The following is a 121,896-nucleotide window of genomic DNA, read 5'->3' as shown; positions in this document are numbered from 1 at the left end:
GTATGTATACACAATGGAATTTTATTCATCCTTAAAGAAAAAAAATCATGTCATTTGCAAGAAAATGAATGGAACTTGAGAGAGCATTACGTTAGGCAAAATAAGCCAAACTCAAAAATCAAGTGTCAGGCTGGGGCTGTAGCTCCGTGGTAGAGTGCCTGCCTAGTATGCATGAGGCACTGGGTTTCATCCTCAGCATCACATAAACCTAAATAAAAGTATTGTTTCTATCTAACAACTAAAAAAATATTTTTTAAAAAAGTCAAGTGTCATGTGTTTTATCTCATATATGGAAGCTAGAGAGGAAAAGGAAAAAGAAAACTATATGTGTGTGGAGGTGGGGGGGAGGTATCTTAAGAAAAGCAAAGGGATACCAGTAGAGAAAAGGGACCAGGGGATGGGGGAAGGGGAAATATTGGGGAACAATATTGGCCAAATTTATATGTGAATGTACAGATATGTAACAACAAATCCCACTATTGTGTAAAATTATAATGCACCAATAAAAATGTGGAAAAAGAATGAGAACATAGAATTTGAGAACATTAATGACACTTTCATTCCATTTTTTCAATCACATGCACCTTGCTAGTAAGGTTAAGGAATTTCTGGAGCCAATTCCATCAGATATCATTAGAGATTAGACTGCAATTAAGTCTTTGGCTCCTAGTCCCATGTTCTTTGTATATAGTGAAGATAAATACAACAAATCTTCATAAATTTGTACCACTGAAATTATTTAAGTTTTATGGAATATAAGTAGCCTTTTTAACTGATTTTTTTTAAAGAGAGGGGAGAGAGAGAGAGAGAGAGAGAGAGAGAGAGAGAGAGAGAGAGAGAGAGAGAGAGAATTTTTAATATTTATTTTTTAGTTCTCGGCGGACACAACATCTTTGTTGGTATGTGGTGCTGAGGATCGAACCTGGGCCGCACGCATGCCAGGCATGGCGTGCTACCGCTTGAGCCACATCCCCAGCCCCTTAACTGATATTTTAAAAGAAACTTATAAAAGGCTTCTTTTTGCTTTTTCCACAGTCCATAACTACATATTCATTACCTCCTCAGATTTTCTGAAATATTCTGTCTAGTACCTGAATCTCAAAGTAAACAAGTTTCCTCCCTAGCAATTCCAGTCTTCTTACCAGATTCTAGACTCTCCTGGTCTTTTAGGTCTGACCTACTTGAGTCTGTATTTTATAATCTGCAGTCATAGATTTCTGCTAGCACTTCCAGTATTTTTGCCTTATTATCTAATCTGTTGTCACCCATTGTCCCTCCAAAAATATCTAGAAACACTTTGTTTTTTTCTAAGAGTGTGAGAAGATTTATGATGCACTCAGTCAAGTTTCTGTGCTTGGTGGTTTTCCAGTTGCCAATAGCCTTCTGTTATGACCCTAAACAAGGAAATGATAAATTGGGACAAGACTCAAGACATATTCCTCGCTTCTCTGAAAGGCAGATTTAGAGATAGGATGGGAATTGATGGCTAATTCACCCAATCACATAAATGTCTCATATAAAAATAAAAGCCAAATACACATTTTTTAGTTTTTTTTTTTTTTGCATATATTTACAATATAAATACTAAATTTGTTTTCAAAGTACATATTAACAATTTGAAAAAATTATCTAGCCTGGGAGAGCAATTTAATGTAAAGCCTCTATAGTATACTGATTAAGGAAAAATAGAACCGTTTGGGGGATAAGGAATATGAATGGGCATGATGATCTGAACTTGCAAGGGGAATGGGAAGCAGCTTAATCCTCACTGCACTGCCAACACAGCATGTTACAGGACTACTAAGTGAGACAAGCAACCTGGATGGGGTATTGTAAAAACTCAACTTGAGAGATATAAAAAGTACACATGCTTGCATAGTGCATTAATCTTAAAGAAGCTCAACATTTCATTCTCATTTTCAATAGTTTAAATGAATAGCACTTAAAACACATCACACAAAATTAAAGACTTGTGCATATATTTCAGATTTCAACATTAATGTCAAAAATACATAGTATGATTTTACATAGGATTTGTGCTACTTTAGAACACTAAAGACAAACATCACTTGAGCATTAAGGAAAACATTAAATATTAAATAAAATGTGTAAACACTAATCTAACTGGGGATTTTGCTATTGCAACATGTCCAATGAAGTGGTTTCAACAGTACAAAAAAGATTAGGACATGAGTGTTTCCAGTCTACTTGGAATATATAGATCTCATTTTCAGGAATTCTTTAATAAAAACTGGTCCAGGATAATAGGAAAGGATACACTCTCCTAATTGTTAATTTGGTACACACCATTCTATGCTACTAATTACTTTCAAACTTGGATACCGAGAGTATATTTAAAATATATCACTCCTTATCAACATCTTGGTGAAAATTGAGGGTTTGTTGGCGATTCAGTGTAAGATTTGAGTTCATATGCAGCACCGCTGTCAACCTCCATTGACTTTCTAGAGAACAGGAGCCGTACATCTCTATGGAGGTAGATCTTTCCAGATTTAGAACTCTGGAACCTAAACAAATAAATAAAAGATCAGTCATTTCAGGGAATGAGTCTTTAAAACAAATAAACTTGTATAATTAAAATTTGAAAGTAGGAAAAATTTATTTTGCTACTATACTACATTAACACTAACTCTTTCAAATAATATTTAAATGCCTCTACCCCTTGAACACTCTGTATTCCTTTTCTCTCTGACAATGCCCAAGGTGCTCATTCCTATGAGTCTGGGTTTCAAAAACGATCTTACTTTTCCTCCATGATTTCACAGCACATGAACCTTTCCTCATTTACAGTGTTAAGTTTCAGTTTACATGAGCTAATTATAATACTTTAGGCTTTTTAGTTCTAGCATCTTCTAGCAACACAGACAAGTCATACACGTCAGCCTCCCATGATTTGGTACAGATCAAAATACATTCCACACTTGAAAATACTCAAATTTTCAAAATAATCACAATTATAGGAGTTAAGGAAGAACTCCTACAATTAGTAATAGTCAGCTAAATAAACCTAACCATCATCAAAAGTCAACAAGTGACATGAAAATGGCTCTTGAAACTGGATTTGAAACTGTTTCTACCCGCTGCTACTACTGTCTGTCCAATAGTAAAAAGGGCTGTAGAATTAAACTTACTCAGCAGACAGACCAATACACCCCGTAGTGCTAATTTTCTTTGTTTCCCCTCATCCTAGAAGAAATACCCTCTGCAGATTTTAAACTGGTGGAAAGATCTCATGCTCAGATGTGTATGTCAAAGCATATTTGTGACTGGCTCACACATTTCTTCTCTCTGAAGTCTTTCACCTTCCCTATCTGAAATAGAACACGGTAAGCTTTGGCAAGTATACCATTTTTTTTCCCAAGTAGATTTCTATATAGCATTTAAAGTATCTGGCCATTGTATGGGGATTATAAAAGAATAGGCAGTTGATTTTTATTCTGGCAAATGTTACTTACATGTGGATAAGGTTGTTAAACTTTGAGAGTGGGCTATACCAGCTTAATGGTAGAGTACTTGCCCAGCATACCTGAGGCCCTGAGTTTAATTCCTGTAGCACCATAAACAAAACAAAAACCCCTAAGAGGAATGGTGTCATATGGAAGTTCATTCAAAATTAATCTTTTCTAGGTTGGGCTGGGAGATATTTTACAGTCTGCTACTTTTTAACATTTATCTTTGTAAAAAAAGTTTCCAAGTCTGTTTTTGGTAGGTTTTTCATTCCCATAATGTATGTAACATTTCCTATGAGATTCATATCAGGTAGAATCAGGCTGGGTTTAAATACATTGTGCTGGTTCAAAGTGGTTTTTGGAGGCAGAACAACAGGCAGAGATGAGAGAACCAATTAAGCAGTGTTTTGAGGGGCAACAATTACTAGAATTTTCAAGCATGGTACTTAGTTGCATGTACAGCTCACTCCTTATTCACCCCAGGTCACCAATGCAAGGCCGATATATACATTGAAAGATAGCTAGTGTTCACTACCGGTTACAGAATAAAGAAGCCCTCTGCTTGAACCCAGGAAGAAAGGTGACTCATGATGAATAGAGCTCCTTATAGTAAGGAATGAGTGTATGATGAATGTCATGGACATGTCTGAAAGCTTTTAGGAACCAGAAAACTGTGAGAAACAGAATTATGGGGAACAGGCTACTGAGCCCTCTCTTAAATCAACTGATTTTGTTCATGATCTTCAGAACTACATTAGGATTTCAGGGACATCCTTGGATGATGGCAACTTGAAACAGAAGGGGAAAAAAATGGGTTCTCACAACCTAGAATTATGAGTTGGGTAATAAAAGTTATAAGAAATTTCTTTTTCCTTTCTTTCTTTCTTTTTTTTTTTTTTTTGTATTTGGGGTTGAACTCAGACACCAGCTTTTTTTCCTAAGACAGTCTTGCTAAGTTGCCCAGGCTAACCTCCAACTTGTGATTCTCCTGAGTTGTGCCCCACCAGGAAAATATATTTTTGATGGAATCATTAGACTATTCAACTATATGATAGCAAAGATTTTGTCACTCCTGTTTCCCTAGCATCTAGAAGTATTCCTGGCACACAAACAGGTGTCAAACAAGTGAATGAGTGAATTAAGTATAAGAACTTCCCTAACTAATACAGTAGCTTCTAGCCACATGTGGCTATTGAGCACCTGCAATGTGGCTAATTTAAAAACTGAGTTGTGCTTTGACTGTAAAATATATTCTTGATTCTAAGGATTTAGTAAAACAAAGGAATGTAAAATATCTCAATTTTTATATCAATTATATATTCAAATGATAACATTTGGATATGTTAGATTAAATAAAATATATATTAATTTTACCTGTTTCTTACTATTTTTTAATGTGGCTACTGAAAAATATAGAACTATATAAATAGCTAATATTATTATATTTCTGTAGAACAGCACTGGTTTAAAAAATGTGTTTCACTGCCTCACATATATTTCAATTTTTCTTGACAAAATATTTCACATTTGGGCTGGGGCTGTAGCTCAGTGGTAGAGCACTTGCCTGGCATGTGTGAGGCACTGGGTTCAATCCTCAGTACCACATAAAAATAAATAAATAAAAAAAGGTATTGTGTCCACCTACAACTAAAATATTTTTTAAAAAAATTTCACGTTAAACAGCTATAAAATGAAAAGATCCTAATTTCAACAAGTAATAACTGCAGTGCTATATGCCATGTACTTTCTACATCTTGATAATCTTCAAGAGTTCCCATGCTAAGCAAAGTCTAAGGAATACAATTAAAAAAAAAAAACTAAAAAAGTTTAGAAGTGTCTTAAAGTAACATTTTTATATAAATTTTAAACATTACCTCAAATGTATGAGGTAGCGTAATAACCGTTCTTCCGTATGTCGGATGTTCTCTTTATTAATACTTCTCTTCATGTCTTGTTTAACAGGTACAGAAAAAGTTCTTTGTCGTAGGAATGTCTGATGATTGGCTGGCATATCTCGCAAGTCATATATCACAACAAACATCTTCACCACAGTCTTATTAGGATTAAATAAGGTCTGAAGAAACAATATAAAAATTATTCTTTTAAAACAGTGATTTGTTGATATAATTCAGAATTATTATCCAATAATTAAATAGGCTTTTAAGCAATAATTTAATCCCCACTGGATATAATCAGTTTCAGGGACAAAAGTCATAAACTTTTGAAATTTACAAAAAAATAGTTAATGTTCTTTCAAAGGTTCAATTTAATTTTTTATTTCACAATAACATAAATTCCTGTAATAAAATTTTTAGTTACAAATTTCATATTAGTAATAAACATTATATAACTTATCCTTGTTCATATTTTCAGATAGTTCCACTAGCTTACGAAAAATATGCCCTTACTGGCTTAAAATATTATAATTATTTTATTTCAAACTTAGCTTTTCTGTAGAGTATCAAAAGCAAAATTCACAAGGTGAAATTTTAATTTTTCTCACATTTTAATGATGAGTAAATTGAATTTTTAAAATAAAACATACAAGTTCAATAAAACCAGAATTTTTGATATCTTAGGTATCTATAGTTATTGTAAAATTAAAAAGAAATGCTCAAAGGGGAGACTTTTCTATTTGAAAATTTTTTCATATTTAGAAAATAAAGGTCATTATTATTAGATCCAAACAGGCTAAATAATACTTTATGTATTCATACTTGGACTCATTTCAAAATTTGCAGTGACACTAGGCTTTTTTTTTTTTTTTGCCTTAATGGGATTGAACCCAGGGGCACTCTACCTCTGAGCTATATCCCCAGCCCTTTAAATTTAAAATTTTATTTTGAGACAGGATCTTGCTAAGTTGCCCAAGTTGGAGTCAAACTTGGAATCTTCCTGCCTTAGTCTCCTGAGTCACTGATTACAGGCATCAGTTACCGCCCCCAGCTAGGTTTTTTTTATCTTCAATATTATTATAAGAAAACAATATGGATCCTTTGTGAAGACTGAAATTATTCAATTGGTACTTGACTATTAATAATTGAAAAGAATGTCATTTTTTAAAGTAATAGTTTTTAAACAAAACCCCAACTGCTGATCTGACTTTAACCAAATTACCAACACATCAATAGGTAACTTGGTGCCCATGCTTTCAGAAGCTCATCCGTGGCACTGGACATCACTCACTGAATCAAAATGAGAAATATATCAATATTATGATCCAAATTTTGCAATCTAGTGAGTCTTAAGATTAAGGCTAATACATTTAACAACTATAAAATCTAGCAAGCCAGGAATTCAAACCATGATTATACATTATTAAACCAAGTAAGGAATGAAAGACATCCAAATTTTATCTCTAAAATTAACTACTAATGTTGGTCATCTCCAAAATAAAAGGTAAATATGTTGTCTCTAGGTTAATGATTCATTGTTATGACAGCTGACAGCTAGATTTCCAGTGACCCACACTTTCTCAGAGGCAAGTGAACAGAAGATTATTACTCTTTTAGTTCAAGAAATCCATTTCACATAAAATGACCCTGTAATATGTAGTGATTCTTTCTTAGAAAACACATATAATGCAAAGTACTATGTTTCATTCCTGTGAGATATGAAATCAACAAACATACAGAGTCCTTGCAATTTTGGAACAATGGTGATAAGTAACAGTGACAGAACACTGAATACATTGAGGCCAAAGGTCATAAAAAGCTCTTTTGGTCTATACCAGATCTTGAGTGCAAGGAACCAGCCTCCATTAAACATATTACTCTGCAAACTCCATAAAAGACTTGAGGGTTTGAAGGAATATCCTGGATCAGGCTTGGAGATCAAACTCAACTGCACACTGGCCTTGAAATCACATTATGCTTCTGAGAACCCTAGACCAGAATAATAAAAAACTGTTCTGGGCTAGACGATCTCTTCTGAGCCAAAACATGATTAACACCCTGACTAAAGGAATGATGCTTTCTCTGCCCTGACATTTGCAGACTTAACATTTATTTCCACTTGGAGTGTTCATTTTATTAGATTGATCAATGTTATAAATCATTATGGAAGGGAAAATATGATTTTGTTTCCCAAGTTTTCCTGCCAAAACAATACAATATTTGGAGCCTCCTTTAAAATAGGTCAATCTCAATATGGCTTATCACATTAAATAGAAGGCAAAGGTAATGTTAAGTTCTAATTATTTGAAAATAGTTCTACTTAAGTTACGCATTCACCTTGATTAGCTTATTAATGCTTTCCTTTTGGGGAGGTCCCCAAATGGGTCATTCCTGGGGCAGAGCACGGAAACTCCAAACAAAGCTGCAGCCCCACTGTTACTTACCAAAGTTGTTGCAGCAGCAGTAGCAGGAGAAAGGGCTAAGTTCTATATGTATGTGAGAGAATGATTATTGCAATTGTAGGCTATAAAACACATACCACTTGTATTGTTCCTGAAGGAGGTACTCGATAACCCCTTTTACCAAGGGACTCTAAAGTAATCACACCCTTGAAATAAAAGAAGACAAATTGAGTACAAACTCATGCATATTTATATAAAAGACTAAAATAAAAATAACATATCATGTAATTGTTAAATTTCAGAATTCTATTTCTATGAAGAAATACTCAAATTGAATTAGCAGTGATACATTCTAAGAGTAATAAAACCGTGATGTTTCCACTCCTAAACAATTTTCTGTTCTTCTGAGGCTGCTGCAATAAATAATATATAACATCAATGGCCACTGTGCTGAAAATTTCCACTGAAGTATAAGATTAAGATGTTTCCTAAACAAAATGGAAGGGATTATTCCCATGTATAGTGAAGAGTGGTCATGAAGAAGCAAACAATTTATTGATTTTAGGGCATGTAAAAAGTAATGAGTGTGGAAGGATCTAAGCCTTGGCCCAAAAATGAAGTAATTATTCTTTATTCAGGGAATTAAGTTACATATCTGGATTTCTGGCTACAGACAAGGTAAAAAAATAAAATTAATAAAAGGGAAGAAGAAGAAAAAGAGCATAAGAGCGTTTGGGAGTCTGTGGTTCCTGAATGATAATCTACAGGAGAAGAGATGTTCAAGGCAAAAAGTAGAAAATGAAGGTTTAATCAGCAACCTTCAAGACTTTTTTCTACACAAAAGCTATAAAACTCCATTTTCTAATGATTAAATATTTCTTGTTTCCAAGAATTAAATGTCATGTTGTATCTTACTTAATTTGATCTTAAGGAATTGCTTTTATTAAGGAATCTAATAATTCAAATTGATTATAAATCAGAACACAATGGATTGAAGACCTAAGAGCTAAGATTTGAGTCAAGGATAAATACAGCTAAATTGGGTCATTTCATTAAAATAATCCAAAAGAAGGAGCTGGGGTTATAGCCTCGCACATGTGGGGTGCTGGGTTCCATCCTCAGCACCACAATAAATAAATAAATAAATAAATAAATAAATAAATAAATGAATAAATAAATAAAATAATCCAAAAGAGGATATCAGGAGACCTCTAGGTTAATCTGGTACTCAAAGAATGGTCCTCAAAATATCATCATCAGTATCACTAGTGAACTTGTTAGAAACACAGAATGACTTCTCAGATCTACCAAATCAAATCTGCATTTCAACAAAATTTCCCAGATAATACCTTATATGCATTACAATTTGAGAAGCACTGCTCTAGTATGTGGAATTGTTTTTCTAAGAAGTCCAAACAATGGGGGAAAATGCAAATTTAAGTAAGTTCAAATTGAATGTGTAAAAGCTTCTCAGTAACCAGGGTAACCAAAGGACTATAGGTGGTGACTATGATGATTAATTCTTAGGTAGCTTTAAATAATGAATGCTGATTTGTTCATTTTAACTATTATTGAGTAGTGGAGGTAGTTAAATAGAATTAATGCTCAACATTTCATCATTCTATCTTTATATATTGTACATGCCAACCTTATATAAAAGTAAATATAAAACAGAAATGACCCATTACGTGACAACTCTTGGATTTGGAAGCTAGATTAGTGTTGGGAGATAAAAATGAGTGGGATAAAGGAGAAGGGAGGACCAGATTCTGACATATAAATACCTTAACTCCAAGTACATATTAATATTGGGAAATGGGTACTGAAAAGACATACATGAGTCTTGACAAATCCAATTTATCACAGTCACTAAAGTACAAAAACAGAATATCATCAGACTACATCATTAACCAAAAACAGCAGTGATGCATTAACAATTTCTCACTCTCTACATGTTTAGTGAGGTACTATGCATTCTACTTCTCATAAAAAATGCTATGACATGTAATATCCCTCTTCTTTCTAGTTCAAGAAAGAAAAAGTAAAATATACCCAAAATAACAGCTCCTATTTTCCTCTTTTATGGTACTTGAGTCTGAACCCTTAGGCACTTTACAACAGAGCTATATCCCCAGACTTTTTTTTTTTTCCCTATTTTAAGATAGGATCTTGCTAAATTGCTGAGGCTGTCCTCAAACTTCTGATTCTCCTGCCTCAGCCTCATGAGTTGCTAGACTATAGATGTGGGCCACTGCATTTGAAAATAATAGTTACTTTTAACATTACATTGCTACATGGAATACATTATTAGTATTCTTCACCATTCTTCACTCCCCATAAACACATAAAGGAAAACAACAGGTAAGGCAAAAACTACTAATATTCCTATGCTTATTTCTTTTAATATATATAATTCTGATAGTTTTTAGAATAATAGTAAATAATCAATTTATAAAGAAAGACCACATATTTTTGAAAAAGTTTAGGGCAACAGTATTTTTTCAGTACTGGGGATTGAACCCATGGATATTTTGCCACTGAGCTATATTGCCCAAGCATTTTTCTTTTTCTTTAATTTTAATTTCAAGACAGGGTCTTGCTAAATTGCTGAGGCTGGCCTTGAACTTGTGATCCTCTTGCCTCTACTTCCAGAGTAGCTAGGTTACAGGCATGCTCCACCATGCTCAGCCAGGGGGACACTTTTGTAGTTCAGTTGTAAAGAGCCCGTGGGTTCAATTCCCCATACAAAGAAAGGAGGGGAAAAAAGAATAGTAAAGATAAGCTAATGCTAAATTTCAGTCAAAATCTTACACAAAACTTTCTCAAATTATTGTGGAATAGAGAACATGCAAAAATTAAGTGGAAAACTGAGAGAGGTGTGCTTTGATTTGGTCAGATTTGAAAGGAAATCATACATGTCTCTGTCAATATAATAATGCAAGTAATATTCTAAATTGCCAATGGCACACCTAGATATTTCTGCCTAGTTTCACCATACAATAGATTCTAAACCAGCTAAGTGTTGTCATGTAGCACTTTGAGATTATTTTTACCATTGACTCCCAATTAGAGAGAGAGATTATATGGCTTTGAGTTAATCTTTAAGGAATTCTTTAATGAAAAGCCCTATATCAGCTCTATACCACAAAAAATTTCTATGTTAACATTTTACCTTTATGAGTCATTTGTAAAATTTATGATGAGAGGTAACAAAGTTATTAGAATAATAAATAGGAGAATTGTGTCTCAGTTCTGATGGTCTATGAGATGTGTTATCTTTTTTTTTTTTTTTTCCTTTTTTGACCCAGGGGCACTTTACCATTGAGGTGCACCCTGAGACCATTTTATCTTTCATTCTGATACAAAATAAAGTTGCTAAGTTGTCCAGGAAGGCATGGAAATTATGATCCTTGTGCCTCAGTCTCCTGAGTAGCTGGGATTACAGGCATGTACCACCATGCCCAGCTGATATACAAGACATAATCAGTCCTTTGAACTGACTAACCTACTAAAATATAAATAATATTCCCTGAAGAAAAACATTAATTTTATTAATTTACGGTAGGAAAGATTTGTGGTCTAAGGTTTGCAAGGGGCTCATTCCTAATAAGTAATGACCTAGGAAAAAAATACAGTAGATAGTTGATTAAAGATTATTATCAGAGAGAAGGAAGTCAGGGATTTGTAAAAGGATAACTTAATTCACTAACCTTATTTGTACCCTTCTTTATATCTATTAAAAATCTGCAATTATATGTATTTCTGCAATTATATGTATTTCTGTACTTTCTGGAGACACAGTGACAAAAACCTTTTATCTACTACTAATCATTCATTTTTAATATATTAAACAAGGTCAAGGATTAATGCTTTGTTCTTTTTTTTTTTTTGTACCAGGATTGAATCCAAGGGTGCTTAACAACAGTACCACAGCCCCAGCCCTTCTTATTTTTTATTTTGAGACAGGGTCTCCCAAGTTGCTCGTGTTCTTGCAAATTTTGCTAAGACTGACTTTGAACTTGTAATCTTCCTGCCTCAGTTTCCTGAACCTCTGGGGTTACAGGTAGCACCTGGCAATGCTATTTTGCTTTTTAAAAGTATAGTTCAAGGGGGCTGGGGATGTGGCTCAAGAGGTAGCCCGCGCTCCTGGCATGCGTGCAGCCCAGGTTCGATCCTCAGCACCACATACAAACAAAGATGTTGTGTCCGCCGAGAACTAAAAAATAAATATTAAAAAATTCTAAAAGTATAGTTCAAATTATCTCTTGCTTATGAATTTTGCTCAAAGATATTTACTTGAGCTGATTTTTAGTCATTTCAGCCTTTTATCTTGTTTCTAAGCCATCCTAATGACCATCAGGAATTCTATTTACTAATGATCTTATCTTTCTAGTCTCTATCACTATATACAGAATATGTAAAATGATGAGATTTCTTGATGTCCTGGTAAAGCAAAATGGACATCTTTCAAGCTAAATTTTATATTGTAAGCATTCCAGTATGAGAAGCATTCATTATGGTGCAAAACTTGCCTCAGTGGTACTTTCCATTTTATTTACTGTCCAAAATTAACAGCTATTTTCCCAGAATGAACATGGAAAAGTGTGTATATCTTTCTATGGTAAATAAATAATAGGTGGTACATATGTGATAATTTGGCAGGTCTGTGAAGAGGGGACAGTGTCTCTCCTTTTGATAACAACTAATATTGTAAATTCTAATGCGTTAAGACCTCTAAGAGTAAATATTATTGGGAAAAGAAAAAGAACTATGAGTTTTCTATTAAAGTATGAAACACTGATCAGATTCTTGACTAAAAGGTTCTACCTTCAGAATGAAGTAAACCTAAGCAACTTTTCTTGAACAGTGTCAATAATAAGTCAGCTATATAAAAAGTATGACTTTCTTTCCTCTGTGGTTTCTCAATTATGTATAAGTTTCTTTTTATAGCTTTTATTAATAATAAAAACATTATTACCAATGTTCTTGAAAACCTTAAAGGTGGGAGAGAGGAAGCAACTGGGCCAAATGGTAAGTTAGAAAGTTAAAGTGGCTATACCAGAGATGTATAGTTCCACATCTATAGTAATTTACATTTCTCAAAGTAAGACTTAACATGAAAACCCTTTTGACTCATTTGACTCCATATTTTATATCATCACTGTAAACTTTTTACAGATTTCCACTGTTAGCCACTTCTCCCTCTTTGTATTTTAAAAAAAGGACTAATACACACTCCAGGATTCAGAATCCTTTATGAAGTAGAAGTTTACCCACAACCCACTGGAATAAGAAGTAGGAAAGACAAAATCAGAGGATTGAAGGCTCAAGACTGTGCTCTAATTCTCCTTAGCTCTCATGTTCTCCACTAAGACATTAGCATAAGTGAGAAATGGCTAGTATTTCACAGAACCCTAGGATCAGAAAAGAATAACCAAAGACAAAGCAAATAGGGGAAAGGGAAGTGAAAGGGCCTCACAGAGGCCTTAGGTCACCAGATCCTTACCTAAACTCTACTGAGATAAAGACCACACTGGAAGGCAATCCTTTTGGAAATAGAATACAGAGTAAGCACTTGAGAATTTGTGTAGAATTAACAAGATGAAACTGTAGTGTCACTAATCAATAAATCACACACAACAGACGTTTAGCACCATTCTCAAATGTAAAAGAGGTTATCTGCTTTTTGAGGTAGTTAGTATGAATTCAGCCTCTAATTTTTTCTTAGGAAATATTTTATACTTTAAAGTACTGCATTGAAACAATTAAAGGTATATGTTAAGTTTGTTGATAATGGCATAAAAAGACAATTTAAAATATACTTGCCATATAAGGAGAAGGAGCATTATCATCTGAAACACTGTAGAATGACACTTCAACTGGAAGAGTCAAATGTGTGGGGCAAAAAATACCACTTGCCCCTACCTCAGCAGTAAAGCCATCAACAATGCCAAGAGGGTCTAAACGATAGTTCAACACAGATTCCTGGAAGACAAAATAATTTGGTAAAAAAATTAGAAAGGTTAGTATGCTAATTTCATTTTTTATTTAAAGAAATATGTTACATTACCATTCATTCTAGCAGTAGAAAAGTGATTGTTATCCATGCCATGTTCTTTATTAGACTTGAAATGAGCCTCATCCCCCATCAATCTTCTACCATCCTATATAACTGGTTCTCCTCTCACTATTCCAACCAATGCTGAACTCCATTACTTATACCTAACTGTGTAATGTTATTTTTATATCTATAAGTAAAAAAATGTGCTCTATCAGAGAAGGTATTTATCTATTACATTGTTTATAGTACTAAGAAGAGAGGAGTGCTTGGAAACTTAAAAGATAACATGTCGTGTTTTATCAAAAGATGAAGCCAAGCTCTTAGAATTTTAATTGAGAAATATTGCTTCTTTTAAAAATAGTTTCTGTATTTTATTTTTTAATTTAAAGAACAGTAGGTGTGGGACTGGGGCTGTAGCTCAGTGGCAGAGTGCTTGCCTAGTATGTGTGAGGCACTGGGTTTGAGCCTTAGCACCACATAAAATAAATAAAATAAAAACATTATGTCTATTTACAACTACAAAAAAAACCCTTTAAATAATTAATCCTGCAAATCCTCATGAATCCAACAGTCTATGTAGTCTAAATTGGAAACAGTTGACACATCAGAAATTCTAAAGTCTCAGGCTGGGGTTGTGGCTCAATAGCAGAGCATTTGCCTCACACAAGTGAGGCACTGAGTTCGATCCTCAGCACCACATAAAAATAAATAAAGAGAAATGCAAATCAAAATTACTTTAAGATATCATCTCACTCCAGTCATAATGGCAGCTATTATGAAGATAACAACAATAAGTATTGGTGAGGATATAGGGAAAAAGGTACACTCATACATTGCTGGTGTAGCCAATTTGGAAAGCAGTGTGGAGATTCCTTGGAATTCTGGGAATGGAAACACCATTTGACCCAGCTATCCTTCTCCTCAGTCTGTACCCAAAGGACTAAAAACAACATACTACAGGGACAGAGCCACATTAATGTTTATAGCAGCACAATTCACAATAGCTAAACTGTGATCTAGATGCCCTTCAGTGGATGAATGGATTAAAAAATGGATTTTTTTTACTCAGCAATAAAAGAGAATAAAATTATGGCATTTTCAGGTAAATGGACAGTGTTGGAGAAGATAATGCTAAGTGAAGTTAGCCAATCCCCAAAAAACAAATGCCGAATGTTTTCTCTGATATAAGGAGGCTGATTCATAGTAGGAAGGGGGAGCATGGGAGGAATAGATGAATTCTAGATAGGGAAGACGGGTGGGAGGGAAAGGGAGGGAGTAGGGGGTTAGCAAGGATGATGGAATGTGATAGACATCATCATCCAAAGTACATGTATGAAGATGCAAATTGGTGCTGTCATACTTTGTATACAAGCAGAGATATGAAAAATTGTGTTGTATATGTGTAATAAGAATTGTAATGCATTCTACTGTCATTTATTTATTTTTTAAAAAGTAAATAAAATAATGACATTGTGTCCATGTATAATTAAAAATATTTTTAAAAAAAGAAAGAAAAGAAATTCTAAAGTCTCCTGGTCAAAAAGATAAGACTAACAGATCTGTGTCAAAACTGAATTTCTATATCTTCCTCCTGCTCTGTAATCAAACAATATCTTGTTGATTTTACCTCTCAGTTTCAAGGCCTCATCTCTTTTTTTCTGCTCCAGTACACTAGATCAGAACCTTACCACCTTTGCACTAAAATGCAACATCTCCTAGTCAGTCTTTCCATATCTAGTGTACTACTACTCAAATTGTTGCACAGAGCCCCTGTGCTTCAGTTCCAACTGAAGGATGGGGTATTGGGGATTGACCTAGGGCTGTGCTCTACCAGTAATACAACCTCCAGACCTGCCATGGTCTTTTATTAATTTTGCATGTGTACCTCTACATATTTATTTTTTTCTATCTGGAATTTCTTGTTATTCCCTACTACCCAAACAAATTTACTTGGCAAATTCCTACACTTGTAACCAAGCTCAAGTGACAGTTCCTCATTAAAGCTGTTCCCAAAACCTTTAACAGAAATAGTAGATACACAAATACTGAGGAAACTTCTAATATAGTGCTAATTGCTTGGGATTTTATTTACATGTCTTTCTTCTTCAATAGTTGTTATAAAGCAGGAACTTTATCATTTAGCTTTGTATTTCTAACAGTATGACACATAGTAGGTACTCAACAAATCCTTCTTTTATAAAAAAATATTTATTTTTTAGTTGTAGTTGGACACAATGCCTTTATTTATTTCTTTTTATGTGGTGCTGAGGATTGAATCAAGGGTCTCTCACATGCTGGGCAAGTGCTTTACAAATGAGCCACAACCCCAGCCCCTTAATAAATGTTTCTTAAATAAGAAAACTATTCTAAAGATGGATAGAATTGTTATAGGAAGGGCACATATAAAAATGTTTATAGATAAAACAAATGACACATATTAGTTGCTAACTTTCTGGATAATTCAAATTTTGTGAATTTAATATACTAACATACAGTACATTCTAGGTCCTACTTGGTACAATATGACAATGAAAAAAAAAAAGAAAAGACATACAGATTACCAACTAACAAAATTTTTCCTGCTTATAGATCACATGACTCTTTACACAGAAAACCCTAAAGAATCTTTATAAAAAACCTACAGAGATTAGTGAGTTGAGAAAGGCAATAGGTGATACACACACAAACAGTTATATTTCAATATAATTAATTCAATATAATTAATTACCAAATTGAAATTAATTTTCGGGGGGGGGTATGGGGGATTGAACTCAGGGGCACTTGACCACTAAGCCACATCCCCAGCCCTATTCTTTATTTTTATTTATATACAGAGTCTCACTGAGTTGCTTAGCACTTCGCCATTGTTGAGGCTGGCTTTGAACTTCAGGTCCTACTATCTCAGCCTCCTGAGCTACTGGGATTACAGGCATGCACCACTGTGCCTGGCCTTGAAATTAATTTTTAAGTATACTTTACAATATCTCTAGAAAACATTATACACTTAAGTATACATCTACAAAAAAGGTCCAAAATATGTAGGCTGAAAAATATAAAACACTGATTTAAAAAAATTCAAGACTATCTTATTTGGTATAGATTTCATGGATCAAAACATTTAATATTCTTAAGATGTCAGTATTCTCCATAATTGATCTATATCAATTCATCCTATACAAAAATCTCAGATGGCTGTTTAGTAGTAAAAGTTAAGCTCATTCTAAAATTTACATTAATAAAGGAACTAGAATAGTTAAAGCAATTATTATTAATATTATTATTTATTTTATTTATTTATTATTTTGGTACAAGGGATTGAACCCAGGGATGATTTACTACTGAGTTACATTCCCAGCCCTTTTTATTTCTTACTTTGAGATATGGTCTCACAAAATTGATTAGGTCTTACTAAACATTGAGCCTGGCCTTGAACTTGAGACCCTTCTGCTTTGGCTTCTCAAGTCATCGAGATTACAGATGTGTGCCACCATGCCGAACTTAGTTAAAGCAATTTTGAGAAAAAAAAAAGTTAGGACTCATACATGTTTTCAAGATTGGAAAATTTGACATCCATATGCATAAAAATAAATCTTGACTACACACCTCATATGACCTACAAAATTCAATTCTAGATGAAAACATAAAAGAAAATCTATATGACCATAGGTTAGGGCACTGGTTTTCAAGCATGGGATACTTGGCAATATTTGGAGACATTTTTGGTTGCTACAATATGGAGGTGGTACTGGGATTGATCCAGTAGAGGCCAAAGACTCTGCCAAATATTCTACAGTGCTCAGACAAGCTCCCCCAACAAAGAAATATTATGAATGCCAAAGTTAAAAAGGCTTGGGCTAGGCAAAGATTGTTTTAGATACAGTAAAGGCAATATACAGTAAAAAATATTCATAAATTAGACAAACAAAATAAAAAATATTTTTCTCTTAAGATACTGTTACAAAAATAAGTGTAAAGCCACACTTCATACTTGGAGACAATACTTGGAAAACCTATGTGCTTACATGCAAATAAACACAGGAAAAGAGGGTCACCATGCTTAATCACTAGGGAAATAGAATTAAAACTACAATAATTATTATTTTTAAATTTTTTTATTTTAAATATTTTTAGTTGTTGATGGACCTTTATTTTTTTTTTTATTTATTTGTACGTGGTACTGAGAATTGAACCAAGTGCCTCATGCATGCTAGGCAAGTGCACTACCACTGAACCACAACTCCAGCCCAAACTACAATAATTAAAAAGACTGACCAGTATAAACTTTGGGATAGATGTGGAAGCACTAAGACTCTTATATACTAATAGTGCTACTTAAAATGGTAAAACTTTCTGGAGCAGTGTGTACCTGTAATCCCAGCAACTCAGGAAGCTGAGGCAGGGGGCTATAAATTGGAGGCCAAGATTGGCAACTAAGTAAGACCCTGTCTCAAAATAAAAAATAAAAATGGCAGGGGGTGTAACTCAGTGGTAGAGTGGCTCTGGGTTTAATCCCCAATACTTAAAAAAAAAAAAAAAAGACAAAAGTATAGTCACTTTGGAAAACAGTTTGTAAGTTTCTTAAAAAGTTATATACCTTTATATAAATATATATATTTATATAAAGGTATATAAATATATATATATATATAAAGGTATATAAATATATATATATATATATTAATACTAACCAGATATTCCATTTCCAGGTAGTTACCCAAATGAAATGAAACCTTATGTTCACAAAAAATTTATGCACAAATATTCATAGCAGCTTTATTTGTAATACGTAAAAACCTAAAACAACCCAATTTCCAGAATTAGGTAAATGAATTAATGAACTGTAATCCATACAAGGGCAATACAAAGGAATGAACTCTTTTAAAGTTAGGACAACAGGGATAATCTCAAAATAATGGTGTATAAAAGAAGACTCCAAACCTTTTCCCAAGAGTAAATATGGTATGACTCTATTTATAAACAATTCTAGAAAAATACAAGCTATTTTATTGTGACAGAGGGTACTTTATTTTCAACTTCTCTATAAATTTAAATAATATTCTCTATTTTAATAGGATTTTTTAGATCATAGGTTTTGAATAAATTTTAAATAAAAGTTAATGACCTATTCTTAAAATTTTATTAGAAAAGATTTATCTTATTATATATTATAATAGGATTTTTGAGATCAAATGGTTAAAATTTTAAGATTAAATGGTTTTTTAGATTAAATAGTTCTTGTATGGGAAAAACAATTCATTTTCAGTGGTTGTTGGTATTATGTTAAACTGAACTGATGGAAGAAGATAATCACATGACAGATGAGTTGAATGAATATAATGAGGTTTTGCAATAGAAAACTCTTAATGGTAACAAGAAAGGTGACTAATTAGAAAAAGAAATAAAGGATACCCCTGTATTTGGGTGTTATTCTGGGTCAATGTGTTCACAGACTCCATTTAAGGCCTCACATATAATGTGAAAATACCCAAATTCCCCTCAACAACATTACAGGAATTAAGATTTTGTCCTGCTTCATAAAACAAGACCAATGTGAAAGTTAAGAATTCAAGACTATTCCCCAATATACCTTTCTTAGTGAATTAGATACTCTATGTCAATAAGTAAATATCTTCTCTAACTTACTGAACTGAATAGAGTATCAATTTTATTGTAAAGAGAATACATATGGGTTAGACAGTCTCAATACTTCCCTGTATTTTGTCCCTTGAGTCACATGAACAAAATGTATGCATATTTACATAAGTAGAACCCTCTGAAAACAACAATGTATAGATCTTTTAACCATCTTCCCTGTTCTGAAGTTTTTATATATCAGACTGCTTTCTACTCCCTAATAAACATTTTTGTTTTATAAAGGTTGAAGAGCACCTGACTCTCACAATGGTCTAAGCAATCTTAACTCTAAGACAAAGAGGAATAGAGTTCAGCATCTCTGGACTAATTGTTTGAAAGTGACATGGAAAATAGATAATTTAACACAAAAATATCTTTTTTTAAAATTTCCACTAAAACTTTGAAAAATAGTCTCAAAATTAAAATAATTATAAAGCACAATGGTCACAAAATGTACCACAACTCTGGTAAAGCTATTTATTTTAATTAAAAATACAAAATAGAAATTATTTTTCCCTAAAAAATTCACCAATTAAAATCACTTTTAAAATGGCATTTTCAAGTTCATGTTTAATGTTTAGGTGATTTCTAATTAAAGGCAGAAAGCCAGGCTTTGTGGCATACCTAGCTACTTGGGAGGCTAAGACAGGAGCCAGCTTTGGCAATTCAGCAAGACTTTGAAAGGATGAGGATGTAGCTCAGTGGCACTGTACTTGCCTAGCATACCTTGGGTTCAATCCTCAAAACTGAAGACAAAAAAACAAAACAAAACAAAAAAAACCCCCCAAATCCATGAATAGATAAACTCATGATATTATGACATACTTGATCCCAAGTTGAAATATTCACATTACATAAGGAAGTAACTATATTAGAAATCTTTAGCCTTTTGATCTTTTAAAAATTCTATTATTTTATAATTAAAAAATAGATTTATATTTACAGAAAAGTTACAAATAAAGTACAGAGAACCATTTGATTTTGTTAATTAATCTCCTTGATCATAAAGGGGCTGTTATCAGCCATCATCACATTTCCTGGGGTTGAGGTTATAGCTCAGTTGGTAGAGTACCTGCCTTGCATGCACAAGGCCCTGGTACCACAAACAAAAAAAGAATAGACATTTCCTGGGTAGCAGAACCTTTTTTTTTGAACAGGATCTCACTATGTTGCCCAGGCTGGTCAAATGATCCTCCTACCTCAGCCTCCTGGATTGCTGGATCTACAGGCATGCTACACCATGCCTGGCTAACAAAGCCACATTTTCAGAGAAGATGTGGTAAAGTCTCTCCTCTTGGCTAAAGTAACAGACACCTCTGTTTAACCTGATTTCACCAAAAGTCCTTTACCTCCTCTACCAGTTACCCAATTCTAAGATGTCACTGTAGACAATTCTTCCAACTTCTTTTCTCACGAAAACAAAACAGAATTAAAAAGGTGACTTCAAGGTTTTGGAAAATATAGCTAATTTTTTTTCCTTTTTGTTAAGAAAGTTAAAAACATAAATGCTACCCTGGACCCAAGTTTAAAAAACTTCAACTCTTAAAATAGTTTCAAAACTCATTACCTCAAAATTTCCTAGAAGACTAAGACTTGTTATAGGTGGAGCACTAGAACTCAAAAAAGGTTTTTCATGAATATCTGGATCATCTTCTATGTTTAAACATGGCCGAGTACTAAATAAAAAACAAATCAATAAAAGAATACATTAAAAACAATCTTTTCTAATTTACTTTTTACAAAATTAAATTAGGAGAATCTGAACAATTTTACTCAAACCACCATAATAATAAAATTAATGTCATCAAATTTTAAAACATAAAATTTATAGTTTAAAATTTCAGATTAGATTTCCTATCTGTTATGCAGAATATCCATATATCTGATAAAGGATTGAGATATGTATATGTATCTCAATCATACTAAAGGTTTCCAGGTGGAATTTATGACATATCATATAGTGGCAGCTACCAGAAATATTAAATAATTCAGATTTCTATATCAATCTTCATTTTTAGCTGAAAATAAAAATACAAAGGCAAAATTATGTGACCAAAGGATATAATCTGAATGCTGTGGATGTAGGTCAGTGTTAGAGCATTTGCTGAGAGAGAGAGAGAGAGAGAGAGAGAGAGAGAGAGAGAAAAGAAAAGAATAGAATAGACTAGAATCTGAATATTACTTGCCAACATGGAAAAAACTGCTAAGGCTTTCTTTTTTGCAAAGGAATAAAAAGTAGAGTTTAATGATCAGAGATATATAAATGTAGCTAAATGTTAAAATCTCTGTGCTTATTATGACTGTTGCTACTCATTGTCTCAATTTCCTTCTGATTTATCCTTAATAACTGTGTATGAATAGTATTATATTGAAAATAAGATTTCTATTACAATTTGACTTTTACACTTAATATTATTTATTGTGCAAGATCAGAATTGTGTGAAATTCTGCTTCATGTACACAAAGAAATCTTAAAATAAATACCTTCTAGATGATAAGCTTTTCAGATGCAATAATGAAGAATCCAGATCAAAGCAACCCGACTGTGTCTTTCTTTGAGGAACCTAAGGTCAAAATAATCATTTGTAATATCAAAAGACTAATTTTTTTCTTGAATTGAGAAAATGACTTTCAAATGAAAGCTATACTTATCTTTAAAATAATAAGATTTATCTCATACCAGTTTACTTCAAATAATATTATTTACTACATATTCTTCTTTGCCCATCCCAATCACTACAACATTCCCAAGTAGTCTAAAGCTTTACAGAAAATAGGTTTGGAAAATACCACCATGGATTTCCAAATACTGTGTATACCAGATTACAGTGACAAACCACCACTTACTCAAAATATCCTAAAAATAAAATACCCAGATATAAATTTATTTTGTGAGAAGGTACCAGAGATTGTATCAGGGATTGAACTCAGGGGCACTCAACTACTGAGCCACATTCCCAGCCCTATTTTGTATTTTGTTTAGAAACAGGGTCTCACTGAGTTGCTTAATGTCTTGCTTTTGCTGAGGCTGGCTTTGAACTTGAGATCCTCCTGTCTCAGCCTCCCATGCAGCTGGGATTACAGGTGTGCACCACCTCAACTGGCTCCAGATATAAATTAAGGATAAAATATACAACATGAAAATTAGATTTGATGGGCTGAGGTTGTGGCTCAGTGGTAGAGCACTCACCTAGCATGTGTGAGGCCCTGGGTTCAATCCTCAGCAACACAGAAAATAAATAAATAAATAAAATAAAGATGATATTGTGTCCAACTAAAAAATAAATATTAAAAAAAGTTAGATTTGAGGGCTGGGGTTGTGGCTCGGTGGTAGAGCACTTGCCTCGCACATGAGACCCTGGGTTCGATCCTCAGCACCACATAAAAATAAATAAACAAAATAAAGGTATTGTGCCAATGTATAACTAAAAAAATATTTATTTATTTATTTATTTTTAAAAATTTTATTCTTTTTTAAGTTGTAGATAGACACAATATCTTTATTTTATTTTTATGTGGTGCTAAGGATTGAATCCAGGGCCTCACATGTGCTAGGTGAGCGATCTATCACTGAGCCACAATCCCAGTCCTAGAAAAATATTTAAAAAAAAAAAAGTTAGATTTGATTCTTGAATATTAAACGTGTAAAGTATCTGATTTACTGGTCCAATTGGCATTAAAATATCTACACATTAAAATTTTTCAGAGTGGTACACGGGTACCATGCTATTTATTTTAGTTAAAACTTATTTGTAAAATTTTCAATCTAAACTCTCATGATTTCTGGAATGTTATCTATCTTCATTTCTTCTAATATTGGATTTTATTATTTCATCTAGTCTTTTCTTTTAGAACATCTGCTAGACTTATATTGAACACATCAATCTACCTTCTGTGGCTCTTTAGATTTTATCATTTATTTCCCTTTTTGTACTTCCTTCTAGGTGCTATGTATGTACTCAGTTGTTAAATTTCTATTCAGCTAATCTATTATTTTATCCATCCAAATACAATATTTTTATATCTATAATTTCTATTTAGTTATTTTTTAAAAGCATGTGTTCTTTCATCTTAATTCCCTATCTTTGCCTTCATTTAGCACTTAGAGCATTTAAATAGAATTATTTTAAATTCCCTTTCAGGCTACTCTGGTGACAGGGTTCCTATATGTGAATTCTTACATTTCTTGTTCCTACTAATGAATTTTTAAAGGTGCTTTGTAATTTTTTCCTCTCTGAGATCATTATCAACAAGAGGTAATTTTTTAAAGAAAATGAGTCCTTAGTGCCCTATAGATGTGGGATGGTTTGCTTCCTCCACTGGTTCACAATTTGGATTTCATGGATTCAAATTTAGTTTTCATGGCTATTTCTTAGCTAGACATGTCTAAATATCATTGTGGGGTTTTTGAATTTATGCTACCTATAAGTGCTTTAGGTTTTAGGTCTAATTTCTTCTGGGAGTTTCTTTTCCTCACTTACTCCACATATCCTTGGAATATTTTGAGTAAAGAGGTGAATTAAAATTTTTTTTCTCATTTAATAGAAAGCCAGGCCTTCCCTGGCTTTAATGAAGAGTTTAGTTTTTTCCAGCTATGACTGATGCAGACTTGCATCCTTGACTCCTAGCCTAGTAGGAGCATTATACTATACCTTCACTCTGTATTAGATTCAGATTTCCCAGAGGACTACAATTTTCCCCAAGTTAGTACTTGGGGACTTATTTTTCTTATTCTTATACTACATTATGTATTTAGAAGTTGCTGTATTTTATCCAAGACTTCTGTGTTTGAAAGGAAGAAGAGTTTTCCTGTATTTATCTCAGTCCAACATATTGACCAAAGTCTTGTCTTACCTCATGTTTAACTGAGATGGCAGCCATATCAACTAATTACAGAGTACTTACTATGTACCAAGAATCATTCTAATTATCATCATAATACTAAGGTAGGTTCTATTTCCCCTATTTAGAGATGAAAACCTGAAGGTCTCAGAGATTTTTTTCTTACCTAATGTTACAAAGCTATGGTAAAGTCATTGTGACTCCAAGGAGATGTTTTAAACTGTTGCATTCAAATCTATAAACCTATTTGTAAACACAGAGTAGGGATATTTATATGTCTCACAATAAGACAACTAAATTCATGAGTTTAAAATCAAAGACAGGTATCAATTTATTTTTTATTTTTATTTTTTTAAGAGAGAGAGAGAATTTTTAATATATATATATTTTTTAAGTTTTCGGTGGACACAACATCTTTGTTTGTACGTGGTGCTGAGGATTGAACCCGGGCCGCACGCATGCCAGGCAAGCCCGCTACCGCCTGAGCCATATCCCCAGCCCCGAGAGGTATCAATTTAGTTCCCAGATGAACACATTCATCAGTATCAGTACTTACTGAGATAGAATAACTTTTTTTTGGTACTGGCAATTGAACCCAGAGGTGATTTACATTCTCAGCCTTTTTTATTATTTTTTAAAATTTTGAGACAGGGTTTCTCTAAGTTGCTGAGGACCTCACTAAATTGAGGCTGACCTCAAACTTGCAGTTATCCTACCTCAGCTTCCTGAGTCACCAAGATTATAGGCACCACACCCAGCTACAAAGGCTATTATATAAAGTCCCCTAGACATCAGTTTTTTTTGGCATTAAGAACAATAAAAATATTGCTATTTTATGAAAATTTTAAAGAATTTTATGAAAAATTTAAATTCTAATACAATAAATATAATTTTTTATATTTATTTTTATATTTTAAATATAGTGTTTCCCCCCATATTATCACCTGGGTGTTATTGTGCTATCAAAAATAAAATGTTTTACAACTGAAAATTTATTTCAAAAGCACTTAAATTTTTTTACAAGTGAAATTTGAATGTAACTCTTGCAAATATTTTAAATGTTTGTAGGTTTTTAGAATGAGATAAGATTAAAAAAAAAAAAAAGCACTTACAGGACTTGAAAGAAGAGGCAATCCAGTTCGAGGATGAAAGGCTCTGGTTGAGGTTCCATCCAAGGAATGGAAATTATGTTTTCGCCAGACACTTGAATGTTTCAGTGTGGTCCTCTGTTAAGAAAATAGATTTTTTTTTTTTTTTAGTTGTCCTGGGGATTGATCCCCAGGGACTTTCTACTACTGAATATCATCTCTAGTCCTTTTTATTTTTTTATTTTGAGACAAGGTCTTGCTAAATGTCTAAGCTGGTCTTGAGCTTGTGATCCTGCTGGGATTACAAGTATGTGCCACAGCACCTGGCTAAGAATTAGAATTTAATGGTATATTTAAATACCATTTAAAGAACTTGTGTAGCTTTTTGGTTTTTATATTCATCCTTAATGCATTTGAGGTTTATATCCCTGGTGCTGAAGCTGATAATGTATCTCTATTTTGTCTACACACACACACACACACACACACACACACACACACACACACATTCTAATTAGAAAACAATGCCTAAGGTATTTTAATACACTGAATACACACAAATATTCTAAAGTATGCCCCAACATAATTGCCTTCTTAACATGTTAACTCAGAATCTAGCATCTAGTAAGCTAATATTTATTTTAATTTATAAAAATACAATGATTCACAGGTGGAAAAACTTAGCTCAATATTCTAAAGCAAAATTTTGTTAAGTATCGTTTTCAGAGGATTTAATTTGGTGATACAGAAACATATGAAATATTACTAATTTAAAAATGCAGCAACTCAGGAGGTTGAGGCAGGAGGATTGCAAGGTCAAGGCCAGCCTCAGCAATGAAGGGATACCTGGTCTCAAAACAAAAAATAAAAAAGGATTGGGGATGTGGTTCAGTGGTAAAGTGCTTCTGGGTTCAATCCCAGGTACCAAATAAATAAATAAGCAGTCACAGCACTATGGTTTTGATATTAGTCAAAAAAGAAGTAAACCATATGTGGTAGCATATGCTTGTAATCCCAGCTCCTCAGTAGCTGGGGCAGGAGGATCACTTAAATCTAGGAGTTTGAGGTCAATCTAGGCAATGAAGTAAGCTAATCTTAAAAAATTAGGAAAAGGTACGTAAAGATCAAAATTTCATAAAGAGTACATGAATAAAAATTAGGGGGAAAATGATTAATTTAGATCCTGGTGCTACCAAGTACTAGCTTTGATACCTTGAATAAATTACTTTAATCTCTGGCCTATAGTTCTCATCTACAAACTGTAGTAAAAGCACCTAACCTCACAGGCTAGTGAAAAGATTCAGTAAATTAACATGTAAAATACGCAGATGAGAATGCTTGAGTACACAGTAAACAGCTAATGATTATATTTAAAAGAAGCACATGAAAAAAAATGATTACAGATTAAGCTTCTCTATTAGGCATCACAAAGAATAAAAAATGATGGAGTCTTGTTATGCTGCCCAGGCTGTAATTTGGGATCTTCCTGCCTCCACCTCCCAAATAGTTGGGATTACAGGTGTTCACTGCTGGGCCCAGCAAAAACCCTAATATTCTGAAGGCCAGAGAAGGTTTCTGTGACAATTGTAGTTTTATGGAATGTATTTTATTTAGGTAGAACATTACAGATTTATGAATTATTTTTAAATCTATTATTCAATCATTAATGCAACTCTGAGAGAGGCAAAAGACATTTAGCCTTCTTGTAAATTGACATGAGGTTTTTAGAAGTTATTTGACTTATTTGGTATAACTCAAGGACTAAACTGTGAAGCCCAAACTACAACTAGATGTTTTGACTAATAGCTTAGTGATTCTCCTAGAGACATGCCTAAAACTATTAACTGGGGTGGGGCATAAATATCGGGCAAATAGTATGTACTATGTCGGAGTAGCTGACAAAAAAAATCAAGCTAATGTGAGTTTCAATTCCTGTTTATCTCTATCAATTATTCATAAATATTAAGATTTTAAAAAAACAATAAGAATTAAAATGAACCAAGGACTTGTATAGTCCACAAATTTGTCCTTCATTATATAAGGCAGAAGGAAGAACTGTGGATTGAAAGTCCAAGACCTGAGAAAGACTTTTATAGCTACTGGTATGTCATTTATTCTGAGTCTCAGTTTCCTCATCTGTCCTACCTGTCATAGTAAAGTACAAAAAGAACCAAGTGTTTTCTAATCATGTATTATAACTGAAAGCAATATATAAATACTATACAAAATCAAAGTGTTTTTATATCTGTAAAGCATTCATTCTCTTAAATCCAAAAATTATTTCTTCTGAATAGAAGAAAAAGGAACAGATCTTTTAGATTGCAGATAATGGGGAAGAAACAAGAGTTAAAAGGTCTCAATAATAGACTAATAAATCACTAAAAAAATTATTGTCATAAGAGCAGTTTTTAAACAATGAGATCTATGTACCTGGTACTTACCGTCAAGAGAGTATGTTATTTGTAAGGAGACTAACAGTTTGTAGAAAGCTAATTATATCAGAGTGAGTGTTCTATGGATAATGGACACCTCAGATCTTTAATAACTAAACTAGATCTTCTGTGAAGAAAATTCAAACCATAACAGTTGAGAATTATATTTGAAATATAAAATGTTACCTACCAATACTTCTGTATTTTTTAGTCGTTCACACGTAGACAAACAGTCTTTTATACTCTTTCTTTGAGAACAATTTTGAGGTTTTTCATCAGTTGAATCTTCTTTCTTATCCTTATTTTTTAATTGGTTTATCTTTTTGCATTTAAATCCTTCATCATCTTTATTGAGATAATTTTCTATGCTATTAAGTCGAGTATTTTGCTCACATGTCTTTGGCCTTTTTGAGTCTTTATCTGAACAATTATTTTCATACTTATTCAGATATTCAGACATTTCCAACATAGTAACTTTTAACTTTGAGTCACTTGTCTTTGAATTATCATATTGGAGATTGTCAAAGGATTCTGGATTACAATTTTCATTTTTTATTATTTTTTCTTTGCACTTACTTGTGCACATATGTTTGTCAATACTGTTACATTCTGAATACTGTTTATCAATTCCATTGCTAATTTCTTGCTCCTTAAATTGAGACTCAGAAAGTGTATTTTCCAATCTGCTTTTCAAATCTAAGTTACTTTCATTGCAATGAGACATATTTGAGGAAGTCAATACACTAGAAGCTTTGTTCTGTGTCTCTTGATATATATTTTGGATGATTTGACTAGGACTGTTCTGACACTGATTTCTTATTTGAGGTTTCAAAGAAGACTTTCCTTTACAAAAACTAAAAGATTTATTAGGCATTAAATTTTTCTCATCACTGTTGTCTCCTAACAAGGAAAATTTTGTATGAGAAATGGAAATGGAAGAGGAATCATCCTTAGTTTTCTTTAGCAAATTTTTGTCTTCATATGAGCTCCTAAATACTTTAGAAGGAACCAAATTGGAATCATGCATGTTGAATGAAGGACGAGGAATATGTGATGCTGTTGGATCAATGTGCTCCAAATGATGAGCAATTCTTGCAATAACATCTTGTCGTTCCTGGAGTAAAGAACCTATCAAAGGATTAATCTCTCCAACAGAACGATGAGAATAAAGACCATTAGAAATGCAAGTTTCACTTTGGGAAGTTTCTGATTTTACTTGAATTTTCCCCTCATTGGTGCCTTCTGAGCAAGTAAACTCTGGATTACCAAAAGAAACAGAGAAAGTTTCTTTACATTTTCTCACATTTTCATTTTCCTGTGAAACCCGGTAAAGTTTGGAATTAAGTGAACTAGATTCTTGAATTGAAAGTGGATGTCCAGAAACTTGTGAAGTGCTTGGATCACAATGAATCAAATGCTGAGCAATTCTTGCAATAACTTCTTGTCGATCCTGGATTAAAGAGTCTATTAAAGGGTTAGTATCACCAACTGTGTGCCAGGAACTCTGGTTGCTAGAAACACTAGAATCAATCATTGAAAATGATTTTAAAGTTCTCACTGATGTCTCATGTGACTTTATATCTCCTATACCACTGAAGTCCAAAATATTGGCTTGAGATGTCCCATAGTCAGATTTATTGCCAGAGCCTGGATATAGTTTGACATTTTTGATGGCTGCAGTATACTCTGGAGTTGTGCCTCTTTTTCCATGTAATACACTTTCAGAAGCCATGGTCCAAGCTGGTTTGCTACACAAACGCTGTGAACTCTTTGGACTACATTGTTCTGCTTCATTAGAATTGCGGTGCTGAGTTTTAAGTTCATGTTCTTGAATTCTTTTCTCATACAGGCCAATGTTAGTGTGAATACTACATGTCAAAACTGGGTAATAAGATTGTCTGGGTAAAGACTGAACGCTGACTTTCAAGGCCACATTGTGAGAAACGTTGGGAACAGGAAACACATGTTCAATTGGAGTCTGTGAAAAATTCCACTGAAGGTCTACATCAGCAGCACTGATTCTAGAGTCAAACAGTAAAATACAGAATCAATGGATTATAAAAGTCACATGTTTATCATTGTATATTAAAGAATACAAAGCATACTTATCTTTGTTTGCATTAATTACCACTGAAATTTACTTTTAGCCACTTTGCCATGCATATTACTCTGATAAAATGAGTCTGAGATTGTGGCTCAGTGGTAGAGGCACTGGGTTCAATTCTTAGCACCACATATAAATAAATAAAGGTCCATCAACAGCTTATAAAATATTAAAAGAAAACCCAACATAAGTGGTATCTTATGCTTAGAAGAGATGATCTTTTTAAGAATACCAGACTATTTAAGTATTCAAACTCAAGAATATTATCATCAAAAATATATTTGTCAAAATAAAAAGAATAAATGGATTCAGCTAATTTTATTGTGCAAGGTGACTAAGATTAACTATTTCATGACCACCTGACTAAAGAGATAATAGTGCTTGGTAGGAGGTATGTGTGTGTTATTTTAGGTAAGGTCTCACTATATTGCCCAGGGTAGCCTCAAACTCAGCTATTTTCCCTCAGCCTCCTAAGTAGCTGGGACTAAAGGCATGCACCACCATAACTATCTATATTCATATTTTTCAAGATGCCAAAAACTCAGGACTGGGGATGTGGCTCAGTAGTAGAATGCTTGCCTACCCTGTGTTCAATCCCCAGTACTACACACACAATAAAATTATCAAACTGTATAGTAAAAATATGTGCATTTGCCAATCATGTGGTACATGTCCGTAATTCCAGTTACAAGTGAGGCTGAGACAGAAGGATCTCAAGTTCAAGGCCAGTCTCAGCAACTTAGTGAGACTTAAAAAGGACTGGGGATATAACTTGTAGTGGTAAGGTGCCTCTGGTTCAATCCTCAGTAGGAAGGAAGGAAGGAAAGAGAAAGAAAAGAAGAGAAATTCAGAATCCCATAAAATATTTCCACTTTATAGTGGTAGCAGCAAATTGTTCTTCTCTAAAGTAAGTTTAAAAAATTTATTTCAACAAGTAAAATTCACACTAACTCAACCTAAATTCTCAAACTTGTTTTGAGAAAATTCTCATTAAATTTTATCCATTTATATTCAGAAATGAAGAAAAGAAACTATTTTTTAAAAATCACATTCAGTAAGTTAAGCAATGTGAATATACATGTCCCTTTTTTGCCTTAGACATACCTGTAAAGAATATTTCGTGGAATAGCACCATGAGAAACACTCAGCCATGCACTTAACTGAGAAAAAAACACAAACGAGCGGACAGCCAACAGAAGAGTCTTCTCTTCAATGAATCGATCACCATTCCTAATGAAAGTAACAAAGCCTAATTTAATTGTCATCAAGCACACATGATTGAATTTTAGGAAGGCAGAAGCTGAAATTAACATATCACTCAGGAGGTAGGCTTTTAAGAGCAAAAGAATGAATGTACCAATGTCAAAGTTATGATTACTTAACATAAGTATTAAACATCTAAGTATTAAATTTTACTACATAGAGGGATTCAAAGATATGATATAATATTTTTAAAAAACTATAGGAAGTAATAAAAAAAACTTGACTTATCAGGATCAACTTCAAACTTAAGCTCAACAACTTACTGTCGAGGAACTGGCTCCAATATCCATCTTTCTAATAGTAATGCATCTTGCTTAATTGCAGGATCATTTAGGTCAATGCCTTCTGTGGTAGGCCCATCATCACTGTAGCAGCAGTCTGGTAGTAGCATCACTTCCACCATGATTGGAAGATTATTCTTCCATAACAATGTGACCTCAGACCTGGTTCGTCTGGCTTGGCGACACTTTGAGAAAATGAATATAAACAAAATTTCTCAATAATCTGCCTAACTTTGTATTTAAGTTTTAAAATTGTAAAGTAGAGGGGCTGAGGTTGTGGCTTAGTGGTAGAGTGCTCGCCTCTCATGTGCGAGGCCCTGAGTTCGATCCACATAAAAATAAATAAGTGAAATAAAGGTATTTTGTCCAACTACAACTAAAAACTAAATATTAAAAATATTGTAGATATTAATTAGAAAGGAGTCACCTATTGCAGAGCTTTTGGATTTTCTCATTAAATAATGTATTCATGCTAGTGAGTTCTGAGTTCAGGGATTAGTATTGAGTATTTAAGATGCAAATTTTCTTGGGGAAGATATCTTTGTTGTATCTTGTGAAAAAATAACTGCCATACACAATGTCTGACAGGTCTCTGAGTTAACTCAGCCTTGTCTACTTTGTTAATTTCATAGGAAAGATTAATTAATTATTTATGTGTATTAGTTACTGGTTATTGAACCCAGAGGCATTCTACCACTGAGCTTTCACCCCCAGCCCTTTCATATTTTTATTTTAATACAGGGTCTTTCCTGAAACTTGTAATGCTCTTATAGCAGCCTCCTGAGTCACTGAGATTACAAGTGTGTACCACCCACCATGCTTGGCTTAATTCTTAATTCTGAACTCATTTTCATTAAACATTCAAAACAGGTAAGATATTTTTTAAGTTTAAAAATTTGGACTACATTTGATAAACTAATAACTGGGAGAAAAGTTCCTAAGCCAAATTTTACTCTACATAACAAAATATTTTAAGTTATTATTCAAAAAATTAATACAATAATATAAGGTATTCTCCCATTTAAAAAAAGAGCACAGAGGGAAATTGGTTAATCTGAGGAAAATAATCATCAATTAATTTACTGAATGAACAAGAACATGAAGTGCAAGAGACAGGGCTAAAACTCTAAAAGAAAACTCAATCAAAGAGAGTCAACCTGAGAGCATGAGAGGACAGGTGTAAATCACCCTGCTGACTGATCCATAAAACTACCTGACCTGCTTTCAAGAGCCTTGTTTAAGAGCCAATTTTATATTTAAATGTGAAAATTATAATTGTGATATAATGAAGGTGATAATAGAACTTACATTAGTTTACATATATTTTTTTAAGCATTCAACCTGTGATTCTTACCTGGGCCAGCTTGTCACTACATTCATGTTTTGTAGTTACTGGATAACAAGACTGTGCTGGAGGGCAATGGAAACTTTCTGTTCGACCTTTTACAGAACATTCAGGTGTTCGACCTTCTGTTATTAACAAGGCCAAAGAGACCAAGAACTCCTCTGCATCATATTCAAAATATTCATCTAGAGTATCTGGAATCAAAAGAAAAAAGAAAATCTCTGCATCATGTTCAAAATATTCATCACATTAACATACTTTTTTTTTTTTTTGGCAATACTGGGGACTGAACCCAAGATCTTGAACACTCTAGGCAAGCCCTCCTTATTGAGCCAAACACCCAGCCCTTAAGTATTCTTAAAAAGAACTCATCTATGTGCCTATAATAACAAATGTTACATTCCATATTCACTTACAAAAAGTGAAAGGAAAATACAGAAAACTCTTGATTCACACAGTATACAGAATTATAAAGAGATGATGGATGATTCCAAATTCCAGGTGAACAGACTGGTTAAAATTATGGCACAAATAAAAAAAAATCACGGAAAAATTATTTTTATCTAAATTTCGACTAGTCAAGATTTAAGAATATACGCATCATCTGATGGATAATTATGTGTTTTTAAACATCAGGTACAACTTTTTAAAAAATATATCATTAATAGCCAAAGGTCAAAATGTCTTTTATGTCATATTTTTTAGGTAAGATGTTTTATTGCCATTATTATTAGAAAGAAAACACAAGTCCAACTGTGCCTCTCCCTTTCTCTCCCCTCTCCCTTCCTTAACTGATTCCTTGTTCTCATAGCACTAAATCTGTGATATGGACATTCACAGTCACAGGGTTCTCGCTGCTTTGTTATATAATAATAACAGTTTCAAAGGGACAAATGCTATAATAAGCTAGAATCAGAAGGAGACTTATTTTGCAATACAAGGAATGTGATATTTTGGTTGTTACATAGTTACAAATAATCCAACCTACCAATGTTTTCATTTAGTTTTAGTAATTTAAAAATTTCTCAAAGTGCTCTAAGTTTTTAACTTTAAAAATTATTAATTTGCTATACAAGTTGAATACTCATGAACAAATGTGCACACAATACTTCATTTAATTTATAATTTTGAAAACGTTGTTCTTATCTCTGCCAATTAAATAACAAATATTTCAAGTGTTCACTATACTATATTAGGTGATGGGGGACATAGAGATATAACGTACATAGTTCTTAATTTCAAAGACTTTATGATTTAGAGATGACTTAAAGAAAATAGTACACCATACAATGGGTAGAAAGAAAAGTACAACTAGGACAGAGAATTTATGTAAAGAAAGTAAGAGAAAGGAAGGACTGGATTTAGATTATGAACAATTTTGCAGAAAGTAAACTTTACTGGCCCCAATTTAAGAACTTTCAGAAAATTTTTTCTAAAATAATCATGTGCAACATAAAATGACAGCCAACATTTGATAATAATTTATCATTGTCCAGTATTACCAGTGCTAAGTAGTTTCTATACATTGATTCATTTAGCTCCATCATTTAGCTTCATTTTAAAGACAACTGAAGCATAAAGAGACAAAGTAACTTGCCTAAGATAACTCAAATAGGAAGAAGTAAATATGGAATCTGAACCAAGTTTGGTTCCAGTATCAGCCTCTTAACTAGCATACAGGCTGTCTTTCATTATAGCTATAAATTTTATATACTTCAATGTATTTTTTGAAATATAAATGAAAATAAGATATACATTTCACATAATTGATTTTGGTATTTTTATTTAAAAATATAAAACTGTTTTCCAAAAATAGGACCTAATTTTTATAATACTGTGTCAATGGAAAGGTGGGGGGGGGTCAGTGTTTCTCTGGGAATAAAATTAGGTCATAAATCAAGGGTCCTCTGAGATTCACTGAGTTAAATTTATGGTGTCCTTCATAAATAGGGAGGCAAAAAACATACAAAAGAAATCTATTCAACACCTCCCTGGTGGGTTTTCAAGGGTAGCTCAGGCTTGCCATGGGCTATATGGCATAATGTTAGCTCCCAGGACATTCTCTGGACCCACCCTGTTCCCTCTCCCAGCATGTGGTATAATCCCAGAGAGCTAAGAATTATAGCAGAAAAGTGGCTTCTAATCTAATGAATACTGAATGGTGCCAAGAATTCAGTTACTCCATGTGAGGATGGTCTACAGCCTAAGTAATGTCTCATATATGTGCTATTATTTTTAAAAAGCCTATAGATACTATTACTAAAATATAATTTCATATAAAAGCATCATTAAATTAATAGCAACTTTACATCATTATTTTATCACATACACTGAAAGTGAAACTTCAATAGTGTTAATGTTTCTAAGCTTTTGCCTCACGTAATTGTCCACGTAAATGACAAGTTTTAGGATAACTGCTGAGGAGTATCTTATCAGCTTGCTTATGGTTGCTAAGCACTCACACAACTCATAGTGACCTTAGCATCATTTAATTCATGTAAATGAAGGGCTTTATCTGTACCTGTGAATTACTGGGCTGGAAACAACTCTTTATTTCATTGGATAGAATGTAAACTGTTATCAAGGAAATTGGCTAAAACTGTAACTTATTCATGGACGCTAAAAGTTAGGGCATAAATATACCACAAGGGGAAAGTTTTGACATTAAAATCTCAGGAAACCTAGTTCTAGCCTCAATTTATCCAGTTTATAAATACTCTCCAATTAAGAGATATAGCACACAGGTCCACACTGGTAGACAATACTGGTAGACAAAACAATTAAATTCAAATTTACTGTGGTAACCACCAGTATAGAGGTTAGAAGTGTGGGCTAAGCCGGGTGTTGTAGCACACGCTGTAATCCCAGGGACTCACGAGGCTGAGTCAGGAGGATTCTGAGTTCAAAGCCAGCCTCAGCAAAAGCAAGGCACTAAGCAACTCAGTTGAGACCCTGTCTCTAAATAAAATACAAAAAAGGGCTGGAGATGTGGCTCAGTGGTTGAGAGCCCTTGAATTTAATCCCCAGTACCTGCCCACTCTCCCTCCCCCACAAAGAATAAAAATCATAGCTGTACAGGGGCATGAGGTGAAGGACAGTAGTTAAAGAAGACTTCCACAGTTGTAAACTGCTACATAAGGCAAGTCACTTCATGTTTCCCTCTGTAAAATAGAAGTAATATCTGCCTGCAAGAACTCTAACATCGCACAGGTGTAAGCTTTAACTGTCCCCACAGTCTAGAGTACACACTTTAGTTCACTGGATTAGACAAAAAGGAATGAAGGGAAAGGAGAGGAGATGGGAATAGGAAAGACAGTAAGATGAATAAGAAATAATTTCCTATGCTCATATATGAATACACAACCAGTGTAACTCCACATTATGTTCAATATAACAATGGGATCAAAATTATGAAGAGCTGCATCTCATGTGTGAATGGCAAATATACCCTACTGTCATGTATCTAAAAACAGAACAAAAAAAAAGAGGATACACTTTAATTTTCTTTAGCTATTATAACCTTGTTCCCCAACCTGACCCAATATAACTGATTTAAAGTGAGTTCTTGGGGCTGGGGAAGTGGCTCAAGCGGTAGCACGCTCGCCTGGCATGCGTGCGGCCCGGGTTCGATCCTCAGCACCACATACAAACAAAGATGTTGTGTCCGCCGAAAACTCAAAAATAAATATTAAAATTCTCTCTCTCTCTCTCTCTCTCTCTCTCTCTCTCTCTGCCTTAAAAAAAAAAAAATAAAGTGAGCTCTTGACCCAAGCTGGGCCAGAATCTCTTTCCCAGGACACTGGAATAAGGACTCAGAGATGTTAGTTGGTGCCTGCCTGCTACCTTGATCTGAGACAGAATACACTCAGTACCTATACAGGGCTACAGGCTGACATAGGCATGGAACAGTACCAGAAGAGAATGAAATAAGAGGAACAGTGAATGAGAGATAAGAGACCTCATGGCTACAGGAAGCCAGATAAAAAGTAGTTGTCTCATTTTCTGACAATGATCCAGTCCCTCAGGAGGACTGTTAATATTCCTATTAATATTATTTCTATTAATCAATTTCTTTAAACTTCTTGAGTGGGTTATTTGTAATCAAAAAAATTTAACTAATAACTAAAATGTTTTATTATGAGATTACAGAAAATGTCTGTCAAAAAATAAAAAGTATTCTTTGATTTCTTTCTTAAGGGTTCTGTAGTTTTCATTGTATATGTCTTTCACCTCTTTCATTGATTCCAAGTATTTCATTTTATTTTTGAGGCTATTGTAAATGGATAGCTTTCCTCATTTCCCTTTCTGAGGATTTGTCACTTATATACAGAAATGCCTTTAGTTTATGGGTGTTGGTTTTATATCCTGCTACTATGCTGAATTCATTTACTAGTTCTAGGAATTTTCTGATGGAACTTTTTGGATCTTCTAGGTATAGAATCATATTGTCAGCAAATAGTGCTAATTTGAGTTCTTCTTTTCCTATCCATATCCCTTTAATTTCTTTCATCTAACTGCTCTGGCCAGTGTTTTAAGAACTATGTTAAATAGAAGTGGTGAAAGAGGACATCCTTGTCTTGTTCCAGTTTTTAGAGGGAATGACTTCAATTTTTCTCTATTTAGAATGATGGTGGCCTGGGGCTCATAATAGATAACCTTTACAATGTTGAGATATGTTCCAATTACCCCTAATTTTTTTAGTGTTTTGAATATGAAGGGGTGACCAATCAAAATCCCAATGGCATTTCTCATAGAAATAGAAAAAGCAGTCATGAAATTCATCTGGAAAGATAAGAGACCCAGAATAGCTTAGCAATCCTTGGCAAGAAGACTGAAACAGGTGGCATCACTATATCAGACTTTAAACTATACTATAGAGCAATAACAACAAAAATAGCATGGTATTGGCACCAAAATAGAAATGTAAACCAATGGTACAGAATAGAGGATACAGAGACTAACCCACAAAATTACAATTTTATTAGACAATGTATGCCAAAAACATACATTGGAGAAAAGATAGTTTCTTCAACAAATGGTGCTGGGAAAACTAGAAATCAATTTGCAACAAAATGAAATTAAACCCCTATTGCTCACCATGAACAAAACTCAACTCAAAGTGGATCAAGGACCTAGGAATTAAACCAGAAACCCTGAGACTAGAATAGGAGAAAAAGTAGGCCCTAATCTCCATCATGTTGAATTAGGCCCCAACTTCCTTAATAAGGTTCCTATAGTGCAAAAATTAAAATTAAGAATCAATAAATGGGATGGATTCAAGCTAAAAAGCTTCTCGGAAAAAAAAAATCTGTGAGGTGAATAGAGAACCTACATCTTGGGAGCAAATTTTTATCCCTCACACATCAGATAGAGCACTAATCTCTAAGGTATATAAAGAACTCAAAAAGCTAAACAACAAAAAAACAAATAACCCAATCAATAAATGGACCAAATATCTGAACAGACACTTCTCAGAAGATATTATATAAGCAATCATCAAATATATGAAAAAAAGTTCATCATCTCTAGAAATTAGAGAAATGCAAATCAAAACTACTCTAAGATTTCATCTCACTCTGGTCAGAATAGCAGCTATTAAGAATACAAACAACAATAGGTGTTGGCAAGGATGTGGGGAAAAAGGTACATTCATACATTGCTGGTGGGATTGCAAATTAGTACAGCCAATTGGAAAGCAGTATGGAGATTCCTTGGAAAACCTAGAATGGAACCACCATTTGACCCAGCTATCCCTCTCCTCAGTCTGTACCCAAAGGACTTAAAAACAACATACTACAGGGACACAGCCACATCAATGTTTATAGCAGCACAATTCACAATAGCTAAATTGTGAAACCAACCTAGATGCCCTTCAGTGGATGAATGGATATATATGGTGTATATATTACTCAGCAATAAAAGAGAATAAAATCATGGCATTTGCAGGCAAATGGATGGAGGTGGAGAATATAATGCTGAGTGAAGTAAGCCAATCCCCCAAAACCAAATGCAGAATGTTTTCTCCCTATAAGGAGGCTGATTCATAGTAGGGTAGGGAGGGGGAGCATCGAAGGAATAGATGAACTCTAGATAGGGCAAAGGGGTAGGAGGGTAAGGGAGGGGGTTAGAAATGATGGTGGAAAGTGATAGACATCATTATCCAAAGTACATGTATGAAGATATGAATGGTGTGAATATACTTTGTATACAACCAGAGATATAAACAATTGTGCTCTATATGTATAATATGAATTGTAATGCATTATGCTGTCATATATAACAAGTTAGAATAAAAAATTTTTAAAAAGACAAGAGAGATATATAACCTTCAGCCTTATTTTAAACAAAACAAATAAGAGACTACCCTCCAAGGTACCTCTCCAGGCAGGAATGCTGTGGATTGGTTGTGGGCTGAAGCAGCTCAAGCCTTAGCTCATTATCTTTCTGGTGCTGAGGCCTATGAAAGATGGCAAAAAAGCCAGAACAAGGAACTAGAAAGACTGCTTCCTCCCTTGGGACCTGTAGCAATTGATCCTAAAGGTTATGTCACCACAGCCATCCATACCAAACCTAGTTCCAAACAAATGGATGAAACAAATTTGACAACTAAAGTCATAAAAGAAGCTATTGCAGGTTAAACTCTGTTAATATCTTTCCAAGGTCCTAGAATTCAAGAAGAGTGATTTGGATTTGGATAAAGGATAAAATCTCAGGAAAATGTGGGGAAGCTTTTGACCTTCAAATCTCCAAAGAGAGCTTGGAGAAATTTAAAAAGGAAAAAAAAAAAGCAAAGAAAATAGAAAAATAAAACCTTGAGAAATTTTTTTATTGCTGACAAACAGCAGCTATTAAATTGGAAAATAGATTTAAACACATAGAAATTTAAACACATTTTAAAATAAGAATAACACTTGAAAAGTAAAAATTCTAAAAGTACTATGAATACAGGTTCTAAAATCTCTGACCCCAAATAGCCTGGAACATGTTATTCTGATTTCATGGCATTACAACATATCAGAGTTGGAAGGATATTTTAAAAAGACCTTATTTAACTTCTTGCATTCTGTGATGGGGTTTGATATCCAGGTGAGAGATGTATTCAAGATCACATCTTGTAAAATGGTAATTAGAACCCAGATCCCTTGATTCCTAGTTGAATGCAGATTATCCTGATTGTTAACTAACATGATAGTATCTCCACACCTGTCAATTCTGGGGACTGCCTTCTAATTCAGTTTACAAGTGACAGAGGAAAACCTGTCATACTGCTTTGTAGTTTTACCTTATATTTTAAGATGCTTATCTATATAAATGTTCTTTATATCTTTTTAAAAATTATAATGAGCATTTTGTTTAAAAAAGTAAACAATAATCTAGACTTGTAACTTGTGTTAATTATTTGGGGGAAGTCACTGAATGCTACTCCTCCTCAATGATAACTTGCAATTGTCCAACCCAATAGCTCTTAAGGAATCTCTAAAAATCCTTAAAAGAAAAAAGAGGTCTAAACTCCATCTCTTACCACTTTCCCTCTCTCCTACTACAATTCTAGTCTTGTTCAACTATTAGTTCCTAGGACAAGACCAATTCATTCATACTTGACACACTCTGCTCAAAATGCTCTTCTCCCTAGTTTAAAAAAAATCTTTTTTTTTATTTGTTGATGGATCTTTATTTTATCTATTTATATGTGGTGCTGAGAATTGAACCCAGTGCCTCACACATGCTAGGCAAGTTTAGTTTTAAATGGCTAACTCTTTGTCATTCAATCAGTTTCAATGTTATCTGCTCAGAAAAGTCTTCCCTGACCACCTTCTATAGATATTCACATAATCATTTTTATATTACTTTTTAAAAAAAAATAATTATGACATAGTCCTTAGCCCCAATATTTTTCTTTTCAATTTACTTTTTGTTTTCCTCTGCCATCACTAGAATATAATATGTGAGTCTCAATACTAGAAAAAAGTTTCTAGTACATGCTGGTTTTATAATATTTGTTGAATAAAAGCAGTCTTTTTTTTACCTGATATTACTGATATCAATTCTAGTTCTTAGTTAATTTAAATGTTTGTTCTTTAAAAGAGGATAAATATGTCACACAATGGGAACTTTAAGTAGTTGGCAAAAAAAAAAAAAAAAAACTTTAAGTAGAACAAATGGGAATTTTTAGTAGTTGGCAAAACTCTAGAGCCAGAAGAGCTAGCCTCTAAGAATGGTCAGTCTGACTAGCTCCCGACTGATTCAAGCATCAGTCCTCACAGTCTTAGAGAAAGAGGGCACCCAGAACTTTGTTTTGATTAAATACTTATCCATCTTATACCTAATACAAAAAACCCAGTCTATGAAAATCCTCTAAGTTCAGATTTGATTGTTGTTGTTTGCTTGTTGGCTTCCTAACTATGTGATGAATCCAGTATAAACTTAACAGTGGGATCAGAGCCACCATATACAATCAGATACTTAAAGACTGTTCAATGGTGTAAATGTTACTTTTGAGTTACTTTGAGGTGTCCCTAGTTAAGATTCCTTTGGCTTCTTCAATTAATCTTTTACCAGTCTCTCCTAGTCTTTGGTTTCTGATTCCAGCCAAACTGCTGCCTATACAATGTTCTATTCATTTTCCATCTTGTGACATTGCTCATTCTTTTTTTTTTTTTAAAAAACATATTGAGCATGCCTCCTTCTTCCTTCCTCTGCTTTCCATTAAATGGGGGGTTTTTTAAAGAACTTTCCAGACTCCCTATCTTTTCCACAAAAGAAGCCTTTCCAAACTTCTCTCCACACTTATTTTTCACTGACTTTGTACTCCTCCCCAGAACTTACATAAGTCACCTAGGCTATGAATGATTACTTCAGGGTGCTGGCACACAATCTAAAGTCATGAATTTCATCTCCACATGGGTACATTTCACTTTGTTCCAGGGACAGACTGTACTGCTAATTTCCCAACCTTCTTCAAAGCTTGGGGCACTGATCACAAATGTGAACATGACAAAGGAAAGGACAGGTCAATGCAAATCAACATCACTTTTGGTAAAATTCAGTGCTATCTTGAGAGCTCTATAGCTATATCAGTCCATCCATTTTTTTTATAATAACATTCTTAACATTTCATAGATAGATATCTACTAATGGGTTGAATTCTACAATTATTGAAGTATTTTTTGTTTTTCATTTATATGCTCCAATTTCAAAAATTTGTCTTAAAGGTTTCTGTTATGAGAATTATAAAGTACCTTAGCAAAAATTTAGTCTAATCTACTTCTACATGAGGAAAATATGGTACAAGTATATCAACTTTCTTGCTCAAAATTGTATACTGCAAAATAGAATATAATTCTTCCTCCTCTTCTTCTTCTTCTTTTTTTTGGTACCAGGGATTGAATCCAAGGCCACTTAACTGCTGAGCCACATCCCTAGCCCCTTTATTATTATTATTTTTTAAATTTTAAGACAGGGCCTCGCTAAGTTGTTAAAGCTGGCTTTGAACTTCAATCATCTTGCCTCAATCTCCCAAACCACTGGGATTATAGGCATGCACTGCCATACCCAGCTAGAATACAGCCAGTACTCTTTATTCCCAGTGCAATCAATTTAAAATACTATGAGATGCTTTTAAACAGAGAGTAAGAGGCAAAGTTGACTCTAGTGACAAGTAAAAAGCAGTGGCTGTGGCTCTAAATAAAAAAGTAATTTTATAGATGTACTATTATTTTAATGTTAATTATACAAAAATGTTCTCACAGAATAATATCTTGAAATGCTATTTTTTTGTTATGTTAACCACCAACAAACCATAAACTAAAATTTTAAAACACTAAACACACTAAAATGAACAACCAAGTGATATATAAAACAGACTCAGAGACCTTTTAAAAGCAACCCTGTGGGAAACTAGGGTTGTGGCTCAGCAGTAGAGTGATCAGTATGTGTGAGGCACTGGGTTCGATCCTCAGCATCACATATAAATAAATAAAATAAAGTATTGTGTCCACCTACAACTAAAAAAAAATTAACAAAAAGCAACCCTCTAAACTTGAGTATGTTTGTTTAAATTCAATCAAATATCTCCACTCTATATCTATACTATGTAATAACCACCAAAGTTCATCAAAGTTATGACTAAAGCACTGCAATATAAGGTAGCATCTTAAAGGCTGTATATTTTTATAATGAAACACTGTGCTTTAAAAATTGGTTATGCTAAGCCCAAGACCAACATCATTCTAAATGGAGAAAAATTAAAAGCATTCCCCCTAAAAACTGGAACAAGACAGGGATGTCCTCTTTCACCACTTCTATTCAACAGAGTCCTTGAAACTCTAGCCAGATCAATCAGACAGATGAAAGAAATTAAAGGGATATGAATAGGAAAAGAAGAACCCAAACTGTCACTGTTTACTGATGACATGATTCTATATTTAGAAGATAAAAAAAAATCCACCAGAAAACTTCTAGAACTAGTAAATGAATTCAGCAAAGTAGCAGGATATAAAATCAGTACTCATAAATCAAATGCATTTCTATACCTCAGTGATGAACCCACTGCAAGAGAAATTAGGAAAACTGCCTCATTCACAATAGCCTCAAAAAACAAACAAACAAACTTGGGAATCAATGCTCTTGGATAGGCAGAATTAACATTGTCAAAATGGCCATATTACCAAAACTGTTATACAGATTTAATGCAATTCCTATTAAGATTCTAAAGATATTCTTCATAGAACTATAAAAAGCGATCATGAAACTCATTTGGAAAAATAAGAGACCCAGAATAGCCAAAACAACCTTTAGCAAGAAGAGTGAAACAGGAAGCATCACATTCCAGAACTTAAACTATACACAGAGCAATAGTAACAAACAGCATGGAATTGACAACAAAATAAAAATGTAGACTAATGGTACAGAATAGAAGACTCAGAGACAAACTCACATAAATATGGTTATCTCATACTAGACAAAGGCTCCGAAAACATACTTTGGAGAAAAGATAGCATATTCAACAAATGGTGCTGGGAAAACTGGAAAATCCATATGTTGCAAAATGAAATTAAACCTCTATCTCTCACTCTGGACAAAAATCAACTCAAAGTGGAACAAAGACTCAGGCAATAAAACAAGACCTTGTGCCTTATACAAGAAAAAGTAGGCCCAAATCTTCATCATGTCTGCTTAGGAACTGACTTTCTTAAGACACATCTAAAGTGCAAGAAGTGAAATTAAGAATCAATAAATGGGATAAATTCAAACTAAAAAACTTCTTCTCAGCAAAGGGAAAGAATCAATGACATGAAGAGAGAGCATACAGAATGGGAGAAAATCTTTATGACACACACCTCAGAACACAAATCTCTAGGATATATAAAGAATTCAAAAAACTTAACACCAAAAAAAAAAAAAAAAAAAAAAGAATTAACCCAATCAAGAAACAGGCTAAGGGAGCTGAACAGACACTTCACAAAAGAATAAATACAATCAATAACAAACATAAAAAATGTTCACCATCTCCAGTGACTAGAGAAATGCAAATCAAAACAAAGATTTCATCTTATTCTAGTCAGAATGGCAATTATCAAGAATATAAGCAAAAGTGTTGATGAGAATATGGGAAAAAAGGTACACTCATACATTGCTGGTGGTGCAACCACTATAGAAAACAGTATGGAAATTCCTTAGAAAACTTGGAATGGAACCACCATTTGACCAAGCTATCCTACTCCTTGGTTATACCCAAAGGACTTAAAATCAGCATGCTACAGTGATGCAGCCACATCAATGTTTATAGCAGCTCAATTCATAATAGCTAAACTATGGAACCAACATAGATGCCCTTCAACAGATGAATGGATAAAGAAAAATGTGGTACACATACATAATGGAATATTACTCAGCCTTACGAATGAAACTATGGCATTTTCAGGTAAATGGATGGAGCTGGAGAATATCAAGCTAAGTGAAATAAACCAAACCCCAAATGTTTTCTCTGATAGCAGACGCTAATCCATAATGGGGAGGATGGTGGATAGGGAAGAATAAAGGAATTTTAGAGGGGAGTAAGGGGAGAGGAGGGGGTCTAGGGATGGTAAGCATGTGGAATGCAATGGACATTATTACCTTATATACATATATGACTACACCATGTTCAGCCAGAGGAAGAAGTTGTACTCTGTTTGTTTACAATGTGTCAAAATGCATTCTACTGTCATGTATAACTAATTAGAAAAAATTTTTTAATTGGCTATAAATTTTCATTGAAACATATCCAAACATTTAATTAAACAAAGATAATCCCCATCCCTTTTTTTAAAAAAAAATATTTATTTATTTATTAGTTATTGGCGGACACAACATCTTTGTTTGTATGTGGTGCTGGAGGATCGAACCCAGGCCGCAAGCATGCCAGGCGAGTGCGATACCGCTTGAGCCACATCCCCAGCCCCGCCTATCCCTTTTTATATATATATTTTTTAATATTTGTTTTTTAGTTGTAGTTGGACACATCACCTTTATTTCACTTGTTTATTTTTGTATGTGGTGCTGAGGATCGAACCCAGGGTCTCGCACGTGCGAGGCGAGCACTCTACCGCTGAGCCACAACCCCAGCCCCCCCATCCTTTGGAGTTGTTTTATCAAGTGCTTCTCCATTTTAATTCTTATGGCGTAGTATATAGAATAGTTAAGAGCTGAACTTGAGGTCCCGCCACCAGTTCTGTTACTTGCTAGCTGTTCAGGGTAGTTAAAAGGATTGAGTTTTGTGTAATTTTTAAAATACTACCTGGCATATAAGGAGCATCATATAAATATTTGTTAAATTTAAATATCATTCTAGAAAGCTCTTCAGACAGATATATTTTTTAAGATTCCTAGTATTAAAGTAATTTGGGCAGTTATATATTTTCCCCTTCCTCTCTGCCTCCCTCCCTTCTTTGCTGTGCTGGAGCTCTAACTCAGAGCATCTGCATGCTAGGCAACCACTCTAGCATAGACTTACTTACATCCCCAGCCCTCCTTTCTTTCTTTTAAGCTCTAAACCAAGCTTGGTCCCTTTATCATCAAAGAAAATTGAGCAGCTTCCCTGGGCAAAAGGACAAAGGAAAGTTTAAAAGGTGGGTGGGAGGGCTAAGTGTTGGTTTGTGTAGAATTCAGGAAATAAGGAGCTTAAAGGAACCTTCTAGAACATGAATTTTTTTTTTAGTTGTCAATGGACTTCTATTATTTAATTTATTTTTATGCAGTGCTGAGAATCGAACCCATTGCCTCAACATATGCTAAGAAAGTGCTCTATCACTAAACCACAACCCCAGCCCCTAGAACATGAATTTTCATTAATTTACAGGTGAGGAAACTGGACTTCAGAGAGGTAATGTGCCTTGCTCAGACACAAAGTAAAATAATGGTAAAGGGAGAGTTTAAGCCTAGGACTCCAGAATGCAAAATGCCCAAAATTTAGAAACTTGTTTCCAAGTCTCATCCTGCATGCATTTACCTAAACTCTAACCCCCCATCAGTCCAATTTCAATTCTCTGTTCATGGTTCTTCCCTGAGCCAGAACTGAAATTGGACTGAGAGATGTTAGCTCAGTGGTAAATCACCCCCGGGTTCAATCCAGAGAACCAAAAAACAATGAACACTTATGCATAGTTTACCATATATATTATTTCTAGAATGAATTTTACTTTTTCATGTAAGAATAAAATTTTCAAGCAAGAAATATATCTACCATTAAACATAATACTGACCCAAGAAACATATCTAGAATTGAATATAACACTGACCCAAGAAACTGCATGACTCAAGATGTTCTCTTTGGAAATTGAATAGGAATGGGCTGGGGATACAATTCTGTGGTAGAATGCTTGCCTAGCATGAGCAAGGCCCTGGGTTCAATCACCACTGCTGCAAAAATATTTTTAAAAAATTTAAAGGGTGAAATTGAATAGGTAGTGTTTTGCTTTAACATTAGCATAATATTTGTTTTGGGGGTAAGTAAATGTCACTAAATACACAACAGACCCAGTCTATGACAAAGTTGTACCTTGCTTCCCAAGGGTGCTATTTACATTTTCTAATGTAGTCCTAGAAGTCATAGATTGTTTTCTGCTTGTAGTAAAATAGATCCATATCTATGAGAAAGTTAAACCTCTTACAACTATATGATTTAGTTATTTAATATGGTTATTACCTGTTTGAACCTGTAAAAATACAGGGTAGGGACTTTGATCAATCTTGTTGACTAAGCCTCAATATCCAGGAACTATATGATTGGCACATAACAAGCATTCAAAAATATTTATGAAATTATATAATTTATTATAAATATATTATGTGAACCAATACCATACCCAGATAAGAACTATGACAGTATTTCTTTTTCTCCCCTTTGCTATTTTTTAAAAATGTACCTGACAGTAGAGTATATTTTGACATATTATACATCCAAGGGGAATAACTTATTCTAATTAGGCATTACAGTATTTCTTAAATAACTCTCCCTTTATTATCAGAAGTCAGCCACATATTCATTGATTAAAATACTTTCAAATTCATACCATCTAAATTTAATTCAGAATAGTGTTCCTAAGTAAAAGCACCTTGGGCTGGGTACGTAGCTCAGTGGTAGAATACTTCTCTACCATGTGTAAGACTGGGGTTTGATCCCCAAAACAAGAACAAAAAGTTATAGAACCTCAATTTAGTGAGCATAAAGTATTGACTACAGCTTGTAATAATTTCTTTTATTGGTCTTAGATATATGATATCTTAAAGATTAATTTTATGGGCTGGGCTTCAGGGTACATACGTGTAATCTCAGATTCTTGGAAGGCTAAGACAAGAGGATCAAAAGTTTGAGGCCAGCCTCAGCAACTTAGTAAGACCCTGTCTCAAAATTAAGAATAAAAAAGGCTCAGAGAGGTGGCTCAGAGGTAAAATGCTGGGTTCAATTCCCAGTACCATCACAAAAGAGGATTTTCTGAAGTTTTAAATAAGATTCTAATTTTAAATCTGAAATATTAAAATGTGATACTTTTCTGTAGAGCTCTGATAGTAAAACTCTGTGGCATAACTGGGAGAAAAAACTATGTTTCACGATCAAAGAGGTTTAAATTCAAACAGTGAACAACTCTAGGCAAGCTAAAACAATAATTGTCTCACCCCAACCCAGGGCTCAAATATGCTCCCAGTCCATGACATAATAAATCTTACCTCTGTGAAATCTCTGAGGGGGAAAAAAAAAAAAGACTCTGTCCTTTGGAATTTGGTACACCTTACTATGGCAGGAATTATTAGATTTGTTTTCGGTTAATATTTAATTTTTTTTAATATTTTTTTTAATTTTTTTTTTTAGTTACCTGCAGACACAACATCTTTGTTTGTATGTGGTGCTGAGGATTGAACCTGGGTCGCACGCATGCCAGGCGAGCGTGCTACCGCTTGAGCCACATCCCCAGCCCAAATATTTAAGATTTAAATAGCAAACCCAATGTAGCTGATAAGTATGTAGTTTAAGACTCACTATAAATGGACTACTTTAGTTAGAAAACATTCTTAGTGAAATTTTCTTACTTAAGACCAGAATTATTGACTTCATGAGGTATTTCCTTTATACTATATTTGATTAAAGGAATGTCATGAAGCATAAAATCTTCCTACTTTAGAAAATGGAATGAGATTACCTACAATATATGATGGCTAAATAAAACATGTGAAGAAAAATTTTGAAAACAAAATGATCTTTAATAACTGTTTTTTAATTGCAATAAGTAAAATATTCATTGGAGAATTCAGCTTTACTAAAAAGGGAACAATTTCCAATGAGTCCAACCTTGGGCAAGTTCAGGCATGTTTTTAATTTCTTCATTTATGAAATCAGAGTAAGTGTTAGCAGACAAAGGAACTTTTTCTCTTTACCCAAGTTGGGCTTCCATACACAGGGAGAACAGGACTTTACCACAAGTCTTATCTTCCCACCAGGAGATATGTTGGAGGGAAAACCTATGATTTCTATATTTATCAATTTTAACTAATTCTTTTACAAAGTAGGTGGGTAAGATGACTGGTTTGATTTGAGTAGTCATCAGGTTGTCTCCAGTAAAGACAGAGTAATAGGAATGTGATTTATTCTCACACTTTGAACTAAGCAATTTTTAAAAAAAATCCTATTTTCTGACACTGGTGACAGTTAGTTCAGAACAATGATTTCTAAGAAGGAAATAAACAGGTGAACCTCATAATGGTTAAGGGAGCAAATTATCATGTTAAAGCACAGGGAAGAAGCCAGACAGAGCCTGCCAGCTGCCCTGAATGAATGACAAAAGAATTAGAAGGGGAGGTGTCAAGGTGGTTTAATACCAGAGAAAAGTAGTATACCAGAAAAAAAGCTTCACAGAGATGAACTAATGAAAGACATAAAACAAAACTCTCTCAATGAAGAATTCTGTTAAACATCAAAGCAGATTTTTTTTTTTTAGATACAGAAAAACTGAAAAAAAAAATCATTACCAGAAAAGTTTAACAAGGAAAATTATTAAAGGAAACCCTTCTGGCAGAAGGAAAATGATACCATTTGGAATCTGGAGCTACATAAAAGCACTGGAAACCATAAAATATGAAGATAGATATGATACTGTTAGTGATAATGAGGGCTTTTTCTTAATGATAAAGGCAATTCATCAAGATAACATAACACCCCTAAACAAACGTCAGTAAGGGAAAGATACCTGGAAAAATCTCCCAATATTTGGAACTAAATGACTGGTATGATAACAGTCATTGGATGATCCCTTTATTCTGAAATGAGGTCACCAAGTGCTATGGGCTAAAACTATGTCCCCTCTAAAATCCATATGTTGAAGCCCAACCCCTAATGTGATTGTATTTGTAGATAGTTAATCTTAATCTTACATGAGGTCAAATGGGTGGGATCCTAATCCCATAGGATTGGAGGGGGAGGAAATGGAAAAAGGAGAAGAGGGGGTGAGAAAGAGAGGGAAGGGAAGAATGAAGAGAAAAAGAAAGCATTCTCTTTCTCCCCAAGGTTCATATGGAGCTCATATAAGCAAGCCATGGACACTGCCCTCACCAGAAACCAACTTGGCAGCACCTAGGTCTTTCTTGGGTTTACCATTCTCAAGAAGAGTGAGAAAATAAGTATCTATTGTTTAAGACACACCATTTATGATATTTTGTTATGACAACCCAACCTGACTAATACACCAAGGTTAAAAGCCAGGAATTAAGCTCCATATTTCCTATCCCTTCCTGAATTTCAGAGGAGACAGAACTGCACTTAGCTCCAGATTTCTGAATAAAGTATGGTGAGGCTAGTACTTAGAGCTAAGTATTCTCAGTTCATAAAGGAGGGAATAAAAATACCACACAAAACCTAGGGTTTTCAGAATTCTTACACTGGGAGGATTATTAGTGTACAATTCCACAAAAGAGGTTCTTTAGTTCTTATTCCACTAATGGTCATTTTATGTACATACTTTTGATTGGACAAGATGGCATTTAAATGACTTGAATGTGTACCCCAGAAAGGATGTGTTAGAAACATAAGCCCCCTTGCAACAGTGTTGGGAGGTGAGCCCTTTGAGAGGTCTATGAGGACTCCACCTTCATGAATGGATTAATGTCAATTATAAATAGGTTTGAGAATGCAAGCTTGAACTCTTACTTTTTTGTACACATTCTCTTCCCCTCTAGCCTTCCACCATGGATGATGCAGCACAAATGCCCTTACCAGATATCATCAGCTCCTCAGTCTTGGACCCCTGGGTCTCCAGAACTACTGGAAATAAATCCAATTGTTTGTTTGTTTCACTGAGACAAGATCTTGCTATGTTGTCTGAGTTGCCCAGACTGACCTTGAACTCTAGATTCTCCTGCCTCCATCTCCCAAGCAGCTAGGATTACAGGAATCTGCCACTGCACTGGGCTAAATCTGTTTTTATAAATTCCGCAATCTCAGGGATTCAGTCATAGCAGCACAAAGTAGACTAACACAAGCTCCTTGAATTCAAAGCAATTATAATAACTATTCAGCCATATTACATATTATGATTAGAAGTGAGGTATATCAAACATTGAATCATTAGTTATAAAAAAATGTGTTGTATGGCATGATTACTTAATGAGATCAAGATGGAGACAATGGGCAAGGGGGGAAAACTGGAGAAAAAGATGAGTAATATGGGAAAAGAAAAAACAAATACAATGACAAATACATGTAGAATTCACAAAGTCCGGCATCATCTTCTACATTCCCTTACCATTTCAATCCATTCCACCTCTCGTTGGAATTTGATCTAAAATGCAAATATGATTGTACTGGGTTAAATCTCTATAACAATTTCCCCACTATTTAATATTTAAAGCTCAAACTCCTACTTTTTAAAAAAATTTTTTAAATTGTCAATGGACCTTTATTTTATTTAACATGCAGGGCTGAGAATTGAACCCAGTGCCTTGCATGTTCTAGTAAGCGCTCTACCACCAAGCTACAACTCCAGCCTACAAACTCCTACTCTTTTAAGAACCAGTTAACAAGTTGCTTATTAGGGGTATGTCTACTCCTTCTAGTATATATTTATTATTATTATATTTCTATTAAAGCTAATAATCAGTGAATTATCTCATTCATTCCTATTTCATACATTAGAATATTTCATATAAATAATGATATCACTGTAAGCAGAGATTTACTTCTTTCCAATCTTTATGCTTTCTACTTCTTTTCTTGCCTTATTATAATGGCTATGTATGCAATGTGATATGGAAGTGGCTTCACTGAGTACCTTATTTCTGATCTTAACATGAAAGTGTTCATGGACTGGGGTTGTGGCTCAGTGGTAGAGCATTTGCTTAGAATATGTGAGACACTAGGTTCGATTCTCAGCACCACATACCAATAAATGAATAAAATAAAGGTCCATCAAGTCTAAAAAAATAAAAATTTAAAAAAAAGAAAGTGTTCGCTATTTTACCATTGAGGATTATCAATGGAAAAATGTAGATTTTTCGTACCTGTTTTTTATCAGGTCAAAAAGGTTTATTTGTTTATTTGTAGTGCCAGGTTATTGAACTAGGGTCTTAGGTCTGCAAAGCATAGGCTCTACCACTAAGCTAAACCCACAGGCCTAAGATTGGTTTACTAGGTTATTTTAATAAATATCATGTAAAACAGATTCCTCAAAGAAATGGTATCTATTACTTTAGAATGCCTCAGAAAACCCAGTTAAAGAAATTTTAAAACAACAACAAAACCAAAAAATGTCTGGATAAGAGGAGGCTGGGATTGTGGCTCAGTGGCAGAGTGTATGAGGCATGTATGAGGCACTGGGTTCAATCCTCAGCACCATATAAAAGTAAATAAATAAAATAAAGATGTGGTATCCATCTACAACTAAAAAAAAAAAGAAATTAAACAAAAAGGGTTGGAGGGCTGGGGTTGTGGCTCAGAGGAAGAGGGCTCGCCTATCATGTATGAGGCACTGGGTTAGATCCTCAGCACCACATAAGGTAAAAATAAAGACATTGTGTTCACCTATAACTAAAAAATAAATATATATATATATATTTTTTAAAAAGGGCTGGAGATATTGCTCCATGGTGTGATACTGGGCTCAATCCCTGGTAGCAAAAAAAAAAAAAAAATCTCTGAATAAGAGTTGCTGAAGAATACGCTATTTTCAGTGTATTCTTATTGTAGTTAAGAAATAACCATGTATTTAAAGCACTTACATTCTGCATTATAAAGCAAATTCTAAGAGGAAGTTGATAGCTATGAGTACCTACATAAGAAAATCAGAAAGATCCCATATAAACAATGATGCATCTCAAGACCCTTGAAAAACAAGATGAAACCAATTCCAAAACCAGTAGAAGGAAATAATTAAGGGCTGGGGATGTGGCTCAAGCGGTAGCTCGCTCGCCCAGCATGCGTGCGGGTTTGATCCTCAGCACCACATACAAACAAAGATGTTGTGTCTGCTGAAAAATAAAAAATAAATATTAAAAAAATTATCTCTTTGTCTCTCTCTCTCTCTCTCTCTCTCTCTCTCTCTCTCTCTCTCTCTCTCTCTCTCCCCATCTCTCTTTAAAAAAAAAAAAGGAAATAATTAAGATCAGAGTCTACCTTCAACAAAAGTGAGAATAAAAAAGCTATACAAAGGCTCACTGAAACAGAGTTAGGAAAAAAAAAAAAAGAAACAAAGAGTTAGTTCTTTAAAAAGATAAACAAGCCAAACTTACCAAACTAACCAAAAAGAAAAAAACAAGACTGAAATGAAAAAAATTAGATATGAAAAATGAGAAAGCACCACAGACATCACAAAAATCCATGGATCGTTAGGAACTATTTGCAAAAGCTTATATTCCAATAACCAGAAAAACCTAGAAGAAATGGATACATTTCTAGACACGTATGACCTGCCAAAATCGAACAAAAAATAGAAAATCTAAACATACCAACAACTTGTAATGAGATAGAAAAAGTAATACAAAGCCTTCCAACAAAGTCCAGACCAGATAGATTCTTAGCTGAATTCTACCAGACCTTCAAAGAAGAACTAATGCCAATAGTCTTCAAAGTATTCCATGAAATAGAAAGGGATGGAATACTTCTAAATTTATTCTATGAAATTTGTCTCATACTCATATCAAAACCAGATAAGGATATATCAAGGAAAGAAAATAAAGTATTAGCAAATCATGTTCAATAACATTTTTTTTTCATACCAGGGATTGAACTTGGAGGCACTCAACCACTGAGTCAAATCCCCAGCCCTATTTTGGGTCTCAATGATTTGTGAGGGTTTGCTAAGGCTGGCTTTGAACTTGTGATTTTCCTGCTTCAGCCTCCAAAGCCCCTGGGACCGATAACATATTAACGAGATTATACATCACAACCACATTAATTTTATATCAGAGACGCAAGGATGGTTTAACAAATGTAAATCAATAAAAATAATTCACCACATAAATAGAATTAAGCACAAAAACCACTTAGTGATCTCAACAGATGCAGAAGGCCTATGAAAAAATTGAGCACCCATTCATGAGAAAAATACTGAAGAAACCAGAGGTAGAAGGAACTTACCTCAGCATCATAAAGGTCCCAAAGCCAAAATCTTAGTGAATGGGGGAAAAACTAAAAGCATTTCCTTTAAAATGTGGAACCAGACAAGGATGTTCACTCTCATCCCTCCTATTTAATATATAGTGCTAGAAATTCTAGGCAGAGCAATTAGGCAGGAGAAGGAAATAAAAGGGATAAAAAATAGGAAAACGAGCTGGGCACGGTGGTGCCTGCCAGTAATCCTATGGTTCAGAGGTTAAAGCAAGTTCAAAGATAGCTGCAGCAACTTAGCAAGGTCCTAAGCCACTGAGCAAGACCCTGTCTCAAAACAAAAAATAAAAAAGGGCTGGGAGTGTGGCTAAGTGGTAGAGTGCCCCTGAGTTCAATCCCTGGTACCAAATAAATAAATAAATAGCTTTCCTATATACCAACAATAAATATGCTGAGAAAGAAATCAGGAAAATGTTTTCATCCACAATAGCCTCAAAAATAAATAAAATACCTAGGAATAAATCTAACCAAAGAGGTGAAAGACTTTTATAATAAAAACTACAGAAAACCAAAGAAGACACAAGAAGAAGGAAAGACGTTTCATGCTCATGGACAGGTAGAATTATTATTGTTAATGTGGCCATACTATCCAGAACAATATACAGATTCAATGTAATCCCCATCAAAATACCAATGACATCCTTCTAGGAAAAACCAATCTTAAAATTCCTATGGAAGAATAAATGACCCCCAATAGCCAAAGCAATTCCAAAAAGTCAGTGCTGCAGATATCACAATACCTCACTTCAAATTCTACTACAGAACTATAGTAACAATAATTGCATGGTTTGGCATAAAAGTAAAAATAGAAAACTCAGAGATAAACCCATACATCTACAGTCATCTGATCCTTGACAAAAGTGCCAAAAACATAACACTGGAAAAAAGACAGTCTTTTTAACAAAAGATGCTAGTAAAACTGGTTATCTATATGTAGAAGGATGAAACAAGACTCTTACCTTCCACCATGCACAAAAATCAACTCAAAATGGATCAAAGACTTGGGAATTAGACTAGAAACTACTCAACTCCTAAAAGAAAATATAGGGTTAACACTCTAGCATATAGGTACAGGCAAGACATTCTCAATAGGAGCCCTAAAGCTCAGGAAATTATGCCAAGAGTTAATAAATGGGAAGTTATCAAATTACAATGCTCTGCACAGAAGAGTTAACAATTAAGAATGTGGAAAGAGAAGCTACAGAATAGGAGAAAGTCTTTGCTACCTACTCTTCTAACAGAGGATTAATTTCTAGAATACAGAAAGAATTCAAAAAACTTTACACCAAATAACCCAATTAATAAATGGGCAAATGAATTAAGACACTTCTTAAAAGAAGAAATACAAATGGCCAACAAATATATGAAAAAATGTTCAACATCATTAGCATTTAGGGAAATGCAAATCAAAACTACATTGAGATTTCATCAGAAAGGCAGTCATCAAGAATACAAAAAATAATAAATGCTAGAGAGGATGCAGAGAAAAAGGAACACTTTTACACTATTGGTGGGACTATAAATTAGTAAACCACTATAGATTTAGTATGTAAATTCCTCAAAAGACTAGGCATGGAAGCACCATATTACCCAGCTATACCACTCCTTGTCATTTCTCCTAAAGAATTAAAGCCAAAATACTATAATGATTCATGCATATCCATGTTATACCAGCAAAATTCACAATAGCCAAAGTATAGAACCAGCCTAAATAAAGAAAATGTGGTATATATACACATACATACACACACATACACATACAATGGAGTTTTATTCAGCCGTAAAGAAAAATGAAATAATGTCATTTGCAGGAAAATGGACGGAACTAGAGACCATTATGTAAAGCGAAATAAAGTCAAACTTAGAAGGTCAAGGATCACATGTTCTCATATGTGGAATCTAGAGAGGAAAAAGAAAAAGAAAGGTGGGGGTGGAGATCTCATGAAAATCAAGGGAAGATCAGTAGAGGAAAGGAACAGGAATGAGAGGAAGGGAGGGAGTGGGAACTGTTGGGGAGTGATTGGCCAAAGTATATTGTTATGGTGTATACATGAATGAATATGTAACAACAAATCCCATCATTATGTACAACTATAATGCACAAATTAAAAAATGTTAAAAGAAAAAAATTTATTTTCCATAAAATGCCAGAGAAAACATAAACCTTATTCACCAAAAGTAAACCTAATATAAATTACAGATTTCAGATAATGATGTTTGTCACTATAGGTTCATCAGCTGTAACAAAATGTACCACTGTAGTGTTGGGGTGGTAAAAAAGACACATGAAGAACTCTATACTTTTTGCTCAATTTTGCCATGAATAAAAAAAATAATTTTATTTATCTCCTTTATAATGCCAGAAAAATTATTTTTATTGTTCTGCAAGTTTAAAAAGGAAAAACATCAATAATGAAAATAATCTATAATTTTATCCTAAAATTATATTTAAGAAGAGTCTATAGGGAAGCATGAATTTTGAAAAAACAACAAAATTACTCAGGAGAAAGCATCTTCAATTAAAAAAAAAATGACCAGTGCTCAGATAAGTCCTTAGTAACCCAAGACAAAAAAGGGGCTTCTATATAAACCTAACAGTTTATGTCTCAAATATTTTAATGCCTGATAAATATGAATACACAGTACTTACAAGTCTTCAGTGCCTGAAAAATAGACAAGGTTAATTACTGGAAGAATGAAGATGTGCTATGTCTGTAATGTTTGCTAGAGGACTTGTATTACAAACAAAATTGTTAAGCGGCTGAGGGAAGCACAATTTTATACTACCTGCCATTCTCAGTCTACTGATAACACTTTGTTTCTCATACAACATTTGATGCTAAATTTCTTGGACAAATACTCTTGGATTAGACTTGAATAACTGTATTAAATTTTCACATTTTAGAAATAGCCAAAATAACAGTCTCCAATGATTAGTACGCTGTTGTATAATTATAGCTTTCAGAATTAAAAAAAATACAGTGGTCTCAGAAATACCAATTTAGTGCCAGTCAGATTTTTGTTGGTAAAAGGACTTGTCTATAGAAAATGACTGAAAAAACAGTTCATATCTTTCATTTACACTGAAGAAAAGAAGGCTGGACATTTACCCAACAAACCTCTTATTTTAAGGAAAAATGGAGGAGGTAGAGATGCGGGTGTTCATAAGAACTGCATTCATACTTTCTACTTATATATTTCTAACAAAGCTATACTAAAGTAAAAATACAGTCATCCAAAAGTATATTTAATAAAAGCTGATTCAAGTAAATTTATATCATACAAAATGGTGTCAAATAAGAGGATATTTATTAGAAATTAGTTTCATGGTTAAGAGCATGATTAACAGACAATTTGAATCCTAGTTATGCTTCTAACAGCATATGCTAACTAACACAAAAATTGTTTAGTCTCTCTGAATTTTACTTTCTTGAAAAATGGGCACAATAGCTATCTTAAAGCATTGTTTACTTCACAAGGTAATGTTTGTTGTGTTGAACACAGCATCTGACAAACAGTGAACACCCCTTATGAAATATAAAATTCTACTGATCCTTAATAATTTCAGTGTTAAGTTTTCAATAGTTCTAAATCTTCTGGTTTTGAATCCTAGCTGTACCTGGAACAAACTAGAAAGCTTTAAAAAGATAAAACAAGATATTTAGAAGCAGAACTAGGATCAGATAGTTGGTTAACCATATTGGGTTCATTTGTTTACAGGATAATAAAAAATAATTTATGTGAGCTGGTTCAATTTTTTAATTTATTTTAATTTTTATTTTTTAACTTACATAGTTGCGGGAGGCTTGAAAGAGAGGCTGAATAGATTCAAATCTAAGCACTATTAAATAATGGGGAGGATTTCAACTTTTTGTAAAATCCTTAAGACCCTCTTTCTTCTTTCCCTGCCTGCCTGATGATACCCTGAAGTCAGTTAAAAAAAAAAAAATCATACTTAGGCTTTCTAAATAAATGACAGAATTCCTAATATGGTATAAATGTTTGTGTCTCTCCAAAATTCATGTGAAATATCATTCCTAATGTGATGGTATAAGGGGCAGGGCCTTTGGGAAGTGATTAGTACTCTTATAAAAGAGGCCCACAATAGGTTGGTTGTCTCTATTTCAGGATACAGTAAGAAGGTGCATCTATGAAGGAGAGGAGGAGCCCTCACCAGATGCTGAATCTCAGTCTACACTACTGTGAGCAATGAATCTCACATTTATAAATTACCCAGTCTGAGGTATTTTGTCATAGCAGTCCACATGGATTAAGATAGTTCCTAATACCAGGTTAAACTTCATTATTAAAAGTGATTTTTCTTCACTTGCCCCTTAAAAGTCCCTATCAATGTTAAATTCAGGACATTTAAAAATATATTTACAATATAAAATTTTAATTTCATTAAAGTCAATACAGCAATATTTATATTGGAGTTTTTCTGGCAATTATTTCCAATAATTTTCTCTGGTAAAAGATTAAAGAAGTATCAGAGCGGAAAAAAAAAAAAGTCTAGACAGGTTATGTAATCTTCCCCAAAATACAGAAAAAGTTTACAACTGACACATCTGGGTCCATGTCAATATTTGGTTCCCTAGTCAACACTGCATCTGCTAAGTCAAATGCAAATCTCACAACCAATTTTCTGTCTTTAACCACTGAAACAGAGTTAGCCCATAAGCAGTCTCCATGATGTCCTAAGGATTTAGTAAACGGATAATTGTAAATGCTATTATTACATTTGATAATAATTTGAAACTGCTAAAAATATTTTACTTAGCATTTAAAAACAAGGAAACAACCACTTTTCGGTAATTTTACTATTTTTTGACCAAAACTTTAATTAGTTATTAAATATGCTACTTAGGCTTTTTAATACTGCTGACACGGACATGAAAAAACTACTGAGATATCAGTGAGTGACAGAAATTAAGTTGCAAAACAGTGTATGAACCACCATCTTTTATTTTCAAAATGCACACAAAACTGTGCAGTTCTACAACTGTATTAATTATTTACAGAAAAACAAAACACATACATACTACACTATTGCTATTAGTCAATTCTGGGGCTGTGGGACAGCACTACGGGGAAGTCATTAGTTTACATACTTAGAAGTGCTCAATTTAGCAAATAAAAATAAAGAATGCCTAGTTAGATTTGAATTTCAGTATGGGACATACTTATACTAAAATGTTACTCATTTGTCTGAAATTCAGACTTAACTGGGGCATCATATTTTATTAGAAAACTGGCTGATCAAGTCAATATTACAGTATGCCAATGTCTAAACTTTACATTTATAGGGTACATATAGGATTACTGTTATATATCTATCCAGCAAAACACAAAAACAAAAACAAAGCCTATCATAAATATCCAAATGAATTAATTTCTCCTTATAATAAATAAACTGAATAATCAAATATTCAAAAGAAGGACTGGAGGTGTGTCACTCAGTATAGTATGTGTGCTCAATGTGGGAGAGGCCCTGGGTTCAATCCACATCACCAAAATCAGCCAACCAAACAAACAAAAAAGTCCAAACAATACATTTCTACAATGGAAAATCATGTTAAGTTGAAAATACTCAAAAACATCCTAGTATGAAAAAACTGAGTTAAGTCAGGTGTAGTGACATGCCTGAAATTCCAGCTACTTGAGAGACTGAAGTAGAAAGATCACAAGTTTGAGGCCAGCCTGGGCAACTTAGTGAGACCTTGCTCAAAATAAAATAACAAATGGGCTAGGCATGTAACTCAGTAGTAGATTGGCCCCAAGTTCAATCCCCTGTACTGTAGAGAAAAAAGAAAAAGATTAAGTTATAGAGCTTATATAGTATAATCATTTTAGTTTAAAAAGTTTTAAAGATATACAATATCATGCATACTTATATGTGGATAAGATAAAGACTGGAAATATATACACAAAACTGTGGACACTGTTTATTACTGGGAATAAGGCATAAAAGGAAGTAAGAAGGAATTAACAGTTTTTCCTACTTGTTTATACACTTTTTAGCTTGGATTTTGTTTCAAACAACCATATTCCTTTTCTATATTTTTAAATCAAAATTTAATAAAGTAGCAAGTAGAGCGAATCAAAGACACTTGCAAAGCTTTTAAAATTGCAGTTTAGCAATGTTTACCAAAAAAAAAAAAAAACCCACAAAAAAACAAAAACAAAACCCTAGAACCAATGACTTTCTATTTGATAAAGATATATTTTTAAAAGATTACTGGAATAAGACACAGACATCCTCAAAAGACTAATTAGATATAAAAACATTATGGTCTCTACCATTTATAATCTGTACAAAACAGAAGAGAATTTACTAACATTTTGAGTCACCGAAGGAGAAGTATGAAGTATCTATCATATACTACTGGTTGTCAAATTTTAATATGTATTACTAGTATTGTGGTTGGACAGAATAATGCACCCCCCTCAGAAAGATTCATGTCCTTAATCCCCTGGATCCTGTACATACATCATTTACATTCAAAAGGAATTTTCATAGAACATCCAGGAATGCCTAACATGATCACAAGGATCTTTATAATACATGCAGAAATTCAAAGAGATAAGATGTTAGTTACACTGCTGTCTTTGAAGATCCATAAAGGGGCCTTAAACCAAGGATTGTAGAGACTCCAAAGCTGACAAAGTCAAGGAAACATTTCCTCTAGTCATTTGGACCCATTTTAGACTTCTAACCTCCAAGAATATGAGACAATAAATTTGTGTTGTTTTAAAGTGCAAAGCTCTGATAACTGGTTAGAGCAACAACACAATCCTAATACCAGTATACCCTGGAATCAACACTCAGAAATTTTGACTCAAATGGTCTGTATGTTTAACAAGAAAGCTCTATAACTTTCATATAAATGACCTGTGAACCACATTTTAAGAAACAGTACCTTATATCATGTACCAAAATAAATACCTCAAAGGTAGAAAACCAAAATATAATTGTAAAGGGGAAAACTAGCATAATTTTTGATAAACATTTGACTTAAAGAGTATTAAAAAAACCTCAGCTTTGAAATAGTATGAAAATATACAGAAAAATACTGACAGATTAAAAATATATAAAATCTAAATATTTCTGAAATATAGGAGAAGGCTGGGGTTGTAGCTCAGCCACAGAACACTTGTCTAAATGTGCAAGGCCCTAGGTTTGATTTCCTAGCATTTTAAAATTTAATAAATTAATTAGTGAAAGAACTCTATCATATTATCAACAAAATAGTCCTATTTCTATAATATTCTACTCAAATGTTAAATGAAAAGAAAAATAATCCACATAAATAAAATAAAATGGGTAAACAGAAATGTTTGCTTTCTAATCAAAGGAATGAAAATTAAAATAATATTAAAGATCCATGTTAGATCTAATATAGTAGGAAAGGTTTTTAAAAGTTTGAAAAAAATTATGGTAAATGGCTATTATCAACATGATGAAACATCCTCCAGCTCTTAAAAATCAAGGAACCAAATTCCTTGAAATAGAATGAGTACTCTTAGAAAAATGCATGATAAAGTCCATTAACTTAAATATCAACATATAATTTATATTTGTGTGATTTTTCAAGTATATAAACATAATGACATGTATCGACAATATGAAAATTGAAATAAGCTTTCAAAAGCTGAAGGATTAAAAACTACCAAAGTAGGGTACAGTGGTGCATGGCTATAATCCCACTGAGGCAGGGGGATTGAGAGAGTTCAAAGCCAGACTCAGCAATTTAGCAAGGCCCGAAGCAACTTAGCAAGACCCTGTCTCAAAATAAAATATAAAAAGGGCTGGGGCTGTAGCTCTCTGGTTAAGTACTCCTTGATTCAATCCCTAGTAACAAGAACAACAATAACAAAATGAAACTACTGAAAAAGTTTTACTTTCTAAATAAATGAAAAACTGGAAGAAGAAAAAAGAAGATACCATATATAAAATGTTGCACTAAAAGCCAGAAGACCTGGATTCTAATTTCAGCTTTGCAATAAACTGGCCTTTGAGTCCTTGGGAAAGATCAGTTAAACTCTGTGACCCTTGGAAAACTCATTTATAAAATGAAGGGCATGAAACTAGATGGCCCCTTCCAATGCCAATGATTTGATTTCACATAAACCAGTTTTTGTAATTATAACTAATCCTACCTCTAGCCTACCACAAACTAAAAACAATCATAGGAGTGTTGGACAGAGTATAAAATCTATCCCAACCACAGCTGTTTTGTTTTTTTGTGATTTGAAACCTTAGAATCACCTATGACTCCTCCCTATCTCTTGTTCCTTAAGTCATCAGTGTGGTAAAGTCTGACTGCTTCTATTTTCAATAATCTCCCACATCTGACCACTTACTTACCATTCCTGGACTGTTGGGGCACTGGATGCCTAAAGGGGAGTTATGAAGGATGAGGTAAAAAATAAAAACCACTCCCTACTTTTTTTCACCTCATCCTTCATCACTCCCCTTTGCCCATCCAAAGCTGTGGCCAAACTCATTCTCTCTCCTAGGATCACCTCAAACTGTTCCACCCTCTGTATTCTACTAAATCACTAGAATTCCTCTTGTTCCCAGCACTCCCCTCCTGGCAGGTCTCATGAAGCTGTACTATGGAAAAAATGTGGTCAGAAGGTGACTCATCCTTTTGTTTCTTCCAATTCTCTTAACACTCTTCCTGCTTTTCTAATCTTCAAATGAATTTATCAGTGCTTCCCCAGAATTATAGCCAACAACTCAAAAACCTCTTCAAGTAATTTTTTAAAACCTTCATTTCAAAGGTTTAAATCTCAACATTTATGAAAACCTTTTAAAATATTCTTAAAATCTTCACCAGTTTCTGAATATATGTACTAAGCAAAATTCGATGTTTGTTGCTCTTATTGAAAAGGTTTTTTCATATTTTCTAATATTATTTCTATTCTTAAAGGAAAAAATTAACTTTATCATATTCTACATATTTAAAAAGTCATCTATGAAACAGTCAGATGATCTCTATTGCAGTTCATATGCATAATCCTTCATTAAGTCTTCAACCCACTACTATCTTCCATGGCCTTTACTGTTTTGTTTTGTTGGAGTTCATTAGATCTTATACATTTCTTTCCTAAAACTTAGCACAAATGAAGCACCATGAAAACAAGACCAACTGCTTTACCAATGCTTAGCATATAGTGCTTTGCATGAACAGGCATTTGAATGAATGTTTAATGTCTCATTGTTTTCTTATTTCCAGCTTACTTCTAGTCTAAGTGATAAAAAGCTTGCTGTTACCCTTTCCAATAATTATTACTTTAATTTTCTCTTGGATTTAATATTTTAATTATCAACTGTTTTACCATTGTCTCAATATAATTATCTTAAATGGAGCAAGGAAACATTTGTTTTAAAATGGTTAAGCTGCATTAGGCAATATTCATGAAATCTCTAGAATGAGAGCAAAATTTAAATTATGAAAAAAATAAGAGGAAAGAGCACTTTTCTGAGTTCTACTTTCCATATTGATTATTGGAATTTCTAAACCGCAACAGTCTTTTAAGGGATTATTGATCCAATACATTATAGCAAACTACTAAATGCTTGTGTGAGAAGTTGAGGGCAAACTGATGCTCTCAAAATAAAACTAAATTCTATGTAATTTGAAAGATGGGCTAGATGTTTGATATTTGTGTCCAAACTTTCAATAAAAATCAATTTTTTCTATAGAAAGTAATGGGAAAACAAGCCATTATTACCACCTTAAAACAGAGTTAGTTTTATGGGGTAAGACACACATAAGTCTAATTTACAATGATGCAATAAATGAAAAACAGGTAGATCAAGGTGCTATGGTAATTGGAGGAACTGAATATTGGACAACAGAGAAAGCTGGTATTTAAAATATTTCAGAAATAGAACTACTCAATGTACTGAGGAAATTTACTGGTACCCTTTTGTTTTGTCTCCTTAAAGTTGAGGCTTTTAGTCATGCATCACAGATGCATGGGCACAAACTTAAAACCAAAAAGATTTTATTCATTGCCTTCTCACCTGCACTAACCCTACTTAATTTCATTTCTCTGTGCACAATGTAAAACATCAGAACTAATTCATCATTGTTTCGGGGAAACCCTCAAGTAGAAAATGTTGTCCTTTCACTATCCCTTATGGGAATATTCCTGATTATATAATGCTATAACTCCAAGCTCCATACAGAAAGAACTCTGGGACAGTGAGCTAAGAAAACATTTTCACAGAAGGAAACAAAATCCTGTCTCTCAAAACCACAAGTTCTAGATTTAGCTCAGAAGAATACTCTGTGCTAAAAGAGAAGCAATCTACTATTCTAATGCTGTTTTGTTTTGTTCCAGTTTACTAGTTCCAGATAGTTGGCACATAGTTTTCAAAAATCACCCTTAAATTTAACCTAATTTAGTCTTAACATTTTTCTCTCCTGGGGATATGGTTACAACATAGACTGGTACCAAAAAAAAAAAAAAAAAATGCACTGTCCTTTCAACTTCTTTCCTTCTACCACATGCATGACCCCTACTTTTAAGTACTCTCAACATTCATATTTTCCACTGTGTGTGTGTATGCGTGAAACCTAACACTCCTGGGGAAACTGAAAGACCATAAAAGACAGAGATGTTTTTAATTAAGAGTTGAGAAACGAACACATACAATAAGATTAGTTCAGCTTGATTATTTTAAACAAAGATGGAATTAGGTAACATTCATAAACGAGGACCTGTCATTTCTAGTGTAGGATGATTTCTGGAAGAGATTTCAGGTGCAGCTTTGTGGCCAAAAAGGTGTCTTTTAGGTTTCCTCTAATCTCAGTGTACAACTCAGAGACCTGAGCAATGAATTTCAGGCTAGTCTTTTGCACTAGGTTCTTTGTCCAGAATATAGAGTTCAATGCAGGAATACTGGGTATTCATCAGGACAAACTATCTGCAAAAGTACTAACTTATGGAGTGGCTTGCTGGCACATTTTACCATTTCCTCTGAAGCTAAAAGACAGTGTGCCCCATATTCACCATGTACCACTCTGACGGAGTACATATCCTTATCCAGTCTGTTTTAAGCCTCATATTTTTAAAAATGTTTTTAGACTCTGACTAAAATGAAATTATGTTTAATAAATGTCTTAACCTAAGAGAATATATAAGCCTCTGGATATTTTCCACAAAATTATGTCTATACATACACAGATACAATGTTTTTTTTCTCCTAGCAGGGGATTGACAGTTTTCAGCATATTCTCAAGTGTGTCAGAATGAGTCAATGGCATTAAAAAACCATTCTTTTCCTATGTGGATATTTTTGAGATAAGTGATTTAAGGTAAGTATGCACTGCCCAAAACAAATAAACCAATATAATTCAGTCAGGTAAAATCAAGACATTTTTTATTTTTAAAAGTGTTTGTCTCCCATGTTGTCAATTGCAAAGTGGTCTGTAGGCACAACCTAAAAGCATACTGTTGGACTCCTTGACAGTTATAAATGGAGTGTTCTTAGAAAATATTGTTTTCTCTTTTTTCATTTGCTTGTTCTCTAATTCTCAAAAAGCCAAACTATATGTTTAGTAAATTAATAATGAGAAAAGTCACTATGTTCAGACTTTTAGATACACAATAATTTATATTTATATTTATGTAAGAATCAAAAAATCCAGGATAGAACTCAGATTAAATGTTTCCCCCCTAAATAATACAGATTTATCATAGCTCATAGCAGTGAAAATATTGTGGTCAGTTGAAATTTTTTGTACTTCTGAAAATGATAAATAATAATAATAATGATCATTTTTCTGAACAATTTGGCTTTGAAGTTTGAGTTTTCAAAATAGCTCTATTCCACCCAATTTTTAGTCTCTAAGTTTTTAAATTCCAAGACAGTTACACTAATCATATTTGTGATGATATTTAATTTATAACTCCCAGGCACTGGGTTTGTCATTAAGATGGATGGCAAAAAAAAAGATGGATGGCAATTAAGGGTCATCTTTAACTCAATGCTGCTAGCTGAGGAATTCAAAACAAAACTCAGAAACAAGTAACTTCCCACTTAAAAAAAAAAAAATCCCAAGGAATTTAGCAACTGATTAATTAATCATCTCAGTATTTGGAGAGCTACGAAGCACACACAAAACAATAAAAACAAACATCAAACAAAAGTTTCATTTACTTTCTCTTCTCATTTCACTCATTTGTAATTTCCTTACCATTATTTACTATTATCTATCTTCAGATATTTACTCATGTATTTCCTCATCAGCCCTGACTTCTCTGTCTGGATCCTCATATTTTCATGGCTTTCTAATTCATAAAGCATTTTAGAAATTTGAGAAACTATATCGAAGCTCTAGGGGAAAGTCTTAAAATTCTCATAATAATGAGAAAAGTCACTATGTTCAGACTTTTAGATACACAATAATTTTAAGGAAAAGGAGAGTCTATTATAATAATATCTCACATTTTATTAAGTGATAATACTTGCTCTTTTTTCTAAGTAGTTTTCATAGATTCTTTAACTTTAATCCCACAATCACCCTCAAATCTCATTATTCTGATAAGGAAACTAAGGCTCAAACAGATAAAAGCACTCCCAATAACTCATAACTAAATAATAAATCATATAGGCAGCCACTCAAATTTTGATCCTCAACAAAACACTTTCAAAATATTAAGAAAACAGGGTTGGGGTTGTAGCTCAGTAGTAGAGAGCTTGCCTAGCATGTATGAGGCACTAGGTTCAATCCTATTTATTTATAAATAATAAAGGTATTTTTTAAAAAATAAGAATATTAATTAAAAATTAATAACATTAAATATTAATGCCACATATTTAGCAATACAAAATAAAAAACAGGAACATGTATAACTGGCTAATTTTCCTCTCATACACTAGATGACAGGAAGCTTATAGCAAAATCTGAGGCCTAACTATATAGAAGTTAGTTGATATTTCTTATATCCAAGCATGATTACTTCCTATAATTATAACATTACCATCCTTATACTTATCAGAAAACTTCTCATTCAATTTGATGTTCAGAAGTCTCAGAATGAGTAAAATTGAGGAGACCAGTAGAGAAAGAATTTCAGTTTCTCAATTAATAGTCTTCATGTGGTCAATTTTATAATGAAGTCCCATAACAAAGGACTATACAATCAGATTCAATTAATATCACAAACAACTGTATTTTTATAACTAAAGCCTTGAATTTAGATAGTGATATGTGAATATTTAAAGAAAGATGCTATATCTTTGCAAAGGCAAAAAATGTTATGCAATAGTACCATTATGTGAAAATGATTGACAATAGTCAAGCACAGTGACATATACCGATAATCCAAGTTAGTTGGGAGGCTGAGGCAGCAGGATCATTTCAGCCCAAGGAATTTAAGGCAAGGCTGGGCAACAAAATGAGATGAAACAAGAGAGAGAGAGAGAAATGGAGAAAGAAGGAGGGAGGGACGAAAGTCTGACAAAAAATTGTTAAGACCAAACTTCCCAGCCCAGCTGACTATGAAAATAAATCTTTCTTGGATTCAAGAGGCTATGAAGAAGTAATTGAATTTCTAAAAGCCAAAGAAGCATTATGCCATGCATCACTTATGGCATACATTTAAATACTTGCGGTATCAAACATTTATGATAATACTTAAAGTAGTAATGATATTTTGTAGTTATTTATTTATTGATCAGATGGTGAAATAAAATTCATTTATATTATATAAAAATGATAATATGTTGACAGATCTATATATTGATAACATTCTTGATATGTTGGATTTTCAAAGATTTTTTTTTAATTTTTTTACTTGTTCTAATTAGTTATACATGACAGTAAAATGTATTTCAACTCATTGTACACAAATAGAATACAACTTCTCATTTCTCTGGTTGTAGATGATGTGATCACACCAGTTGTACAATCATACATATAGACAGGGTAATAATGTCTGTCTCATTGCACCATCCTTCCCACCCCATTCCCATCCCCTCCCCTCACTCCCCTCTACCCAATTCAAAGTTCCTGCATTCTTCCCTAGCATCCGCCCACGCCTCCCCCATTATGGATCAGCATCCACCTATTAAAGAAAACATTTGGCCTTTGGTTTTGGGGAGTTGGCTTATTTCCCTTAGTATGATATTCTCCAACTCCATCCTTTTACCTACAAATGCCGTAATTTCATTCTTCTTTAAGGCTGAGTTATATTCCATTGTGTGTATGTATGCATGTGTGTATGTATATATATCACATTTTCTTTATCCATTCATCTGTTGAAGGGCACCTAGGTTGGTTCCATAGTTTAGCTATTGTGAATTGAGCTGCTATGAACATTGATTTGGCTGCGTCACTGTAATACGCTGATTTTAAGTCCTTTCAGTATAAACTGAGGAGTGGGATATCTAATGATTTTTAAAATCTTCCATAGTAGACCTAGATCCCTTTCCATCCTGTGGTTTTAAATTACATAATTTAAGAATTATAAATGAAATAATATATTTACATTTTATAGACTATATTTATATAATACAGTTTCAAAATAAACAAAAAAATCAATATTTTAAAAATCAGTTATAGCAATCACTGCATATGATAAATACTAGCATTTCTGTTAGGTTTTGTTTATCAGCCAAAACAAAAATTACTGTATTATGTCCAAATTATAGCTCTGACACATAAAAAGACAATGAAAATCCTATTGTCAAATAATTTTGAACTGAAATATGATAGCAATAATACTGTAATTGACCAGATTATAAGCTTCAATTAACCTGATATTTTTAATTTTTATTTTTTTTGTTATAGATGAACACAATATCTTTATTATGTTTGTTTATTTTTAATGTGGTGCTGAGGATTGAACCTAGTACCTCATGTGCAAAGGGAAGCTCTATGCCACTGGGCCACAATCCAGCCCTACCCTGAGATTTTAATACTGAGCAGAACCTGTATCTGGGATTCTGCCAAAAATATTCCTTTTGAATACAATGGTAATGACTTTGTGTGATATAGCAGTACATTCAACTTCCTTATCAATATCATATTTCTCTATCTTATGCAGTATATAAATGAAAACAGCCTGCTTTTAAAAGTGCTATTAATTCTTATGCAATAAACCAGACAGAGAAAGGTAGTAAACTAAAACTTTGGCTTTTGTGATTCTATAATTAGAAAATAAAATTAGTAAAAAACGAAAATGATTAGACTGACCCCATGTGGTTAGAGTCATATTTAAATCAACTTAAGTCTTCTCTCATCCCTCTACCTTCCTCTCTTCCACTCACGTCCTCCCTCCTCTTCTGAAAATGAATTTTTCATAGTATGGAAGTCAACAAGTCCAAAGAATAACAATCTCTTGATTTGGCTACAATTTTCATTATAACTTCTATCAGGTTCAAATTTTTTAAGCTACACCTAACAAACTATAAAAACTAGGAAATGTCAAAGTCTTTCAAAGTTCAACAACATGCAGGTCCACATAAAGTACTTTGTTAATGTTTAAGGACAACTTATTTTGTAAATTGCCACCAATAAAATTTTAAGTCATTTAGCTTAATAAAAATATGTATGTATTGTTAAAAACAAGCAGTAAAGGGGGCACAGATGCATGGTTATATTTTGAGTTATTTCCAAAGGAAGGTAACAGCTCTCTTCACTTATTAAAAATACTAACATTGATAAAACTTTGATAGATATTTTTGAAAATAACAAAACCAATCCTATTCCAAAATGTGACATATGTAGAGAAAAAATAAAACTCTAATATTAATTTTGAACCAACTTTACTCATTAGACATACTTCACTGAGTGAATTTAAAAGGAACCATTTAAGACAACTATGTGAAACTGAAAAATTCGTGATTAGCTCAACACTGATTATTCCTAAAAATGGGCATTATGCTAATTAGCCTGCTCTGCTTTAATTAGTTTAAAAGAATCATTAGCTAAATCAATTATATAAACTCTTATTTCACAGTATTTGAGAAAATACAAAAAAATTCTGTTTCTCTAAAATACTTTAAAACTTTCATTTAATCTGTTAGACAAATCAGTTTTTCCAGATCACATATAAATTGCAAATTATATTCTGTTCCAATTATTACAAATATTGAACTAAGTGGTTTAAAATAATAAAATTTTACTGCATTTTCAGTATCAACTAAATTGGATGTGGAATTATTACATATGGGAGGCCCATTTTAATTCTAAAATACTATCTTAACCATTTGTGGTACATTGTCCTCAAAATCCTTTACTCTTCAGTTTTCTAGAAGAACACTTAATAGACACTACACTAAATTTGCTGTTGAATTATATTTCTTTTATTTGAACTGCACAGAACTAGTCAACAGATCAAGCTATTAAGAGACTGTAATTTGAAGTTTATAATCTGGTCAATTATAGTAGTATTGTACATATATCCGTTGTTCAAAATTATTTGACAATAGGGTTTTCATTGTCTTTTTAAGTGTCAGATCTATAATATGGACTTGCTTTTAAAAAAGACAACATAACAATTAATTTATATTAAAAAGCTCACTAATCGAAATTCTGATGATCTCTGTCAAATTCAGAAATAATTAATCCAATTAAAAATAGATAACTTATTTAAATACATTATTAACAGCTTTTATTTTAAAAACATCTTCTGCCCCCACATATAGTTAATACTTCTGGCTAACTCATATTCCCTTCCCAGTATTCTTATTTCTATCACATTTTTTCCCCATTAAAGTGAGGGCACTGTATTTGGTTTCTTTTCTTCCTACTCATTGTTCAGATTAGCATTTTAATAATCTTTTAAGCAATGCTGTTCAAAGAAAACAGGCTATATGAAGCAAAGAAAAATTTCCTAAATCCCATGTTTTTCAAAGTGAGATCATTTTCCTAGACCTAATTTATTAAAAATCCATGCAAAACAAGCACCACAACTGGTAAACAGCTACAGAAAATTGGAAGCTTAAAAATAAAGCCGTTAAAAACACTTCATTACACACCTTCTCTGTGCTGCCCTTTGTTTCCACTGAAAACCATACTGGAATCTTTGTATGAAAGAAGTTGCCTTCTGGCTGTCAATAGCTATACTGTCAGTGACTGAAAGATCCAGATGTCTGCAGCGGTTAAAACAAATGTTCAGCGTTGGGCGCTGATTCCACTTCCCTCCCAGTAAGGTTTTTCACAAAGGCAGCAGAGTAAGAGCACACATAGCAACAGCACTCACAGCTGATTGGATGAAGCTTGTGCTCAACCTTCCCTGCTCGCTAGGTCCACTACAGCTTCCTGTCTACTTGGCAGCACTGTCATGTTTTCTTTGCTCCTCTTAGGAACTCAGCTGTGTTTAAGCAACTTGAAAGGAAAGAACAGTAGACTGATAATAATGACAAAGTATTCTAGCATGAGCTCCTAAAACGTACTTCTAGTTGTTTTTAAGAGAGAGGAATGCATGAGATGAAAGTTTATTTCAGCTAGTGTTTCATATAAAACCGAGGACAAAGTAAGGGTGGTAAAGGAAATTAATTATTTCACATTTCAAATAAATCAGGTTCTTTGAAATGTGGAAATAGAAAAATTTATAAATAAATAATTTTTTTAAAAAAGAGAAATCTACAGCAATCAGAATTAAGTATCAAACTCCATTTACCTAGAACTAGGAATTATTCTACAAGGAACATCACAAATTCCTAGAAAAGCACAACCAGTTAGATATTTAAAATGAGATATGGTCTTAAAAGTAAGCAGTACCTTTTAAGAAAGCAAGAAAAACAAGTTAACAGTGATTATAAACAGATTCAAAAAGGAAAAATGAATCAGTTATTTAGTAAACTCTGAAAATACAAGACTTAATGAGGTATTTACAGTAAATGTCTCTTATTACACAAAACAATTTAACTTTGTCTTCAAATTTACTTTATCTTCAAATCACCTAGAGATATAAAGGTATAAATTCTTTGTTTTCATGTTTCAAGCACTAGGTTTTAGCATACCATCCTATCTTCAACTTTATCAACAAAAATCCTTTCCCAATTTACAAAGTTGTTTAGAAGAGTCAATGCAGGTAGTAGAATGAACAGATATGAAGGATCAGAAAAATTTCTCATTTCAGAAATATTTCCCCAGAACATCACATCAACAGATTAGTATGTTTCAAACTTTTAAGGCAATGGAAAACTTTATTTTATTTTATTATCAGTGATAGCTCTAGGATTTCAGGAAAGTTTTGTAATTTCAGGCCGTAGCAGATGAATGCTGTTTATCATTCAGATCTTTGTTTATTTGAAGCGTCTTTTTTTTTTTTTTTAAAGAGAGAGAGAATTTTAATATTTATTTTTTAGCTGTCGGCGGACACAACATGTATGTGGTGCTGAGGATCGAACCTGGGCCGCCCGCATGCCAGGCAAGCACGATACCACATGAGCCACATCCTCAGCCCCTATTTGGAGCATCTTGAGTGGGAAGAAGTGCAAGATGGTGGAAATACTGGCTACTGGGCTGGGGATGTGGCTCAAGGGGTAGCGCGCTCGCCTGGCATGCATGCGGCCTGGGTTCGATCCTCAGCACCACATACCAACAAAGATGTTGTGTCCACCGAGAACTAAAAATAAATAAATAAATAAATATTAAAAATTCTCACTCTTTCTCTCTCTCTCTCTCTCTCTCTTTCTCTCCCCCCCCTCACTCTCTCTTAAAAAAAAAAAATACTGGCTACTAATGTACCCCATGAGCACCATGGGGCTATTTTTAAATGAGAGGTCACAAACAGCACTGCAGTTTCACAAAAGCCCCAGAATTCACAAGATATTACCCCTGAAAAAGCTTCCAGAATCCCTGGGGTTCTGCAGTATACAAGTAAATATAACCTATGAAGAAGAGTTAGATCTCACAAACATTTAAGGAAAGAATTTGATCACTGTTGAAAAGGAAAGCTTCTAAATCCTCTGAGAAATAACAATAAGGGATGCATGTTCAGGAACACAATAAGCCTGTGAGGTAGATAATTCAGAGAAAGAATGGCATGGTAGAACAAGGTTTTGGAAGTCAGGCCAAACTAGGTTCAAAACATGAACCTGCCATTTACTAACAGTGAGACCAAGTATAAAATACTAACTCACTATAAGCTTCAGTATCTTCATCTGTAAAATTTTCCCTGATCCAAAACTTGTCTCAGGCACCCCATACTTTTCTTAGGCTGAAGCAGAAGGATTGCAAATTCAAGGCTAGCCCCTGCAACTTCATGAGATCCTGACTCAAAATGAAAAAAAATTATAAAGCTGGAGATATAGCTCAGTGATAGAGTGCTCCTCGGTTCAATTTTTAGTACCAACAAAATAAAACAACAACAAAGGAATAATAATATACATTTCCTAAGGAAAAATAATATATATTTCCTATGTGGTTCTCAAACTTAATTATAATTCTCAAACTTCTTAAAGGCTAATGCTATCATAGATCTGTGATATAAACTATTAACATTATAAAGAGAATTTACAGACAAATATTAAACTTATTTAGTCAGAATATGTAATTATAAATGAATAGAATGTATATCAAGAGATGTGCCACCTTAAAAATGGGGGGGACATGGGAAAAATAGAGGAACTTTTGGCAAAGGAGAGGGAGCGGTGGGGAAGAGACATGGAAGCAGGAAAGATGATGGAATGAGATGGACATCATTATCTTAGGTATGTGTATGACTGCACATATGGTGCAACACTACATTGTGTACAATCAGAGAAATGAAGAGTTGTGCTGCAATTGTGTACAATGAATCAAAATGCATTCTGCTGTAATATATACCTAATTATATAAATAAATAAAATTTTTAAATGCTTCCTTTGAGCTGCTAGTTTTCTAAGAAATTTCAGAATGGCATTTTATATATTTCTGAAAAAGACTTACCTTTCCCTGATTTTGTAATCTTGGTAAACAAATACAATGGATATACTGTAAAATTATGGCACATTATCTACTTTCTAAACCTTGAGTCTACAAGCTAAGAATTTACATAACAGGAAATTCTAAACAAGTGCTAGACTTCGTTCTCAATTCTCAAACCACAATAACAACAACCCCTCCCTTCCACTAAAATCTAGTATTTTCTTCAATTGGACCAGTTTAAGAAATATATTATCCTAATGTAAATAAATAGTAAAGGAGATCTTCTATATAAGTTTTTTAAACTATGTATTCCAAATATAAAATGGAAAAACTTCAAAAATCAACTACTTGAGATCGTCTCTGCTTTCTGACAATAGTAATAGTTGGGAACCATCTACTGATAGTAAGATATTTCAGATATAATAGTGCCATCTTTGATATGTTCTAAACAAAAACATTGCTCATACAAAAATAATCTTTAAAAATAATCACTAAATAACTCCTAATTATATTAAATATATTAAATAGCTACTAGATCCTGGCCAAGCATGATGCTAATCCCTTTACAAAGCCATCTCCTCGGACCTCCAGATAGTTATTGTCCCCACATCTAAGAACACTGGCTTGCTACTTGACCAAGTAACCAGAAAACGGTGGTCAGGACCAGGATTCAAATTCAGGTCCTCCTGTATCTAATGTATATTCCTTTTTTGGTACTGAGATACTTGGCTTCACCACTGAGCCACATCCCCAGCCATTTTTATTTTTTATTTTGAGACAGTGCCTTGCTAAGTTGCTTAAGGCCTCACTAAGTTGCTGAGGCTGGCTTTGAATTTTCGATCCTCTTGCCTTGGCCTCCCAAACCACTGGAATTACAGGCATGCGCCACAGTGCCTGGCTAGTGTGAGCCCTTAACCAGTACTGTCCTTCCCTTAATAATTCTTTCCTTACATACATTTCCATAAGGCAAATAGAATATCACACAAAAATTAAAGTTTAAATGTAGAAATCTTACGTTCACATTTTTTATCTATTTCATTTAATAACCATCACTATAGTCTCATTACACATCGAAACTATCATTACACACTATTTATAACAAGAAAATTGAACTTGACTGCTAAAACAGGGAGCCTGGCTGTAGCTGTTAGTATGATCCTGAGGATAATAATAAAAAATTCAACTTGTAAAACTTCACTTTGTGAACAAAGATTACTTACTCAATTCAGACAAAGTAAAAGGAAGTAGCAAAGGACATTGATCCAGGAACCACATTTTTAAATTCTGGCCTAGACACTAACCAACTTTGTGATCTTAAGCACTTTGAAATTCTTCATTCTGTTTTGCCTACGATGTTAGTAAGCTATAAGGGTCAAATAGAATAAGATAAAATTGTTTTGAAAACAGCAATGTAACATACAAATAGAATATATTCATCTCTGATAGTCTTCTCAGGGGTTGAGAGGAAGGTCCTGGTATAGCAGTGGGTCATACAAAACCCAAACTCTTTATTGGAAAGATCCTTTAAAGCAGCAAAACATAGTGAAGAAGAGCCAGGTAGTCTAGGGATTCAAACTATTTTATCAAATTATTTAGTCTATCTGAGCCTATTGATCAGATCCTATAATAAAGGATCTCATACTCATACCCAGGCATACTGAACACACACAAATAGAGAACAGTACATTAACAGTATCCCATGTTAACAACAATGGGGACAAAGGGAATTGAATGGAAGTGAAGAATGAGATTAGGAAAGACAGTAGAATGAACTGGACATAACTTTCTTGTGTTCATATATGAATACATGACCAGTGAAACTCCACATCATGTACCACCACAGGAATGGGATCATAATTAGATAAGTCATGCTTCATGTATGTATAATATGTCAAAATATACTCAATTGTCATGTCTATCTAAAAAAAAACAATGGGGATGAAATAAATCTTGACTAATGAAAGTTTTCTATAATATTGTTTTTTTAAAAGAGTTCCTTAAATACTTTCATATTTAAAAGCTCAATAACTAATTTGCAAGAGGGACTATACAATAGCTACAATTCAATGCTGTTAACAGTTATGGAAAATAGGGAAATTTATGACTTAATAATATCAGAGTTTTTACTAAAAATAAAATAAAATAAAATAAACAAAAATATTATTCTGTTAGGTCAGTACAGGATAAATTAAGCTATATGTTGCATTATTTCTCACTCTCATAGAGATTCCTAGCAATCATATTTGCTGAGATGATTACCCAGTCATTTGTTTTCATTAAGATAATGGTACAAATAAGCCAACCAGCCAAAGAGCAACCCCCAAATACTAGGTTTTTAAAAGTCAAAACACATCCTTAAAATTAATATACTAAAAAGTACCTTAGATACTTAATTAACAGCCTCATCTTTCAAAAGATTTTGGATTATGATGACCTAGATTTGTTCCAGGAGCAGCGCCTTCAGAGCCTTGTTTACAAAATCTAAGATCTTGGAGAGAAGAAAATGTTCTAGCCTGTTTTTTTTGGCATCATTCATACTACATTGTTTAAAATGAGCTAGAACAAGGGTTATTTATAATCTAAGCTACTGAATGTTTTGTCTAATAATATATTGTATACATTTTGGACAGATTTAATAAGCATCAATATCAAGTATAAGAACTAATTTTTAATATCCTATAATATTTAGTCTTTATAAATTAAAATCACCATTATTACATAAAATGTGTGTCAAGGTATACCATGGATTCACCTTCCTTAAAGACATGTTCTGGGATATTGCTAATGTCCTATTATTATAGTGTTAAGAATGTTATGTTCATTTTAATCTTAAAAATCTAGTACCAGTTATGGATTTTTTATTCTGATAAACTGACATTTTATTAAAATTGTTCCATGGTGATGATCAATTCCATATTTTCTTGTTGATATTGTAATTTTGTGAAATAATATTTTGAAGATAAGGAAACTGAATCTCAGAAATCAAGGCAGCTAGGTAAATTACCATCACCTACCTCACACAATTTCAAATCCTATGTTTTTCCCCAACTACCTATCACTGATATATGTCAATACTTCTATTAATAGATGCAGATAACAGAAATCTGGCAAAGGGAAAACAGTTATATACACTTACTAAACATCATGGTAGCTTTAAGAACTTAATCATTAAGTGCCCAAAGCTTCAATATTACTTGCTTGCATTGTTTTTTTCTTTTTTTAATTTGCTAATTCGAGACTATTTCATAGAAGCTTGTTTCCAAGTGATATGACTAAACTCCTCTGGCTAATCATAACTCTTTAAAATGCTAAGATATCTAAAACTGAATTAGTTTAACTGTGAATAAGATTCACCATTATCATTATTATCAGGGATATATATATTTTTTTTGAGAGAGAGAGAGAGAGAGAATGAATCTTTTTTGTAGATGGACACAATACAATGCCTTTATTTTTATGTGGTGCTGAGAATCAAACTGGGTCCCGCTCATCCTAGGTGAGCGCTCTATCACTGAGCCACAATTCCAGCCCCAGAGATATATCTTCAACTCCCTAATTCAGGAGGTAGGAGTTTTTTCTTACACAAATGCCAGAATCAACCTTTTAAACAAAGCTCTCTGTTTTCACTGGCAATTTCAGCCAAGAAGGTACTTGTAATTTGAATACAACAACATTTCTAATATCTTAGACCATGCAGGTTTTAGCTGCACAACCTAGGAGAAAAATTAGTAAGGTGCTCAATTTATGAGCACTTGTGGGGAACAAGTTTCCATTTCTCATTCTAAAAAAAAAATATCTAACATGCACTCCTGTCCCCATATTCAAGTCAAAAATAATTGAGACGACCACAAATACAAAGGGGAGAATAGAGTTTAAGGATTCTGAAGGCCATCTGATAACTCTTTTTCTCTGGGTCAGTTCCCCTACCCCTCACTCAGTTCCTGATTTGTGTGTTGACTCAGGAAGAAAGTCAGGGCTCTTTTTTTTTTTTTTTTACCCTCCTATAAGTTCCTGAGAACAGAGGCCACATTAGTTCTTGATCGTCACTGTATTTCCAACACATATGTACCAGGGATTCAATGAATATCTGATTCAGAGAAGATAGGGAAAAGGGTTCAAATGTCTGTAGTTTTACTATATAGAACAATAAATTCTAAAACTATTAAGTCATATTTAACCAATGTAACTCTATAATCACTAATTAAACATTTATGTAGAACTGTTCATAAGAATTCAGATTGATTGTTTTGCATAAAAATTGCATTCAGTAAAACATTTTTTTAATTCTATATTCAACTTTAAATTTTTATTGATACATTATAATTATACACAATAGTGGGAGGCATTGTTCATATTTGTACACCCATTAACAGTTTGGTCAATTTTGTTCCCCAGAATATCCTCTTTACCTCTCCTCTTCCCTTTCCTGGTCCTCTTTCTGTTCTATTTTCATGAGATTCTCCCTGCCCCGACCCCCTTTTTTTTTCCCTCTAGCTTTCACATATGTGACAAAACATACGACCCTTGACTTTGAGTCTGGTTTATTTTGTTTAACATAACGGTAAAACATTTTATAAATTGGGCATTGCTAAAACAAAATGGGTGCTTTGTACTAAACCAAAACACATTTTATGTTGTCAATCCCTTGATTTTATACAGACCCAAGTAAATTATGAAATATTAGATACAATATTCTATACAACACAACTGGGGCAAATTGTCCATATTTAAGCTATCTAAGTACAGAATGGAACACCAGCTAATGAAAGACAAGATTTGAATATACCAGCAGAAAAACAAAATCAGTAATAGAGTGACCATAAAATTTGTTGTCCAAAGAATGACATATTTAGGGTAAAAGAAGATGATGATGAAATAGGATTGGACATAGAAACAACAGGTTGTATAGCAGGACCATTCCAGGTAGCATTGAATCCATACCGTCCCCCTTAGATAGGATGAACCTAATACAGTTAGAGATATAAAAGTTAAACCAACTGCTGTAATTTTCTGTGAACTTCTTATTTTGTAAAACTATTAGTTCAAATATAAAATTTATAATATCTTAGAACTTATTTGAAATATTTGACAAAATGTGTGCCATTTTTAAATATCCTTTAAAAATGATATTCTATGCAACTTACTATATCCTAGCTTATTGTCTGAAGGGAGGAGAAAGGTCAATGCTTTTCCACAAGGGACTGGCAGTTATGAATCAAGCAATAGGTACTTCTATGCTTTTTAAAACATTTTATAAAAGCCAATTCTGTGCAAAGCATTGTGACAGATGTGAAGGGTACAATATGGGAAAAAATCAGAGTATTTCCCTGTCCTTAGAGAACAAATTTTCTAGGGAAGGAGACAGTAGAAAATGAGGAAATGAAGAAAGTACAAATTGTGTGTGGTAAGTGCCTGTTCTTCCTTCAGTACCTAGAGCATACTAGTCTCTAAATTCAGGATCTTTACAAATAATATTAAGTTGGCCTGTAATTCTTCACACAGCTAGCTCTTTTGTTTTCTCTGCTCATTTTCTCAGAGAGGTCTTACTTAACCATTCTAAACAGAGGGATTCTCCTTACTCTCAGTCTTTCTTAGCCTTCATAGATTTCCTTCAGAGTACTTGGTATATATGCTTATTTTACTCACTGAAGAGAAGCTAATATATTAACAATAACAACAGGCCTATTTATTCAGAATCAAATAGTATTCTAAGCTTACTTCATTTGATCATTACAAAAATGCTTTAAGTAGGTTCTACAGTACAGAAAATGCTAGACTACTAGGAAATTTGAGTTCAACCATTGTAGTTGGACAGGTTCTTTCTTTTCTCTAGGAGTTGTTTTCTCAACTGTGAAAATGAGAGCGATTCACACTCTCTAAGGATCTTTCCAACTCTGATTTCTAACAATAAAATGATTGTGAGAGTAATTTCGGAATAACAAAAGCATTTTCATGTTCTGAGCTCTTCACAATGAAATTTAATCTGTACCACTATGTAACCTGAGGACTACAGAAGCATGCCTCCAGGATCAGCATTCACTCAACACAATAATTACCAAGACATGAATATACTTCTTCAAAAGCATAGGTATGTTTCTTACCCCAACTAGTAGCTAGTGGGCCAATGTAAGGACTGAAATGCCCAGATACACAATACTAAAGAAAACAGTTCTGAAGGACAGAATATTAGACCTAAAGAAATCTCTGAAGGGGGCTGGGAATGTGGCTCAAGCGGTAGCACGCTTCCCTGGCATGGGTGCGGCCCGGGTTCGATCCTCAGCACCACATACAAACAAAGATGTTGTGTCTGCCAAAAACTAAAATGTAAATAAAATATTTTTTTAAAAAAGAAATCTCTGAAGTCATCTAACTATTAGATGGGCCAAATGATGTTCAAAAAGATTGGTGATTACTACACAGGGCTACAGAACTAAGACTAGGAATCTGAGATATATCACATAAACCTCACTACTTTTTGATTTTTTCTTTTCTTTGGTTGGGGAGGGGAGAGGAAAAATGTCCATTTTTCCTTAACACAGCTAGGAAAGCTAGTCAATATTGTGGAGACCTCTTTCACTTTAATAGTTCATATGAAGCTGGTGCGTACGTACTAAGGCCTCTAATTCCAAAGAATTTATTACATTTCTGCCAGCAATTGTCTACAGTAAGAAAAAGAATCCCTAATTTTACCCTGAGTTTGTCTCCCTTCTACTTTTTTATTTTTTGAGACAGGGTCATGCTAAGTTGCTCAAGCTGACCTCAAATTTGTAATCTTTCTGCTTCAGCCTACTGAGTAGGTGAGATTAAAGGCATGTAATCTCAGAATGAGCCACCCTGCCTGGCTCATCCTACTTGTAACACACAGTTACTTTAAAATAATAGTGTAGTTTACAACTTTGGCCAGAGTGCCATAAAATAATAGACATGGTATTATTAATATTGAATACCATGTTAATATTCTCAAAAGCCTTTGTAAATACCAATCCTTCACTTGCCCTAAACAAAGAATGGTGGCAAAGGAAAAATAAATAAAGAAGAAAAAGCAGAGATCAGTGTTAGATAATTTTTATAAAAGCAAGCCATAATGTAATTATGAGAACTAAAAAATTGAATTTAAGACTACTAGATAACACTTAATATTCCTATATTGGTTTTTGATGAAATGAAATAAACAATTATTCTTCCATAAGACTCCCTTTAATTATACCAAAGCACTTAATAGTGCCCCACTGTCAAATGAATGAAGTTCAATCTCCTTAGTTTGACATTCAAAACCCTAATCTCCTCCTATTACTAAGTAAGCCCTCCAATTTACATTATTCAACTCACCATTCCTTAGACATATGAATTCTACCTCCACTTCATAACTCAGAATGTCCTTTCAGTCACCTAAACCCCTAATCTCTGTAAATTTTCATCTATTCAAATCATACCTGTCTTTTAAGGCTGAATACAGCTGCTACCTCTGTCAAAAGACAGTTCTTGCCCTGAAATTAATCTCCCCAGCAGAAATTAATCATCCCCTATGAACTATAATAGTAGGCATTATTTTTACCATTCAGTTATCAAATGTCTTGCATTATATTTTTCTTCCTTCTTGTATTAAACTTTTTTTTTTTTAAGTGAAATGAATGACAGCTTGTGTAAATAAGGAAGGGTGGGAGGAATGGGGAGTATTCACTTAAAAGGTACCTGCATTACAGTGTTATTTGGCAGTGGACTTTTTTATTGTTTTTTTGTTTGTTTGTTTGTTTTAAAATGAGAGAGAGAGAGAGAGAGAGAGAATTTTAAATTTATTTTTTAGTTTTCGGCGGACACAACATCTTTCTTTGTATGTGGTGCTGAGGATCAACCCGGGCCACGCGCATGGCAGGCGAGCGCGCTACCACTTGAGCCACATCCCTAGCCCCTTGTATTATACTTTCAATAGGGCAAAGAACACAACCTATATCTCAGAGGTCCTACCACAGGATACCTCATTAGTAAATACTATTGAATGAAAAGAAAAAAATTTTAGCTCAATGGCTTATACAAAGCCAGCCATACCGTTTTCAGATTACATATTTGTTGTAAGACAAAGAGTTGTATGTGTTGTTAAATGACACATACTGTATCTATTTAACCATAACTTATCTTAGTGAGATCTCAAAAAAATTGGGGGATAAATATTCATTTGGGATGTTACAGTTGAAACCAAATTATGTTGTTTTGTTTTGGTGCTTATTATCAAATCCAGGAATACTTTACACCGAGCTATGTCCCCAGCTCTTTTGATTTTTTAGTATGAGACAGGGTCTCACTAAGTTGCTTAGGCCTCACAAAATTACTGAGTCTGACTTCAAACTTGCAATTCTCCTGCCTCAGCCTCCCAAGCCACTGGGATAACAGGCACATGCCAGCATGCCAGACTATGATATATATATTTACATATCTCTAATGCCATAAAAATCCAAATTCATTACATAGTACATCTGAATTCTACTCATCCATGGAAGAATAATGTTTCTTTCCTTTAATATTTATTTCTTTTAATTATACACAATACCTTTGTTTTTATTTTATTTATTTTTATGTGGTGCTGAGGATCGAACCCAGGGCCTCACATACGCTAGGCAAGTGTTCTACCACTGAGCCTCAATCCCAGCCCTAATGTTTCTTTTTTACCATAAATTATAATAAACTGAAATACTGATTAATCAAAGGAAATCAATGTCAGAGTTTAACTTCATAAAAACCTACTCTGTCCTTTGCTCAGTCCTTGCTATGGTAGAAAACCAAGGACTGATAAAATCCTACAGTTGAACACAAATATCATGAGGACAAATTCACATATATGATGACACAAGCATTAAAGCTTTAGAAATTATCTCCAAACTGAATCTCCAAAATTGCTTATTAGATGACAAAATGTAAAAAAGAATTTTCTAGATGTTAAAATAAAGTTTTATAAATGGCCTGATTTCAGATATTAATACTAAATTATTGCAGTCAAGAATATGTTTGGTAGAGGCTGGGGATGTGGCTCAAGTGGTAGCGCGCTCGCCTAGCGTGCGTGCGGCCCAGGTTCGATCCTCAGCACCACATACAAACAAAGATGTTGTGTCTGCCGAGAACTAAGAAAAAATAAATAAATATTAAAATTCTCTCTCTCTCTCTGTCCCCCCCTCTCTCTCACTCTCTCTTTTAAAAAAAAAAAAGAATATGTTTGGTAAGTGGAAAAATAAAATATGGAAACTTCCTATAAATTAAAAATATTAATCCCCAAATACAAATTAGTTGTGCGCCAATATACGTTTTTAAATCTGAATAATGGTCAAATTTAGAATATAAGAAACCTGAGTTATAGCTTGATTTTCAGACTACTTATTAAAGGTTTCTTAACCGATAATGGCCATAACTTATAGTACATGAAACAAGTATAAATTTGGGGTTTATAGAAGCAGAAGGGCCATGCTCCAGGCACTAAATAAATACCAGGTAATATTCTGAAATAAAGAAAAGGGTAATTTGGGGTAACAACTCACCATTCTATATTTTCCACCAACCTCCTTCTAGTGTCTACTCTTATTCCAATCTCTTTGCCCTAATGCAACTCTAAACTGCTCATTATAGTGTATTATCACCCAGAAGTAGTTGTTTATAACCCCAGTTACCTATTTTCACTCTCCCATTGCATTCTCAGGAAAGACTATGTAATTCAATGCTGGTTTTGATTTCTTCTATTTTGCATACTGCAGAAGAAAAAATTGACAGTAACAAAGGTTTATTGATCTCATATATCTATTACAACTAGTTGTGTACATGTGTGTGTTTAAGACAATGGGGATTAAACCCAAGGGCATTCTACCACTTTATTATACTCCCAGCCCTTTTTAAAAAATTTTTTAAATTTTCAAGCAGGGTCTTGCTTAGTTGCTGAGGCTAGCCTTAAATTTGCAGTCCTTCTGCTTCGGCTTTCCAAGTTGCTGGGATTACAGCTGGGCACCACCAAATCTAGCACAACTAGTTTTAAGAGAGTATTTAAATACTCATTTCCTCAGAAGAGCTGTTCTAAGTCATCTATCCTTGAAAGTAAAGGAAAATTGAACTAGGCAAAATTCCTACTCTGTGCTAGACATATGCTAGGTGACACACCCTATGTTCTCAGTTCACCTTTCCCACAAGGCTTGCTGTGTTACAGCAAAAAATAACTATCATTCACACAGGCTATGTAATTTTCTCAAGGTCATTTGCCTAATAAGTGCTGAAGTTAGAATTTCAGGCTAAGTTTTATCCTAAAGACTTAGGGTCTTAAGTCTTCTTACATTACATCATGCAAAAAAGGAACCATATGACCTAACCAAATATGTCCATTATTTCAGTACTATTCAAAAAACATAATCAAATACATATTTATTAATCCAAATAAATCTCTAGTTGGTATAATTTCAGTCAGGATAACAAGATCAATAATATTCAAACTTAATAAGTAACATAAGTTATAGCTAGATTTTCAGACTAGCTTACTAAAGGATTCTTAACCTTTTATGGTTAAGAACTCTATTTCAAAATAACAGAATTTGCTCACTTGTGAATAGATATTTTTAGATGGAGAGACCCCAAAATTTAATTATTTTCAAGAACCCATGGTCCTCTGTTCATCAATAAAAATGACACCACCCTTAAGGTAAATTAGTCAACATTTATTTAGCATTTCACATCTTACAAATTCTTTGACACATTATCTTACCTGAAACTCAGATGCAACATTCTGAGCCAGGTGCATTATACAGATGAAAAAATAGGTTTGGGATTTGAACCAAGTCACAAACCAATAAGTGATAGAATGAGTCCCAAATCTAAACTCTAAATCCTTTAAGTCTCTACTACTATATCCTATTTTAACTTCTTCTACTTATAAGCTGAAGTTTAACAATTTAATTGCTATCTCCATCCTTCCCTTCCCATCCCTTTGAAACAGCAACAGCAATAAATTTAATAGGAACAAGTGGATAGAGGTCAGTGAGCTTCCAGCAAATTTTTATGAATGGATCATTTTTTAATCATATATATGTGTATGTGTATGTATATATGTGTGTGTATATACAAAAAACTGACTCCAAACAGCTTTTTCCTATTCTTATTTTAGAGTTTTTTATTTCAATTCAATGGGAATTTAATTAAAAAACACAACATTTCTTTAAGTTATAGGCAAGTGTTTTATTTTTGGTAGTACTAGGGATAAAATGCAGAAGGCAAAGCTTGCCCCTGGACTACATCTCCTTTTTTTTGGTAGGTATTAAACCCAAGGGCATTCTACCACTGAATTATACTCCCAGTCCTTTTTTAAATTTTTTAAATTTTGAAGCAGGGGGGGACAGTCTTCTTAAGTTGCTATGGCTGGCCTCAAACTTGGCCTCCAACTAGTGTTCCTCCTGCCTTAGCCTCTGGAGTCACTGAGATTGCAAGTGTGCACCACTGCACCTGGCTGGGCAAGTGTTTTAAGTGTATTTGAAAATGAATGAAGTATAAAGTTGTGATAACAGTCTAATGTTCATTAAGTCAAGCAAATCCCTAAATTGGTAGAATTTCAGTTGGTATCAGTGAAATAATAAATGACTACTAACTATTTGCTGCTATTCCTATTTACTGTACAAACACAAAGGCATGCTAGTCATTCATTCATTCAACAAATATATATTAAGCACTTCTTATGCACCTATAATGCGCCTACCATGTGCAAGACTTTCCTGGGTGATGAAACCACAGCTGTGAACAAGAGACAAGATTTCTGGCCAGTGGAACTTCAAATCTAGTTGTAGAGACAGGCAATAAATAAGGAAAAAAGATGAACTGAACACTTAAAATACATAGAGTAAACCTCTCTGAAAAACTTAAGCCTACATAGGAAGGATGATAAAGGGCTACCATATGATGACTGGGAAGAAAGTATTTTTAAGCAGAAGTAATAGTGCATATATAAGACCCTAAGTGGTAATCAAACACTTAGTGGGGCTGTGCATGGTAAGTAAGAGGAAGAGATGAAAAAGGCCTTGTTATAATTTTACCTGATGACTATCTTTCATAGGGAAAGGAAATACAAGAAAGCTCAACTCAGATTATTGCTAGGAGTTTAGATATATACATGGACTCTTAGCTTAATGCTTTGATTAGTTACTGGCATTTTTACCCAGTCCGTCTGTTTCAGTTTAATAAGAAAGTCTAACATAATCAAAGAACTACTCTGATTTTTTTCACCCATTTAAGCAAAGACAGAATTAACTACTTACAAATTTGCTTTACCTACTAAGAAAGAAGTACTGTTTCCAGGTCTAATAATTTTTTCCTTTTCATTACAAAAAAAGTCAGTATTAAGTTGTTCTAAATTTTAAAAATCCTTAGCCTCAGAATGAAGGATTAGATACAAAGATGAGAAGGGCAAAAGAATAAACATAAATGTTCTTTATTCAACAACTAAATTTTTTTCCATTACTTGTTCACAATGCAAAATACTCAGACACCATGGGTTTCTTCACATTCTGAAGATAATTGAATTTTAAGTCACTCTTCTTATATACACAGGGTCTCAATTCTACATTCCAATTATCTTTTTTCTCATCCTTCAAAGAAATGACATTATTCAGTTCACTAAATCATTTCCTTCTTACTGGATGATAGGCGAAGACATAGACAGGGTACCTCTATTTGAACCCCTTTAGTATCTGAATCGAAAGTTGTATTCAGCCAGTAATTATTTAACAAGTACCAATGTGTCAAGACTCATCAATATAAATGGATGGCAGGCCAACAAACAGTAGCCAGCTTTTAAATTGAGATTACAATGACTATACAAAATGTGCAGCTAAATTAGTCCCTTTGTTTTGTCCTTCTCAGCTTTCACTAAATGATTGGCTTCTTCTTAAGAAAATGTCCAAAAATAATAACAGCTCACATTTGCATTCTTCCTGTCAGCCACTGTTCAAAGTATATTATAGATATTAACTTAATTCTCAAAATAACACTAATCCAAGGTACCATTACTTCCTCCATTGTAAAAATGAAAAGGCCAAAACAAAGAGAAGTAGCTTTCTAAGATCACAATACTCATCAAATATCTGAGCTAAGTATTCCTCAAGCCTATTTTTAAACCACTTTGGTCACAATATCTTACAATACTTTAAGAAAAATTACTGCTACCAGTCAGAAGATTAAGATACTCAAAGCTCACTTCAAATTTGGGCTTGCCCTTTTATTATTTGTGTAAATTTGGAAAAGAAATCAAACTTCTCCCAGTGACTCAGTTTCATTTAGGTATAAAACAAAGATGACAACAGTATCTACTTCTTGAGTAATTGTTGAGGATTAAAAGAATTACATATACAAATCATTTGGAATCATGTCTGGTACATGGTATGCCTAAGTATTAGCTGTTATTATCATACTATCACTACTACCTCTACCTAGGAATTTAGCAAAAGATCAGTCTTTTTAAATCTAGTCAACATTTTTTTTCCTTTTCCTCCAACATCTATCATTTCTGTTGCTTGATTTACATAAACTAACAATAAACTACACTCAAGAAGTAAGCAATGCACCTAATTCCCTTGCCATTTTCTTCTAGTCCTTATATCTTCCTCCTATTTCACATACCTAGGAAAGAATCATTTGAAGTTAACAGGATTATATTATGCCATAAATACATTCAGAAGCCACAGTAATACTAAGCTTAATACCAAAATTTGTAATATAATAAAAAAGGGAAAAAACTAAGAGAGAACTCCTCTCAGTTTTAACCACACATACACATGAAAACGAAAAGAAAAGAAAAAGAAAGTAAATTGTTTGGCATTTTGTTTGTGGAACAGGTTTTGCACTAACAGGTTTTATTTAGTCATCATAACTGGGTGTTTAAATATGAATTGATATAGTATATTTAAATTATTAACTTCTGGATGATTAAAAATTTTGGTTCTTAATCTTTCATAAGTTTTGATAAGCTCAGGGAGCATTTAAAGATAAGATTAGAAATTCCATATATTTATAACATAATATGAACTATTTTAATTATTTATACACAAATAACATTTTAGACTTTTCTTGAAACACTGGGCCTTCAGTATTTATATATCTAGGACAGGTCCCAACTTGTACATCCTTGAGTCCAAGGTAGAATAACATTGTTTGATTTCTTTCTCTAGTTACCCCGCCCTAGTCAGCAGTTAACACCATTTAAAAATCTAATTATTCCCAGAAAATGTATTTCAATCATACACATCACCCCTACATACAGAATTAAGCTATAATTATAAAAAGCAAATGACAATATAAATAATAGATTATACATACATTCAAGTATCCTTAAGGTTTTATATTTTTTCAGACAACTGTATATTAAATGTCTACTAAATCTGCTTGACCTTGGCAGACTGCATACAATGAATGTAAAACAAGATAAAATAGTGTTAGGTTATTACATTAGATTATTTTCTTATCTCTGTTGAGTATATTTTGCAACTAACATACAAGCATCTGTAATGTTTTAATTAGCCATACAAAAGGTATGAATCTAATACTTTTTAATGTCAACTACTGTTATATTTTATTCTAATAACTGGGAGTTTGTAATCATTTACATTTTATAGACAAGGACACTGAGATAAAGATTAATGTGATAAAGATTACATAGCAAGCAAGTAATGGAAAGTATATAAACACAGGTCTGATTCCAAAGCCTGTGCTAATGATAACATCAGAGACTCACAGTTGGCAGCATTACCCAAGTAATGTTATATAACTGCCTAAAATTTTTAAAAATATTTTTAACCTTAAAATATGTTGACAATATTTGACTATATTGACTACTGTGAAATGTAGCCATTGTTCCATACACTAACATCTTATCTAAAAGTAGAATAGAAAATCTCCTAACTAACCTTCACTTAATTAACTGGCAGAATTGACCAGGGCACATCCATCATAAAAACAAACTGGCAGACATTGCTGATACTGAACACCAGTGGCTAAAGGGTACTTTCTACTTGCCTGCACACTTCTGTTTCCACTAGTTGAGTTATATGCTTAATAAGAATCTGGTCTTGTCTTCCTTATAAATCTGTTTATGACATTCTACTTATAATTAATAATAACTATTATAATAACCAAGGAAACAAGTGCAAAAAAATTATTTCTGTGACAACTAAATTTAATGCTTTGGGAAAAGTACATTTTGATAAACATAATTTGCGGGTTTGCAGGGCGGGTTTTGCTGAGAAACAAATCCATAGCCTTGCACACTTTAAGATTGCACTGTAACATAGAGCTACATCCCTAGCCTCAATAATCATAAGTTTGATGAACATAAATTCCTATTTTCCAAAAACAAATTCCTGTTGAATTATAATGTGCTGATAAAATTGTGTGTAAAAAGTCTTAAAACTTTGAAATTATTAAAAATATAAGATTTCACTCCTTGCTTTGGAAAAGTCTTATTACACCTTAATGAAAACAAAACTAGAAACTTTAGGTGTACATTGTTGCTATGCTTTATACAAGAAAGATCATGTCCATTCTAAAAAAACCCAGACCCTATCTCATTTTCAAAAAGAGCCTTGAGGTGCTCTTGTCCAGCATGTGAGAAGCCCTGGCGCAATCCCCAACATTGGGGGAGGGGGAAGCAGCAGAAGAAAAGCTCACATGAAACAACAGGTGAAAAAATTAAGGCTGCTATATTTTTCCATAATTCCCCACTTAAATTGTTTCTATTAGCCAATTATCACACCCAATCATAAGATAAGAGGCTCCAATTACACTTAGAAATTTGAACTCCCTGAAGCACAGCTGTATTCAACTAAGCAAATATCTGAGCATCTATATTAAAATCTATACTTACATTCTGAATGAATACTTGAGAGGTTCTATTATTTACCTTTATTTTACAAAAAACTTAATATTAAGTATGGTTATCTAGTTCTTTAGTTCACAGATTAAAAGCAGGAAATTAAAGGAGGCAAGAATAAGCATTATAGGAACAAAAACTGTTGATACCAAGAGAATATAAAAATCACACAAATCTAAATATGTATGTGTAAGTATAGATAGATGCAATAATCTGGTAATTTAAGCTAGATAAACTGGAGTAGTTCAAGCTAGGAAAAAACTCATAAATTTAAATATCTTTTTCAGGCATCTCTAGATTATGATCCAGCAAAAAGTTGAAACTCACAGCAATGTCCTTTTATCATGAACTAAAAGTTAAATTACATTGGCTCTGCAAATTCTTTTTCTTTCTATAGGAAAAGGGCAGAGGAGCATTAATATTTTAGGTATCTCTCAATATATCATGATTACAAAGGAAAATATTTCTGGCATTAGGAGTGATATTTAAGTTATCTAGAAATTTGACTCATGAAATAGTTCTTTGGAAACCAATGTATTTTTAGTATTTTTAGCTAAGGCCTACAACTATGCCTTTCAAAATCAATAGGTTGTGACAGCCAGCAATTTAAAAAGTGAAAAAGAACAGAAAATAGAAGATCATATTGCACATAGTAAGGGTAATACATTTATGAAAAACATTTCAGTATTTTTGTACTAATTTGCTAAGTAAAAGATATTAATTACTCTGGGTCCTGGTCCAAAAATCTGTAAGCTTAAAAAACTTCATTTATTATTATGGAATATAATCAATACTTAATTTATAATCCCATCATTTTCCTGAGAATACTAAAGTAAGATAAAATTTTAAGAGGGGGGTGTCGGTTTCTTTGGAATTTTTAAAATTATTATTATTACTTTGTATGTGTGGTACTGGGGATTGAATACAGGATGTCACACATGCTAGGCAAAATACTTTACTATTGCACTATATCCCCAATCATTTATTTTATTTTGAGACAAGGTCTCACTAAATTGCTCACCAAGATTGGCCTTGAACTTGAGATACTCTTGGAGCCTCAACCTCCCAAGTAATTGGGATTACATGCATACACTAAATTGAGCTCTTTGGAAGTCTTTATGAATGAATTTATTTTCCCTCCTTATCTATTCAGGTGTATAATTATGTATTTTATTTGGTTTAGCACTAGTTTAGCCTAAAATAGGTAATGCTATTTTTTAAACTCCTGTGACTTTAAAGCAACTTTTAACAACAATCCAAATCAAATAGTGACTTTGATTTTATTTGCTTGTTTATTCTGAGATGCAATTACTGACCTTGATGCCATTTTTCCAAAGTCACTAATGTAATCTAAAAATCTAAACTTCACATTGTAAGCAAGCAACCTGCTCAATAATAATATACTAATACTTCATACATACCTAGCAAGTAATCATCTAATTCATAGGATAAAATACTATTTTGAATACTAAAGTCTCAGAGTTGGAAGGAACCCTGTGACCTAGTCTAATTAACTATCAAATACCATAATCCCCTAGTTACAGTGTTCCTTCAAATCAAACCCATAGCTGACTAAAAGCCCTAGAACTACATTAAAATCTTCTAAATCTGGTCCATGCCATTAATCAGAAGACTGATAATCCCTTTGAAGTCCTTGAAAAGCACAGTGTAAATATTATTCTTTTAAGCTCTGAAAATACAGGAAAGGAAGTAGCATTTACCTATCACCAGGAATTTTGGTAGCCTTAATTGTCCATGATATATAGAATGCTTGAGTACTTTGCAATCTTTTGGAGTCTGCTTAAAGCAAAAAAATCAGCTAATGAAAGTATAATAATAATTGTCAACAATCTTAAATGTTCGCTATCAAGTTCAAATTCGCAAGAGCTTAAAAGAAAAGGCTTGTTTAAAAATCTTGTAAATATTATTAAAGTTGAAGTTGGATCCACTTTACCTAAAAGTGAATGACTGCAACTCTAAAATGATACCAATAATTGTGGCAACAGATATAAATGCTATTTTTGATTAATTCCTTTTAACATACACTAAATTTTCTATTGAAACTACTGCTCTACAAGCACTTTTGAAGAACTGTCCTCCCCTCCTAACCCTCTCTTCCATATGTCCTCCTTTTCCTCACCAGCTGGAATCTGTCACAGAAACAGATAATTACATATGATGCAGAAATAGTTGATCCTGCTGCAGAATTAGGTTAACACATCTAAAAGGAGGCACAGAAAACAAAACAAAAAAAACAGGTCCACTTAAATAAATCATTTACCTCGGTCTGGCTTCATTTTCACATCCAATTCCCACCCAGAGTGCTGTGAAATACACTTGGGGGTTCTTTCAAAGCGCTCACTGTTGATTCGAGGGCTTCTACTTAGTTTTCAAAATGCTAAAAGAGATCAAAATAAAATTAATCTGGTCCTGCTCTAACACCAGGACTGTACAAGAAAACTGTTAAGTTAGGCCTACTGTGGCACAAACTACTGTTGACAGCACCATCGGCAGATGTGAAAAGTGCAAAACTCTTTGCATGGTCTCCCCCATCTCCTCCCGAAGGAGCACCCCTCTCCCCGCCCCTCAACTCTCCAGGCCAAGGTGTCCTTCTCTGACACAGCGTCTCTGAACCAAAGCAAGGTCTATTTATATCCCGGAGGTACAAGCAAGAAGAAAAAGATTCAAGCAACACAAACTAACCAACCCCTTTGAGGGGGAAACAAAACAAAACCAAAAAAAAAAAATGCTTCCGGGAACAGTGGTACCGTACTCCTCAATGCTGGTCTATAAATTCTTCCACCTGGTGCCAGGGGGCTGGAAACTCTTCCAGACCCTTGCGTTTCCCAAGAGCTCCGCCCGACCCGCCCGGCCTCACCTGTGTAATTACCCTCTGGCTAGCCTTCCTGAGGCAACAGCGGCCAAGTTTACACAATAAGAGGGTCTGAAAGAAATTCGAGTCATCTTCTCGCGCCCAGCCCCCAGCTCCCAGCTCAAACGAACTCTCCCTGACTGTCCCGGGTCGCCTCTACAAACCCCGTCTATGTGGCCCAGCCTGAGGTCTGCCCCCAAGGAAGGTGTTTACAGCTGAGCGCTCGCTCACCCACTGCTCTGTGCAGCCTGCTCGCCGCGGGCCCCTTCCGTCCCGCCGCAGCCCCGGATTTCCTTCAGCCCCGCGGCACCGAGCGCCGCCGAGCCTGCCCCTCTCCCTGCTGGAGAGTAGTTTTCATGGCGCTCTCGGGCTGGCCCGCTCCTCGACTCCCTCGGCAGACCTCTGCTGACTAACTCGCTCTCTTCTCCCGTCCCAATACCTCCTCCTTTTGGCACTTCTCTCCGCCGCTAGTCCAGCAGCTCACATCACACTCCCACCTCAGACCCGAGGCTCCAAAAGACGCAGGGCCGGCGAGAGCTGAGTGTGGCGCGCAGCGCCCCCCGGGGCTGCGTTAGGGGACCATGGGGGTCCGAGACCGCAAGCCCGACTCGGCTCCCCGGCGCCCCTGTGGCCATCCACCCCCGCCTCAGCCGACGCCTCGTTCCGCTCCCTGCCCTCAGCCCCTCGCCCTGCCCGACTCGCACCCAAGCCCCGCGGCCCCGGGGTTCGCCCGCTTGTCGCCCCGGCCGGCCCGCTTGCCCCGCGCCTCTGCCAGCTCCTCGCCCGCCCGCTGTCGCTAGCTCTGGCGCCCCAGCTCTGGATCCCCCTCGCTCGCCCAGTTCTTTCTCTGCTGTTTGCCCTGTCAAAACACTGCCTGGGTCACGTGTCCCAACAACAGCCAACCCACCGCTCGTCACTTCCTCCCTGGCGGCCACTGCGGCGCGGGCGCCCGGTCGTTATAGCAACGCCGCCGCGCGCCCGGGGGCTCTAGTCTGCGGGCCTGGTTTTCCGTGCAAGTGCCTGGCCGGCGCGAGGGCGCCAGAGGTGGCGGCACCGGCGGGCCCGCCCGCCCTGTCAGGAAAGCCCCGAGACGTTGAGCTTTTCGGTCTCGCTTCTTGACCGCTCTCGGAGCTGACTGAGGCGCACCATCTGAGATCAGGGATTGGAGCTGCGCTATTAGAGCACAGAGTAACTGGGGAGATGTCATTCGAGGGCCTGCCCCAGACGTGGAGGATAATTATAGTCTCCTCCTTCTCCTCCTCCACACTGGATGCTGGCGCAGACCTGTGACTGAGCCCCAAGTGGATTGCACTGCACCGTAGTACCCGGGTTTAAAGTGGCCGGGGCAGGAAGGTGGGCAGCCATGCATGTCAGGGAGCAGGGAGCTGAAGGAGAGGAAGCTCTTCCACCGCCCGCCCCAGATTTTGCCAGATCACCAGGGGTTCTAGTGGGATTCAGAACCCAAGCTTCTGAAGCACTGGCTGTGCTAAAAATAACTCTTATAACTTCTAAAACACTGACTCATGAGCAGTGTTCTAAAACATGACACCATGTTATTGTTGGGGAGCTGTAATTTTGTTGTTGTGCTATAACAATATGACATGATGACATTTCGTGTTGTGATGTTGTGTCATCACTTGAACACAAACAGATGGCAAGAATCTGTTGTAGATAAAAAAAAAAAATCCTAACCAGGGCTGCAGCTATTAGCTACTAAGATTATAAACAAAGTACACATACATGACGTTGTGAGCCCAAACGGAGACAAGAAGTACAAAATTTGCAAGGCTCTTTGGTTTCATTAGGGAAAAAAATTTTTTTAAGAAATATTTTGCATAAACGTGACACAACAGGAAAGTACTAGGACAGGTCTAAAAATGAAGGGTTTTTTTTTTTGTGAACTACAGATTGGCAATTGCTCCCCCCCCTTCAGATCAAATACATGAAATTGTTCTTATGAAAAAATAATTTTTCTGGATGTTTAGATATTTATAGTAAAATAGCATGCACAATTGCAATGTTCATTTTTAACTCCATAATTGTAACTAATAAGAACAGGGCATACAATTGAGAAGGGTAACATTTCTTTTTCACTGAAATGTTCTGGCCTCATGAAGATGAAACTTCTGGCAAATAGCAACAGTTCTTTAATATTTAAACAGTTTTTTTAATAGTGGTTACAAATTTTGATTCCTAGTAGATATGACACTGATATTATTGGATACTGTATTATGTAGTTTTTAAAAATGCACTGAAGTTTTATTTGTTCTACAATCACTTCTCAATTAACCTTGGTAATGGGAGACTGAAGCAACAGTTTACAGATAATACAAAATCCTAAATTTAGCTCAACAGCTGGGTCAGATATCAGCTATTGTAAAAGGCTTACTGGGTGAATAGGCAGCAAGATCTGTGATTTAGCTCCTCTACCTCTACCTAGTTTGAAAGAAGTATAAAGATCAGAAAAATGTTAAGTGCACAAGTCAAGAATATTGGATAATCTGGAGCACAAACTATTCTCTTTTTGAATAAGTTTTAATAGCACATGGATAAATGAAGATGTCTGATGATTTGTTGGACTAACAAATATTTTTATCAAGACTTTTAAATCTATTTAAAATTTTGATATCATAGCCAGATACAATGGTGCCTGCCTATAATCCCAGCAGCTCTGGAGGCTGAGGCAGGAGGATTGCAAGTTTAAAGCCAGCCTCAAGCAACTTAGTGAAGCCCTAAGCAACTTGGCCAGACCCTATCTCAAGATAAAAAAATGAAAAAGGCTGGGGATGAAGCTCAGTGGCTAAGCTGAGCAATTGCCAATCCGTAGTTCACAAAAAAACTTCATTTTTAACTGGGGTTAAATCTCCAGTTCAAAAAAAATTTTAACATTATTAAGGTACTAGACAAAGTAAGAAGTATATTTCTGACTCCTTAATTATTCAAGTTATTGTTTCATTCGTGCAACATGCATTTACTGAACACTATCTGCTATGCACATACTCGTCTCTGAGAATACAAGTCACCCAAATCACACAGGGTCATCATTCTCATAAAGCTTATAGTGCTATACAGTTGGATAGTGGCAGTCAAGTCACATTCAACAAACCTTAGTTTGACATTACAAACATGGGGTGTTTAGACTCTGAAATAAATAATCTCTTTCCTTTCAAATTCTAAAAGAATCCTGTAAGTGTATAAAACATGTCCAGAGTGTTTAGAAATAAAGCCCTAAAATGAGAATCACTCTAATTTTTGAAGAACAAACATCTCTAATTTCTACTTGGTAATGGGTAAAACAAGTCAAGACAGCTAGCAGGAATCTAACCCTTTTTTCATCTGACTTGCTCTCATTGTTTTCCCCTAATGCTCCAAAGCCATATGAATAATTAGCTTCAAAAAAGTTAACTCATCTTCAGCATAATCATCCCTTCAGCTTCTACAGAACTTATTGAAATGAGCAGTGCATAACAAAAACTGTATTTAATGAAGCTTATTGAGTTATTTTTCTTGCTTAAAATGATGAAAATAAGTTGTTCGCTTACAATTATGCACAGTTGTTATTGTGATTAGTGTTATGGAACCAGGCCAGATACCCAGGATGAGCTCTGCCAGAGCAGGAACTGGTACCCTGTTCTTCTATCCCTACCACGTAACAAAGTCCCTTACAAAGAGCAGGAATCCAATAAACCTCATCCTTTGTATTAATAAACTTTTCTTGTATGTATCCATAAACCATATTCCTATTGCTGGCTGGAATTTTTCTCCCTAATGGGATAAGGCTAAAGAACTGAGAAATTGGTAGGTGGCACAAACTTCATTTGTGAATGATATATTTTCATTATACTTTGGCATTGTCTTAAAACAGCAGGAACCTCTGGTGGGTTGAATTGTGACCCTCTGAAAGATATGCTAAAATTCTACCTCCCTTATTTGTGAATGTGACCTTCCTTATTTGGAAATAGGATCTTTGCAGATATAAGCAAGATAAGATGAAATCATATTGTTGGGCTCCAAATCCAATGACTAATGCCAACATAAAGAGAGAAATTTTGAAGACAAAGGAGACTCAGAGAAAATGACCATATGACAAGGAAAGATATTGGAGGTTTTAAGATTAGTCACTAAAACGTGGAGATCTTTAATATTGCAAAAGCTACAAGTAGATCAGTTGAAAATATTAAGAAAATCTCTCAGATATCACAAAATTACTCTATAGCCCATAGCTAATGGATAATCATAAAAAATGGTTGTGAATCATCAATTGGTAGATTTTTTTCATCATAAAGTATGTGGAAATAAAAATGTAGAATTAGTTAAAATATATAGTAAACTTAAGTCTTTCACAGTAAGTAAAAAACAACTGTGACACAAAATGAAATGCAAGCTGAACAAACTAAACTATTGAAGCAAGATCAAATGCAAACTACCTTTTCCATATATAAATTATTTCTGACTATTCACTTACATTCATTGCGGTTTATTTCTTTCTAAGTAGGAGAGATTATGGAGTCGCTGCTAAGGTATTGGCTTCTGTAAACGACACTCTAGCTTTCCTTAAATTGGTTGGCTGGTTTATCCTTTTTTTGAGGTTCCTGTTTGTCTAGTCTCTATAACCACAGGTATAAGGAAGTTAAAAAAAAAAAAAAAAAAGAAAAAGAAAAAGGATTATTTCTGGTTCCTAACTGCTGAAGTGACTGTAGTACTTAGAATATATAGGCCTGTAAACTTCAAGGCAAGGAAACTTCTAATGCATTTGAAGGTTTGCTAAGTCAAAGATTTGCTGAAGTTTGTCTCTGGACTACCAAGGCTTAAGGTCTTTTCAAAAGTTATAATAATCACTCATTTGCAACAGTAATTGTGTTTCACACTTCACATATATTATATATTTGGTCCTAAGTGGATGATACAATCTCATGGGTTGAAAATTGAGGCTTAGTGAGATAAATAACTTTCTTAAGATTATAGTTAATAAATGGAAGGAGCCTACTTCCTGTTAATTGATTAATTTAATTTCCACTGTAACATTCTGAAGCAGGTTAAATAATTCTGAAAATTTCAAGTGGGGAAACAAAGGCTCAGAAACATTGAGAAATGGTTGTACATTTGGAATTTCAATTGGTTTATATAAATTTAGGCTCAATATTTTGGGACATAAGTTGTAAGTACATTATCTCTGGTTTGGTTAGTTTTTGTCGTATATAAATTCCAAAGAGCAAATAGTCACACTCAGATAATAACAGCAACTAAAATGTCTTAGATACTTAAGTACTAAGCACTATTCTAAATACTTAATATGCATTAGTCCACTTAATCCTCACAACATCCTTATATAGTATTATTATCCCTATTTTTTAACCACATAAACAGTAAAAGAAAAGATAAATAACTTGCCTAAGTTAAGCAATTAGGTAATAGCAGAACCAGGATTCACACCAAGGAATATGACTTGGGAGCTTAATTCTTAATCACTACCTGTTCTTGATTTCTTTTAGTAGGGTTTCCCACCCAAGCCCTGCACCTTCCTACCCATGAGATTCTGCCATTTCCTCTATTTCATATCTCTCCCCAGTTCTTATCCAAACCCTTCTGAACTTTCAGAGTCCAAAGTCTTACCTTATGATGTCTTCTAAAACCCATACTCACATATACCATCTGTCTTTTTTCTGAATGCATAGAATCTTAAAACCATTTATTCCTTTGTTCTGTTAAAAGGCAGAGATAGATGATGATTTTCAATTCCATTTTATTTCCTGTGCTGAGTGGCAATAGCTTGGACTCAAAGACTCAAGTGTGTAAGTTAGCTCTTTGTTACTGTGACAAATATGTGAGAAAATCCATTTAAATGAGGAAAGATTTATTCTGGCTCACAGTTTCAGAGGTTTCAGTCCAAGGGTAGCCAGATCCATTGCTGATAGTAAGGCAAAACATCATGGCCCACTCATGGCTGCTGGAAAGGAGAGACATGGCCAGGCCAGGGACTTGGAGACAAGACATAATCCCCTAAAGGCATGACTCTTGGGCTCACTCCCTTCAACTAGGTCCCACCTCCTATACTTTTCATGACCTCTTAATAATGCCATCAGCTATGAACTCATGAATGGCTTAAGCCATTGATGAGGTTAATGCCCTCAAGATCCAATCACTTCCCAAAAGCCCCACCTCTGAACATTACTACAATGGACATCAAGCCTTCAACACACTTTATGTCCAAACCATAAAACTTAAGTGATTACTGAAGACCTGAAGCCAACCCTATGCTCTAGAACTGTTCTAGCCAGTACAGTAGGCACAAGTTACCTGTGGCTATTGAGTTCTTGAAACATGACTATAAAACTGAGGAACTGAATTTTGAAATTTATTTAAGTATGAATTTCTAATAATGAAATCTAACTCATTTTGTAAATTAAGTATTTTGGAACTACTTGGGTATGTCAATGTTTTTTAGGAAAAACATTGCAAATTTTAGGAAATCTAACTCCATATCAGTATTTCTAATGAAACTTTAAGCTCCAAATTGAAATGTGCTGAAGTATAATATATATACCAGATTTCAAAGATTTTGTGTGGAAAAACATAAATTATTTCTGTTAATTCTTTTAAAATATCGATTACATGTTGCAATTATGATATTTAAGATACATTAGGGTCAAGCAAAGTAGTGCAGCAACATGGGAGGCTGAAGCATAAGTATAGAAAGTTCAAAGCTAGCCTCAGAATTCTAGCAAGACCATGCCTCAAAATAAATAAAAAGGTTTGTGGATATGACTCAGTGGTAGAACACCCCTGGGTTCAATTCCCAGTACCAAAAAGAAAAAAAATTAGACTTATTTTTTTAAAAATTTTATGTGGTTAATGGGAAACTTAATTACATATGTAGCTCACATAATATTTCTATTAGATAGTATTGCTATATGACTTAATGGCTTACCCAACAACAAAAACATGCTTGAAAATCACCCATGTTCTTCAGTCAAGTGATATGATGTAAGGAAAATTGGGGGCTGACAAAACTTGCTGCTTGCCCTAATCTTATCAAGAAATCAGTGCACTTTAATGAGAATTGAGAAGGTGTACCCTACATCCAGTGGGAACATTTGCATAGAAATTATTGTTCTCTTTATGTCTGTTAGAAGATCACACACAGAACTACTTTACACAAACAACATGAGCTATTTTCAGAAGCAATAATGAGTAGACATCACTAAATAACTGGATTGTTCACAAGCTGGTAGAGATATTAAGTATATTATAAATCAAGTTACTAATCCTTTAACTCATTTCACCAGAATATAATTTGCTCATTGCATCAACTGAAAACGCTACAATAGTACTTTTCATTGTTTAAAAAAAAAGAATTTCATACCATGACTTGAAAAGTAGATATAAACAACAATAGTGATCTGTTTCAAAATAAACAATGTAAACTAAATGATCAGATTCTTCCAAAAATTTTTTGAAGAGTTTTTCCCTTCAAAAAGTTTTTTAAAGAAAAATCTTTCTTGCAGGGCATGGTGGCGCAAGCCTGTAATCCCAGCGGCTCAGGAGGCTGAGGCAGGAGGATCTTAAGTTCAAAGCCAGCCTCAGCAACAGCAAGGCACTAAGCAATTCATTGAGACCTTGTCTATAAATAAATTACAAAATAGGGATGGGGATGTGGTTCAGTGGTCCAATGCCCTTGGGCTCAATCCTCAGTGCAAAAAAAAAAAAAAAAAGAAAGAAAGAAAGAAAGAAAAACATTTCTTATGTTAATATCTTAGACTTTTTTAGGGAAAAAAGTTTTTAAGCATGCACAAGAAGTATAGAAATTTTCCATCTCCTTTTCACAAATGGGAAAACTCATAATTGATACTAATTTCTTCACATGTAAACACAGCATAATAGAGCAGTCTAAATGATACCTTTGATAAATCTAATTTCTGCTGCTTCTGTGAGAACCCCAAAGCTCAGTTCAGCATAAAGAGAATTGTAGAAGTGACTCCTTTATTTGCTTGCTGTGTATATCTCAATAATTTTATACTGCCTTGCTTCAGAAAGAAACATTAGCTGCTTTCATATTTTAAATTGCACAAGCAAATTCTGTACCTGAAACTCTTTATTTCTAAAATATCATCTCTGTCAGTACATGTATGAGTGCAAGAATGATATGTTTCTACACCATGTACAACCAGAGAATCAAAAATATTGCACTCCTTTTGTGTATGATGAATCGAAGTGCATTCTGCTGTCATGTACAACTAAGTAGAAATAATAATAATAATAATAATGTCATTTCTGTCTAACATAAGTTTAACTCAAATCAGCATTCATTGAACTTTTTAGGACAAACACTTTCCTGGGCCCTAGAGAGACAGAGACCAGAAAAGTAAGTATTTATTACCCTCGAAAAGCTTTATTAATCTAGAAAGGAGACAGCCATGTGAACATGAATTGCAATTTAGTCTGATGACAGCAAAAAAATCATTCATACAGAAAATAGGTGGTATAAAAAGAGGTCTAGCAGAGGAGGGTCATTAAAGAACATATTAACTATGTTTGGGAGGATGAAGAGACGATTAGATAGGCAGACTAGAATGGGATGGATTTGGGGAAGTTGTTCCTAACAAATGAAACTACATGCCACTGACTCATGATAGACCTCATCAAGATGCCATATTGCAAGATCAGATTCAATGTAAATGACAGATTATAGAGGAAAGCATTAGAGATGTTTGTTTTAGCCAGTCTTCATGCCTCTCCATAACCATTCCTTTGCCAAGTAACTTTTTTTTTTTAGTTGTAGATGGACACAATGCCTTTATTTTGTTTATTTATTTTGATGTAGTGCTGAGGGTCAAATCCAGTGCCTCACACTTGCTAGGCAAATTCTTTACCACTGAGCCATAGCCCCAGTCCATTTGCCAAGTAACTTACAGGCCCTTTAATTAATAGGTCAGAATATATTTCCCAGATCATGGTTCAGTCACTTGACTTACTTTTATAAATAGAATAAGGCTGATGTGACAGTGTTCTAGTTCTGAGCTAGCTCTGAAAATGTCTTGTCTGTTTTTCCTCTTGTATCTCCACTATTACCATGAAAATCAGATGTCTGGGTCAATCTGAAAATGCTGGTCCCATGATGGGGAGACCAGAGCTAACTTATGGAATAGCCTAACTTGGATTAGCAGAACCACCACAGCTGGCCAATAAATCCATAAGAATAAATTATCGTTTTAAGACACTAAGATTTGGAAGGGTTTGCATATAGCATTATTGCAACAAGAGCAAACTAATACAAAAGTGGTGGTGGGATAGAGTAGAGAAGACAGAATGGAAAGAAATTTAGGAGCCAAAATTGATAGAACTTTAGAAGTGACTGATTGTAGGCAAAGAGAGAGAGCAACCTTCCCATGCCCTGCTTCCCACCTTGAATTGTTGGTAGACTATTGTGCACTTTAATAAATGTAAGAGAAATATCAGATTTGCTATGGAGGAGTGGTGGGTGATGGGAACAAAATCAGTTAGTTTTAGACACGTTGTGTATTAAAAACCTGCCAGTATCTAAACTGACATTCTGAAGATAGAAAAAGATTCTCTCTGGAGCTCATGGATGAGGTCCCATCTAGGTATGTATATTATTCAGAATCCATCAGCATACAAATGGTTACTACTCCATCAGAGTAGATGAAGATATTGATATTGTGGGATATTAAGAAGCAAAGGGTACTCCACAACGTTGACTGTTGTGAAGAAGTCAAATAAGTAAGGACTGAGAAATGTCTTTTTGATTTAGCAATCATGTGTCACTTATAAAAGAAGGAACAATTTTGAAACATTTTTTAACAGATGGAGAGAGGTTGCCTAGGCCCAATTAAACTCACTGTATATTTAGAAAATAACCCATAATTGGGAAATTCAAAATGCCATTGCCTTGACTCAAATCACTATTTCACACTAGGTCAGTGTGGTACAAAGTTCTGAGAATAGTCAGTAGATTTATCCTGAGCACATATTTTGGGAATTAACATCATTTGTACTAGATCCCAAGAAGACTATTATCCATGATCTCATGAGATGTACTAGCAAAATATAACATGCAGAGATTTTTCAGAAATTGTTTTTCTGGGAGTAATTTATTTCAGAGATATTTTCCAATATATAGGAGTATCACATATGAAAAACTAAAAATCTTCCTGGTTCTTACTCATGAATGTCCATATATTGAATGTTTCTGCAGTGTGCTATATAAATTTTCTTCTCAGTAGATTATGGCTCATTTCTGTCTCATCATAATACACCATGACGATTCCAGGAAACATGACTAAGTATTGATGTCTTATCTAGCAAATGAAATCCACATGGCAAAGATATTTTGTGAAGATGTGGCAACATAAATATGAAAATAATCAGTATGCATTGGTGCCGCAGTCTTGGCTGGGCACAAGATCACGAGCCACCACACACCTTGTAGATTCAAACAGCAATTCTTCATTCCCGAACTCACACCGGCCTCTACACACGTTCTGGGGAAATCCAAGTTCTGCCGCACAATTCATGTCCCAAATACTTTCTGAATTCCACGAGAACTCAACGGGAACTCAGGCAGCAGGAACGCCCTATTCCAAGCAGCAATAACCTTAAACCTGGAACTTCCCTAAACCCAGATTGTCTTAAACCTGGAACGCCCTAAACCCAAGGAGCAGGATACTTCCTCAAACCTGCAGGATACACCTTAAACCTGGATCCACCCTGGTCCTTGAGCAGGGTCACCTTTCTCAAAGACACATGCAATGTCATAGCAAATTTCCAAGGCAAGTCCATTTAACATGGGGTACGCTGGCAAGGAAATTTCGATGTGTCATTCCTACTTGGCAATGGCCCTCAGCACATTGGGATTGTTAGATACTGATACATGGCAGTTCCTAATTATTACCTTTAATAGCAAGAAGCCATTGGCTTTGAGAGGTACCTCAAAGTACCTGCCTGCCCTTGTTGCTGCATAACCCTAACTCCCTTGGCCACAAGTGTTTGAGCCAAGGATTGGTATCTGACCTGAAGGCATCCCTTTATAAGGTGGCCAAGTGATATACAAAGTAGCCCAGCGTTGGGGCTGGGGATGTGGCTCAAGCAGTAGCATGCCCGCCTGGCATGCATGTGGCCCGGGTTCGATCCTCAGCACCACATACAAAAAAAGATGTTGTGTCCGCCAAAAACTAATAAATACTAAAAAAATTCTCTCTCTCTCAAAGTGGCCCAGTGTTGAAGAACTGAGTCCAACAGCAGTTTATTATACTGATTAGTGACTGGCTAGGCATATTCTCCTTAATAATTTTTAGTTGTAGTTGACACAAGACCTTTTTTTATTTGTTTGTTTGTTTATTTATTTATTTATTTATTTATTTATATGTGGTGCTGAGAATTGAACCCAGGGCCTCATGCATTCTAGGCAAGTGCTCTACCACTGAGCCACAACCCCAATCTCCCCGGCATATTCTTTATGATGGTGATAGTGAAAGGGTTGTGATATGCTTCGGACATACAGAGTTAGTAGTGGTTGCAGGTGTCAGAGACCTCCCAAATGGTAAGGAAGAGCACCACAGAACCCAATTCTCAAATAACACCAAGTGCTTTTCAGCCAAGAGCTGCACTTAGGCTCCTGGAGGTGCCAGTCCCATGTGATGGGAATGATAATATATTTTTCTGTGAAGCTTGACTATACACCTACTGAGAATTTTTTCTCTTTCTTTCAAGGGCCCATTAGTCTTTCCGATAAAGCCCCATAACCTAACCATTTGATACTTGAAAATATCATAATTTTACATGATTTTCAAACCATGAGTGAAAACTTTAAAATATATTATTAGAGTCTCTACATATACCAATTTGTTGCTCAATCAAAACATGTGCTGATTACCTACTATGTAGAAGATATGTACTATTTAGGAAGTTAGTAGGGAACAAGATTGGTATGATTCCTGCCTCCCTAGCACTACTAAGGAGACTACTCTGTAGTTCTTAGACTACTTGTGCCTTCATATGTACACTATAAACAAACCTAAACTTCACATATCTCAGAAGTTTGTGATCTACGTTTGATTGGTTTTTAAAAAATATATATTATCTTCCAAATACATTGCATTGATAAGGATATAACATTAAAACCCATGTGCTATCATTTTAATCTAAAGATATCTGTATTTATATCAGAATAAACCTTAGTTCAAAGCTTCTAAAATTTTTTTTTTTTTAGTTGTTGATAGTCCTTTATTTATTTTACATGGTGCTGAGAATCGAACCCAGTGCCTCACACATGCCAGGCAAGTGCGCTAAGGCTAAGCCACAGCCCCAGCCCTCAAAGCTTCTAAAATTTAGCACATCTGAGACAAAGCAAACAACAGAAAGTAGAGTTAGTAAAATTATAAGTTATTAACTGGACCAAAGGCCCTAAGTAGAGAGGTAACAAGATAAAAATTTCAAGAATGCAAAAGAAGAGAATAATATGATAGCATTTGTAGGTTAGCATTGATTTTCCCCCCCTCTTTTTGAAAAGTAACTATGCCCATTTCAATTTATTTTTATTTTTTATTTATTTTTTGTTAGAAAACTGCTTTAATCAAGTTCTCTCTGCATTACAAGCCCGGGGACAGGCAATGGAATGTGCTCCTGGCCACTACGCTCCACGTACAATACTGAGCCTGTAATCGCTGTTATCAAAACATACACGTCACTGTAAAAAACCCGATGCTCCCCTCCCCATCTCAACAGGTATACAAAATTATAAATATTTACACCCTTCTCACACTCTATGAAACTGGGAATCCGAGGAGACCGGCCCTGTTGCTGGCGTGGTGGGACCAAGGTGTCCCCCAGGGTAGGAGGGTGGTCAGGACCTGGAGGTTCCCACCGCCTGGAGTCCCAGCATCAGAGCAGACAGAAACAGAACCATGACTTGGGTCCAAAATTTAAAGGAAAAGGGGAAAAAAAAACCCCTGAAAGTTCTAGAGTTGGTCTTCCTAGGCAGATCTGGGAGGCTGAGTAAGGCCACTGAGGCAGTGGTGCACGGCAAGGCCCTGCCCATGCGGAGGCTGGGTCTTGCCTGTGACCAAATTGATTACAAAGAATAAAATAGAAAGTACATCATACAAAGTAATATCAATTTATTTTTAAGAATATACTTATATTTTAAAAACAGGTCATGTGTGTACGTATGACTAACAGCATGGTTACACACACAGACCAAGTCCACACTGGTAAGCTTTTGAGAATCATTTAATGTGTTAGTAGTATTGGCGCAGGCAGACAGTAAGAATACATAACAGTGCTTCGGGAAGTGCAGGAGTAATATTTAAGGTAGGTAAAGAAGGAGCCTCATCAGTGGAAGCTATAGTAGGAAAAAATCCCCATGTGTGACATGTGGAAAGCAACAGAAATGGCCCAACCTACCCAGATGGCCTCCCAACTGGGCTGGCAGCTGCAGGGGTAGAAGTGGGCACAGTGAGCACAGGGATAAGAGGACTGGACCCAGAGAAAACTCTAAAGAAACAGAATTCAGACAAGCGTGTGGGTCACTCACACACACCCATAAAGGGATTGCAGTGTACAATTTCACAAAGGAGCTCCCAGCCTCCTTGTCACACTGTCACTACATCAGACCACCTCAAATGCTGACACACAGACATCCTTATTGAAAGGAAGGCTGTCCTGTGTGGTGGGGACCGGTCTTTTGGTGAGAGCAAAGCTATCATAGCTACATCATTAACTGAACACCCCTAGACAAAAAACAATGTTAATTGCTAATTGCAAGTATACACGCTAAAATTACTTGATTTCCCATTCCCCAAGGCTGGGTCTTGTCATTCATTTTTTATACAACAGTGATTGTGCTTCAACAAATAGAATCATGGAGTAGACAGCAATAAAAGAGAATAAAGTCATGGCATTTGCAGGCAAATGGATGGCTTTGGAGAAGATAATGCTAAGTGAAGTTAGCCAATCCCAAAAAACAAATGCCAAATGTTTTCTCTGATATAAGGAGGCTGACTCATAATGGAGTAGGGAGGGAGAGCATGGGAGGAATAGATGAATTCTAGATAGGCAGAGGGGTGGGAGGGAAAGGGAGGGGGCAGAAGATTAGCAAGGATGGTGGAATGTGTGGACATCATTATCCAAAGTACTACATGTATAAAGACACGAATTGGGTGTCAACCTACTTTATATACAGAGATATGAAAAATTGTGGTATATATGTGTAATAAACATTGAATTGTAAAAAAGTACACATATAATAAAGACATGAATTGGCATGAACATACTTTGTATACAAAGATATGAAAAATTGTGTTCTATATGTGTAATAAGAATTGTAATGAATTCCGCTGTCATGTATTTAAAAAAATAAAAACAAGCTAAAAAAAAAAGAATCATGGAGTAGAGAAAGAAATTAAGTCCCAGATGCTAATATTTGTACTTACTGCTATAAACTAAGTTTTAAGGTATTTCTCGAGTCAAAAATAAAAGCAACTCTCTATGACCCACTAAACCCCTGACAGACTTTGATCTGTCATACTTGTTCATGTCTTAAAGTTAAGCCCATGGTAACAGACCCTGTCCAGTGTTTTAAGTGCATCTAAACTGAAGAAAAACTAGAGACAATCCTGCATAATTAAGTCTAGTCTCTGCACAGGAAGCTACAGTGGCTGGCTGGTCAGAGCTTCTTAGGCCTGAATGTTGCACTGAGGAATAGAGAAGTAGCTTCAGATTTGGAAGCCTTTGAAAGTTCTCACACTCAAGATGCTGCCATTCAGCTCCAGGTTCTCTTTGTTGGCTCTATGCCTACTGGCACAGGGTGTTTTCTTTCCAGAACAAGTGGAACTGACCACTGGCTTGCTGCCAGAAGGAGGAAGTCGAGACACAGGGCAGTGGTAGATTGTCCCTGCAAAGACAGGCCTATGTTCCTATTGGCTGTAGCACTGGACATGGTAGCAGTTTTCAGCTTCTGCACTTTGTCCGGCGTGTTGGGAGGCAGTACTTACTGCTTGCCGGGCATCAGGGAACACTGCCAAAGAGCATCTCTGTCTCTGTCTGCTTCTTGTTCTTTAGTTGTCTTTCCTGCTTGGCTCTCTTTTTCTCTAATAGATTCATCTCCCATAGTTCTGCCACATACTCCATGAATTTCTGTCCATTTACCACAAAAGTTTTTGATTGCTCCTGTTGCCACATTTCAATCCGTGCCTTCAACTCTTCTTTCATGGTAGGGAGCTTTCTCTAGAGCTTGGCTTGTTGCTTTCCTTCTCTTAAAAGGTTTCCTTCCCGGTTTATAAATCGACTTGGATCTGAAGCTTTTCTCCCAAACTCTAAGAAAAGCCTCCAGCTCTCTTCCCACTTTCTGGAAACCTTTGAAGAGTTCTTTATGAACTTCAAAATAGTTTTTTTTTGTCTTTTTTAAAAATTTGTTTTAATTAGTTACACATGACAGTACAATGATCTTGACATATCATCCATTTGAATCAGATGGGATATAATTTCTCATTTTTCTGAGTATAAAGGTTATAGAATTACATTGGTCATGCAGTCACATATATACCCACAGCAATAATAATGTCTATTTTATTCTGCTGTCCTTCCATTCCCCCCATCCCCTCCCCTACCCTCCCATCACTTCTCTCTACCCAATCTAATGTGACCTACTTCTTTTTTTTCCCCTCCCATCTTTATACCTGTATTCTGTATAACGAAGGGGGTCTCCTTCCCTCTTCCATGCAATTCCCCTTCTCCCTCCCTTTCCCTCTCACCTCTCTTCCCTATCTAAAGGTAATTTTTTCTCATGCGCTTCCTCCCTACCCCATTTTGAGTCACTCCCCTTATATCAGATGACATTCGGCATTTGTTTTTTTGGGATTGGCTAACTTCACTTAGCATAATCTGCTCTAATGCCATTCATTTCCCTGCAAATGCCATGACCTTGTTATTTTTTAGTGCTAAGTAATATTCCATTGTGTATAAATGCCACATTTTTTTTTTATCCATTCATCCATTGAAGGATATCTAGGTTGGCTCCACAGTCTAGCTATTGTGAATTGTGCTGCTATAAACATGGATGTGGCTGTGTCCCTGTAGTATGCTGTTTTTAGGTCTTTTGAGTATAGTCTGAGAAGAGGAATAGCTGGGTCAAATGGTAGTTCCATTTCCAGTTCTCCAAGGAACATAATAGTTTCTTAACTGCACAATCTCAGCATCATGTAGTTAGAGCAGGTTTTCAGTGTAGTCCTCAGCATAGTAAGGGGCAAAAGCTCATCCCTGATCCTGGCTATAAAAACACTGGTCCCAATACTGAGCCAGCTCCACTTGAATTGCCTCAATCACTTTCTTCATGTTTTGCATTTTCTTCCAGCCAATCTAATTGCAGCGCTTTTCTGACATTGGCTTTTGATCCAGTCATAACCATTGCCACAGCTTTTCTCTCATCTTCAGGTATCTGCAACCTGTCCCAGAGTTCCCAGATTTGAGCACACAGTCCCTCACACACGGTTTCATTTTGTGGTTTTTGTATTTCCAGCTGCCGCAGCGAATTTTATAACATTGCAGTATTCTCCAAAGACAAACTAAAGGCATCTTCATACCATATCTCTTTCAAAGCTTGTGTCTGGTATGTGATCTAATTCTTCCATACACAGTATGATCTGTCTATGTTGACAAACTCTTCATGCCCAGATACTTTTGTTTCCATCAATGTTGTCACATATTGTCTGGCCTGGTTTAGCTCTTCTGAGCTGGGAAAGAGATGCTGTCAATGTCATAGTGGGGCATGCAAAGAATTTCACACAATTTTTTTTTTTAGTTGAAGATGGACACAATACCTTTATTTTATTTTTATGTGGTGCTGAGGATCAAACCCAGTGCCCTATGAATGCTAGGTGAGCACTCTGCCACTGAGCTACTGCCCCAGCCCCACACAATTCTTGATCTTGTTCTTGAAGTGACTTCAGTTTCTGTTTTCTCTCCTTTTTCCTTTTTTTTTTTTTTTGTTTTTCATTTCAATTCTACCTGAGCATGCAAATCTTTTTCTAGTTGCAAGATAGTTGTTTCTCCTTCCTCCTGAAATGGCTCAATGTAACTCACCGCACAGGTGTTCAGATCTTTTGGGCAGATGGATATGTTTTTGATAAGTCTCTCCTCAGGCTCTCTTATTCAGCAATCATCATATCCAGGACACCCTTGATATGCTTCTTTACAACCTCAGTTTTTCATAACCGCTGGTCCTCTGGAATCCCAACCTATTCCCATATTTTCTGAAGATGATTTAGGGCTTTCTGGAGACATACTATGGACTCCTCTGCCAGTACCTCACTTCTTCACTCCAAGCAGCCCCAGGGAATTGAGACCCCCTACATCCTCCATGAGGGTTCAAGGGCAGCAACCAGCCGCACACACTGGAGATCTTGCTCGGGGTAGCCACTCCAGGGTAGCACTTTGCAACAGCCATGATGTGCTACCTATAAATGAAAGTAGGTCCTGAAAGTAAAAAGACTGAACATTTTTCCTCATCCAAGTAAGAGATAAGCTGAAAATTAATGGCATGGGTTTCCCAAGATAGCAGGCTGAAAATAAAGAGAGCGGTGATTCATTAAATTAGATTAAAGAAAAATGGACTAGATGGGATCTGATGTTTGGTGAAATTGAAATGTCAAGGAATTGACATTGATGCATTCTGTGATGATCTTGTTGGTAACTAAATAACCAAGCAAAAAATTTTAATGCTATATTTCTTAGACCAACTGAAATTAAGAATGTCTTCCTCAGTGGAGTTAAGATGGCCCAGGGCAAGAGGAGAGTTGGGGAAAACACTGTTAAGCTCTTCAAGGTTTCTCAGACTCTTTAGGTATTATTTCATTTGAGCATTGAGGAAATGAAAATGTGTTCTTAGATATATCCTACCACTCAAATTTTTATAGGCTTTCTTTCAAGTTACCCACATTCCTAAATACTACAACTTTTTATTGCTGTATGAGATATAATCTGGTTGCTGAAATACTATTGTGGAAATTCTCTCTTGTCTTCAGTTAAACAGATTGCTATTTAAATGTCTGCATCTCTCTAAGAGAACACAAACATCCTTAGAAATTAGAGAGATGATATAAATATAGCTACAGAAGCTAACTAATGACCAGAGTCAGGGGTTTTTGTTTGCTTTTTTTGTTTGCTTGTTTGTACTGAGGATACACCCCAGAGATGCTCTACCTCTGAGCTATATGCCCTGTCCTTTTTATTTTACCTTTGAGACAGGTTCTCACTAAGTTGCTGAGGCTGGTTTCAAACTTGCCATCCCCTTGCTTCAGCTTCTTGGGTTGCTGGAATTACAGGTGTGCCCTGCTGCACCTGGCCAGAGGATTTTATTTATGTATAATTTTGAACATGCAAATTTGAAAATTAAAACAAATGGATGTGGGGGGGGAGGGGCGGTACTGAGGATTGAACCCAGGAGTGCTCTGACACTGAACCACATCCTCAGCTCTTTTTATTTTTTATTTCGAGACAGAAAGAAAAAATTGCCTAGGCTGCCCTGCAACTTGAATTCCTCCTGCCTCAGCTTCCCAAATTGTTGGGATTATAGGCAGGTGCCACTATGCAGAGCACAAATGGATACTTTCAAGGAAACTATAAGCTATAAAATGGAATCAAGAATCAGTAGAGAACCTGAATAGACCAGCCATTATCTAAGAAATCAGTTGGTCAAAGATCTCCTTAAAAATACACCAGACTGTGCCAGGTGCATTGGTGCAGGCTTATAATTCCAGCGGCTTGGGAGGTCAATGCAGGAGGATCATGAGTTCAGAGCCAGCCTCAGCAAAAGCGAGGTGCTAAGCAACTCAGTGAAACCCTGTCTCTAAATAAAATGTGAAAGAGGGATGGAAATGTGGCTCAGTGGTCAGTGATTAAGCACCCCTGGGTTCAATCCTTCGTACTAAAAAAAAAAAAAAAAAAAAAAAAAAAAAAAAGTCTGAAAAGACTTCGAGACTTCCACCAAACCATCAAAAAACAGACAAGTCATTTATTATAGAAACTATCCTAGATTAATGAAAAAAAGATAAAAACTCCCCATTTCATTCCAACACCTACATAATCCCAATAAACCAGAATGGAAAGTACTCCTCCATCCCTCCAGAAATATAAGCAACAAACCCCACTTACTAATGTAAAGAAAAAAATCCCAAATACATTATTAGCACAGAATCTAGCAGTGGATTAAGTGAATATTACATCATGAGCAAGAGAGTTTATTCTATAAATACAGGAGTGTTTCAACATTATGAAGTCTATTAATATAAATCACCATACTAAGGAAATAGAAAATAATCAACTTGTGTTGAAAAATGCACTTGACAAAGTTAAATACTCATTAGTAAAATATTCTTGAGAACTCAGAAGAGAGGAAAATCTTACTTACAGAGCATTTATCACTATTTCATAGCAAGCCTCATACCTAGTGATGAAGCAAGAAGTCCCTTAAAATCAAGAACAAGAATGCCTACTTCCATCATTACCATTATATTCAAAGTTTTGGTCACTACACTAAAACAGGAAAGGAGACATAAGGTACGTGTAACTAGAAAAGTTGAGATTATTTCAGAGGGTTATAAACTAATAAATACATAGAATTTCAGTGCTATGTTCAAATAAATGATCTAGATAGGAAATTAATGCCTTATTGTCTATTTTTTTTAATGGGGTTTCACTATGTGGGCTGAGCTGGCCTTGAACTCCTGGGCTCAAGGATCCTGCCTCAGCCTCCTGAGTTGCTGGCACTACAGGCACACACCACCACGCCTGGCAAGAAAGTTAATGTTTTAAAGATAAATATTCTCAGTCTATAAATTCCATGAAATCCTAGTGAAAATCTCTGAAGCACTTTTTAAAGAAATTTAACAAGTTGATTTTAAAAGTTTATGAAGGGCCCTAGAATTACACTTAGCACAGTGAAATGCTTACTTTAAGTGAGGCATGTGAAAACTAACACCAACTAATGGAATAGGATCTTCAAGCATTGCTTCTCACACTTACAAAGAAAAAGATACTAGTTGAGAGAACAGCAGATATGAGTGCCTACTCTCTTTAATGTTCTCTCACACCTAGCTCTCTGCTTTTGTTCAATAGATTAGGTATGTCCTCTAAATTAAATGTGTTATACAATGTGACTGATTCACATTTTTATATATCCCTTCAAATACACAAGGTAGAATTTTGCAACTTTGCATGTACGTCACCTTGTATGACTCTCTTAGACCCCTAGTCCAGTATTCTTTAATATATGATTGCTTAGAATTAAAGCATGCAACAATTCATGGAAATTTGAACTAGTGCCTGTGATTAGATCGATTAGAAAATATAAAACAAAACAAAACAAAAAACATTATGACAAAACACCACTGTTTTAAAACAGTATCGTTACCAAAATATTATAAAAATCCATAGCATATATTTTTTATTTTTTAATACTGAGCTAACCCTCAGTATTAACCCTCAGTTGCTAAGGCTGGCCTTGAACGTACAATCTCCTGTCTCAGCCTCCCTAGTCACTGGTATTATAGGCATGAGACACTCTACCTGCCTAATTCATGTTTTTAAAATCAAATTTAGAAATATATTTTGTCTCACTGGCCAACAACTACCTCACGGTAATCGGCTTCCAAGTCTAGATTCTAGCACAATCATCTTTCCTCTGACCTCCAGACCATCCAGCTATCTAGAATAATTTTTTTTTTTTTTTGGCAGTGCTGGGAATCAAACCCAGTTCATTGTGCCTGCTAGGCAAGCACTCTACCACTGAGTTACACCCCCCAGCCCCTGAGAGGCTTTTTTCCAAATAGGGTTGTCAAGAGTAGGCCTCATTGGGGTGAACTGAAGGAGGTTAAGGGTGCAAAGACTTGAATAAGTTAAGGTAAGGGAATTAGTGTGTGACCACCTAGATGAAGACTGTTCCAGGCTGATGGAAAAGTCAGTGCAAAGGTTCAAGGTAGGAGCATCCCCTTATATGTTTGAGAAGAGCGAGAGCAGCTGGAAGTCAGTGAATGGAGGTGAGGGGAATAATGGGAAATGAGACTCAATCCCCAGTACTTCCAAATTCAAAGCAATAACAGGGATGGAAATTTGAATCACGTGGGGCCATAATGACTATTAAAAGGACTTCGACTATCACAGGATGTTGAACAGAGATATTATGTGATCTTACTTATGTTTAAAAGTACACTTGGACTGCTTTGTTGAAATTAGGCCCTAGTGGGGCAAAGGAAGACACAGGAGATCAATTAGTAGCCTGCTATACAGGTACAAGCTGGTATGTCTTGGTGTGCCATCCTCTCTCTTACCCAAGCTAGAAACCTCAGTGAGCTCCTTTAGTCATTTCTCTCTCTCACTCCCTCAAGCACTTCCCTAACTCTCCCACAACCCACATCTGGATTCAATTCCCAAATACCACCACTGCCCTATATTCCACTACTGTAGTCTCTATTCAGTCTTATCTGGACCACTGAAATGGCTTAACTGGTCTGCCCCTCCTTCTAGCTTATCCCTCCTTCCAGTCTATCAGTAGGGGTATTCTTTTACTTACTGAGGACGTAACCTGAGATAAATACATAGAATTCATGGGGTCTCTGGGAGAAATGTATAGAATCCGTGGGGTATTTTCACTTACATATAAGTGAAATTTAGTATTTTTTTTACTATGAATATAAGCAATAAGCCATAGCATTAACAATGCTTATGACTATCACCAACAAAAATTACAGTTATTTTCACCTCACATTACAGTTGATATGTCTATTTTAAGACATCTCTTACACTCATTTCCACTTTGAAATTATAATAATATTAGACCTACCACTAGATTTTTTTAAATGTGCTAATACCGGAGCCAACATCACGATTAAAAATATTCTGTTTCAATGTTATTGGATTTCTTTTATTTATATTTCCTTATATTTCCTATGTATTTTAATTTAAACATTTAAAAATTATATTCTGAGGAATTCATATGCTTTACCAGACTGCCAAAGGAGTTCAAGGCCAGAAACTTCTGTTCTAACCATATCAAATCTTCTGATCTGACCTTGTTACTTTCATACTTTTAAGATTCTTAGGTGGCTTACCAGGATACAGGATAAAGCCTCAAATTGTTTGGGATTTTTTGTTTGTTTGTTCATTTGACTTGTTTGTTTACAGTACCAGAGAGAGAGAATCCAGGACCTTATGTATACTAGGTAAGTGCTCTACCCCCAAGTATAATCCCATCCCTTAATACAATGTTCTATTTCATGTTTGAATTGCATTTTTAAAAAAAATAAGAAACAGGGTCTGTCTGTGTTGCCCAGGCTAGCCTTGAACTCCTTGGGCTCAAGGAGTCTCCTTGCCTCCACCTCTTGTATAGCAGCCCCATGCCAACCACAATGTGTGGTAAATCCCAAATAGTGCTGACAAGGTTCTCCAGATCTTCACTTGACTAACTTTCTGCTTTGCTACAAGTCATTCCCCCTTTCCCCCACCTCACATTCTGGCCATCTCAGATCTCTGCTGGTACTTGGCTATTTCATTCCTCTGGGTATTTGTTTCTCATGTTCCCCTTTTCTACAGAGTCTACCCAACCAAGAAAAACTCCTGCTCCTTCTTCAAGAGGTACCCTCTTACAATACTGCTTCCTCTCAGGCCAAATTAGTTTCATTTTTTACTCCTCCAGCCCATGATATTTGGCTTTACACATCCCATGACAAGTCTTGGTTAACCTAATTGCCTTTCTTGCTCAATAGTAACACACCATGGGTAGGATCTGTTTTACACACCTTGGAATCCCTAGAGGATGTTGACAGATGCTTCCGTGGCAAATTGAATTGGACTAAATTATTACCATTTTAGATAATCTGAGAATATGACTCACTTCCTTAACTCATAAGAATACAATGAAATATACCTCACAACTTTTCCTCCGTCTTCTTTAGTTCAATAGGGTTTTATATAACTCAGCAGGAATATGCAAATTAAAACCATAATAAGAAATCATTACTCTCACCCTCAAAACGCTGTGTGTGTGTGTGTGTGTGTGTGTGTGTGTGTGTGTGTGTTCCCAGGAATCAAACTTAGGGCCTGAGGTAGGCTAGGCCAGCACTTTACCTTTTTACTTTTTATTTTGCCCAGGCTGGCCATGAATTTGCAATCCTCTTGCCTCGTGTCCTCAATAGCTGGTATTGTAAATGTGTACTACCAAACCTGGCCAGAAAGATTAAGAATTTTTTGCCAGGGGAGGGGCACATATTTCAAATTTATTTTCCAACAGACACACAGCATCAGCAGGTTCTGCAGAGGTTTCTCCATAGATTACATATTTGCTAGGTATTGTGAGCTCAACAGTGAGAGCCATGGTGTGTTCTCTGTAACAACATCTATGGCACAGTTAAACAGGTACTGTTACTGTGTTCACTTACAATTTCAGAAGGAAAGGCACAACTTGGCAAAAACATTTTTTTTTTACCCTAAAGTCAAGTGCAATAACTAAGAGATAAAACTTTTGAGTAACAGTCTTGATCCACATTTCAATAAGGGCATCCACACAACCAGAAAAAAATCCTCAGCCCCAACATTGGTGTTTATTTCTCCTTCCTCATTTAACCATTAGAGCAATATTTCATCATTTACTCTACATTATTACATGCATAAAAGGGAGTTTTTAAAAAAGGAATCACAAAGACAATGGCAGTGTCTAGCTGTTCCCACCAATATGACAACTCTTAGGTTTAAAGCAGGGCCGGGGAATACTTTAGCAGTCATAAAAAGGGAAACACAGGCTATGGCTACAAAAATTTAAAAAAATAAATCATGTAAATAAATTAATGCTTTCACACCCAAGACTTCCCTGTTCTAATTGTGTTAGCCTTCATTTAGCTCAGGGAAAAATAAAAATCTTCATTATTACTTGGCATAAATTGCTTAGGGAAATTTTTTTAAAAAATAAGAATCTGCAATAGGAAGTACACCCTTCCATGAGTTTCTTCTCAAGAATGAAAATGCAGTTCTTCAGTAGAGTAGACACTGGCAAATTACATCAAGTCACCTGAGAATCCCCCAACAGGTGCTACCTCTTCTGGTGTTGGGGAAGATGAAGGCATCTCGACTCCTGGGGAGTGGTTGTTAGTCTTGGACCTTCAAATGGACTGTCTTTAAATAAGCAGCAAATTATTTACAATTTCAGAAGGAAAGGCACAACTTGGCAAAAACATTTTTTAATCCTAAAGTCTAAAAAGTCCAAGTGAGGGGATCTAAGGTTGGAGAAATTTTTCATTCTACAACCTTAAATTTTGTTTTTCTTTTTTCTTTTTTTAAAATACATTCAAAACAAAAACAAAAAAATGGGCATAAGGTTGGAAGGCATGTAAAACAGGTCCCTAAGTAGACCTGCAGACCTTGTCCATCTGCTCACATATGTGCTTATGGTTACCATGAAACAGAGAGTACCCTCACCCACACAATTAGGCTAAGTAGTTGTCTTTTTCATAGGGTGCAATAAGTTCTGTTTCACCTTGAAAGAAGCAACAGTCATTGGAAACACTCTAGGTTGTACAAAGCTTCTATGTATGTTGATTGTTGTCACAAGTAACAAAGATACTTTGCAACACCCGCTTTGCTCCCAGATTAAAATAATAATAATAATAATAATAATAATAATAATAATAATAATAAAAGATTCTAGCTTGTTATGGTATGCTTTCTTTCAATCTTTCCTGTTATTGTTTTCATTTTTTTCCAAGTAGCATAGCAACAGTTGTGATATAAGACTGTCCTAGATTACAATACAACAATAAACATCATTTGCATATCAGTAAGAAAAAAATATGAAATGCTTCATAAACTTGCATGTTGTCCTTGCACAAGGCCATCTGAATCTTTTCTGTATTGTTCCAATTTTAGTATATGTGCTGCTGAAGTGAGCACCCAAAAGGCTAAAATTTAAAAGATTGATAATATCAACTTTTTTCATGGATACAGAACTCTCATACATTAGTGGTGGGGCTCTCAAAATAATGTCTCTTTGGAAAAGTCCTTGTTAGTTTCTACCAGAGCTAAACACGTATTTGATTTATAATCCAGCAAATCTATTCTTTATACCTAAGTGTAAAGAATAGATTTGCTGGATTATAAACTAAATACGTGTTTATATGGTTTATAAACCAAATACGTGTAATATATGGTTTTAATGGTTGTTTTCATAGTATCCCAAAGCTGAAACAACCCAAATGTTCATGAATAGACATATAAATAAATTGTGGTACACTTATCCAATGGAACACTACATCTCAATTTAAAAAGAATTAATAAGCCAGGCACACAACTGTAAATTCAACTACTTGAGAGGCTGAGGCAGAAGGATCTCAAGTTTGAGGCTAGCCTCAGCAAATTGGCAAGACTCTGTCTCAAAAAAAGAGAGGGTGGAGAGTTGGGGGCTGGGGATGTAGTTTGGTGGTAGAACATCTGCCTAGCATTTGTGAGACCTTGGATTCACTCACTAATGAAAGAAAGAAAGAAGGAAAAAAAGAAAAGGAAGGAAGGAAAGAAGGAATAAAGAGGGATCAGCTCCAGCAAGATGGAGAAATCTCGCAAATCCTGGCGAATGAAAGAAGCCAGACACAAATGAGTTCTGATTCTATATATACAAAGGTTAAGACAAGCAAAACTTGAATGTTTATAGAAGTCAGAATAGTGATTAATCTTTCAGTGACTAAACTGAAAAGTATACAAGAGAACTTCATGAAGTATACAAAATGTTCTATAGTTTTAACCAAATGGTGGTGGCTAACTGGATATGTATATATGCAAAAATTCAACCTGTACACTTAAGATTAGTACTGTTTATATACTTTACTGTCTGTATGTTATTACTCATTAAATAATAAAATAAATAATCTTTGATAAATCCACAAAAGTTGTAGTGATTTTGGAAACTCAAGCCATGGCAAAACTTTGGAAAATGGTTTTAATGTGGTCCAAAACAAACTGCCATTTGACCCAATGGAACAAATAAAGAAGTTATTTTTGGATGAGTAAAAGGAGAATAAAAATAGAATTATTTTGAAAATAAAAACATTTTACATAAATGTTCACTGTTAGCAAGCCTGCCTCGGCCTTGGACAAATAAAAAATCTTATTTAACCAAGGTGCACAAACCCATAGTTCCAGCAACTTGGGAGGCTGAGGCAAGAGGGTTGTAAGTTTGAGACCAGTTTGGGCAATTTAGTGAAACCTTATCTCAAAATAAAAAATAAAAAGTCCTGGGGGTGTTGTTCAGTGGTAGAGAGCCCTGGATTTGATCCTCACTGCTTGGGAAAACAAAGAAAAAGCCTGGGTTAAGCCAAATACCTCAGAAATCATAAAGCATCATGACAATGCAGCCTTTTAACCACAAGGACGTTTTTACTATCCACTTTCTCCTTTCTTTTCCTTGTCCGTGCCTTCATATTAGTAGCACTTTGGGACTTAAGAACATTTTTATTTTTGTTTCAGAGAGGCAGGAGACGGAAAATGCCTTTGAATGAGATCATTTAGCTAGGGAGAAAGAGACTTGGGCCTCCAAGTTCCAATACCCCACCACCACCCATGTCAAATGTATCCAATCACCATTTAGTCTAATTCCTTTAGTTCTATTTTGTGACAGCCACTGTCTTTTAAGACACTCACTGTGGCTCTAATGCAGCCTTCTTTTTGTCTCAGAAGATCTCTCCACACTACCACCACAACTTGACTGAAATACAGTGATTTACCTCCCCCAAATTAGATCTGATCATGCCATTCCATTTGAGTGATTCCCTTTGTCTCAATAAAATTTGAACTCTACGATGGTAAACTCTGTGATGTTATATGTACATATTTCACTGTATCCCAACAAGCATCTTATGTAGGTCTTGAGACTGAGACCAAGTGGGAATGTATCCAGTAGCTTGGAGAGGATCATAATTCCCCAGAATTCTAGGGGTGTCTCTGTTGCCCCAACTGTAGTATTTGGATTTAGTGTTTGTGGGAATCTGAAGGATACTGGTGACATCAGTAGCAATTGAATTGTCAAGTCTACAGTGAGATGTTCTAATCTGAAGGAAATAAAACTCAACAAGTGGCATCACAAATATGGTTAATGCTCAGAATATGTATGGCATGACATCAAGTACTTTACTCTCAGTGTATAAATCCACTTGAGGTGTTTGTGTGTGGCTGTCTATGGTGTAACCTGGGATCAAACCCAGGGAAATGCTCTACCATTATGCTGCACCTCCAGCCCTCAATGTAAAAACCTTTAATGCTGAGGGCCATTGCCAAATAGGAATGACGCATCGAAATTTCCTTGCCAGTGTACCCCATGTTAAATGGACTTGCTTTGGAAATTCGCTGTGACATTGCATGTGTGTTTGAGAAAGGTGACCCTGCTCAAGGACGAGGGTGGATCCAGGTTTAGGGTGTATCCTGCAGGTTTTAGGAAGTATCCAGGTTTAAGACAATCTGGGTTTAGGGCAGTTCCAGGTTTAAGGTTATTGCTGCTGGGAATAGGGCGTATCCTGCTGCCTGAGTTCCCGTTGAGTTCTCCTGGAATTCAGAAAGTATTTTGGGACGTGAATTGTGCGGCAGAACTCGGATTTCCCCAGAACGTGTGTAGAGGCCGGTGTGAGTTCGGGAATGAAGAATTGCTGTTTGAATCTACAAGGTGTGTGGTGGCTCGTGATTCTGTGCCCAGCCAAGACTGCGGCACTTTAAAAAATTTTTTTGTTGTTGCAGATGGACACAATACCTTTATTTTATTTATTTATTTTTATGTGGTGCTGAGGATCAAACCCAGTGCCTCATACGTGCTAGGCAAGCGCTCTACCACTGAGCTACAGCCCCAGCCCTGTATAAATCATTTGAATCTAAGGTTTCTATTTTTTTTTTTCAGTGTTAGGGATCAAACATGGGCCTTGTGCATTCTAAACAAGGGATCTACCACCCTAAAGTTTAGATTCTTGACATGGAATTCATAGAACCATCAATGCAGGGAGTTCTCCTACCAGTTTTCCAGGAACTCCCTTAGTATCTTCTCGGTGGGACTTTGCTTGCCCAAATAAAACTTGCTTAGAACCAAATTAAGTAATAAAGCCCTCAGAAGGAAGAGAGAAGCAGGAATTATAGGAATTACTGTCAGGGTGTGAAGTGCCCAAATCCAAATATTGCCTACTCATCTCTAGGTCTATAATCCTGTAAAGTATAACCCATAGGGCAGGGATTCAAAACTAGAATCTTAAGGATTGGCTTCAAGGAGTCAATGTCTTCCCCTCCAACCTTTAGAAAAATTGTGTAAAGTTCCCATATTGATGGAAAGTGAGTCCATAGCTTTCAGATAGATACTCAATGAGATCCAAGACATCTTCATAAAACAAAACAAAACAAAAGCCTTATTATGACTAGGCTTATTATTCATATCTAGAAGCAATTGTCCTTCATAAAGCACACTCAAGGAAGTGATATTAAGCAACTTGAATGCTGCGGAGCAAGATGCTTATGATTCCTGAACACAATTAAAGATAATTAGGATGTAAAACTTATGATTATTTTGGTGCTGGGGATTGAACCCAGGGCCTTGTGCCTCCTAAGCATGATTTCTAGCACTGAACTACACCTCCAGCTACTATTGTTTTCAAACTGCTGCTTTTATTTATTGGAAAGTAAAACAGACTTCCTGGTTTTACCTTTTGCATGAAAGTAATCTCTGGTTCAGTTTTCAAATATATTTTCTCAAACATATTTGTTTAACAAAAGAAGACTTTACCAAATGGAAAGATATTCCTTGCTCTTGATTAGAATATTCAAAGATCAAAATGTCAGTTCTCCCTAATTTATGTATTTAATATGATCCCTATAGAAATAATAACAAGCTTTTTTTTTTTCCTGGAGCTGGATAGATTAATATAAAATTCAGGTAGAGAAATAAACACATGAGAACAGGTAGAAAACCTCAAAAGAAAGATCAATGTGGGGAAGAGGAGAGGGTATTTAAAATAAGGTGGTACTAACATGTGAATTAGACCAACCAATAGAATAAAATGGAAAAAGTATATCTAGAAATATAGTAAATGAGAAAGGTGAATTCTCAAATAAATAAACAAAACAAAATAAAAAGGACTTTTAAGCTCTCAGTACAATTGGATAGCCATTAAGAAAAATAAGATCTTCATACCACACACAATCAACCTTTATGGGTCAAAAATCTAAATGTAAAAAGTGAATGAATATTAATATAGAATAAAACGGTTTAACTTCTCTATGATGTAGGTATTGGGAAAATATT

At 34.8% G+C, this 121,896-nt stretch overlaps 1 protein-coding gene, 2 non-coding genes and 1 pseudogene across 7 annotated transcripts; all 4 read right to left on the bottom strand.

Annotated features, from left to right (window-relative positions):
• Nucleotides 1-1,962: 1,962 nt before the first annotated feature.
• Atosa (atos homolog A) lies at nt 1,963-93,418 on the bottom strand. Of its 5 annotated transcripts, none has more exons than XM_013359108.4 (13): nt 93,281-93,418; nt 91,986-92,102; nt 32,827-33,011; nt 31,455-31,657; nt 31,033-31,158; nt 28,015-29,845; nt 25,417-25,530; nt 21,947-22,026; nt 21,030-21,138; nt 13,594-13,752; nt 7,905-7,973; nt 5,345-5,544; nt 1,963-2,528 (listed from the first exon to the last, which is right to left on the bottom strand). In XM_013359108.4, the coding sequence occupies exons 2-13, from the start codon at nt 91,999-92,001 to the stop codon at nt 2,375-2,377; spliced, it is 3,246 nt and encodes a 1,081-aa protein (XP_013214562.2). In that variant the 5' UTR covers nt 92,002-92,102; nt 93,281-93,418; the 3' UTR covers nt 1,963-2,374. The 5 variants fall into 5 exon arrangements, 4 of the variants coding, with proteins under 4 accessions (XP_013214562.2, XP_005316643.2, XP_040130868.2 ...); XM_005316586.5 differs by lacking the exon at nt 93,281-93,418 and adding an exon at nt 92,808-93,274; XM_040274934.2 differs by lacking the exons at nt 91,986-92,102; nt 93,281-93,418 and adding an exon at nt 70,953-71,115.
• A 361-nt stretch (nt 93,419-93,779) lies between these two features.
• LOC101964336 (protein regulator of cytokinesis 1-like) lies at nt 93,780-116,701 on the bottom strand (annotated as a pseudogene).
• Trnas-aga (transfer RNA serine (anticodon AGA)) lies at nt 103,957-104,029 on the bottom strand. Its single transcript has one exon. It is a non-coding gene; the product is annotated as a tRNA-Ser (tRNA).
• A 717-nt stretch (nt 116,702-117,418) lies between the features above and the next one.
• LOC120886968 (U6 spliceosomal RNA) lies at nt 117,419-117,524 on the bottom strand. Its single transcript, XR_005730151.1, has one exon. It is a non-coding gene; the product is annotated as a U6 spliceosomal RNA (small nuclear RNA).
• Nucleotides 117,525-121,896: the final 4,372 nt, after the last annotated feature.

The sequence above is a fragment of the Ictidomys tridecemlineatus genome, chromosome 5 (assembly GCF_052094955.1).
Source record: "Ictidomys tridecemlineatus isolate mIctTri1 chromosome 5, mIctTri1.hap1, whole genome shotgun sequence".
In the NCBI taxonomy this organism is placed as follows: domain Eukaryota; kingdom Metazoa; phylum Chordata; class Mammalia; order Rodentia; family Sciuridae; genus Ictidomys; species Ictidomys tridecemlineatus.
This window is presented reverse-complemented; position numbering and strand designations above follow the sequence as displayed.

Coding starts and splice junctions, on each gene's coding strand:
- Atosa (XM_040274934.2), bottom strand. CDS start 70,989: ATGGTTTTCAGTGGAAACAAAGGGCAGCACAGAGAAG. Junction 33,012..70,952: donor CAAAGGGCAGCACAGAGAAG/GTGTGTAATGAA, acceptor TTTTGATTCCAG/ATACTCTAGATGAATATTTT. Junction 29,846..31,032: donor CCACGAAATATTCTTTACAG/GTATGTCTAAGG, acceptor GTTTGACTCTAG/AATCAGTGCTGCTGATGTAG.